General features: G+C 46.9%; 1 protein-coding gene across 1 annotated transcript; it reads right to left on the bottom strand.

Annotated features, from left to right (window-relative positions):
• Positions 1-37,716: 37,716 nt before the first annotated feature.
• On the bottom strand, positions 37,717-135,071 carry RUNX3 (RUNX family transcription factor 3). Its single transcript, XM_060258428.1, is given in 6 exon segments — positions 37,717-38,567; positions 53,647-53,811; positions 108,038-108,142; positions 123,355-123,511; positions 134,786-134,974; positions 134,976-135,071. Coding segments are annotated over 6 exon segments (1,242 nt in total). The 3' UTR covers positions 37,717-38,037.
• Between the last annotated feature and the right edge of the window lie 9,108 nt (positions 135,072-144,179).

Here is a 144,179-nt window from a genome sequence, read left to right as displayed (position 1 = left end):
TTTTAATCGTGAGCCACCACGAGCAGAACTCTGAAGAAGCGGCATAGAAATGGTCTAAATAAATAAACATAAGAAGAGCCTTGCTAGATCAACCCAGTGGTTCATCTAGTCTAACATCCTGTCTCACATCGTGGCCAATCAGGTACTGGCGGGGGGTGGGGGGGGAGGGCCAACAGGGCATAGGCAGTGAATTTTCTTCCATATAATTATCAATTGAATTTCTTTGCACCCTAAAATAAATAATGCCTCCTTGTTTATTTATGTTTGGTTATATTCTACTGCTGATAGAGATCTGGAGGAAATGCTATTAAGTCCTCTTTTTATAGGAATCAGATGTGATATTGATGGAAAGTGCCACCAAATTGCAGCCAACTTATGGAGGCCCCACAGGGTTTTCAATGTATGAGATGTTCAAAGGTGGTTTGCCAATGCCTGCCTGTGTGTTAACAACCGTGGACTTCCTTGGTGGTCTCCCACCCAAGTAGTTACCAGGGCTGAGCTTACTTATCTTCCCAGTGAGAACTGATAACGTCCAGCTAGCCTGGGCCATCCAGATGCAATATTGCTCCCTCCATTCCAAATGGTGAAATATCACATGTGAAATATCGCATGTGAATAGGGGAGGGACGGTGGCTCAGTGGTAGAACATCTGCTTGGGAAGCAGAAGGTCCCAGGTTCAAACCCTGGCATCTCCAAAAAAAGGGTCCAGGCAAATAGGTGCGAAAAACCTTGGCTTGAGACCCTGGAGAGCCGCTGCCAGTCAGGGGAGGGACTGTGGCTCAGTGTCAGAACTTAAGAACTTCAAACGGATCCCATACTTGGTTACAAAGTTAGGATTTTATTGAAGAGAACTAAGCACTGGAAAAGGCAAGATAACAGTGATGGCGAGAGCCAGCACCAGCACAATTTTATACACGTAAAGCAAACATCTCACAAAGCCACAATTCACACCGTTACAGGCACATCTGTCTTCTCACCATCACTATCAGTAGAGAGGATGCCTCCCTACTCCGAAGGCCATGCTGCTCGGCTTCAAAGGGTCCCAGTGTGAGAATGTGCAGAGACATAACATAACTCATTCTACAGCCCCAAATATTTTGGATACCAGTGGGGCAAGGTTAATTACTATTCAAGCACTTTGGGTCAAGCAAGGGTTACAACATGGAGTCAGTTTGGTTCAGTAACAAAGCAGCTCTAAGCCACAGTAAAAGTACAATACAGCATTGGTCACATTATAGGGAACCAGCAGTAAAGATACAAGTTCTGACATACTGCCCCCCCTAAGCGCCCCCTCCCGCGGGGCCAGCCTTGGGCTTGTGCGGGTACAATAGGTGAAACTTTTTCAGCAGTTGCGGAGCGGCTACGTTCTGAGATTCGACCCACTCGTCACAGCTCGGGGGGAAGTGTTTCCACCTGATCAAATAATACAGTTTCCCCCTTTTGACTTTGGAGTCCAGGATCTCCTGGACCTCATGGTGACTCTGACCCCTCACTGTCGTCGGAGGGGGCGGTGGGGCCCTGGGATGGAAGGACGTAGCACCAGGGTCTTTCCGAAGCAAGCTGCAATGAAAAACAGGATGGATCTTACTTAGAGATTTGGGTAGTTCGAGTTCCACCGTTACTTTGTTTATTACCCTTTTTATTTTGAAAGGCCCAAGAAACTTCAGTGCGAGTTTGCGACAGGACTGGGGAAGGGGAAGGTTTTTTGTGGACAGGAAAACTGTATCCCCCACCTTTAGGTCCCACTCTGGGGAGTATTTTTTGTCAAACTGCTTTTTGTAGGCTTTTTTCGCTTCCTCCAGGTTTTCCTGAATACCCTTCCAGCCTTCACGGAGGCCCTCCCACCATTGTTGACAGGATGTGGGTTCGGACGGGCTGGCGGGGAGGGCGAGAGTGGGAAACGGCTTGCCCTCGTAACCATTGATAATTTGAAAAGGGGAGGTTTTGGTCGAGCTATGGAGGCTATTGTTGTAGCCATATTCTGCAAAAGGGAGGAGATCCACCCAGTTGGACTGTTGGAAATTAATGAAGCAGCGGAGGTACTGTTCCAGAAGACCATTAACCCTCTCCATCTGTCCGTCCGACTGGGGGTGGTAGGCAGAGCTTAGTCCTTGCTCGATGCCAGCGAGTTTGCAGAACTCCCGCCAGAAGTTGGCAACGAACTGCGTCCCGCGGTCGCTAATGACCTTGTCTGGGAACGAGTGTAGGCGTACAATGTGGGTGAAAAAGAGCTGGGCGAGTTTTTTGGCCGTGGGTAGCTTTTTGCACGGGACGAAGTGGGCTTGTTTTGAAAATGTGTCGACTACGACCAGGATGACTGTTTTGCCCTGTGAAGGTGGGAGTTCGACAATGAAATCCATGGAGACTACCGACCACGGTCGGGTGGCTGTAGGGAGGGGAATCTCGCCATCACTGTTATAATGTCAGAACTTAAGAACTTCAAACGGATCCCATACTTGGTTACAAAGTTAGGATTTTATTGAAGAGAACTAAGCACTGGAAAAAGCAAGATAACAGTGATGGCGAGAGCCAGCACCAGCACAATTTTATACACGTAAAGCAAACATCTCACAAAGCCACAATTCACACCGTTACAGGCACATCTGTCTTCTCACCATCACTATCAGTAGAGAGGATGCCTCCCTACTCCGAAGGCCATGCTGCTCGGCTTCAAAGGGTCCCAGTGTGAGAATGTGCAGAGACATAACATAACTCATTCTACAGCCCCAAATATTTTGGATACCAGTGGGGCAAGGTTAATTACTATTCAAGCACTTTGGGTCAAGCAAGGGTTACAACATGGAGTCAGTTTGGTTCAGTAACAAAGCAGCTCTAAGCCACAGTAAAAGTACAATACAGCATTGGTCACATTATAGGGAACCAGCAGTAAAGATACAAGTTCTGACACTCAGTGATAGAGCATCTGCTTGGGAAGCAGAAGGTCCCGGGTTCAATCCCTGGCATCTCCAAAAAAGGGTCCAGGCAAATAGGTGTGAAAAACCTCAGCTTGAGACCTTGGAGAGCAGCTACCAGTCTGAGTAGACAATGCTGACTTTGATGGACCAAGTGTCTGATTCAGTAGAAGGCAGCTTCATATGTAAGAGGGATGGTGGCTCAGTGGTAGAGCATCTGCTTGGGAAGCAGAAGGTCCCAGGTTCAATCCCTGGCATCTCCAAAAAAAGGGTCCAGGCAAATAGGTGTGAAGAACCTCAGCTTGAGACCCTGGAGAGCCGCTGCCAGTCTGAGTAGACAATACTGACTTTGATGGACCAAGGGTCTGATTCAGTATAAGGCAGCTTCATATGTTCATATGTTCAATCTAGTGGGCCAGGATGGATCAAAGTATGTGAACATACTATCTAATGTGTCCAGGCTCCCCGACTTTGTCACAGGCATGTGTCCACACTTTTCCCCCTTCTGCAACAAATGATTCAGTGGATGCAGTGTGTTTACCAACTTTGGCACGAGCCGACTGTGGTAAACATCCCTAGAAATGGTTTGAGTTGGGACATATTTTTCGACTATGGGCCTTCCAAGACTTTCCTGATTTTCTTTGGACACTTATGTAGCCTTGTGCGTTATAATATGTCTGCAGTATGCTATCATTGCCTTAGAAAGATGGTATTTGCACAGTTGGCTCTTAACCCATATGTTTCAAAGCCTTTCGGTACCATTTGCAATGTTTTCAGATTTTTTTTAATCGCTTCCAGCCAGCGGTCATTTTGTAGAAAAATAGGTGGTGGAGCTCATCCAGGGATTGTTATGCAGCTGCACCTAGTATTCAATGGACAAGGAGGTGGAACTCTCAGAAAGGTGCAGGAGCTGTGCTCCTGTGAGCTCCCACTGAATCTGAGGCCTGCTTCCAGCTATCACATTAATATCCAAACAGCACTGCATCCATTGTCCTTTGCTAGATAGCTGGAGCTGATGCAGTACGAAATGCTACTCTGTTACACTGGTACAGGCCCGTGAGTTGAGGCGTTCCTCAGAATTTTCATCTGCTGGTCGAATTGTGGCAAATAGAACTTGTTGAATTGTTTTCATCTGGACAGGATTGCCAAATATGTCATCAGTTCATTGCAAAGGTTGCTTTTCAATCTTCAAAACAGCGTTCGTTAACCTTGAAGTCTCCACAGAGTCACCCCCTCAGCTTTTAAAAGAATTGGAACAATAAGGGTGATTACAGACTGGCACTTTGGGCTGATTCGGAGACGCCTTAGAAATTGACCAGAAAAATGGTTCCACACACAAATATCTGCCACCTGTCTTCGTCCTATATTCACCCCGTCCTCTGACCTCTGCAGAGCGGCTCAAAAAGCTACCACTTCCGAAGAGGCAGCAAATTTTTGAGCTGACTGCCAGTTGCCTCCTTGCCATCTGGAAGCTGAAGGGCGCAAGCAAGGTGCCCTGGCTTGTGAAACCGGCAAGCCGTCGCACGCCGCTTCTGTGTGCATGCATGAGCATTAGTGCATGTGCATGCACATGACAACTAAAATGTATGGAGGGGGGGGAACCCCAAACTGAGCAATGGGGATGGTCCATGACAGCTGTCTTATTGAGTCTGTGTTGCCCTATGGACGGGATGGGGATGGCTTGCGGGGGAGCGTATGGAGGCTTCTGGATGGCCAAATTTGGGACGCCTCCAATCCGCCCCAGAATGCCCATCTGTTATCAGTGTAAGGTTGCCATTCAACCAGGTCAAACTATAAGGAACAGGTGCAGGGGCAAGGGCTGCCAAACCCCTGGTCTGGGAGGGGAATCTCCCGCCCGGGAGGGTCTCAACCCACCGGCCCACATTGGGCTGGTGGGGGGAACCTCCCCCTGCATCGCTGGCATGATGATGTCACCTGGAAGTGACGTCATCAAAATGGCGGCGCCCACATGGGGCCGCACTAGGCATTTCCAGGAAAACCACAGAGTTTTCCCAGAAACACCTAGAGCGACCCCGCATGGGCGCCGCCATTTTGATGACGTCACTTCTGGGTGATATCATTTCGTCGTGCGTGTGTGCATCGCACACGCGAATATCCCCTGCTGGGGGATGAAGAGGACTTGGCAACCCCAGCAGGGGGATAGGCAGGATTTTTGAGGTCAGGGCATTTTTAAAAGTCAGGGGGCACTCCTACCATGGCTTCCTCCCACCTTCCCTTCCTTTTGGCTTAGCAGGAGGAGAATGAGAGGCGGGGCTGGCAGGCTGGGTGTTCCTGCTTTTACAGCAGCTTCAAAGCTGGCTGCGAGAGCACAAAGACCTGCTGCCTCTCGCCTGCCCACCCTGCTCGGCTGGCCAAGCAGGAGGAGAATACATGAGGTGGCCTCCTTGGGCTGGGTCTTCTGGCTTTCTCAGCCAGCTTTGAAGTCGGCTGCAAGAGCTTGAAGACCTGCTGCAGCCACCTCTCACCCTTCTTTCCTGCTCTGCAGGGTCAGGGGCCCTGAGTCAGGGGGCTCTTCCTCAGGAAGACAGGGGCAGGGCCCCCAGAGGGTCTCCCATAGCTATGGGCCTGAACAGGCGTGACTTTGTGAAACATGTACTGTGCATACTGAAGTGCTAATTTTGCTTTTATACTTTTTAGAGCTTCTATACCTTTTCCAAATACTTCTGATTTCTGGTTTAGGATATTTTCCAGTTTCTCCTTGATTTGTGTAACAGGTTTTTGTAGGATAGTCCCATAAAATTGGGGTGTTTGCAAAGATGAAATATTTGAAATAAGCTACAGCTTATTATCTACTGGGAGTGTCCTCATGAGTTTGCATCTGTTTGAATGATGATGTCAGAATTCCAAGGACCCACAGAGTTTTTGGTGACTGCTTGGCCATTTTGGAATTCTCTTCCTCTAGAAGTACAGACCACTCTCCAGGAAGCAATACATTGCCTTTTCTATTTGGACAAACATCTAACTTGGATATCTAACTTGGATAACTAAGAATTTATTTTAATTGGGTTTTTTTTAATTTAGACATACGTGTAATCTTTCAAATCTTGTTTTAGAGCTTCTGTGTTATAAAGCTTGTTATCTGCCCTGAGTCCTTTGGGCAGGGCAGATTATTCATCTAAATAAAAAAAAAAATACACAAATTAAATGCCTTCTTCTCTCTCTTTGTAGTCCTGTTAGGGACTACAGGGCTTTGCAAGTTGAATGAAACAGTTCCTTGAGCCTTTTGGCCACAGTCCGTTTTCTCAGAGTTACAAGTCTTTTAGCAGGCTTCGTTCAGACCGAGAACTCCTCAGAAGATCAAGGGGCTATCCCAAGGCAGAAGCAGACTGAAGGAGCCTCATATAAAAAATAATAGGTAATTGGACAATGCCATACTTCTGCTGGCACCTCAACATAGCTAACTAAAATCTTGCCTTTTAATGCAATGCCAGTGAAGAAGAGAGGTTTCCTATGCAACTTCGTATATACTTGGGATCTCGTTTAAACTGTGCTGCAACCTGTACAAAGCGGCTACATCTGCTTAGTGTGCATGGTCTCCAGAAGGACTTGGGTTGCCAACTTGGGTTTAGGGGATTCCTGGAGATTTGAAAGGGTGCCTAGGGGAGATGAAGTTTACAGAATCCACCCTTTGAAAGCTCCATTTCTTCCAGAGTAACTTATCTACAAAGATCAATTGTAATTGGCAGGCATCCAATAAAAACTCGACCTCCCCTGCTGAAGGAAGTTTACCACCTCTACGCAGCCCAGATTAAGAAGATTTCAGGGACCCAATGACGCCAGCTAAAAACTATGTATATAGACAAATAGTATGACCAGTTTTAATTTCTGCTGTTTTAAGTTGTTTAAATTATTATGTAGTGTTATATTTAATATGTTTTAGAATCTGATGTCCTGTCTAGAGCAAACACTTTGGAGAAAATAGGTGCTTTGGAAAGTGGACTGTGTGGCATCAAATCCCTCTTGAATCCCCTCCCTTTCCCAAACTCTGCCCTCCCTAGGCTCCACCCCCAGATCTCCAGGGATTTCCCAGTTTGGAGATGGCAATCCTAGACTATTATTGCAAGGCATGAGATGGGGTTGTCTGGCTAAAGCTAAAACTGCTACAGGTCAGAGGACCTGGATTATGGGCAGCCTAGGTAAATTGTGCATATTGCCTTGAATTACATGGTACAAGGAAAACACAAGAAGGCAGGCAAAGAGGGGGGCAAATCTCTTGAAACTGACATGACTAGTTTGAAACTGGCCAAAGTGTTTCTAAGGCTGGAGAATTCTGCCCCCCCCCCCCCATTGCTTTGAAGTTTGGTAAACATTTGATTGAGCAGAGAGAGTCTGTCTGGAAATTTATCCATTCATGAACTGCCACAAACCTCCATGAACAACTTGGAAGTTCATGGAAAATTCATGCTGGTTGACTACCACAAACTTCATGAACTGCCCAAAGTTCATCACAAACTTTAGTTTGTAAGCCAGTTCATGTCCATTCCTACCTGTGATTCAAGGAGTGTGTGTGTCTCTATATGTGAACATATGCATATGTTCTGCTGGGTATCCTTTAGATCCAACAGTCCTACATTGGGATGAAATTAGATGAGTACCTATGGAAGGACAATTGCTCAGAGGGAAGCCACAGAAATTCCATGCCAGAATTTCCAGTTTCTACCCTGGCATCTCCAGTTAAAAGATCTCTGATTCCAGAATTAGAGAGAAGGAGGAGGGATCAGCCTGAAGAACCTTGGCCAATCAGAAGACATAGCATTAAGTTGAAGAGATCAATGGTCTGATTCCGTATACATCAGCATCATGTGATACAGCTGAACCACCCAAAGAGGTAGAATTTGCTAGTGTGTTCGTGGATATTTACTTGTTCTGTTACAATCATCTCTCATCCTTCCTCCTAGGAATGAGCCAGCCCAATGAAATAGATAGGCTTGCCATATACCTATGTGCAGTGTATAGACTCCTGCCCTGAGCCCCAGTACCATGTCTTTGAGCAACTGAACAGTGAGAGAAAAAGGGCCAGAAAATGACCTCCATAGTGACACAGTATGAAAGTCCCCATGTCTTGACAGTCTTTACCATAGAGATTAGGGAAAATTTGTAAAGCATCACCTAAAAGTGACATCACATCCTCCCTAAACTCAGCCCTTCCCAGGCACCACCCTCAAAAACTTCTGGCATTTGCCAAGCCAGTGGTGGCAACCCTATTGAAGTTGGTTAGATAGAGTCTCTTCTTAAAATTCTTCTGTGGTGAGCTTGTGTCTAATCACCTCCCTTGCACTAGTCTTAGAGCATCTGAATGCAGAAACCACTTGGGTTGTTTGATGTTGATGCTTCCTGTGCTGGAACACTTGGCTCTAAGGGAGGGGCTGAAGTTAGCCTGGGAAGTAACCACGATGTTCCAGATATAGCCACTGTGACCTGGCCTTCAAACCTGGGTTGTGTAAGAAGTGATCTGGAAGGACGGTGGCTTTCCAAAGCCACCAAGTTGTGAAGAGATATGCAAGACCAGGCCTTGAGCCACTGGTTTAGGTATCTGTGGCTGTTTTCCTATTACTGGGGATTGTTGACAGAACCATTTCTCTCTTTCTTCCACACTTGTGCTAAGAGTCATTTCACTCATTCCATGGGTTGCTCAGCAAGGTATGCTTGGCCTTGTCACTTGGCCTGGTCATGGCTAGTCACATTTTTGGGTGTGCATCTCTGATGACACAGAGAAATCAAGGGCATATGAAGACAAGAACTTGCAGGCCAACATGAAGCTGCCCAAAGAGAGCAGCTGGAAATAGAGTGCCTGGGAGCTTCCCGAAGGCACTTGGAAGGAGGGCTGCCAAGCTCCCCGTCCGGGTGGGGTTTCTTCCACTTGGGAGGTTTTCAGCCCGCTGGCCTGCAATAGGCCGGTAGGGGGATCCTCTCCCGACATCGCCTGCATGACAATGTCACTCGCAAGTGATATCATTGCACCAGACACTCTAGGAGCTTCTGGAAAAACTCTATGGTTATTCCCGGACGCTCTACCATTTTGGGAGAGAAACTCTATGGTCTGTCTGATATCACCCGCAGTGTCCTTTTCTGGCTGAAGGTTTTTACAAAAGGTTGGGTGGGTTGGGTTCTGATAGCTAGTTGGCTCGTGGAGTTTTCTGAACACCGAGTCCTTTTGTTGTATCATGGGATTGATATGAACATTTTTTTACAGCTCTGGGTAGACAGTCATTTAGTTCAGCAGAGAGTAGGGATTCAGGTCGGCTGCATTTACCCACAGCCTCTATGCATCCAAGGGACTTGAGCAACTTAGGGTGTATGGGGTATGGATTGCCCAAATCAGAGTGTGCATAGATCTCTGCAGGGAGGACCTTGAATGCATGGAGTTAGGGTTGCCAAGTCCAATTCAAGAAATATCTGGGGACTTTGGGGGTGGAGCCAGGAGACTTTGGGGGTGGAGCCAGGAGACATTGGGGGCGGAGCCAGGAGCAAGGGTGTGACAAGCATAATTGAACTCCAAGGGAGTTCTGGCCATCACATTTAAAGGGACGGCACACCTTTTAGAATGCCTTCCTTCCATAGAAAATAATGAAGGATAGGGGCACCTTCTTTTGGGGCTCATAGAATTGGACCCCCTGGTCCAATCTTTTTGAAACTTGGGGGGTATTTTGGGGAGAGGCACTAGATGCTATACTGAAAATTTGGCACCTCTACCTCAAAAAACAGCGCCCCCAGAGCCCCTGACACCCGCGGATCAATTCCCCATCATTCCCTATGGGAATCGTTCCTGGAGGTGCATAATGGCTATGGGGGTGGAGCTTCCCCCGCCGGCCAGCTGGCTGGGGGAGGGGGGAAGCCTGTAAAACCAGGGGATCCCCCGCTGGGACCTGGGGATTGGGAAGCCTACATGGAGTCCAAGAGGAAAGCCAGCAATCATGGCTCCAATCCCCAATATGTTCAGTTGCATGCCTAATGAACACCTGTACAGGATTTTGTTTATCTTTTTATAGTTGATCTCCCCTGTCCATGAATTCAGCAGGAGCTCTCAGGAGCACAGCTCCGGAACCTCCAGCCGGGGTCTGCATGCAGTGGGGACTTCTCTCCCGGCTGCACACAGATCCCGGGGCATATGCAAATGAGGTATGCTACTGAGCTCCTGCACCTTTTTTTTCTACAAAATGACCCCTGTTGATGAAGTCTTGCTGTTCCAATAGGACTGCTATTTTTGCTGTTAGTTAGTTTGTTTATTTTTGTAGCTTGATTGCCCCAACCCCTCTGTCAACCAAATTGAGCCTGTGCTGGGAGTTCTTTGTTTGGAGCTCCTAGCGATGTTAACAAAAACTTCAGACATGTGGCCTCTTCACACCAGGTCTATAGAAGAGGAGTTTAAATCTATATCCTAAGCTTAAACCCCCATATGAACACATGAAGCAGTCTTATACTAAATAAGAACTCTGGTCTGCCAAGGTCTGTATTGTGGCAGTTGGAGTGGTGTAGTGATTAGACCGTAAGGTTAGGGTCTAGGAGATCCACGTTCAAATCTCCACTTTGTCATGGAAACTTGCTGGGTAACCTTGGGCCAGTCACATTCTCTCTGTCTAGTCTACCCTCCCAGAGCTATTGTGAGGCTAAAATGGAGGAAAGGACAATGGTGTACACTGTTTTGTGTCTCCGGTGTAGAGAAGTAGTTTAAATGTGGGTAGGTGCTTCTCCTAATTTATTACTGATACTTTTAACTGGTGAGGCTGAGGATCAAACCTGGCAACCTCTGCCTGCAAAGCAGATGCTTTGCCAGTGAACCATGGTCCCTCCCCTGTAGCTCTGATCTGAATTGGGGCCCCTGCATATCTGAATTTTTAAAAATAAACATGATGGGAGTTCTAGACATGGAATTCCAAATATGTATCTGGATTGGAGTCAAGAGAGCTCCTTGAGGGTACCTTTTCTGGGGGCTGCCAAGTCCTGGAACAGGCATTGTTAAAAATGGAAGGCATGAAAGCATTTCTATAAGGATGTTTCCTGCTTTCAGTTGTTGACATGGTTGGGCTTGACATGGTTGAGCTACTTTTTAATACAGCAACAATCAACTTTGTTTGCATGACAGGTAAGAGAAGCCGCAAGGGTTGTAATTAAAATGCATTTAATTGCTTGCATGGTTAGTGAGGTGAAGTCCCTCTGGATTTTTACACTGTTGAGATCAGAATCTGCCTCTTTGTTTTCTCACCACTTTTTTTTTTTTTCTTGAGGATAAAGGATAATGAGTAGCTTGCATCGTTTAGGTGGAGATTTCAAAGTAACTTGCAAACCAGTCTTAAGGCAGACTTTTTCTGTGGGAATATTGTTAGTTCCATTTTACAGATGGCAGAATATCACTGAAGTTCTAGTCACGGTTCCTGTAAACGTGTGCAGTGACTTGGAGAATTTCCCTTAATTTTATTAAAAACAATTCTGGCTTCTCTTGAAATTTATCATATGTTTCTTCATAGCATGGCAGCAGAGATACTTGGATACCTGTTATTCAGCTCACATCTTATTCCTTAGTTCTGAACAGATACCTGTTTTTTTTAATGAACTGTTCATTGACCCATTTGTGATTGTTCATCAGCATTAGGTAGCTTCACTGTACCTTCCTAACTGTCCAGCATAGAACCACCGGCTTTTGGTGCATGCATCTTCGTACAAAGCTGTTGCAGATTCTCTCTCCTTCCAGCCGCTGTGTTGCTGATTTGCTTAGGATAATAGAATCATAGAGTTGGAACAGACCTCCAGGATCATCTAGTCCAATCCCTTGCACAATGCAGGGAATTCACAAATACCTCTGCCCCACACACTCCCAGTGACACCTGGCTTGTCTGGCAATTGCTTAAATGAACCATTAAACCAGTTTGAAATCATATATAAATGCTGTGTTTTAAGAAATTCAGGGTCCATCTAGGTAGTCTTTGGTGAATTTAATGGCTGTTGATCTTTTTGAATCATCAGCATTTTGATAGGTGCTCCGGTGCTGAAGTGATTCAGTGTCCATCTAGGTAGTCTTTTGGTGAATTTAATGGCTGTTGATCTTTTTGAATCATCAGCATTTTGATAGGCGCTCCGGTGCTGAAGTGATCCGACTGTCAAACTTAGGTCATTCCATTTGTGATCATCGGATGTGAGCCAAACCTGTTTGCTATGAAATGTGCCTTAAAATTTCACTTTGGGTCAAATGTGGTGGCAATTTGGGTAGGTTACTCTCTCCCTCCCCAAGAAATGTCACTCGTGTTACTAGAATTATTTCTGTCTCCCTCGAAATTCTTTAGATGTTCTGCCTGAGCAGGAACCTTCAAATACACCTCAACATTTTTGAAGAGGTGAACTGTGGTGGCAACTCAGACTATCTATTGTAACTCCTGTGCTAAGACATCGGCTTTGGTTTTCTCAAGGCTGGAAAGGTCTAGTTTTAAAGCAAGAGACATTTGACTTCAGAGTTGCTGTTCTGAGCATGATTCTAGATCAGGAGAAGGCAGAGCCAAGAGTGTTAACACATGTAGAAATGCAGCAGGCATTCCCCTCAGTGGATACAGGGTTTAATGATGCAAATAACTGATTCCGTGGATGTTTTAAAGCAACTGTTTAACTTGTTCTAACATAATAGAGAAAGTACTGGGGAGCTCCACTGCAGCACTTCTAAACACAACTGCCGTAGTTGTGTTGGCAGTTGCGCTGGGGTCAGCTTGCTGAGCTGTTCCAGGGGTGTGGCAAAGCATTCAGATAAATAGATGCCGGGCATAATAGGATGCTCGTCTTGCCTGTACTTCCTGTCATCATTACAATCATGAAAATTAATGTGGCAAAAGCTCTGCTGGTGGTGTTGGTTTTTGGAAGGTTTCTGACCTGACCCTACCCTAACCTTACCCTGACCTTAACCCCTCATAGCAATCCCTTTGACACAATACAGTTGTGGTAAGACATCTACAAGGGTTGCTTATTTGTTTACTAGCCCACATTGATGGCTTTGAAAAACAATGAACTACTGTAAAACTTCCCTTCCTGATCGCCCAGAGTGACTCAAACTCACCAAAGGCAAACAGGAGGGTTGCAGATTGCGAGCCTAAATTAATATCCCTATCGCTAATAGCATATATCTGATTGGACAGCCTTCACTGTGACCTTTTAATTATCCTCGTTCCCTACAACCCTTCCCCAGCATAACAAGTTGTGGATGTTCTTTGTGGTCAGATATCATGCTAGGGAGGAGAGAGGTTACTAAAAGGAACAATGCAAAACTGGTTTCACAATGAGAACAGGCAAAATTAGAATGATGGAGTGTAATTTCTAGGTTTTGATAGGCAATTATTCTGTAGGAGAGCGAGAGTGTATGGGTAACAGGAGAGATTGTGCTTTGCCCATTGAAAGGAGGATCAATTCAGATATATTTATATAAGTGAAATAACAAAACATACCCCGACTGATATGCTACTATTCTGGTCCTAAAAAGGCATCTAAGTGGCTTGTAATACAGTACCTGATGGGAAGGCATTAGCAATGGGAAGGCACGGGATACCCACTCTGGAAAATGGAATTCCATTGAAATTGGTAACATCAGAAGGAAGGCATCACATGAACACATGAAGCTGCCTTATGTTGAGTCAGACTTTTGGTCTTTCAAGGTCAGTATTTACACGCTGGCAGCATCTTTCCAGGGTTTCCGGCAGAGGTCTTTCATATCACCTATGACCTATTCTCTTTAGCTGGAGATGCTGCGGATTGAGCCTGGGACCTTCAGTATGCTAAGCAGATGCTCTGTCACTGAACCACAGCCTCTCCTATGGGAGAGGAGGGTGCAATTCCTCTTTCTCACATTTCAGATCACATGTGATTATTCTACAATAGCACACAAAACATTGGGTATCATGCTATACAAAAGCCAGCTTGCAGTATTTAACAAGATTTAATTAGATCACACTGAGTATGACCAAGAAACACAATGTTAGGAATTTGCTTGGGATAGTGGGGTGGGGGACTCTTCCTGTGCGATCTAATCCAGGAGCTGCAGAGCACCATGCCAACGTGATCAAGAAACACAACATGTCCATCTTGGTTTCCATGGACTCCCCCTGGTTTCTGTGGAATTTTGCTCCACTCAAGACACTGCTCTCAATGATGGATTTCTGAATGGGGAGCAGGGAAGGAAAAAAAGAGAACAGGAATTCTCCTGCATCTCCTCATTTAGTTAGAAAATAACCCCTCACAAATGCTTTTAAAACATTGCATTTTTTTTCCCAGTTTAATCATGGATATATTTTGAATCTTGTTCCCCAAATTTGAAATGATACTCCAGAAAGGGATTTTAGGAAACCTGGATTCAGTGTGAAAATCTTGTGTTTCCTATTCCAGCAAAATATTTCAGAAGCTTTTGAGGTATATAAAGGAAATTCTGTACATCTCTTCCATCCCCTGCTCCATACAGTTTGAGTGTGAGTTTGTATGACTACTGTTAAAAATGTATAGGGGGGGAATCAGATTTTGTAACCACAACTAAATTATACAGATGGATCCTGCAAATGTTTTCTACTGTTTCCAGTATTCTGTCCCTGAATTCCTTAGCTCAGAGTTTTTTGTCAAAATAAGAAATTCTCAAGCAAGAAATATCTATAAACAGCAGACAATCCTCAGAAATAGATGAGTGTCCTCTGCCACTCAGGCATCCGGGGACCAACTCTTCCATGGTGGCCCAGAATCCCACTGGCTTAAACATTTTCCTCTTTTCTGTTTATGCCAACATATTGATGTACACACATGTTGACTCAGAAGTAATGCAAATGTTTTTTCCTTGTGGCTTTCCTTTAGCTTTCCTAATTAAAACCATCTATCTTTCCCATGATCTTGCCTGATTCAAAAGTCAAGTTAATGAGAATAATTATTCTTCGTCTTCTCCTATCATTCCACTTTGAAGTTTTAAACTTACTTTCATTCTCCCTCTGTCTATGAAAATGAATATTTACTGAGCAGGCCTGGCAGAGGATGCCAGAGATATGCCTATTTCCCTCAGTTTTTTTGTCCTGCCTGTACACTGCCAAGAACGAAAGATTTGCAGATTAGCAATATAGGTTTAATTTTGACACCTCTTTTCTTTCCTGCCTTGCAGTCTGAGAACCCAGCCAAAAGGATTCTCAGGCTTGTGGCAACCTGGCTTGGATTACAGTAGACTAGACTACTGTAATGCCCTCTACATGGGGCTGCCCCTGTACCGAACCCGGAAGTTGCAGCTGGTGCAGAATGCGGCGGCCAGGCTGTTAGTGGGACTACCTCGGTGGGAACACGTACAGCCTCGGCTGCGGGAACTGCACTGGCTGCCAATTGTATTCCGAGTTTGCTACAAGGTGCTGGTTATTACCTTTAAAGCCCTATATGGCCGAGGACCTGCCTGCCCTAGGGACCGCCTCTCTCCATATGTTCCTCAGAGAGCACTGAGATCTAGTTCTCAAAACCTTTTAAAAATCCCTGGACCAAGGGAGGCTAGATTGAAATCAACGAGGGAGCAAGCCTTCTCAACAATAGCTCCCCAATGGTGGAATCAACTACCAGAGGAGGTGCGAGCCCTGCGAAACCTAAATCAGTTTCTCAGGGCTTGCAAAACCGCCCTCTTTCAGCTCGCTTTCAGGATGAAACCCGGGATATGACAGTTATACATACTCTGAATTGTAGCACCTTAATTGATAGATCATAATGGTTTACTCTTGTATCTAATTTTTAGTTTAACTTATGAATGTAACTTAATCTATTTTAACTGTTTATAGTAATGATTGTATTTTATTGTACTTTATTGTAACCATGGTACTTACCACGCCTTGTTAGCCACCCTGAGCCTGCCTTTGGCGGGGGAGGGCGGGATACAAAAATAAATTTATTATTATTATTATTATATCTTTACAAGTTTTCATTACTGAAAGTAATGGAAGTATTTGAGCTGCTGGTGATAGTTTTTGGCCAGTACTAGAATGGAGCAGGCCACTCACTGAATGCAAGGGATGCAATCTACTGGAAAAGTAGATTGGAGGTGTGGAGGTGTGGTCTGGAGGTGTGGTCTGCAGGTGTGGGCATCAGAGTGCTTAGTGATGGGATGATGTGGCTGAAGGCTCAGGGTTGATGTCACTTATTTATTTATTTATTTTATTTTATTTTATTTTATTTTATTTTATTTTATTTTATTTTATTTTATTTTATTCCATTTGTATCCTGCCCTCCTCGCCAAGGCAAAGAGCTTGGGAACCTTGAGCCAGGAAGTCCCTGATTTGATTCTAAATTAATATATAAACATACTAAGAGGTATTGACAATATGTAATGACATCACTGACACCTGATCCAACAGCATTTGAGTGTGCCTGTCCACCTGTAGCCCAAACCTGAGTGTTAACTATGGTAAAGATAAAGATAGTCCCCTGTGCAAGCACCAGTCGTTTCCGATTCTGGGGTGACGTCGCATCATGACATTTTCATGGCAGACTTTTTAGGGGGTGGTTTGCCATTGCCTTCCCCCGTCATCTACACTTTCCCCCCCAGCGAGCTGGGTACTCATTTTACTGACCTCGGAAGGATGAAAGGCTGAGCCAACCTTCAGCCAACTACCTGAACCCAACTTCTGCCGGGATCAAACTCAGGTTGTGAGCAGAGAGCTTGGACTGCAGTACTGCAGCTTACCACTCTGTGCCATAGGGCCTCGCTGTTAACTATGGTACCATTTGGCTATTTAGGAGGGTGCTGCTTTAGGGGCGCCATTTTCTTGCTTTCAGCGGACAAATCCCCACCAAAGCACCCCTGTTTCCCACTAGGGCTGGGCATGAACAAGGAAAATGTAGTTTGATTTGTGGTTCATGGTGTGCCCAGTTCATGAACCACGAACCATCACAAACTTTTATGAGCCAACTGAACCGGTTCAGTTTGTGAGGTTCGGGAGCTGGTAGAACACCCCTCTGGCAAACTGGATACATCAAAGTTGCAGGGAATCTCTGGCTGACTTTGTTTTCCCTGCCGTCCAAGTTTGGTGAGAATTACAGGGTCTGAGCTACAGCCCTCTCCCCCAAGAAACAGTGAAGGAAACAAAATAACAGCAACAACAACAACAACAACAACAAAAGCAAGGGCAATAGAAGCCCAGCAGAACAGAATCAAAGTCTTGGTGAGTCTCTGCAGTAGAAACTGAAAGCATTTTTGTAAGTGATCATCTGTCATTTCCTCAGAAAGCAATTTCCTGGAGACATCTTCTTTGGGAGGGCGTAACTTGAACCCTATAAATCACCAAATACGAAGGGAAGGTCGAAGAGAATCAGCCCGAGATCTCCTGAGAGTTTGGTATCTCTAGTTTGCGCAGGATCTGTACTATACACTTCTGAATCTCCTGCTGTCAAAATGACCATCTGACAGTCATTTTGATAGGTGGTTCAAAATTGTATAGAGTGGATCTGTCAAGTCCCTTATTTATTGCCTGTGCCTGGTATATGTATCTGAAGGCATGTGTGTCTTCTGGGAGTGGGAAGTGCAGCCCCAAGGTCATGTTCTTATCTATTGCTTGGCCTTTGTAGTAATGGTGAGTGTGAGACATGATGTGTAACCCCTGAAGTTTGAATTGCTTGTGCGCCCAAAATGAAGTTCACTTTTAACTGCTTGTAGTGAACTATATTTATTTATTTATTTATTTTTATTTATTCCGTAACTTATATCCCGCCCTTCCCACAAGTGGCTCAGGGCGGCTTACAACAAACAATAAAACAATAAAATCGGAACAAATTAATACATTTAAATTCAAACATTTAAAACCTAAAAAACCTTAAAATTTTACATTTTACATTAAAACTGTACAGTATAATCACTAAAATCTAAGATCTAGAAAGCTACATTTGTCTAGTCAGGAGTAGGCTAACCGGAAGAGGGTCGTCTTACAGGCCCTGCGGAACTGAGTAAGATCCCGCAGGGCCCTCACCTCTTCCGGTAGCTGGTTCCACCACATAGGGGCCGTTGTGGAAAAGGCCCTGTCTCTAGCTGTTTTGAGACGCACTTCCTTGGGCCCGGGGATGGTGAGAAGATTTTGAGTCCTAGACCTCAGTACTCTCTGGGGAACGTGTGGGGAGAGATGGTCCCTCAGGTAGGCAGGTCCCAGGCCATATAGGGCTTTAAAGGTAATGACCAGCACCTTGTACCGGACTCGGTATATTATTGGAAGCCAGTGCAGAGCCCGAAGACCCGGCCGAATGTGCCCCCATCTTGGGAGGCCCAATAACAGCCGGGCCGTGGCATTCTGCACCAGCTGCAATTTCCGGGTCCGGCACAGGGGCAGCCCCATGTAGAGGGCATTGCAGTAATCCAACCTCGAGGTGACCGTAGCATGGATCACTGTTGCTAGGTCGTCGGGGTCCAGGAAGGGGGCCAACTGCCTTTGCCATTTTGGACCAAGTCAGTTTCAACACTGACCCAACGTTGTGAGCACCTAGTATAACCTTCTATTAAAAGCTTCTCTGAAAACATGGAGAGCCTCTTTATTTGAAGGAACCTAGGGACTTGACAGGATCTTGTACAAGCTAGAGATATCAAAATCGCACAGGACCTTCCCCAGATGCTCCTCTCCCCGGTTGCTTTGACGTTTGGTAAACATTTTGATTGAGTGGAGACAGTCTGTCTAGAAATGTATCTATTTATTAACCAGCATGAACCTCCATGAACAGTCTGAAAGTTTGTGGAAAGTTTGTGCTGGTTGACCAGGCACGAACTTCACTTCATGAACTATGAACTGCACAACATTTGTCATGAACTATAGTTTATGAGCTGGTTCATACCCATCCCTATTCCTCACTGGTGCTCAAAGGAGGGGCAGGAAGAAATGGTGGGGAGGTAACATCATCCATGTTTGGGTGTCATTCCTGGCAAAACATGGAAGTGACGGCACTGATATGGTAGCACTGTCACTCTGAGTATCTGTGGTATCATTTCTGGGTGTTATCTGGAAGTGATGTCAACACACTGTCAAAATTCTTTCTTCCCATGCTCCACTGTGCAAAGTCACCTGCGGCTTCCAGGCACGCATCAGCTAACCTTATTCTGATTACTGGTTTTACTGGTCAGATCAAGCCAGTGCTTTAAGTGCTCTGGAACTAAGCCTGCTTCTAATACTGTACATGTTTCCCAAGTCATGTGTAGCCCATCAGTATATTCAAAGCTCCCACAGCAAACAGGACAAATAGCAACCCCCTCCAGACATTTGGGGTTGGGAAGGCTGAAGCCCCTTCTCCCCCTCTGCAGCTGTGGCCCTGATCTGAAACAGGGCTCCACACAACTTCAGAACTGAGATTTTGTGGGGAACTCTCAGCTGCTATTTGATGGCAGGTCCCACCATGACATAATGTCTCATTGAGCCTTTACTAAGGGGCCCCTAGGTCATATCAGGCCAGTTAGTCTGCTGTCCTGCCCTCTCTTGCCATCACCAGAACCTCCACAGACAGTGCACGTATTCTATCAGTTTGAAATAGCAAGTTATTGTCGTTTGCCACCCACAGTTCAGAAGCATGTTATCTGTATTCTTAAAATCGTATTTCTGACTACAAGCCTGTGATGATTGGATTGAAATTTAGAGTCCTATACATCTAGAAGAAGAGTTGATTTTTATACCCCACTTTTCTTTACCCTAAGGAGTCTCAAAGTGACTTATAATGGCCTTTTCCTCCTCCCCCTTCGACAGACGTCCTCTGAGGTAGGTGGAGCTGAGAGAGTTCTGAGAGAACTGTGACTGGCCCATCCAGCAGGCCATGTGGAGGAGTAGGGAATCAGGCTCTGAGCATGCTGCACTGCCCCCCGCGACTGGAAGTTGAGGTTGGGGGTTGGGCCTTGCCTGGGGTGGCAAAAGCCCCAGCGCCAGCCCAGATCACCAGAGTTCGCCATGACTTCCAGGTGTATGTGTGTTCCCTAGCATGCATGTGGGTCTGGCCTAGTGTCTGGCACCACACAACTGGGCCATGGTTTTCCTAGATAGAGGATGCTGGGGGTGGGTGGCAGGAACAGCTTAAGACAGAGGGGCATTTAAAGGTAGATTGCCTATTGAGTAGGAAGGAGATAGGGTTGCCAGCTCCAGGTTAGGAAATTCCTAGAGATTTGGGGAGTGGAGCCTGGGGATTGTGGGATTTGGAGAGGGGAGGGAGAGACCATAGACTCCACCATCCAAAGCAGCCATCTTCCCCAGTGTAACTCGGATTGCCAGTCTCCTGCTGAAGGCTGAGGATCACCCAGAATTACAGCTGCTCTCCAGATGACAGAGATGTGTTCCCCTGGAGAAAATGGCTGTTTTGCAAGGTGGACTCTGTGGCATTACATCCTGTTCGATTTGGACCTGCAGCTGCTCTGTATCTGTGCAGTTTTGCAAAAAACAAAACCCAGTGCAAACCTTTTTGGCAGGCATTCATGGTTATCTGGAGGGAACGATACAAAGTGTGTGATCAGCTCCTGTCTGATTGAGATTGTTGAACATAGCAAGTTCAAATGCTGAATACGTTTGTGGCAAAATTTCCAGCATCCCAGTTTAATTGAGGAGCATGAGCTACAGGTATTCAGTGGCTACTGTAATGCTGCACAATTACACTTCTTTCTCCAAGGTGCCCTTCTCTGTCCATAAAAACAATCTTCAAAATTGCTGGGCCCTGGAACTCAGGTTCTGATGCAGAGCACAGCCCCTGTCTTTTGCTTCAGAAGAAATTGTCTCGCTTTTCACTGTAGAACCAAAGCAGAAAACAAAAAAGGCATGGTGCAGTAAATGTGTTATGTATTTGCTGTGTTATCGGTATTTGCTGTGTTCACGGTTAGTAGTCCTGAGCTCGAAGCATGCTTCCATTACTTTCCAAGATCCTGATGCCTGCATTCCGATTGGCCAGTCTCTTAGAACTGGCTAACTGGGATATGAGGCATTTCTCCAGTAAATGCAAATAGATCCTGGAGAGACCAATAGGAGGGATTGCTGCCAACTAAAGGGGGCGTAACTTAGCCAAGTGGCCTGTGCTGTTTGTAACTGTTTCTTCTTGAATAAACTGTTGCTGCTTACTTAAGAGCTGACTGAACTCACTTTACAATAAAATGTTTCTTTCAAAGATCACTATGCTATTAGCAGAGGTCATTTAGTAGAAAAAGAGGTGCTGGAGTTCATTAGCAGAACTTATTTGCATAACTCATTTGCATATGCCACACACCTCTGACATCACCAGAAGGTATACTGAATTATATCAGCTCAGCATCAACCTTAAAATGCTTCTTGAATTATAATTGTCATAATAAAAACTTAGTTCCATCATACTTTTAAAACGACTTTCTCCTATATGGCCTCAGTGGCATAAGGAAGATTTCCATCTGTCTGCTTTATGTATTTTGGTTATTTTCGGATTTTTTTGTGGGGGAAAATATTAAAAAGTTTGTCAAATTTTAGAGTTTGAGCAAAAAACAGAACAAACTGTGTAGCACTATCCAAAATTTCTATTAGCAGTTTGTGATAATGCATAAATGTACAAATCCATACACGATCAAGCACAAATCATTCAAATTAATATAAATATAAGAAAGTCTATATATCCAATGGAGGTTCTATCCAAGGCATTGTCTTCAGTTAGTATCTTCAATTATCAAGAAGCCAAAGGCGCCGAGCCAAAAGTCCAATTGGCTGGTGACGACACCAGCCAGAGAACTAAATGAACACTTTTCTTGTTAAGTAGCTTGTATTGTAATAGGAGAAGCCGCGATGCATTGAATTGCAGAAAAAAGATTTCGGCTGAGGAAGGTACGACACCGAAACCGGTTCCTGTTGGTCCTTCCAATTGGACTTTTCCTCAGCACCTTTGGCTTCTTCATAATTGAAGATACTAACTGAAGACTACACCTTGGATTTAAGTCTACAAGAACCTCCATTTGATATATAGACTTTCTTATATCTATATTGATTTGAGTGATTTGTGCTTGATCACTGTAAGGATTTGTACATTATGCCTTATCACAAATTGCTAATAGAAATTCTGTACAGTGCTATACGGTTTGCTCTGTTTTTTACTATATCGCTGTGTTTTTTCTTTGTTTGCTGAATTTTAGAGTTCAGCATAATTCTCACAGGGGGTTTTAATAATGGAGCCCAGAAGCAAGGGTTTTTTTTGGCAGGGGGGTAGGGGAAGCAAGCAAGAAAGAGCACAATAAAATGTAGAGATTCCAGAGCTCTGCTCCTGTGAGCTCCTGCTCAAATGAGGCCTGGCTATTAGCACCCTTCTTCACCAGGCAATCAATGATTCTATCTATCTATCTATCTATCTATCTATCTATCTATCTATCTATCTATCTATCTATCTATCTATCTATCTATCTATCTATCTATCTATCTATCTATCTGTCTGTCTGTCTGTCTGTCTGTCTGTCTGTCTGTCTGTCTGTCTGTCTGTCTGTCTGTCTGTCTGTCTGTCTGTCTGTCTGTCTGTCTGACTGTCTGTCTGTCTGTCTGTCTGTCTGTCTGTCTGTCTGTCTGTCTGTCTGGTATTTTACAGAGACCATACATCACTCTGACCCATCCGGTTGATGGAATAGTTGAGGCTCTTCCATAAAATTGGCCAACATATAAACTATTGACTCATACTTACAAAGCCATGGCCTTACAAAGTCATCATAATTCCTTGATTAAAATAAAGTTCCCTAAATTAAAAAAGATTAAGAATATGAACAACAAGAAGATGTAACTATTTTTCAGAATGTAATAAACTGTAAAACAGATGACTAATGTGCAGTGAGGTTTAAAGGCTGCAACGCCCCTCCCCCCGGACACTTCTTTAGCTCCTGCAGAGCTATGGTTTGAAGTCTGAGGATCCATTCTGCTTCCTTTCTCTGCAGCACCTTTCATGATGACTCAGCATTTTTGAATGACACAAAAGTTTGTATCAGTGGGTCCAAGACTGTATTCAAGAAAGTGTTGAACCGAAGGCCAATATTCCATTATTTAGATATGCTCTTACTGAGTCCATCTATTATATGTTTAAAAGAAAAGCTACAGACTAGCTCTCTCAAGATCATCTTTTTTTCTTACTTTGGAACAGTTCCCCCCTCTCCCCGTTCTGAGGGAAAGCTTAGAATACACTGGCTGCAGTATACATCTACGGTATCCTTTAGTGGTCAAATTACATTCCAAAACTAGGGCCTCTTTTGGAAAGTCTTATATTTTCGTACAATTCCTCCTTATTCTAAGAAGCTGGCTGTATTGGGTAGTAATTGTGATCTCTTTAAAAAAGATTTCTGTGTGTAGAAGAGTTATTTTTGGTGTGTTCTAATTAAAATGTTATCATAGTGCACCTTGCCCCATAACGTTTTTTTTGTTTCTTATGATGAACTACAATTGTTGTAGTTCATCATCCAACTTCTGCAATTTCTGTTCAAAGATGTTCCCTCTCTGTGTTTCCCTTAATATGGATGTTTAGTTTTCTATTGGAGCGGGTAGCTGAGTGAAAAAAGACTGGTGAGAAGTCTCTATAATAGGGACCATAAGGTCCAAGAGCATTTATTAAGGATGGAGCACCATTTTTAAAAGTAATTCTTCATCATTCTGCAATAGCACAGATTCCTTTTTTACCCTTAGTCCTCTAGGACTACATTTAGTTTAGCAATATTCTAACAGTGGAAGCATATACATCAGTTTTAATACCATTTTTGTACAGAAACACCTGCTCATCCCAAATCACAGAATTTTGTGGTGGATGGAATCCAAAAATGGATGATTTGTTCAGGTGTGTCCTTGAGAAACACTCAAAATGTTGTCCCAGTCTATGAAGAGAAGGCCCAGTTGGACAAACCAATACCAAAGTGCAAAAAAGCAGACTACATCATGGGCACTTTCAAAGCAGTGAAAATATCATGTTTCAGTCAAGGATCCCTGCACAGTCCTCATGCTGCTTTGTCAACAGATCTAATACACACAAAGACACACAACTTCATCATTTGTCTGGAAATTATGACAATCGTATGTAGCATGGGACTTGGTAAGTACCGGTATATGTAAATAGTTCAGTATGTATGTATGTCAGTCTGTTATGTGGAAGTACCTCAACCATTCCATCTCTGGATGGCTCAAAGCATTGTATGACTCCTGCTGAGGAGTTGAATAAAAAATATGATTGGTTTCAAATGCAACAAATAAAAAGCCTGGTGGAGAATGATATCAAAACTGAAGGAATAAGACGTGAGCAAACAGAAATGGAAAAAGTTCTGCTTGGAGATAATGAAAAATTAATTTCAAAAATATATGTTACTGTTAAAATGGTCTACGGAAGATGAGATAGTAAAATCTCAAATGATTAAGTGGGCAATCAATGTAAATAAAGAAATACAGATGGATACATGGGAGTATCTTTGGAAGAACTCTATAAAATTATCAACATGTCAGAGTATAAAAGAAAATTGTTTTAAGATGATGTTTAGGTGGTATATGACTCCTAAAAAATTGGCAAAGATGAATAAAAAGATGCCAGACAGATGCTGGAAATGTAGGAGACATGAAGGTTCTTTTTACCATATGTGGTGGACTTGTGAAAGAGCGAAAAAGTATTGGCAGATGATTCAACAAGAAATTTCAAGGGTTTTGGAATATGAATTCAAGAAAGTAGCAGAGACTTTTTTATTGGGATTACAAATGGAAAAATTTCCAAAAGAAGATAGAACTTTGATCTGGTACTTGCTTTCAGCGGCTAGGATGTTGTATTCACAGTTATGGAAGCAAGAAAAAATACCAGAAAAATGGGATTGGATTGTAAAAGTTATAACATGGAGTGAGATGGACAAACTAACAAGAATCTTAAGAAACTATGATTTGGAAGTGTCTGAAAAGGAGTGGAAAAAGTTTAGATGTTATGTAGAAGAAGAAGGGAATATAAAAGGATATTGGACAATTTTTTAATAATGATCAAGGACTAGAAAAAAGTAGAATATGAATATAGGTTCTTATGGTTTAAGGGTACCTTTAAATGTTAGTATTTTAAGTATATAACTTCGGTGGGAGTCAAGTAACAGGGGAGGGGGGGTTAGAAAATAGCATATGGGATAGTTAAAAAGAAGGTATAAAAGGATATGGTTACCATATGTTATCAATAAAATTGTGTTTAACGGAAAAATTTTCCTTGCAGTTCTTCAGCCGATTTCATTTCAACTTTACCTCCCTGAAATTTTAGCAGTTGTTCGTATGATACCTATTTCTCTTCTCATGGACTTTGAGACAATTTAATAACTCTAGTCGGCACTATCCAAAGTGGTTTTCTCTCATCACCATATTTATTATATTTTTTCCATGTATTCAACAAGTTCCTCCTTATATAATGGTGTAAGAAAAAACCATCCATCTTCTCTTTCCCATAGTACATATATGCATGCCAACCAAAAATATTTCCTTTCCCTTCTAAAGCCAATAATTTTTTATTGATCAAAGTCACCAGTCCTTAATCCATACCAAACATACTGCATCATGATATAACATTAAATAATTGGAAGCCACCTCTTTTCTTTGCATCTGTCAAGATTTTCATCTTAATTCTTGGTTTCTTGCCTGCCCAAATAAATTCTGAGATCTTTCTTTGCCAACAATTAAATTGTTTCTTATCTCTCACAATTGGAATGGTTTGAAAAAGAAACATAATTCTTGGAAAAACATTCATTTTAATAGCAGATATCCTCCCCAACGTAGATAAATTCAATTTGTTCCATTTTAGCATGTCCTCTTCAATCTTATGCCAAAGTTTTTCATAATTATTCTTATATAAATCAATGTTTCTCTTCGTAATTTCTACACCAAAGTACTTTACTTTTGAAACAACTTCACAACCTGTAACATTTTGTAGCTCTTTCTGTCTGCCTGATGACAAGTTCTTAGCAAGGATTTTCGATTTTTCTTTGTTAATATAAAAGCCTGCTAGCTCACCATACTCATTTATTTTCTTTAACAACAAGGGTATCAATTGCAATGGATTTTCGTTAATAAACATCACATCATCCGCAAAGGCCCTGTATTTATATGAAAAACCTTTCAACTTCAAACCCTCAATCTCACAATTGAGGATTTTAAGCTCCATTTGAACACAGTGCTGATGAGGGAAATGGTTTCCCTGCTTCACTGAGCATAGGGACTTGCTCAAAAATGCTGTGAACCTAGGCCAGGGGTGGCCAAACTGTGGCTCGGGAGCCACATGTGGCTCTTTCACACATGGTGTGTGGCTCTTGAAGCCCACTGGCCCATCAGAAGACATTTCTCTCTTTAAATCACTACTCCAAGCCAAGCCAGCCTGTGACTTGGAGAATGTATTTAAAGTTAAAGTTGCTTTCTTTCCACCTCTCTCTCCCATCTATTTTCCTTCCTCCCTCTCTCCCTATTTTGTAGCTTTCAAACATCTGACGTTCATGTCTTGCGGCTCTCAAACATTTGACATTTATTCTATGTGGCTCTTAGGTTAAGCAAGTTTGGCCAGCCCTGACCAGGCAAAGAAGCTGCAAGTGCTGAAACTGCACACCAGCACAATAACTGCAAGGGCGTTGGATCTCTGGTATGTAGACTGGCCAGACATCCCTCTTTTCAGAAGACGTCCTCTATTTTCCAGGCCTGGCCTCTGCAAATGTCCAGTTTTTGTTTCTGTTTAAAAAATCAGCTAAATTTGTTTTTTTAATTTTTAATTTTTTGTCGAAGGGACATTTTGTGAACATGTGAATGTCTACTGCCTCAGACAGAGCTGCCACTAGGGTGAGTTGGGTTTCTATTTCAATTAAATTGATTGTGCACAAATCAGCATATATGAATGCCAGATTGGCACACGCAAATTCTGACTTCTTTCCTGATGTTTTAAGGGTCTGTGAGAGATGATTCTCATGCTGAATAGCCCAAGTATTGTATTGAAAATCTGGGGGGAACTTCCCTTTAAGAGGCAGGGAGAGCAAAGAAAAATGTGTGTGTGTGTGTTTGTGTGTGTGTGGAGAACACAGTCCTCTCTGCCAGTCAAGCTGAAAAAATGCTTCTCCCTCAAGGCATACAGTCTGCCCTAGTAAGAGGATGTGAATGACGTATCATGCAACTACTTTCCCAGGCAGCTAATGAATCTCCCATGTTTCTTTCCTCCAAAATACATTTTGCTTCTAAATAGGCAGTATTCATAGAATAGTTTTTTTATGACCGGACATGCTGGGGGGCAGAATAATATGAAGCCAAGTGCATGTAAAAAAACAACTTGAGTGGCAACACAGGGTGATACGGTCTCTTGTTGATCCCTGGGCTTGAATGGTGAGGCATTTTATGACTGTCTGGGAACTGGGACACTTCTGATTGATTTCTGGTTTTAGATGTTCCTGCTATTCACCTAGGGTTGCCAAGTCTAGCTCAGAAAAGACCTAGGGACTTTGGGGGTGGGGCCAGGAGACATTGGGGGTGGAGCCAGGAGACTTTCTTAGTCACTAAAATAAATAAATAAAAATACAGCAGTGCAGTTCCCCTGAATATAGTCATTTCCTCATCTTGCTGGCTGCACTTCCATTTCTACTCTCTCTCTCTCACACACACACACACACACACACACACAAAGTAGCCAAAATAAATACAGTTTGGAAGCACACACTGTGTGATCTCACTGAGGCAATTTACTCACCATGGGAGTTGTTGAATGCTGTATACTCAACCAAGTTCTTCACACTAACACAGGGAATTTAGAAGTTCTCTCTATTTTACTGTGCAAATGACTTCTGAAGAGACTGTAAAACAAAGGGAGGAACTGGGCTGCTTCCATTCGCTTTCTCACAACAGCCATGTTGTTCTGCAGGCTTGCCCCACCCCCATTCAGCCTGGCTCCAGAGATATAAAGGCACACACAACTTTCAAAAGGCAAGCCTTTTCCAAGTGTCTTCTAGATTTTCCAGTGTGAATAAGACCATCCAGTTGTGAATGATTGTGCAACCTCCAATGATGTGTAAATTCAATAAAAGATATGTACTCTCTGTATTTTCCACAGGGACAGTTCCTGTTTTCTGGTGCTCATCCCTGATAAACCCTTTTCTTCTCTTTCAGATATTTATGTCACACCTTTCACTTCTGAGGACTTTCAAGGTGGTTATCAAATAAATGCAAATACTAGCAATCAGGACTTCTTTTGTAGCAGGAACTCCTTTGCATATTAGGCCACACACCCCTGGTGTCGCCAATCCTCCAAGAGCTTATAGGGCTTTTAGTACAGGGCCTACTGTAAGCTCCAGGAGGATTGGATTCAGTAGGTATCAATAAAATAGCAACCTGTACAATTTTTTTTTTAAAAAAAGAATCAACAAATAGAAATATTTAAATGCCGGCTGATTCGGTTCATATCCTGTTCACTGGCTGTAACTAGAGACTTGATTTTTCAGCAGTCGATTTGACAGTTTAGCAATCTGTTTGAGTTTGGCAGGTTGTTTTACTGCGCTTCTTACTAACCATGCAGTACAGGGTAACTGGGTTTTCATGCATCTTCTCACATAGCCTCATTGAGTTCTTCTAAACCCCTGTCCGTGTTGTGCAATGGTTCCGCTTGTAGGCAATTGTTTAAATAGACAATAAGAGCACTCACAAATCATATAAATAATCCATCAATAAATGTCATGTTTGAACAAAATGTGCACTTTGGTGTTTCTGAGCCTGTCCAGTTTAGTTGTTAGAGCATTAGACTAGGACCTGGGTGACCCCAAATTTTGTCCCTGGCATTTCTAACAAAATGATCCCAGGTGGCAAGTTTACGCTTAATCAACCAAGAGAGTACAGAATTAGATAGACAAGTGGTCCAGCTTGGTATAAGGCAGCTTCAGATGTTTGTAAAGCTGTAGTTAAGGATATTTTGCTTAAACACATGGTACTTCTAGGAGCAGGCCCTACTGGGCTTCACCAAGAGTGGGTAAACAAAGCCTTTCAAAATCCTTCCCTCTGCCATAAATATCTCTGGGAGGTTTCTTTTTAACCTAGCTGGTTCCTTTAAATCTTAACCCCCCTCTGCTGGTCCTTTCCAATCTTAGCTTGAACTTCAAGGTGCTCTGATTAATTCGGAACGGAAAGTTCCTTCAAATGAGGGTCACACCCTGGGGGGGTTTCCTTTCCCAGTTGCTGTGACAGAGAGGTGGCTGTGTGTTGTGTGGCTGGGCTGCAAATATATTTCCGTTCGTCAAGACTGTGAAGCAAAATTCTCACCTGCCTGAATGTTTCTTGTGGTTTCTTCTAAATGCAGCTACGGGACAGGCAACTGTGCAGAAGGAGGGTCGAAATAATTGCTTAGGCGTCATAAAGAACTCTGTTTCATGTGCAACTAGATTTTGAAGCTCTTCAGGGCATGAACTGTGATTAAAGGGGGAATGGGTAAACTTTATTCAGACTCAGAAGCCAGGGTGGGGGAACCCAGACTGTGAGCCCATTACCATAATATGATCTGTTATGTCATTTCAAAAATAAAAATTGACAAAATGATTTCATGTCTCATGAGGGTATAAGATAGGATTGGGCAGGGTGGTGAAGGAAACAGGGCTGTAGCAAGTTTGTATGGGGCCTAGCAGAACAATTCTTAGGATCTGCATGCTTGACTACACAAAAACTCATGAATATATCAAGAGCTTCAGATGAAATTCCTAAACTCAAAGATGATAGGTGCGTGTACCAGACCTGGATTCTGTTGATCGCCTGCAGGATGCAAACCTCTCCTGGGGCCGTTTCACTTCAGACTGCAAATGTGGGCTCATGTGTTAGAATGTTCCTACATATGAGGTGATTGCATCCTTGCACATGCAGAATGCATGAGGCTGGGCAAAAGTCCCTGTATGTTAATTTTCTGAGTTCAGGGAGTTACTCTGTATGGAAGAGTATTTAAATACACCCCCTGCTCCGCACACACCCGTTATAGAGGGAAGTGGTACAGCCTTAGAACCATTTTGCTGCCTCTGCAAAGCTCAAGGGTCATGTTAGGAATAGGGTTGCCAAGTCCTTCAAGAAATATCTGGGGACTTCGGGGGTGGAGCCAGGAGACATTGGGGGAGGAGCCAGGAGCAAGGGTGTGACAAACATAATTGAACTCCAAGGGAGTTCTGGCCATCACATTTAAAGGGACAGCACACCTTTTAAAATTCCTTCCTTCCATAGGAAATAATGAAGGATAGGGGCACCTTCTATTGGGGCTCATAAAATTGGACCCCCTGGGCCAATCATTTTGAAACTTGGGGGGTATTTTGGGGAGAGGCACTAGATGCTATACTGAAAATTTTGTGCCTCTACTTCAAAAAACAGCCCCCCCCAGAGCCCCCGATACCTCCAGATCAATTCCCCATTATACCCTATGAGAACCGATCTCCACATAGGGAATAATGAAGTGCGCAGCAGACATTTCCCCCCCCCCCCCAGTTTCTGGCAACTCTGAAGCAAGGGGTTGGCATCTCTACTCATGAGTTGCTGCCAACGTCTTCAAAGTAACACAAACACACCATTCCAAGAGGAAGCCTTTCCAATCGGAGACTGAAGCCTCCGGAGGTGGAAAGTCACATGGTGGCTGTGGGGGCAGGGCTTCCCCCCGCCGGCCAGCTGACTGGGGGCAGGAAGGAGCCTGGGAAAGCGGAAGAACCCCCGCTGGGACCTAGGGATTGGCAAGTCTAGTTAGGAACCCCTTGGCTCTTTCTACTTCTGGGTGAAAAAGCGGCTTGTGTGGGCCCCTGTTGACTTGAAAGGGACTGTAGAAGAGTTAAGTAGCTTCCTTTATGTGTTTCTTGGCCTTCAGGCTGTTGTATGCTGCTTTGGATTTTCAAATTTAGGAATCATAGAACTGTTCAATGTGTCACTTGCTCTTGTATTGTAGGCCCCCTTTTAGTATGGCTGAGAAACAGAAGCTACAGTGAATCTTCTCTGCAGAGCAACCATGGAATTCCTTTGTGGTCTGTAATCCAAGTACCAACCAGGGATGACCTTGCTTAGTGTCTGAGATCGAACAAGATCAGGCTAGCCACCTAGGTCAGGAGTGATGGTGCATATGAGCTGCATAAATACATAGGGGCTGTGGTCAGACAGTGGACTTAGTGTGATCTGGCCCCACCTCTAATTCAGGGTTTTTTGTAATGGAAAGTTTTAATCAGACATCCCACTCTAACCTACTTCAGCACGTGCTCACTTCATGGCTGGTCGACCAGATTACTGCTGTGTGGCAACCATGGAGTGGGTAGTCAGGCAGCTTTCCTCCCATCATTTGTCTTCTGAGCATGCATGTAAGTGCTTATGGGAAGCAGTGCTTCAAGCTCCTGGCTAGTGGCCAATGGAATCACTGGAGGAGGCTGCTGGGATATGTAGTTCAGCATGGGGAAGTGTTTTAGAAACTGCCTTGGAGGTTGTCTTAAGATAAACAGTCTTGAGAAGCTCCCATGAGAGACAGAGAGAGAGATGTCAATAAACAGTAAATAATAAACACACAAGCAGTGATTGATGGCCCAGGGTTTTTTATGCTCTTATGCGCAAATCCCTACCTCATTAAAAGGGGGGCGGGGGTGGACAGGAAGGTTCACACTTCCCAACTGGCTTCAGTTTGCAACATGGGAGTTCAGACATCCAGAAATGCAGGATGAAAGTGCTGACATCGGTAAGGACCAGACTTTCCCTGGTGCCAAAGAACTCCACTTCAAAGGTGAGTCAGAATGGAGTGCCATCAACTGGGGAATGGGAGGCAGATGTCACTGTCTGATCATGCACTTTAAGTCCGAAAAGGAACGGCAACAACTTTGGGTCAAAGTGCTCATCTGATTCTTTCCCTTTGCATTCTGGGATGCTGTTTGACCACTAAGACTGGACTGCAAGTCAGTACAGTAGTAGTAACGTCATGATCTGTAGGAATCTTCCACCGTTTAACTATTTTCAGATTGGGTCCACCACTTCTTACATACCACTGTACACTGAGTATCAATGATTGTTTCATAGAAACATAGGGATGGAAGATACCTCAAGGGCAATCTAGTCCAACCCCCTGCACAACACAGGAAATTCACAGCTACCTCCCCTCTCCATCCTCCAGTGACCCCTGCTGTTCCTCAAATGAAACAGGATAATTTTGACAATGAATGAACCCCTCCCCCCCGGATCCCTGGGCAATCTGGCTTGGAGGAAAATTCCTTCCTGACGCCAAATTGGCGATTGGCATTATCCTGGGTATGTAAGGAGGAGCCATGAGACTCAAGCACTGACTCATCCCTTCCTGCCTCCCTCTTTTAGGCTGGGTACAGATGGCTGGCTTAGGGTGGCAGCCTCCCGTCCCGGAAGTAAGTCAGTAGAATGAGAAGTGCCCTGTGGCAGTCAGATGGCACACGGCCTGCCACTGGAACGAGGATGGGCTGCGTGTGGCCCAGAAGCACCTTGCCGATTTGCTGCCGATTTGCTACCACTTCATATGTGGTAGCTTTTCGAGGTGGCAGGATGACGGGTAAGGACAGGGTGAGGGTGGGAGCAGGGCAGGATCCAGATGCATGCGTTTGAACATGATTTTTTTGGTCTGGTCATATGGCATCCTTTATACTGGCTGTCTGGATCCAGCCATAATCTGCTAAATCAACAGAATTTCCATTGCTATCAGATGGCCATCTAAGCCTCTGCTTAAAAACCTCCGTAGGAGAGCGCACTATCTCCCGAGGAAGCCTGTTCCACTGAGGATCCATTGTCAGGAAGTTCTTACTAATGTTTAGCTGAAAACTCTTTTGATGTAATTTCAATCCGTTGGTTCTGGAGCAACAGAAAACAACTCTACTCCATCCTCTATATGACGGCCCTTGGTATGCTTGAAGATGGCTATCATATCACCTCTCAGTTGTTTCCTCTCCAAGCTAAACATGCCCAGCACCTTCAACCTTTCCGCATAGAACTTGGTCTCCAGATCCCTCTTAATTGCCTTCTGCTGGACACATTCTAGCTTGCCGAAATCCTATGTAAACTGTGGCGGCCCAAACTGAGCACAATATTCCAAGTGAGATCTACCCAGAGCAGAGTAAAGTGATACTATCACTTTGCATGATCTGGACACTAGACTTCTGTTGATGAAGCCCAAAACTGCATTTGCCTTTTTAGCTAATGCATCACACGGCTGACATGTTCAGTGTATGGTCTACTAAGACCCCTAAATCCTTTTTGCAAGCACTACTGCCAAAACAAGTCTTCCCCATCCTATAATTATGAATTTGATTTTTCCTACCTAAATGCAGAACTTTACATTTTCCATTTTTGAAATTTAATTTGTTTTAAAGCCCAGTTGTCCAGTTCGTCAAGATTATCCTGTTTCCTTCAAGGGAGATCTCTGCCAAAATAGTTTTTTTTGCCTGTTTGGGCTTGGGAGATGAACTACACACGCTACAGGATCTGGGATACAATATGTAATCCCCATTAGTATGGCATCTGTGTCCAATTCAGAATGGGATGGATGAGGTAGATTTTAATGCTCAGCGATGCAAGGGTTCAAGTACCTGGCAGTGACTGGCACAAAAAACCCCAATCAGACTTACTGACCTGGAAAAGGGGGGAAAGGACACAACCACAAAAGGATCCTTCATCTCATCAGACCACTCAAATCTTCCTCTCTCACTGAGATAGTCAGAGGTCGGGTTTCATAAGATGGAGCTCACAGGGGACGAGAAGGTGGGGACCCAGAACCCAACCTGTGAACTCTGTCACAGTTGCATTAATTCTCTCTCCCTGTGTGCACTGCTCCCTTTCCAGATCAGGCCCACACACTCTTACCTTGAATAGAAAAGGTCTTGGAAAAGAGTTATTTGGTCCACGGTGGAAGGACCAAATACCTCTTCCCCTGACAGTTTGTGTTTGGGGAAACAATGTGGAGGGAAAGTTGCAGCTTCTTCTGCACATGTGACATGCTTGGGAAGACAGGAAAATACACAAATCAAGTGTGCTGTGATGCAGTTTACAGGTTGTGTATGGGGTTCCCACCAACTTAAATCCTGTCTTGTGGAAACTTACCCTCAGGCCTCCATCTTCCCCTCCTCACAGTCTAGCTCCTAGAAAACCTTGCTAGCTCCTAAATTTTGAAAAGTGTTTATACCTCTGGTAATACGCCATTTCATCAGCCTTACAATATTCTGAGCAACATGTTGTGCTGTTGGTTGTCCCATCATGCACAAAAGTGCATTGAGCATATTCACCTCTGACTTCCTTTAATTCGAAGCAAGATTTCAAGTCTGGAAAAATGCTTCTTCAGCTGCAACCAACATGCTGCAATGCCTCTTGGCATTCTTCAGCTGCAATGCCTCTTAGCATTCTTCAGCTGCAATGCCTCTTAGCATTCTTCAGCTGCAGTGCCTCTTAGCATTCAGGTCAAAATAGTAGGAACTTGCAGGAGCTACCCAAAGTCCAGGGGGTGCTGCATTATGCACATGGTGCTCTTGTAGGGTTGCCAATCCCCAGATGGGGGCAGGGTATCCCCCAGTTTGGAGACCCTCCCCCTGCTTCAGGGTTAACAGAAAGCGGGGGGGGGGGAGGGGAAGGGAGATGTCTGCTGGGAAATCCATTATTCCCAATGGAGACTGGTTCCCAGAATTGATCTGTAGATATCTGGGGCTCTGGGGGGCTGTTTATTTAGGTAGCAGCACCAAGTTTTCTGCATAGCATCCAGTGCATCTCCTCAAAACACCCTCCAAGATTGGACTAGGGGGTCCAATTCTATGAGCCCCAGAAGAAGATGCCCCTATCCTTCATTATTTCCAAAAGGAGGGAAGGCTTTGGAAAGGAAGGTGATCCCTTTAAATGTGATGGCCAGTTAATTGTGCTTGCCACACCCTTGCTCCTGGATCCACCCCTAAAGTCTCCTGACTCCACCCCCAAAGTCCCCAGAGATTTCCTGAGTTGGACTTGGCAACCCTATGCTCCTGTGTAAACAGACATCCTTATTTATTTCAGGAGCACCAGAAGAGGAGACTGAACAGGCAAGAGACTGCTTATCCGTCGGTAACCGTATATTTATTTATTCCACATGGTAAGGCATTAAAATGATTACACATAACACCTAGCAATATAATCATGTATATTTCATAATGAATATGGAACTTGGTTGGCATTTTTTTTTTCCAGTAAAGAGAAACGCAGGGTTGACTGCTCTGCTAGGATTTCTTTTCTCAACTGTACTCCTAACAGTCCAGGAGACAAAATCTGCAGAAAAAGACTCCGCCAGTGAATGCATGAAGCTTCAGGGAGTGGCCGAGGCAAGCGGATGCAAAATAAATCTGTTCTAAACATTTATTAAAAAACAAAAACCCCTTTCCATATTTTCTTCTCCAGATTTTGGGACGAGTTACAGCAGAACTGGTGTCCCAGATGGATACAAATGCTGCAGGTAAAGAGGTGAAGGCTGCAATCTTAACTATACTTTCCTGGAGTAAGCACTACTGTCTAAAATGGGGCTTACTTCTGAGTAGAGCTGGCTAGGATTGCTTCCAAAATATTGGCTTGAGGGAAGGAGGGGGGCTACATGTCAAAACAGAAATACCACCAAAGAGGGCTGGAATACTGTGCAAAACCCCACCTTTAAAAATTATTAACATATTTAAAAATATTAAGCATCAAAACCAGCTCCATTTCCTTTTTTTTTTTTTTTTTAAATTGCCAGACACAAACAAAGCATGTCTACAGAATGTTGGATCTTTGTTCTAACCTCATCATTCCCCATTTAAAAAAAAAAATCCACACACAAATTCGAAGAAGAATTATTTAAAGCACTGGAATCCTTCGCTGAGATATCTTTCAGAAAGAATTATATTATTATAACAAATAAAGACCGAGTAAAAATTTTTTACTCTTAAATATTCCATGAGCCAAACGGAAAATTTTCCTGTACAAGCAATTGTGCATTTTAATTTTTTTTTTTAAAAAAAGAAGCATATTATAGTGCAAAAACAAACGAAAAAACCCCTTTTCAACTTGATCACTTGCACAGAAGAGATGTGTGTCTTTTTTCACACCTCCATATGACAATCTGTCAATAAACTTGAAAGGGATGGGCTGTCAGAGATGGCATTTTCTATTGTGGTTTACAAGTGCAGATCTAAAACTTTAGAGTGCCCTGAAGATCTGAAGTCACCCCCACACACAATTTGGTCTCAAAAACAGCCGTCAAGATTTCACTAGAGGCAGAAAGGAAGGTACTACAACAACAGCAAAACTCTTGTATGGAGAATTTTCTTTTTACACCAGATGTAAACATACAAACAGTGGGTAGGCCCTATGCGATCAGCCTTAAGCGTGAATGATGAATTTTTTTTAAATGCAGGACACACTGAGATGGGGCCTCACATAATGGAACTCTCCATTATACAAAGATAATTCCCTTTATGTAGAAAATGAGCAATAATGTTGATCACCTCAGTGAGAACTGTGACAGTGAGTATGTGCAGCAGCTTAGGTCAGATGCTGATGACCCTGTATAAACAGATGGAAGCATGCCAAGCAGCTGTTTGGTTGGGTGGCAAAACAGAAAGATGAGGTGCCCGTCATAGATGGGATCCCCCAGAAGACACCTGGTCCCACCTGTACCATTACTCAGACACCAGATAAAAGTACAATCCTAAAAACATTTTCTGGGGAGCAAGCTCTGCTGAAGAAAACGGGACATTTCTGAGTAGTTCTGCTTATAACTGCTCCCAATGATGCTGTTGTTTTCCTGCGTAAGAGGGGGGTTTTTTTGTTTAGTTTTGTTAGCTTTGCTACTGTTCTGCTATGGTTGAGACTTTTTAACAACTTAATTCGCCACCTCAGTGGCCATGGTTTTTGATTTATGGTCTGTAGGCTGCCTTGCGATAAATCTTGGGAAAGTGAACTATAAATATCTTAAATAAAATCAAATAAGGAAGACAAAGCCCCTGTTGAGCAGCTAATCCATACGTCTCCAACTTCATTGTTACTTTGGAATGATGCTCAAGAATCATGCATACTATTTTGAATCCAGTTGGCTGGCTCTAGTGTATCATGTGAGATAGGGGGTGTTGTTTGTGGTTAAAGGACTGCAGAGCCCCACCACCAGAGCTAATTAACAGGAGATGCAACTTCATTTGGGAAGTTCTTTGGCACGGCCCACTGGAATGGAGAACAGCAGCGGCATTCCTTTCAGTGGAAGAACTTCCCAGTGTCTTGAGCCCAGTGGTTGGGTCTGCCTGCTCCTGTTGCCTCAAAGTCACCAAGTGAGGCAACCAGCTAGCCTACATCCTGGTGCAGGTGGGGCTGCAGCTGCTATCTAGTAGAGTGGGGCAGGACATGACAGCACAAAGACTTTTGAGCTGTTTTTATACAACTCACTTGTTGTCTTCAGTTAGCAGGAGGTCCCAATGCCAGTTCATTGATTTAACGTATGTATTTTGTCCAGTGATGATAAATATTGCAAGTGAGAAAAAACAGGACTACCATATTTGGGGCCAGATCCTGTAACTTCCTTCCACTATGACTCTCCTCTGTTAAGTCTTCCTCCGACAAAGGTAGAAAGCCAAAGTGAGGCTTCGTGTGATGGAGAAAAGTGTTTCTTGATCAGAAAAAGGTCATTATCCATTGGAGGGCATCTTTCTCTGTTGAAGGAAGATTTAGCAGAAGGAAGTCAAAGGATCCTGCTTCGTGGGAGGGTGACAGGATCCCACCCTTGCAGCTTGAGAAACTTACAATACTCTTAAACTTTACTCTTGGACTTTTTTTTAAAAAAAACCACAAATTTATTTTAAAAATCCTTTGACCTTTGAGATGATTGATAACGGCTTTTTTTCTCTCTCAGACGTCTCTCTGCAAAAGGAGTAAAGCAATCCATTCTATGTATTCCTATGTACATTCAGAACATGATGAATGCCGGTAAAGGGGGAACCTGAAGGAGCAACGGTAAAGAATTTTTTGTTGTTTCTGAAATGCATACAAATTCCAACCTATCTCCAGTCTGTCTTTGCTTAATCAACTGCCTATATTTTGCACAAGAACAATGTTATCTTTGGGATGAGTATTGCTAAGGCCACTGCAGCGGCTCCCCTTTCAATTACCCACTTGTTTTAATTCTTAACATAGCACACTGTTGAGCGTTTCAATTCAGGGAAAGTGAAAGGCGGCTGGTTTACTGGTCCTTTTCAGTACGGCCTCCAGACAGCTTCATCCATCCTCCCAGTAGTTGTCATAGCTGTTGGTGAGTTACTGTGACTCCCATCTGCCTCGACACCATCATTTTGGTTGGTGAGGCTGGGATTAATCAAATTGTTGCCAGCTGATGCACTCGGGCAAGAAGGAAGCATCCGTGTGGGCGAGCGCTCTCCCCCTGCCACCATGGAAAACTGGTATGACCCAGAGGATGTACCATAGTACAGATGGTAAGGGGATGGGTTGGTCTGGAAATGTCCACTCTGGTTTTGGGTGGAGCTTGGATAAGGTGGGGGAAGGTACGTATGGTGGAAGCGAGAGGCGGCAGGCATGCTGGTCATACTGATGCCTCCAATTCCAGTGGCGGAAGGTGTGGCTGCATAAGGGAAGGCTGCAGACATTGCACCCGAAGGTCCAAAATGCATCCGAGGGTCTGAAAACCTGCTCTCAGTAAGGCCCGGCAATGCAGAAAAGGACCGGTCAAACTGACGTGGATCAGGGAAAGGGCTCAGGTCAGATGTACCTGTTTTGAGGAACAAAGAGAGAGAGAGAGAAAATAATGCTGTTATACGATGGGATTTTTAGCTGTCTCCTCTTGCCTAGGGTCTGACATGCGTTGTAGTAGACAGGAAGGAAGATGGCTTATTAGAATGCCCCCTTTTTTTGTTGTTGTTAAAAACATATCCCAAGCAGCTTAACTGAAATGTGTCCATGCTCATCACAGAAAAGTACATAAGGAGAGTCCAAAGGTCCACTTCGTCTAGCATTTTCGTCCATTCTTTAGAGCAGCACACCACAAGGCTCCCAGCAAGCTTCCAAGAAAGGCATAAAGGGGGTTGCCTCCCCTGCTGTTTATTCCTGATGGTCGTTTTCGCACTCACCTCCAGCCGGCGCGACCCCCCTCTTCACCGCACAGGATCTGCGCGGATTTCGCACTAAATGCCGCGGAGCAGCCTTTTGCGCCGGAAACTCCCGTCGCAAAAGCCGCGCAAACGCCAAACTGCTTTTTGGCGATTTACGTTTGAGCGGCTTTTGCGACGGTAGTTTCCAGCGCAAAAGGCTGCTCCGCGGCATTTAGTGCGAAATCCGCGCAGATCCTGCGCGGTGAAGAGGGGGGTCGCGCCGGCTGGAGGTGAGTGCGAAAACGACCGATATCTGATACTCAGCTTTATGCTGTGTGTAATCCACCTTGAGTCCCTGCGAGAAAGGCAGACTATACATAACTTAAATTTTAAAATACTGCTTCTTGAACATGGAGGTTTCATTACACTCTCCATGGAATGGGTGGCATCCTCTTGAGACTAGAGGTGGTTCTTCCAGTCTGTGGAGCCTCCAACTAAAGTGGCTCTTCGTTGGAGTGGCTTTTTCATTGGAGGAAGAGCCATCCGAGTGGGAGGAAAGCTACAAACTTTGCTTAGTGGAGGGCTTGGGTTGCAGGCCAACACACTTTTCGGCAGACCTCTCCCCTGTGAATTTGTCGTCCAAAAAGGGAAGCCCACTTTTCCTAGCAGAAGGCAAATGTTGCTGAGTGTCACCGCCATGATTTTGCAGCCATCCGTCACTAGGAATTTGTCCTGCGCAAGCCACTTCATCTCCAGGTAGCTTGTGGCTGAAATTTCCCACTCCCACACCAAGCGAAGCAAAACCAACGCCTGTCCACAGATGTCTTGTTTTATTTGAGCTTAGCCAAACACTTGTATCTATAAAGTTCCATTTTTAATTGAACCACCCACAAGCTGGGATGGTCAGAGAAGTGGGTTATTTTTTTTCGGTGGGGGGGCCCCCCCTCTAAAACAGAATTTTTACCCCCCCCCCCTTGTGAATGTCCAAGTACTTTGAGAATGAGTAGGATTGCTTAACAGGTATAAATCTCATGCTAGCCTGTAATATAGATTTGCCACTGGCACGCATTAGCTGCTGATATACTCTGGTTGCAAACCCCGTCATCTCTATACCTTCCCATCCCTGCCTTCCCTCTTGTTGGAACCAGGAAGTCTTCAATCTTCACATGAGCGCATGTATGTGTGTGCATGCTCATACATGAATCCTAGGACTTTTGACTGATTTTTTTCATGATGTCTGCATGTAGTGCCCAAAAGCTTTGCTACCTCTGGGACCAACAGCAGCACGAAATCCAGTAAATTTCAAGATTCGTGTAAGCTCTTTGCAGTCATTACAGTTTTGGCACTCACACTGTGAGTAAGGGTATATTATGCTACCCACAATCCTCCCATATGTGCAGTTACCATTTTGTGTGAATAGTGTGGTACATGTATTTTCCAACTTTAAGATACGCAGATGTATGAGGAGTACATACTCCTGAATAATGAAGCTGGAAGATATGCGTGTTGCTATATTCACACAAAATGACTGTCAAGCATATTGAGAGAATTATGGGGTAGCATGACCTCCCTCAGGTGAAGTCTGAACCTCAAAACTGTAATGACTAGACAATTTTGGATTTTTAGTTTCTCACTCCTGATCAGATCTTCATATCAGTAAGTATTAAAAACAAATACCACTAATCTAAAAAAAACCTCAACCCTCTGAATTTCACGTGACTATCATAGACCATTCCAATCTGTCACCATAATTCTGTGGTGTATGGGTATATGTACAGCAATACACATGCTTCTATTCTTGATTTCCACCCACGCAGTTATAAACACAGATATAAAATTGTTTAGCTGTTCTCTTGGGCTTTGTAGCAGAGAGACAGCACTGCCTTCGTACAACGAGTCCCCAAGCTAGTTGGTCCATCCGCTTTGGCACACACACGCTCACACAAACACAGAAATATGGAGGAAAATCTGGAGTCTTTGCCAGGCCTTGAAGCCTGCATGTGGGTGGTCTGTTTGCACCGATAGGCTCGAAAGACTGGAGCTGATAAACATGCCGTTAAAAGCTCCCTTACTGTGTAAGTCATGCTATTTCTGTGGGGAGGGGAGTTGCTCCCAAGAGCCTTAAAAAAGAGTACAAAATGCCCCCAAGCAGCAATATTTCATTGAGGAAAGAAAAGAGAAGCTGGCCCAGTGTGGGGAGGGGAGTGACTGTGGTGGAGGAGGAGCACCGCCGAGCAAAGAGGAGAGAGGAGAAGGGGCTCACCTTGGGTGAGACAGAGCACATGGAGCAGAGGGATGAGAATGGAGACTGGAGGCTAGAGAAGGGAGCCGTTTTCCAGGCAGCAGGCAGACAAAGGTCCCAGGGCTGGGATAGCCCTTTGTAGCTGTGCCTCCAGTTCTTCTGCATGGGTTCTTGGGTGAGGGCTGCCAGCTCAGAGTGGGCTCACCCGGGGCGACAGGAGTTGTCACTGGAGGTCAGGCAGTGCCGGAGGGGAGGGGCTACTCCACCTGAACACTGACCCAAGGGCCAGCCCATCGAGGGTCCTCCCTAAATAGTCCAGTGTGCCACATCAGTTGCAAAATGTGGACTGGCAATGGGAAGGAGGAAGGCACAGTGTGCACGTAACAGCATACCACAAACCACCATCTTTGCGGTGTGTGTGTGTGTGTGTGGGGGGGAGAATGAAAAGGGAGAGAAACAGGGTCAGGAACTAGGTAGCGATGCAGGGGTGGAAAGAGGAGCAGGAACGGGATGGTGATGCAGAATCCGCAGGGAAAAAAAAACTAGAAAGTGGAGCAAGAGAAAAGTCCATGGCAAAAATGGATCTTGAAAAGCCAGGGACATAGCAAACTGAAAACTGAATGGGCAAAAATGAATGCTGAAGCAACAACAAAAGCCAACGAACATGTGAAGTGAAAGCGGGAGGAAACGATGGGTGCAAAAACAGCCATCCTCTCTGGATTGTTCCTGTGCCTTTTCTCTGTCTTCCTCCACTTCCTCCGAGGCAATGCTGTTTGTGAGAACACCAGTAGATGGCTATCTGGAAATAAACAGCAGCCCGGCGCCATTTACCTCTTCACCAGTTGAGCAGAGAGAGGGCTTAGCGTTCCTTCGTTCTGTTTCATGCGGCCATAAATAATTTTCCATAAAGAACAAACTGAATTTTTTTAAAAAAAAAAAAAAACCCCTAAATGCTCAGGGCACATTTCCCCTTTCTTTTTTCCTCTCTTAACACACTCCCAACGATTTTCAAGAGGCCAAATTTTATGAGTCTGTGCTTGCAATACTTGGCAATTGACATTGCTGCTAATATAAAAGCAACAGTGTAAACGTGCTAATTACTGACGGCTTGCAAAACAAAAACAAAAAAAGGGAAAAAATTAAGTGTGTGAGTGAGAGGGAGTGCTAGACAAAAAAGTTCAGATCCCTGGCCTAGAGAATTATTTTCCTGCAACCAAATGGTGTGTGCCTGCTGGTATGGGTAAAGGTAAGGAGGGCATAACACCCACCAACTTCCTTGTACTGATGAAGACAAAGGAATAGAACTGGTGGTGGGCTCAGATCCTCAGCTGGGTTGCTATTAAGGTTGCAAATTGCTGGCCTGGGAATGTGAATTTTTGCTCTCATTCTCGGGGTGATAGACTGAAAACGTCTGACCAACAGCTTGCCCGCACACTTGGTGGCTTCTTCTAAGATTCTGGAACACAACTGTTTGGGGAACAACATAAGGACTTTGTATCACATCATTGCATCATCCCAATGCAGAGACATCACATCTGTTCTGCACCAAAAAATGACATCATCTTTTGGTGTGACACTGGCAAGCTTGACCCCACCCCCAAAGTTCTCTTGATGTCTAATTTCACAGACAACATGGAACTTTTGTGCCTCTCAGATGCAAGTCAGCTGTATGGTGTTGGTGACCGCAGTGTTCCCTCTAAGCTGAGTTAAGTGTGAGCTAACCTCTGGCTCACACATTTTTGTCTTAGCCCGGGGAAAATGGCCCCAGAGCAAACTAATTTATGTAGTAGCTCACAACTTTAATGCCAGCAGCTCACGAAGTAGAATTTTTGCTCACAAGACTCTACAGTTTAGAGGGAATAGCCTCCCTCCTTAGCTTTGTCAACCTCCAGGTGGCACCTGGAGATCTCCCACTACTACAATTGATCTCCAGGCAACAGATAACATTTCTCCTGAAGAAAATGGCTGCTTTGGAGAATGGAGTCTATGCCATTATATCTTGCTGAGGTTCCTCTTCTCCCCAAACCCTGCCCTCCCCAGGCCCCAACCCAAAATCTCTACGTATTTCCCAACCCAGTTGTCAATCCTATCCCCCATACATTGCTTTTGTTTCTGTAAACTGCTTAGGGTTGCCAAGTCCAATTCAAGAAATATCTGGGGACTTTGGGGGTGGAGCCAGGAGATATTGGGGCAGAGCCAGGAGCAAGGGTGTGACAAGCAGAATTGAACTCCAAGGGAGTTCTGGCCATCACATTTAAAGGGACAGCACACCTTTTAAAATGCCTTCCTTCCATAGAAAATAATGAAGGATAGGGTCACCTCCTTTTGGGGCTCGTAGAATTGGACCCCCTGGTCCAATACTTTTGAAACTTGGGGAGTATTTTGGGGAGAGGCACTAGATGCTATACTGATAATTTGGCACCTCTACCTCAAAAAACAGCCCCCCCAGAGCCCCCGATACCCGCAGATCAATTCCCCATCATTCCCTATGGGAATCGTTCATGGAGGTGCATAATGGCTGTGGGGGTGGGGCTTCCCCCGCCGGCCAGCTGGCTGGGGGAGGGGGGAAGCCTGTAAAACCGGGGGATCCCCCGCTGGGACCTGGGGATTGGGAAGCCTAAAACTGCTCCATGTGGTCATTATTGGCTGTGTTGTAAGAACTGATGTGTGTCTGGGAGGCACAAAACTCCTATTGCATGCGTAATACGAAGTCCTTGTGCTGTTCTCCAACAAACAGGTGGACTTTGCAATAGACAGAGCCCGAAGACGTAATCTGGCACTAACAGCTTGGCCACATTTTCAGCATAGTGATTTTTTTAAAAAAGAATTGTGTGTGTGTGTGTGGTGAAGAGTCCATCTCTTGAAAGCCACTTGATTGTGATGATTCAGAGAGCATATTTTATGTGAAAAATGTCCTAAATTCAGCCCCCTGCATCTTCAGTTGAAGCATCTCAGCAGAGCCGGATTAAAAATTAGGCCAACTAGGCACTGGCTTCTGGGCCCCCACACCTTTAGAGCCCCAGGCTGGCATTCTCCCCCCGTTTTCTCCCTGTTTGCAGCCCTCCCAGCCTGCGCAGCCAGCAACGGAGCCACTCTTTGCCCAAATTGCCTGGTGAGGCTGCTGCTGGCGTCGTTGCCAAGTTTGCCTCTCTTTGCCTCTCCCCTGCAGCTTTGTCAAAGGGGCTTTGGAGAAGGGGCCTGCAGGCTGCAGTGGGGGCCGTGGGCAGCAGGGCAGGCACTCCAAGGGCCCCTCTGAGATTTTGACTGCCTAGGGGCCTCTACAGGGTTTAACCCGGCACTGAATCTCAGGCAGCAGGTACTGCAAACACCTTTCTTTGCCTGATACTCCAGAAAGCTCCAGCCAACCAAAGTCAACGACAGTGAGGCAGGTGGACCAGTGGTCTGGCTCAGTAGAAGAGTAGCATGGGACGATGGGGCCTGAGAGGCTCAGGTTCAAATCCCTATTCTGCTATGGAAGCTCATTGGCTGGCTTTGGACTAGTCATACACTCCAGCCTAACCTACCTCACAGGCTTGTTTTGAAGGTAAAATCTGGCAGGAGAGAGAATTAATATGATGCACTTTAATAAGACATCATTGGGGTTTGCAATCTGTTTTTGAATTTAATTGGTTTTATTGATTGATGTATGTTTACCCATTGTTGTAAATCACCTAATAATAATAATAATAATAATAATAATAATAATAATAATAATAATAATAATAATAATAATAATAATAATAATAGCCATCCTGGGCTGCTTGGAGGAAAGGTGGAATAGAAACATATTCAATAAACAAAGAATGGGATGTCCAAGCATGCGCTTCCAGCAAAAAGACAAACAAACAAGAGCCAGTGTGGTGTTGTGGTTAACACTGGCAGACTAGTATCCGAGAGACCCAAGAATCTCAACTTGTGCCATGGAAGCTCACTAGGTGACCCTGGGCCAACCACACTCTTTCAAGCCTAAGCTATCTCACGGGATTGTTGTGAGGATAGAATGGAGAAGAGGAGAACCACGTAAGCTGCTTTGAGTCCCCACTGGGGATGAAGGCAAGGTCCAAATGAATTAAAAATGAAATCCGTTGCAGAGCCCCAAATCCTTCTGGTCTGCAGATGAAAGGCCTCATGTACAAGTAAATTTTTAGAACATACGTCAAGGCCATAAATGTTGAAAACCCATTATCAGAAGCTGCCACCCCTTCTCCTTTGTGAGTTGGAGCTAGCCCTGAGGATAACAAGAGTTCAAACTTTTAATGCCTTTACTGTCTCTTCTTTGCTCTGTCTGTGGCCGGAAGAGCTGGCAAGGGTAGTTTTCTCCTCTTGCAATGCAGCATAATTGTGCACAGAATTCACTGGTTAAAGTAAAAGCTGTTGCAGAGTTTTATGGCTCTGAATTTTATTTTTATTTTTCTAACTACTGCCCGACTTGTATTTCGAGATCTCCTCCCCTCCCGCCTTACTTCTTTCCTCAGGCCCTGGCAATTCTGAGGGCGAGTATTTTGCTTGTCGCACTGCCAATCAAAATATTTGAAAGAAATGTTTATTTTCTTCTCGAAATCGTACCAGCTGCTGCCTTAACTGAATAAGCCCATTTAGAGGTAAGAATTTCACCATTGTGAGTGCTGAGCTGTGGGCCCACACACTCCAAATATCTGACCCGATCTATCAACGGAAATGGCAGCACTTTGGATCAGGGAACTGGGAAATGAAGAATGCATGTTGAACCAGAAATCAGAGTCCCAATGGGTATAATTTTGCAGTCTCCTGGGGCTGACCACTCTCTCTGCATTGTGAGAGGGGGGCGGGATAGAGGTCAGTGGCAAAAAAAGGAAGTCATGTTTGCTTCCCATTGTCTGGTGTGTGTTTTTTAAGATGGCTGCCAGGGCCTTCTTGCTTTGCCAGGCAGTGCACAATTTGGGTTTCAAGCTTTGCAAACCCTTTCCAGATCAAACAAACCCCAATGCAACGAAAAAGTGTCTCTGTTTTTGTAACAGCCTTGGAGAAAATCAAGGTCTTTAGTTGACTTAATGAAGTCCAAGAAGCAAAAGGAGGAAACTAAAGAGAAGGGGGGCTTTATTTTTCTCATCTGGAAGTAAAATGAGTGGAGGTCATAGTTCAGTGACGGAGCATATGCTTTGCGGGTAGGGATACATTGTGATGTAGAGGTTACCGCATTGGATTAGGCTTCCCAACCCTCCCGCCCTGGCGGGGGACCCCAGGATTTCCACCCTCTTCCCCCGCTCCCCAGAAAAACAGAAGCGGGGGGAGGGGGTGGAAACGGCGCCAGGGAGCATGGCGAGCCGCCGCATCCCGGAGCTGGCGAGGCCGCCGCACCACGCCACCCCCTCCTCGCCCACCGCAGCTGCTCCTCCAAGATGAGCCCAGGCTGAGCCCATCTCAGAGGAGCAGCCAAGAGGCGGCAGCAGCGCAGGGGAGGGCGAGGCAGGCCAGGAGCATGGTGAGCCACGAATCCGGGCTTTTCTAGGACCCGGACTCGCGGCTCGCCACGCCCCCCGCCCGCCTCCACCCCCTCCTCCGCTTCCACCCCAGAGGCGGAGCGGGCGAGGCCGCAGCGCCGCTGCCGCCTCTTCTCTGCTCGCCATGGCTGCTCCTCCGAGATGGGCTCAGCCTGAGCCCATCTCGGAGGAGCAGCCACGGCGAGTGGAGAAGAGGCGGCAGCTGCGGGGCGGCTCGCCACGCTCCCCGGCGCCGTTTCCCCCTCCCCCTAGCTCCACCCCAGTGTCTCCTGGCTCCACCCCCAAAGTCTCCTGGCTCCACCCCCAAAGTCCCCAGATACTTCTGGGGTTGGACTTGGGAACCCTACATTGGATGCAGGTCTGGAAGAACCAGGTTCAAAGCCCTACTCAACTACAAAGCTGGCTGGGTGAGCTTGGAGGAAATGGTCACACTCTTTTCAGACCAGGCCCCAAGTCAACCGCACAGGATTGCTGAGAAGGATGAAGCCAAGGGTGGAGAAATCATGTATTCCAGCTTGAGTTGCTTAAATAAGCACAGGAAAGAGTGTACCAAATTGAGAGGCTTGATCCTTGGCATTTCCAGTTAACAAGGAGACCTCAAGGAATAGGGATATGAAAGCCCTATGAGATTAGCTGCCACCTAGACAGACCAATCATGATCTTGTTCAATTTAAACTAGCTTTTTAATTCAAGGAAATGGCAGAGTCTCCCTGAACAAACAGGTTCCCACCTCCAAAACCAGCATGGTGTCGCTCATTGAGCGGCTGGGCTTGCATTACCGAACCCGGAAACTGCAGCTGGTGCAGAACGCGGTGGCTAGATTGCTGCTGGGGCTCCCAAAGTGGGAGCACATACAGCTGGGGCTGCGTGAACTGCACTGGCTGCCAGTTGTATACCGGATTCGTTACAAAGTGCTGGTTATTACCTTTAAAGCCCTATAAGGCCGAGGACCTGCCTACCTTAGGGGCCGTCTCTCCCCATATGAACCCCAGAGAGCACTGAGGTCAGCTGGGAAAAACCTGCTGACTATTCCTGGGCCGAAAGAGGTGAAGCTACAAAGCACCCGTGACCGGGCTTTCTCTACTATGGCTCCACGCCTATGGAACCAACTTCCAGAAGAAATGCGGGCCCTGCGGGATCTTGAACAGTTCCGCAGGGCCTGCAAGACTATCCTCTTTCGATTGGCCTTCACCGACCAAGAGGGAAACTGCTAAGGAATTCGCCTTTGTAAATAGCACCAGCATATTTTTATCAATAATAAATTGATAAAACCGGAGAGCCGGTTTGGTGTAGTGGTTAAGTGTGCGGACTCTTATCTGGGAGAACCGGGTTTGATTCCCCACTCCTCCACTTGCACCTGCTAGCATGGCCTTGGGTCAGCCATAGCTCTGGCAGAGGTTGTCCTTGAAAGGGCAGCTGCTGTGAGAGCCCTCTCCAGCCCCACCCACCTCACAGGGTGTCTGTTGTGGGGGAGGAAGGGAAAGGAGATTGTGAGCCGCTCTGAGACTCTTCGGAGTGGAGGGCGGGATATAAATCCAATATCTTCTTCTTCTTCTTCTTCTTCAATTTTAGAATTTTAATAGATTTTAATTAAATTGTTAATGTAGTCTTTGTTTAAACATTTTGTATAACTAATGTATGGAACTGTGTTGTTAGCCGCCCTGAGCCTGCTTCGGCGGGGAGGGCGGGATATGGATAAAAATTGTTGTTGTTGTTGTTGCATTAGGGAGACTCTTCCTGCTTTAGCTAGGATACTTGCCAGATGGCCTTTGTTGAGTCCTTATCGATGCGTTCATAAACTCTGCTGCCGGACAGGTTCAGATATTAAGCTGTAGTAGGTCAACTCACTACTAACTCAAAGCTCAGGTGGCATAGCTGGAGGCAGAAGGCCAGGGTGCGTTGGCACTGTATCAGGGTGATGCCAACACCAGCACAGAAGTGGGCAGCCTGCCAATCAGAGGGGAGTGTCCATTAAGAGTTCTGTGAGGTCTGAATGCACAAAGGTTCCGGATTCAACCCCAGGGAAATCAGAGTAAGATCAGGGAGGACCAAATTCAAATTCTCTCACTTAGCCATGAAGCTCATTGCATGGCCGTGAGCCAATTCCCCTCTCTGTCTCTCAGCCTAACCTGCCCAGGGATGGCCCTTATCCATCAATTCGCCCTGATCTGCACTGTTGAGCCAAAAGTTGGCTCATGTTCTTAGTGTGTATATACAAAACGATATCTACTTCCAGGCCAAAGCGTAAGTAAATAAACTATCTGCTTTATTTTCAAATGGTGTATGTACAACTTCCATTTTGTTTTTTACATGGGTTGGTGTAGCCAAGATCAACACTAACATACAGGCAAGTGAATAATTTTTAGTATAGGTGAATGTCTGGCATGGTTACTGGGACTAAAGAGGTAAGGTTGCCAATCCCCAGGTGGGGGCAGGGGATCCCTCGGTTTGGAGGCCCTCCCCCCGCTTCAGGGTCGTCAGAAAGCGGGGGGAGGGGAGGGAAATGTCTGCTGGAAACTCTGTTATTCCCTATGGAGATTTATTCCCATAGAAAATAATGGAGAATTGATCCGCAGGTATCTGGGGCTCTGGGGGGGGGCTGTTTTTTGAGGTAGAGGCACCAAATTTTCAGTACAGCATCTAGTGCCTCTCCCCAAAATATCCCCCAGGTCTCAAAATGATTGAACCAGGAGGTCCAATTCTATGAGCCCCTAAAGAAGGTGCCCCTATCCGTCATTATTTCCTATGGAAGGAAGGCATTGAAAAGGTGTGCCGTCCCTTTAAATCTGATGGCCAGAACTCCCTTTGGAGTTCAATTATGCTTGTCACAGCCTTGATCTTGGCTCCACCCCTAATGTCTTCTGGCTCCACCCCCAAAGTCTCCTGGCTCCACCCCCAAAGTCCCCAGATATTTCTTAAATTGGACTTGGCAATCCTATGAAGAGGGCCGGGGCCAAAGGGCCAAGCGCCCTCCCCGCCCCCGCCTCCCACCATGATATGTAACTTATACCCAGAATTAAACTTTGTTGGTCTTCAAAGAGCTAGTGGACTCAAACTGTGTTCTCTGTTTACTTCTGGTTTATCTAATGGTTTGAATGTCACAAAAGGTTGTCACGTTATAACTTACAGTAAGGGAGAGTGTGGTGCAGTGGTTAGGGTGCTGGGCTGGGAAGGTGGATGTTCAAATCCCCACTCCGTCATGGAAGCTGGCTGGGTGATCTTGGGCCAGCCGCTCTCTCAGCCTAACCTATCTCACAGGGGACAAAATAGAGGTGGGGCAGAACTTTGTCGGTGGCCTGGAGTTCCTTTGAGAAAGGGCAGAATGAACATTAGATAGATAAATAGATATGATAGATAGACAATGGATAGACAGATGGATGGACAAAAGATAACTGAATGCCTAAAAGACCTCCGAAAAGAAGTAAGCCTGGCCATATCAGTTCCTTCTTTCCTTTGAAAGAGAAAGTACAAGACACAACATATTCGCTTTCCCTAAATCCTTGCTTTAATTTCCTTTGGAAAACCATCTCACTGCTGCCCAGCCTGCAGATGTTTTCAGTCATTAAGAAATATGGTTACTTAAGTGTGCGGCAGTCCTTTTGGAGGCTTACGAAGCAGCTTTTCAAAGTGCTTTGCTGGATGTATCTAATCAGGGATTTACTTCTTAAAAGGAAGAAGCCAGGCTTCTGTGGGCTTGTCCGGAAGCCCATACACTCAGAACCCTCACACAATTGTGAGGGGAATTCACTGTGTGCGTGCCCAGGGGAACTCTATGGGTGTTTTCGCACTCACCTTCAGCCGGCGCCGCGACCCTCTTGACGACGGAGGATCTGTGCTGATTTCCCACACGAAGCGCTGGAGCAACCAGAAGAGCCGCCAATTTCCGGCGCGAAGCCCGCTCAAGCGTTTTCCTGCTTCTTGGCGATTTACGTTTGAGCGGGCTTCGCGCCGGAAATTGGCGGCTCTTCTGGTTGCTCCAGCGCTTCGTGTGGGAAATCAGCACAGATCCTCCGTCGTCAAGAGGGTCGCGGCGCCGGCTGAAGGTGAGTGCGAAAACACCCTATGATTATTTGACCCTGCACCAGGACTTTTCCTTAGTACCGAGGACAGCTTCCCAGGGTCGCCTTTCCGCCACACTATAAGGCAGGTATGTTAGTGTTGCAGTCAAAGTCATGGGGCTTATGAGATGGCCTTCAGAGCTGTCTGACAGGTAATATAAATGCTTGGCCTCAGGAACAGATCTGAGAGAGAGTGGAACGGATTTTGAGTCCAGTGGTGCCTTTAAGACCGATAAAAGTTGATTCAAAGTATGAACTTTTGTGTGCGTGCACACTTCTTCAGATACATAGAAATGGAAGCCAACATATCTGAAGAACTGCATGTACATGAAAACTCATACGCTGCATGGCTGCCTACCTGAATCTATCTTCATGGGAGAGAGTGCGGCAGTTGTCCAGTGGCCCTTTTGGCCAATGACCTTTCCCCTGCCTCCTGCATGAATGTCATACAAAGTTGCCGTGTTATAACTTACAGCGGGGAGAGTGTGGCGCAGTGGTTAGGGTGCTGTGGTCCACAGCAGGCCGTGGAAATGGGCAGGCATTAAATAGCAAACAGGTGGTATTCAGTCTTCATAACCAAGCTCTGGTCTGTTTGTGGCAAGCACAGACTTGGTTAATTGGCCAGTTTGTGCATTCCCAGGGGTGATCTTAGTCAATGGGTAACAGGGACAGCTGCCCTGGGCTGGAGGGGCCCCTGACCACCCCAGGCCATGCCCCCCATGGTGGGGGAGGGAGAGAAAGAGCCTGCCATCACCACTTACACCCAGCCTGTCTGGGGCTTGGGGCACCCACAGGGAGCTACAGCCACTTATGCCCATTCCATCTGGGACTTGGGCATCCAGCTCAGTGCTGACTGCTTGTGTCTGCTCCATCTAGGGCTCAGACAGCTGGCTTCCAGTCATGGCTCCTGCCTTGCTCACACAAGGCAAGGACTGGCCCTTGCTTGAGGGGCAGCAATTCTGGGGCCCCATACTGCCCAGAACCCCAGAATCATTTAGATCACCCTGTGGATTCCCTCTCTCCTCCTCCATTCCCTTTCCCCCTCCTAAATGGAGTGCAGTCAAACACTTTCTGTTTGCAGAAGTCTTTGGTCTAATTTCTTACAATCCCTGGATGCAGGCACCTCAATGAACTGGCGTTTGCTTCTCTTTCAGTTAACTGGCATTTCCAGTAGCTGGGAAGAAAACAAGTTCAGAGTCATGCAGAGATACAATGGGAAGTATCCTTGGGACATTCTGATATGAGTCATTGGTCTGAACATATCTCTTGATTGAAATAAGAGAAGACAATTTGGTGATTAATATAGAGATGCAGCAGTCAGCCTCTTCTGAGGATAAGAGATTCTGCAGCATCTCCTCATCAAAGACCAACTGATCCACTTGCACTCAACACAGAGAAGTGAGTGAATCAATTATGCGAGATCAGAGCAGTGACTCACACAGAGTTGTAGCAGGGAGCCTCCTGTGTTTTTGTGGCTACTTTGGAATCACAGCAAGTTTTAAATTACTTAATTTATGTATATCTCCCAACAGACTGGCAGTCCTCACAGCTTTCAGTTATCTAAGGCCCAAACTGATTATTCCTAGAATAAGGATTCGCAGAAAGTTAGTGTCTTGTGAAGGTAATTATAGTTAATTTCCCTGCAGTGAAATGTCATCTCTGCCATTCAAAGGAGCATCCAAAAACAATATAAGAGCTTGAAGAGCCCAGAGGAGGCAGAAATGAGCGCCTCGGCGTGGTTTGTGTGAAGTCTGGCCTCAGTTCAATTATTCTAGCTCAGAGACTAAACCCTGAGGGCATAAGAGAGAAGAGAGAGAGAGAGAGAGAGAGAGAGAGGAACAACAACAAAAAAGACAAAGATTTGGCAGCCCTGGCAGAACACCACACCTCACTATACAGAAAAATTCAAAACATGAGGTTGGCTTTGAAAGCAAGTGTCAAGCTGGCACTTTAACTTATGCTCACCTGCCAAATCTGTACCTATGAGAGCTTAGTGAGTTGCATGTTATTAAGAAAGAAGACCCAGGCTGCCCTCCTTGGCAGGGCCCCCTCACGTGTAAAGCAGAGCACATGAAATGTCCTGCAAAAAAGCAGGTATGATCTGCCTTCTCTGACAGCCCAGTAATGAGTGCATGAGGCCAGGCTACCAGGACATCATCAAATGGACAGACAGATGAAATTATGGTTTGAAAGGGACAATGCTGGTTCTGTGTGGAATGTGAGCCCTACAGGACAAGTATCAGCCCCGGACAAACTGGACTGATGGATCTTAACTAGCTTTCTCTGTTACATATGGGTCTAAACTTTCTCTGAAGAGCTAACTTTCTGTTGTTATTTTCGCAACAACCCTGTGAGGGAAGTTAGACTTGAAGTTTCTGACTTCCCCAGTGAGTTTATGGTCTTCCTAGGGTTACCAGCTCTGGGTTTGGGAAGAACCTCACTGTAGTACAACACCATAAAGTTCACCCTCCAAGGCCGCCATTTTCTCCAAGGGAATTGTTCTTTGTAGCCTGGAGATCAGTCGTAATTCTGGGAGATCTCCAGGCCTCATCTTGACGTTGGCAGCCCTATCCTGGGCCCAAATCGATACTGGCAGTTCTGTTGTTGCAAAGCTTTTGCGGTTTAGAAGAGATTGCTTGAGTATGACTTCAGAAAGGCTGAAATTTAGCAGTGCCCAGTGCAATAATATGAGTAAACAGGGACTGTTGAAGGCTATCACATGCTCATGAACAACGATCGAGCCATGCAGTGTGGTCCTCAGAGTCCCACAGTGAAGACAGCAGGCCTCTGCAGGACTGTGTGGGTTGACCAAAGAGCTCCAGAGGACTCAAGCCAGCCAGCTGGTCAGCTGAGGTGCAGGCGGCATATTCAAACTCTGCAGATTATCCAAATTATAACCAAGACCTCGGCCAGCTCCGGGTCTGGCAACGGGATGACCTGCTGAGAGATTCGCTGCTGCTCAGGAACTCAGCCCTCTTACCTTGTATCTGGCTCTGTGCTTGTGTTCCAAAGTGACCAGGTGCGCCCAAGGATCCTCGTGGGTTGGGGGTGGTGGGGGTGACTCTCATGGAATGTCGCAACCTTTCCAAATCTCCAAAGCGGTCAGGAAAGGATTTGGTTTGCTCTTCAAGCTTCTGCCTGTGCCCTGCAATGGTAAGTAGGGTAAAAAAAAAAGTGGGGAGTTATAAAATTGGGGTTATAAAAATTATATATAATTGGGGTTATAAAAATAAATTTAAAATGATGCTGAGTGCAATGCCACAACCATTAGTCCTGACAATTCCATTGGGGGTAGGGCTGAAGGTAATCCTGACTAAATGTGTCTGTGAATGTGATTTACTCTCATCAACTTCTGCCTACTAGGATGAACTATCCTGGATCTCTGGCTAAGAAACGGCCTCTCTCAAAACTCCACTACCCGAGACCCTGTTTTTAAAACAACCCACGTCTCCAGAGATAGAACCTGGTTCTTTTAGCATGTAATCCACATTCTGTTCACCTGAACCACAGATTCTCAGCTGCCTCACTAAGTCATATGAGGAGCTCGGGTGGCCAGCCAATCCCCTTCTCGTGAACAACATCCCACTGGAACAGTTGCCAATTTTTCTGGATGCAATTCTGTTTAGATACCTGTTTCCAGATTTATTTTTTTAAATGAAAATGAGCGTCGCAATGGGCATGTTTGAGACTGTGTCATCGCACTGCTACAGCACCAACCCTAAATCAGACTTTTCCCTGCAGCCACTGTGGCCGGACCTGCCTGTCCCGCATTGGTCTTGTCAGCCACCAGCGAGCCTGCAGCAGACGTGGACTACTGCACCCTTCTTAAATCTTCGTTCGCGAAGCCAAGCCGAGAGAGAGAGTGACTTCAGGAATCTGCATTCTGCCTTGCTGCTTAATTCAAGCCTTTATGCTGATTCACAGCGATTAAAAACAATTCTCAGCAATTAAAAACAACAAGTGGAATAAAAATAACTACCCACATGTATAAACTCAGCAAAATCCATACAGAAATGGGAGAGGCGATGAATCAAGCAAATATTGCCAAAGGCTTTGGTAATTAAAACAAAAAGGGTTTCAACTGGCGCCTCATTGTTAATGATGTAGAGCTCGGTGCATATATTAAAAAGCAACTAACAGTGTATATATGGCTAGATGGGAGCAGGGTCGTGCTCGCTGGCCTTGTCGCCTGCAGTGAGCTCTAGAGACCTACAAATGCAGGCACTTGGGCATTTCCACACAACCGAGCCCTGGCTTTTTTGCAAGGCTCCTGAGCCGGTGTGTGCTTTGTGGATGTGTGATTGTTGAAAATGATCGTGTGGACGATGCCTCTTTGTGCTTGCAATGGTGCAGAAAGGCTTAGTCCATTGCGGTTGCATGCCTTTGAAAAATGAATACAACGCAGTAGTGCAGGATGTAGGGTTGCCGAGTCCAATTCAAGAAATATCTGGGGACTTTGGGGGTGGAGCCAGGAGACTTTGGGGGTGGAGCCAGGAGACATTAGGGGTGGAGCCAAGATCAAGGCTGTGACAAGCATCATTGAACTCCAAAGGGAGTTCTGGCCATCACATTTAAAGGGACGGCACACCTTTTCAATGCCTTCCTTCCATAGGAAATAATGATGGATAGGGGCACCTTCTTTTGGGGCTCATAGAATTGGATCCCCTTGTCCAATCATTTTGAAACTTGGGGGATATTTTGGGGAGAGGCACTAGATGCTGTACTGAAAATTTGGTGCCTCTACCTCAAAAAACAACCCCCCAGAGCCCCAGATACCCACGGATCAATTCTCCATTATTTTCTATGGGAATAAATCTCCCTAGGGAATAACAGATTTCCCAGCAGACATTTCCCTCCCCTCTCCCCGCTTTCTGACGACCCTGAAGCAGGGGGAGGGCCTCCAAACCGGGGGATCCCCTGCCCCCACCTGGGGATTGGCAACCCTAGTAGGGTGGGCTATTCGCTATTGCAGCTAAGTGAAGCCTCCATGTTTGCAGGATAAAAAAGTTTACCTTCTAGTCGGCTTCAGAATGTCCTTTTATGTTTTTAATTCCACATAATCAGATTTCCTTACAATGAAATTATTTTTAACTTAATTGCTGTGCATATACAGTGAAACCATGCCCCCCCCCTCTCTCTTTTGGTCTCTGCATGTTGAATTTTACATTATTAATGTAAAAGCTGGTTTGGTGTAGTGGTTAAGTGTGCGGACTCTTATCTGGGAGAACCGGGTTTGATTCCCCACTCCTCCACTTGCATCTACTAGCATGGCCTTGGGTCAGCCATAGCTCTGGCAGAGGTTGTCCTTGAAAGGGCAGCTGCTGTGAGAGCCCTCTCCAGCCCCACCCACCTCACAGGGTGACTGTTGTGGGGGAGGAAGGTAAAGGAGATTGTGAGCCGCTCTGAGACTCTTCGGAGTGGAGGGCGGGATATAAATCCAATATCTTCTTCTTCTTCTTCTAAACCTGGCAGAGAGGCATTTGTGTGGGTGAATCAGTGGATCGGAAAGGCTGACCCACAATGTCTCCTAGTCCTTCCCCGCCCCCTCCCTTTAGCTTGGTCTTCTCCTTGCCTGCGATCTCAGTGGTGGTGGAATAAAGCAGTAAAAATAAAACTAGGGGACAGAGAAGTAATCAAAGGTTCAGCATACACCCCCACCCACCTGTTCTCCATTGCAAACACCCCAACTCTGCCCCACCCTCTGCACCAGAACTATGAGGAAAACATTGGACGTGTAACACATTGTTCCTCTCTCAGTCAAGGCAAAGAAAAAAGTTTTCAAGTCATAAGGAAGGCAGTATACACTTGATATACATCTCCCAGTAGAAGAAAAAGAGACTGGATTTATACCCCGCTCTTCACTTGGAGTCTCAGAGCGACTTACAATCTCCTTTTCCTTCCCTTCCCCAAAACAGACACCCTGCGATGTAGGTGGGGCTGAGAGAGCTCTCTGAGAACTGCTCTTGAGAGGAACAGCTCTGAGAGAGTTATGACTGGCCCAAGGTCGTACCAGCAGGTGAAGGAGTGGGGAATCAAATCGGATTCTCCTAGATTAGCAGTTCTCCCAGTAGTGAGGCTTGTACATAAAGCACTAGTTATACCTCACTGCATGGGCTCCATAGTCTGAGAAGACTTGACTCCTAGGTGCTACAGACTTTATGACGAATCCTGAGCACCAAATTGCTGTGTGGAGAACGGAGACCCTGAGCGTTTTTCCACATAGCTTACCTCAGAGCGACGTCCCTCTTCACCGCGCAGCGTCTGCGCGGATTTCGCACCAATTGCTCCGCAGAACCAGGAAGAGCCGTGGCTTTTGCGTCGCAGATGTAAACTGGGTTTTAGCGGTTTACATCTGCGACGCAAAAGCCGCGGCCCTTCCTGGTTCTGCGGAGCAGTTGGTGCTAAATCCGCGCAGACACTGCGCGGTAAAGAGGGACATCGCTCCGAGGTAAGCTATGTGGGAAAACGCCCCCTGTGAATGCCCTTGCCTCTTAGCTCAGCATGAGCCATGTGGAAACCTGGTGGTCAGGTACGTGGCCTTCAATGAAGAGATGAGTGGCAAGCTCAAAATCACTTTTTTTTTTTTGCACAACCATTTAAGCTATGGAAGGCCTGCTCTCCTCTGTCTCCAGCCCAATTCATGTGCAACCATGGCTGTACAAACGTGTAGCCACAAGTACATCATAGGTATGAAGCATGCCTAGGGCCAGTGTTTTGTCTAAGCTGAGAATTTTTGCTCACAAGACTCCACAGCTTAAAGGGAGCATTGCCTGGGATACCACCAAGAAAGCCCCCACAACAGAAAGAACACTGAAGCATGATATTCTCTCTCTCCCTAGCTCCAGAACTTATGAAAACACAGTTCTTTTCCAAAGCAAACTTTTTGTAACATTTTGATTAGAATTTGATATAGAAAGTAAGGCCATCCCGGCTGAATATGACCAATAGTTTATTAATTTTGTTCGACATCCTGTTTCACACAGTGGCTGAAAGCCCACAAATAGAGGGTTTAAGTCTCCCCCCCCTACAGCTGCCCCCAGTAACTGGCATTCAGAGATATAATACTTCTGAATATGGAGGTTCCTTTCAGTCATAATAGCAAATGGCCTTTGTCGGACCTGTTTCACACCGTTGGACCTCTTTTAAAATCATTGAAACTAATGGCCACCACCACATCCTGGGGCGGCAAGACCCACAAGTTAACAAGGCATTGTGTGAAGAAACACTTTCTTTTGTTGCCAAAGCTGAGGTGTTTCCCAGCCAGAGGGAAGGGAAGGGGTTCCAGTCTGTAGACAGCCAGTTGAACCAGCTCTCCGTCCTTCAACACCCAGAGCCAAGAGTTTGGTATTGGAAACGGGGAGCTGGTGGCTCAATGAGAGGAAATTGCTTTGGTTAGTTATTTGAATGCAGATGTACATGCAGCGAGGCTGCTGAGAGATAAAGGTTTACAGGATAATGTTAACATAATTCCTTGATTATGCATGTATCAACAACAACCCCACACCGCCTCTGCACAAATAGGAACATGCATTATAACTGGGATAATTGTATCATGTAACACTCATTCTCACCCACAAGAATAACAAATAAATTAGCGTTGGGAAGGGCCAATATCGAAATGAAGCTACTCCATGGCATGTGCTGAACTGCAGGGATATCAGATGGAGAGAAAAATATGGGGAAACCCTGCGGTCGATAGACAACATAAACAGAGAAACTACTGTTAATATATTCCAACATCTTACGTTGATTCTTTTAATAAAATTTAATAATAATCTTTATTAGGAGAACCAACATAAAAGATTGGAATATATATTATAGCTCGGTGCTTTCTCTGGAGATATCCGACGGAGTCTTGGCTGGGCCTTCCTCGTCTTTGACTGTTTTGAGCAGATTGCTCTGGATTTTATACAGAGACAGACAGGCCTAGATTGGCTGTCAAATCCACTGGAGAAAGTCTTGGTGGGCTTGAGGGGCTGCCCTGGCCGTAGGCAACTCTCATTTCATACAAGGCAGCCCCGCACAAGAGATTCATCTTGAGCCTGGCAATCCTCAGCAGCTACCTGCAGCCAATACTCCCTCTAAGCTGCGGAGTCTTGTGAGCGAAAATTCCACTTTGCGAGCTGCTGGCATGAAAGTTGCGAGCTACTGCATCAATTAGTTTGCTCCGGGGCTGTTTTTCCTGAGCGAAGACAAAAAAGCTGAAGGCTAAAAAACTGTGAGCTAGCTCACACTAACTCAGCTTAGAGGGAACACTGCTTGCACCCACCATCACCAACCAATCCTTACTGCATGGGGGAGCATGGGGAGAGGTATGGTCTTCCCTGTCTGCTCCTGGTGGCAGTACAAACCAGAATGGGGAGTTGGCGGTGTCATAGGTCCCTGGTGTTTTTTTGTTTTTTTTAAATGTTCTGCTGTTGTTCAGAAATTTTTATCCCGCCACCCCAGAGTCCTGCACAAGGCGGCTTACAAGTAAAAACAGTACCCCAAAATAATATATTTTTTAAAAAGTCATAAATTATCAGTACAAAAACAAAACGGACCATTAAAACCAAACCAGGGTAATAAAAAATAGCTTAAAGTGAGCGCCCTAAACGAAACCCATAAACCAGACCTCAGACCAGAAGCTGATCATATAACAGCTAAAAAGATAACCCCGTGGTTAAAGCCTGGTTTTTCAGAAGCCCCAGCAAACAGAAGCAGGAAGCAGCGGCTGGGCCAGAGGTGACCAGCTTTTCAGTTGGCCCCACAGTTATGCCTAGGATTGCCAGCTCTGGCTTGATTTGGCAGGGAGGGTGGAGCCTGAGGAGGGCGGGGCTGGGGTGGAGCCTGAGGAGGGCGGGGTTGGGGTGGGGGGAGGGTACAACGCCATAGAGTCCACCCTCCAAAGCAGCCATTTTCTCCATAGGAATCAACCTCTGTCATCTGACCAGCTGTAATTCTAGGCGATCTCCAGCCACCACCTAGAGGTTAGCAACTCTAGTTATGCCCTTGATAGCAACTCGATGTGATGAGATGGCCAATCTTTCTCGAAAACAGTTTGCCGTAGAGCTGTAGTAGTAGTAGTACTTTTATTCACGGTCATCCGACCAGCTTAATACAAACAGAAACAAAATCATAAAAACAAACCCATCACCTCTTACACAAAGTTCCTCACGCCAACTATTTCACATATTGTTAAAACTCATAGCCAAGATTTACGTTTTCAATTTCCCTCCTTTCCAACTGAGCAACATAACAGAAACGGGCAATCTTAGTTGAAACATCAGAGTGAGTGTCAGACAGGAGGAAGGCAATCTGCTCCTTGTAAGAGGAAAGGTGCTACAACCCCTTCCCCGGTCATTTTAGGTGCTTTTTCCAGCCATAGAGCTGGAAAGAGCACCTAAAATGACCGGGGAAGGGGTTGTAGCACCTTTCCTCTTACAAGGATCTGCAAAAACATCCAAAGGCTTTTCACGGCAGAAAAAAAGGAATCTGTGCATTTTCTTCTGAGAAAATGTCTGAGTGAGCACTCCCAAGGGCCACTTGATTAGTGAAGGCTGCTTCGAACAGTTTGATCCACTCAAGAAGTGAATCACCAAAAATTAGTTACAAAAAGTATCTGGAACGAAGATTGCCTAGTTCAGGTTGGGACATCCTGGGAGATTTGGGGGGTGCAGGTCAGGGTTGCCAAGTCGAATTCAAGAAATATCTGGGGACTTTGGGGGTGGAGCCAGGATACATTAGGGGTGGAGCCAAGAGCAAGGCTGTGACAAGCATAATTGAACTCCAAAGGGAGTTCTGGCCATCACATTTAAAGGGACAGCACACCTTTTCAATTCCTTCCTTCCATAGGAAATAATGAAGGATAGGGGCACCTTCTTTTGGGGCTCATAGAATTGGACCCCCTGGTCCAATATTTTTGAAACTTGGTGGGTATTTTGGGGAGAGGCACTAGATGCTATACTGAAAAGTTGGTACCTCTACCCCAAAAAACAGCCCCCCCCCAGAGCCCCAGATACCCGCGGATCAATTCTCCATGATTTTCTATGGGAATAAATCTCCATAGGGAACAATAGAGTTCCCAGCAGACATTTCCCTCCCCTCCCCCCGCTTTCTGATGACCCTGAAAGGGTTTGCAGAGGGGATGGAGGTCAGCAGGGACATGACACCATGGAGTCCATTCTCCAAAGCAGCCATTTTCTCCAGGGCAGCTGATCTCTGTAGTCTACAGATCAGTTGTAATTCCAGATCTCCAGGCCACACCTGAAGGCTGGTAGCCCTACCTAGAAAATCTAGAGCAATTAATGCAAACAACAAAATTCATTCTGGGCCTAACGAAACAAGATGCAGGGAGATCCAGCAAGAAATATTATTAGCATTTTAAAAATAGCAACAGCCGCCACACAAAGCCCCAGTTTGGATTGGGGTTGGATTTATGGCGGTTGTACATCTTCCGCCTCTTGCACTCTTTGGGAAATGAAAACGGACGCTTCTAGTCTGTTAGTAGTTTTGGAAGGCAGAAAGAAGATGGACGCTCAGATGTTTCCCTTTTCAAGTAGCAGGTGCTATTTTTCTCCATAAGGTTTGCTCAGGAACCTTTCACTGCCTTGGCTAGCTAGTCCTTGCCTGGCCCTGCTCCTCCTTGCTTTTTCGAGCTGACCAAGCCCTGCCTCCTGTAGACGAAAGCAGCTTCTAACTGCTTCCTGAGAGCAGTGCGAGTCTTGCCGCAAATCACAGGGCTGCAGAACCACAGAAAAGCTGCTGTAAAGCATACTGCTGAAAAATGGAGGCAAGTACAGCAAAGGAACAGGGGTCTTCCGTTTGGGATACTTCAAATTTGCATCTCTTTCAAGTCAACGGTAAAATTCCTGTCCCTGTTCTGTTCTATTTGGGGGGGGGGCGGAAAGAGGCCACAATTTCTGAAGGCCTTCTTTAACAGAAGCCTGACATTGAAACGGAGCAGATGAAACCTTTCCCGGAATGAAGATTATGCAGCAGTGGAGGCGCCAGCCAGTTTCTATGTGCCAAGCTGCTAGAAAACTGACAAGCCTGTCACCACCTGCGAGGCAGGCCAGTAGGTGGTACCGTAAGTGCAAAGCGATAACGCCTGCTCGGAAATAAGAACCTTAATCCATGGCATTATCTGTTTTCGACTGCTTGCCATTGTGGGAGGTGATGACGAAGGACTCGGAGCAGCCCACGGTTTGAATGATAGAAAAGCAGCCTGTGATTCATGCCAGCCCTGAAGGATGATAGGCTGAGCCCTGTGGCTAACCGTTGCCAACCTAGGACTAGGGCCTGGAGATCTTCCACAATTCCAGCTGATCTCCGGATGATGGAGATCAGTTCTCTTGGAGATATGGCTGCTTTGGAAGGTGGACTCTATGGTATTACACCTGGCTGGGGTCCCTTCCTTCCTCAAACCCTTTCCTCTTCAAATTTCACCCTCCCAAAATTTTCCAAATCAGAGTTGACAGCCCTAGCTGCAGTGCAGGGAAACGCCCCATCCCAAGTACTTGCATGTCTATATGTGGCACTAGAAGACAAAATGAAATCCTACACAATCCATTTCATGCAAATATATCAGTAAAAAAGATAAGTTCAAACATGTTCGGCTCAGTCCTAAAATAACCTTCGTGAAGACGGGGCATTGTATGCGGTGATCTGATGCGGTTGCAAATTTGCATTTGGATCCAGCAACGGATAGAAGTTATTGTGGGTGAAGAACATTGGTCTGCCGTTAGGGTTACCAGCCTCTCTGGGTTTTTCTTTTTATCATAGAGATTGGGAGGATTCCTAGAATATGGCATGATGTGCTGACATCACTGCCAGTTTTTCCATCCAGCGGTGACGCTATGGCTGTTTCCCCTCATATCCTCCCCACTACCCTATTGAGCACCAAGGGGGAAATGGGGAGTGCTGGTTGGGGTTCCCCTTCTGGAACTGGGCAACCAGCAACCTGGTCTCCCATTGACCTGTGCACAGGGAACATTTTATCTAGGCTGCCCTATACTAGGGATGCTAATGAGAGGCCTCCCACTATGTGACTTCATTGCCTGCCAGCCCCTCAGGTGCCAGTGGGAAGAAAATAAGCGGGGGAGCATGCACTGGGGTCATGCAGGCAAAACTGAAAGTGACATGGGGACACTCTAGCCTTTTCCCCCAAAAAAGGTAGGGTAAAGCCATAGAGCTTTTGTAAATCCTGGAGTGTCTAAATCAGGGGTAGCCAAACTTTCTTAACGTAAGAGCCACATAGAATAAACATCAGGTATTTGAGAACTGCAAGATGTGAACATCAGATGTTTGAGACCCGGAAGGAAGGAAGGAAATAGACGGGAGAAGGGAGAGGTGGAAGTAAAACAACTTTAACTTTAAATGCATTCTCCAAGTCACCGGCTGGCTTGGCTCGGAGAAGTGATTTAAAGAGACAAATGCCTTCTTCAAGCAGGCCAATGGGGTGGTGGGCCTTCAGGAGCCACACAATATGTGTGACTGAGCCACATGTGGCTCCCATGCTGCAGTTTGGCCACCCCTGGTCTAAATACATCACTTCCAGTTTTTACCAGAAGCCACATAAGGACACTGTTGAAAAGTTGCTACAACAGCCTCCTCCTCAATCCTCCTGGGGGTACTGTACGTTCTTAAAAGTGAATAAAAAACCAAGGGAGGATATGGGGAGTGGTAATGAACATATAACTGTCATTACGCATGCACAAAGCCTGACCTAGATGCTGGTTCAGGGAGACTGAACAGAAATCACAGAATCACAGCACTGGAAGGAGTCTCACAGGCCAGTGGTTCCCAACCTTTTTGGTATGGTTACCCACAAGTCCAAATTTATTTTGTATGGTGACCAATGCTCCCTCTAAGCTGTGCAGTCTTAACTATAAGTTGTGAGCTACGGCATAAATTAGTTTTTTCTGGGGCCATTTTTCCTGAGCTAAGACAAAAATGTGTGAGCTGGAAGCTAAAAAACTGTGAGCTAGTTCACACTAACTCACCTTAGAGGGAACACTAGGTAAACTATGACCTTGGCACCCATCTGTTCCAACATTCCATTTTCTATCGTGCCCAATCAGGTGCTTTTGAGAAACCCACAAATATCACTGCCCCCCAATATGAACCCCAGGAAAGTGGAAGTTCATCTTTTCCTCCTCTGCCAGGTGGGCCACAGGTAGAGCTTAGCAGGTGCTGGGTTGAGGGAATGCATAAAGATGGCGGTGAAGAGGCTGCCCACAATGGGCTTGGTGCAGAATCTGTTTCACAGTAGGTAAAGGGCAGTGAAGCAATTGGGGGGGGGGGCTGGACAAGAGGTTGGGCTGTTAAAGAAGCAGTACCAAGACAGAGCACGCACCTCTTTCTATCCCCCTCTAGTTTTATCATGGCATGCGGAACAGTTCCCACCTATCCTCCAACCATTCCCCTCCCCCCTTTCAGCTGCTACCTTGAAGTTACTAGTTGCCAGTTCTCCCACCCCTCCCCTCGATTATTGTCACAAAGGAGGAGATGAGAATGTGAGAAGCTGACAAGAAGGAAAGAAAGAGAAGAATGCAAAGGACTGCCATTGGGGATTGTAGCCTAGGACCCAATTTTGGAGGCTTTGTGACCCACGGTTGGGTTCTGACAAACAGGTTGGAAAACACTGTTATAGGCCTTCTAGTCTAACCCCATCTGGATCCAAATTGTTCTGTTATGAAACAGAAATATATCTGGGCAAGATCGAGTGGAAAAGTTGATCCATCCAACCCAGTAACATGTTCAGGGCCTTTTTCATAGCAGGAACTCCTTTGCATATTAGGCCACACACCCCTATGTAGCCAGTCCTCCAAGAGCTTGCAGGGTTCTTCTTATAGGGCCTACTATAAAGCTCCAGGCGGATTGGCTACATCAGGAGCGTGTGGCCTAACATGCAAAGGAATTCCTGTTACAAAAAAAAGCCCTGAACATGCTTATTAATGTGTAACCTGTCTTCTTACACTGTCTTCAGTATCTTTTTAAAAAAAAAACATCTGGACTGAGGTTTTAGTAAAGTACAAATTTATTTAAATGCAACCAACCGATGACTAATCAACTAAAAATCTTTACTTGGGTGACACACAATGGGGATCAAAAGCCAACTTTATTTTTTTTTTAAATTGCTGCCAATCACTCATCAGCACTTGAAGCATCCTAAGTTTCCTGGCAGTCAATTCCACTGCTAAACGAGTCTTATCATCCCACTGCAATTGTGTTGCTCCCTTACTTAGGAGTAAGCCCCATTGAGCGTATAAAGATACATTGGTATATGATTGCACTGCACAGTGTGCTTCCCCCTAGCTTAGTTTTCTGCACATTAAGTTCTGGCCCTATCACTAGTGAATAATCGTGAAGACTTCTACCCCTCTTCCCCTTTGTCTCTAGCAGAATCATTACTTGGAACCTCAGCAGAGAGAAGGAAAGGCATTCCCAAGGTATATATTGATGGAGCACACCACTGTGCTGTGAGAAAGGAATCAGAAACCTTTATTAGGCAGTTATTAGAAATTACATAACTGGATCAGACAATATCAAGAAATAGCACCAATGAACAAGCATAAACTTTAAAGAAGGGGGGGGGATTGTCCAGAGTTATTGACATGCACTTCCCAGAGCCTCACAGGACAGAAATGAATCAATAACAGCTCCTGCAAGAATCCACCCACAGAAGATGCCGTCTGCCACATCTCAGCCTGATTCGCAGCCCCTCCTGGGATAAGTGACTCTGCCCTGTCACAGCAGTGTGCTTCATTGGACCATTCGGCAACACCCAATGGAACATCGGAACAGGGTGACCTGTCAACAGAAGAGGCTGATGGCTGTGTCTCTGCATGAGTTGCTATTGTGGGTTTGCTTCCTCTGATGCACCCTGAACAATGAGTCGCATGGCAAAGCAAAGGGAGGGTGGCCTCACTGAAGGACACGTCCATCTTAAGCTACATTTTCAGGTGCAAGACTGAAGCATGTGTATGATTTTAATTCAGGGGGGAAAAAGGGGTGCTTCAGGTCCTAATAGTCTGTGGAACACACCCACCTTAATCTATTTTGCTCCAGGCACTGAGCCTCATGAGCATTCTCCCTTATATTATTACCCTGCTGTGCTTTGATTGCAATGCGCTAGTAACTGGGGGCAGAAAACCTCAGCAGTGCTCCTGGGTAGCTTTGCAAGAGCACATTTGATCTGACTTGGCTCCTCCAAGTTGCTGTTGGGGCTACTGAGCTCTCGGCTGCATCATTTCCCCAGCAGGCTGGAAAACCAAGACACTTACCCCATGCAGCCATGAAAGATAAGCCGGCACATGAGGGTGTTTGCCTTGATTCTCCCCTGCCTCCGACCCAATTGCTTTGCTTCTGCTTCTCAGTTCCCGCAGCCCTCAACATCCTGATTTGTACATTGTCATTATTTCTGCTGCTCCGTGTTGCTGTCCAAGGTCTGCAGGAAGTGTCCATCCCACCACTGTTTGGGATCATCCACCCGCCATTGATTTCTGATTTGGCAACACAGCGCACAATCCAGACTGCAGGAAGGACGGCACATCGAACTGGTGATTTTTCCTACTGGCCCCTGATCCCGTGTCTTCATTGCCGTTTGATTGGCAGAGAATAAGGAGCAAAAAGCTTCCCCTTTCTGCAGATTGAATGTCCTGCCGAAAGCATCAGAGCAAAGGTGCTTTCACACATACTAAATAATGCCGTTTCAGTTCACTTCAGTGACTTCATTAGGGTTTGTAGAATCTTTCGGGCTCAAGTGCCATGTTCTACTGGAGCAAGTTTTTCTTCCAGACGGATGGTGGCTCAGTGGTAGAGCACCTGCTTGGTTAAACAAAAGGTCCCAGGTTCAATCCCTGGCATCTCCAACTAAAAGGGGTCCAGGCAAATAGGTGTGCCAAAACCTCAGCTTGAGACCTTGGAGAGCCGTTGCCAGTCTGAGTAGGCAATACTGACTTTGATAGACCAAGGGTCTGATTCAGCATAAGGCAGCTTCATAGGTTCATATGTTTCGTTCTCGGCTGTGGAGAACATCCTTATCCACCGAGAACGAAACGTCCGCAGCCGAGAACGAAACGTCTGGAAGAAAAACTTTCTCCAGTAGAACACGGCGCTTGAGCCCGAAAGATTCTACAAACCCTAATGATGTTACCAGCCGTGAAAACCTGAAATCTTTGATAACTTCAGTGACTGTAAGTGGATTTTGCCATTTCATACAGTAATATACAGTTGCAAAGTGCATTCAAGGTGGATTGAACGTGCATTATTGGATGTGTGTGAAAGCATCTTAAATCAGGCCATTTTACCTCATGTCAGCCAGCAACCGTAACTTCATAGGAAAAGTTGAAACATTCCTGCACTAACTGAGGGTTGCTGTGTGCTTTCCTGGTCCTGTTGGCATGTTGTTTACAGCGACCTGAAAAGGTGGAGGTGGTGGAGAATTCTGGGCATCCAGCTACTCTTAAAGGCACAGGAGCATCGCCTGAATAAAAGGTGGCAGTCTTTAAGCAGCCACATAGGCAGCAGTCACTGATCTTCTTCCTAAGACTACAGATAGTTGCTGCTAATCAGACTAGAGACATGACTGGGCAAGACAAACTAATGGTTAGGGAAATGCACACTGTCCCTTCCGGTCTGACCTATCAGACCCGGACTGCATTCTTTGCAAAAGGGGGGGGAGGCGCTAGGAAAGGGCTAACTGAGGAGGGGGAAGAGCTGGAAACAGGAAGATTACAGCACAGTGTGGTATGGAAACCTCTTGTAAACAAGCAATGCAGTTTGGAAGCCAAGGCAGAGAAAAGCCTCCATGTGCAAGCAGAGTAAAGCTGCCGTGCACACAGGGCTCAGTTCTCTCTCCCAGAGCTCATCTGAGGGCCGTATCTGTGGCTGCTGCTCACAGATTTCCCTGTGAATCATCCCATGAGTAGATCAAATACAAATGCTGGGTTCCATCCACAGAATTGCTCCCCAACAAAAGCTATTTGGATTATCCACTACACAGCAGTTTTTTCTGGGTCCAGCCTTGCAGGTTTGCTTCCATAGGCATTCCTAGTCACTCAGCATTGACGCACCCAAGGCTGCCACTCCAAATGGCATCCCTGTGTCTAATTCTCCCTGACAAACCCTACTGATCATCCTTGAATGAGATGCTGTCGTTGCACAAAGAGTTCCACTGCCCTCAGCAGCAGACAGAAAAACTGTGGCCCATCAGATGACACAGTGATTTTCACTAGATCACAAAGGGCTGGAGAACAGGACACAGAGATGTCGTTTTGGAGGGCAGTCCTGAGACTTCCATACGGCTTGCTTTCACCAAGTATTCACCTTTCTGTTGCCAAGCACTGGAGACACAACATGAGGTCAAGATCAGTTCAATACAATTGCAATGCAAATATCACTTTCCCCCCTCCCCTGCTAGGGATTTATGTAAAAGTTCCTTCGACAGTGCATGACAACCAAACAAAAATAACCTTCCACACACTCACTCAGCTGTGACTTGAGGGAGCCTCTTGAGAGGAAGTTGAGCAATCATGACAGAGAACTCCACTGTCTCAACCATAGAGGCAGCTGCCATTTTATAAACTGATGGGGTGGCCACACGTTTATAAGGTGCTACAACTTTGGCTGGCCCGTCTCAGAAAAGATATTATATTCAGGGCTTTTTCTGAGCAGGAACACAGCTCCAGTTGGCTTGAGGGTGTGGCCTAATATGCAAATGAGTTCCTGCTGGGCCTTTTCTACAAAAAAAGTCCTGACTATATACATAGATAAGATAGAAGCATCTAAAAATGGGAGTGCTGTAAAGAGGACAGGCAGGGACGTTTGTTGTCCTGTCTCCTAATACTAGAGTTTGGTGGGATTGAGAAGTAGTAGATTCAGAACACACAAAAAGGAGTTACTTCTTTGCCCAATGTAAGGGTGGACAAAAGGGCCATTGGGCCTGTGTTTCCAAGAGCCTGGAAGCTGTCACATCCCCACCTGAGCACACGGCACCTCTTGCAAATTTTAGATGCTGCCGTGGGTTTGGTTTGGAAAGGGAGGGGGGCTCTTGGACACAACATGCTAAGAGATGCAGAAGATGCCAGAGAATATTTGGGGCTAACGCAGAATTCTTCATCATGACTAAGTATCAAGTACACTGCAAATACATGCATAGAGAAAAGGTATAGTAAGCCCAAGCCCTTCAATAATCTGGATTTACTACACAGTGTTCAGACTTCGGCCCTTGTTAGAGTTTGATCAGAGCTAATTGCCTTAGTCTAGGTAAGACATAATCGAATGCAGGCACTATGGGCCATGAATGTCCCTGCTTGCAGCAAAGTCCTCTGTCTTCTACTCTGGAGTTCCCAGAGCTGGCTGGCAGTTTGCCCTTGATCAGCAGAGTTTATGGATGGGGAGAATAATGAATGAATCCATGCACCATTTAACTTAATTGTTTGACCCTCATGTAATCAGATTTCTTCGAGGTAATTGAAACATGTTTCTCCTCTTTTTTTTTTTTTAACGGGGAAAAAAAACCCTACTGCAATATTAAGAAAGCCCTAAAGAGCTGCTCTTTGTTACTAGTAATTACTGAGGAGTCAGAAATTTGGCCAGACTTGATAATTGTTGTTTCTGGAGGGATGGAAAAAATTCCCAAGCTAGCAAGGAAGCAGCAGCCAGACTTTGCATTTTATTAAAACTGCAGATTTTGTGAAATGTTCCAGGAGCTGGAACTGTTAAGGCTTGAAAATCATAATATTAAACTGGTCAACAAACTGATTTGGTAAAGCCTGCTACTGGGAACAATATTGGAAGCGTCTTCACACATTATATTTTCAAGGCTGTGGATGTGTCACAATTTCCCTCGAGCACATAAAAAGAAAATTACCCAACTTTCTGAGAATCCCAGCTCTCCCACTTCCTTTAAAAACACACACACACACAAAAAACACTTCTACTGTTTATCAACATGTGCTTGAAAATATGTGTTATGCTAAAAAATGAGGAACATTTCAGAATTTTTTTAAAAAAAAAAACTTCAAAAGCATACAACCTACCGTTTATCATGATTGAAAATGTGTGGGTTATGCTAAAAAAAATGAGGGGCATTTCTGAATTAACTTCCCATGATAAGCAAGAGAGGTTTTATTCAACCTTTCATGTCTCTAATACTTGAATCCCCAATCTGTCATATTAAAATTTTGTGCGTACACACACAGCTTCCAATATAGGGTGCACTTCTCACCTCTAATAAGTGATCTGTAGTTCACAAAGGGATTACCAATACAGTAATAAAAACAAGCAAATGCCTCAACAGTTTTTAATAAGCAATTAAACCTAATTGTGTGTGTTTGTGGGTGGGGTGTTCTAACTTCTATTCCACATGAATAATTACTAAAATTCCATTAATACACATATAAAGGGTGTGGGGAGGAGCATCATTTTACATCATTGGGAAATACTAGCTCTCTCAATTTCTGTTTATAATATTAACAAAGGTTTTCTGCTGGTAGGCTTGCCAGCCCCCAGGCCCTGGTGGGGGATCCCCGAGTTTTGCAGACTCCTCCCTGCCACCAGCAAGCTGGTGCGGGGAAGTCCCGTCCTAGCAGCCACCATGTGCCTTTAAATCTTAGCAGGCTTAGAAGAAGCTTGGAAACAACTTGTGTTTTGGAAGGTGTGTGTGCCTTTAAATCTCAGTAGGCAGAGCCACATTGCTCTTCCTGGTGAGTGTGTGAAACTATGAGGAAGTACTATTTATTTTTTATTTTATTTATTACTTTAAAGTATGAGAGTACAGTCCTGCTGTTCATTTTGCTTTCATTTCAGAAATTATTTGCATTGTAAAAATATATAGTAAAAAGTAAACTAGAACCTGATTATGGGATGTAGAAAAACTCCACTCCCAGATTGCTTTGTTCCTTACTTTCATTTTCCTGTGGTGATCTGAAGAAGTTGGTTGAAATACAACAGACTGTTACATTCAACAACTCCTGTGAGTAAATTGCCCCAGTGAGATCACAAAATATGGGCTTGCAAACTGTGTTTCTTTTGGCTGCTTTGTGTGTGTGTCCCTTAATAAAGCCATGGCAAGGGGCTTGTGGGAGTATGACAAATTGTACTTTCATTTAGTGGAAGTGCAGCTGTTGGGGAAGTCTTTGAAGGTAAAAAAGAGGATAAGGAAATGAAGACTGTATTCAGGAGAACTGCACTGCTGTATTTTTATTTATTTATGTAGGAAATGGAAAAGTCTTCTGGCTCCACCCCCAAAATCCCCATGTATTTCCTAAGTTGGACCTGGCAACCCTGCAACTACAATAGGAATTGTAAGATGTTGACACCAAGAATAGCTATTAGAAGGGGAGGGGGGATGAAGTCATTTCTGAAAGAAAGAGAACAAAATGAAGGAGGAGAAAACTCTCAGGTCGTTTTCGCACTCACCTCCAGCCGGCGCGACCCCCCTCTTCACCGCACAGGATCTGCGCGGATTTCGCACTAAATGCCGCAGAGCAGCCTTTTGCGCCGGAAACTCCCATCGCAAAAGCCGCTCAAATGTAAATCACCAAAAAGCAGTTTGGCGTTTGCGCGGCGTTTGCGACGGGAGTTTCCGGCGCAAAAGGCTGCTCCGCGGCATTTAGTGCGAAATCCGCGCAGATCCTGCGTGGTGAAGAGGGGGGTTGCGCCGGCTGGAGGTGAGTGCGAAAACGACCTCAGAAAAGATGAAGAGAATTAAGGAAAAGAAAAGGGAAAGTTGTTCTGTTTTGCTACAGCACACTAACAAGCCTAGTGCCATTTGCAAGTTTTTGTTTGGCAGACTGAACTATGCAGCTGGGTGGAAGGAATGAGAGAGGGAAATGACAGACTGCTAGAAACAACAACCACATTAGCAGGCTGCAGCCTGGCAACTATAGTAGCAGCCATCAGCTCTAACATTGATGGGGTTAGCAGCATCTCATGACAGGCAAGTGTTTGCCTCAGCCTCCTTGTAGCAAAGTTTGCAAAAGAAGGCCAGCAGGTAGTTAGAGTTACTGCTATTTGTTCCGTCTTGTCTGTGACATTATTGGCTGCAGTGCAGAACTGCATTTAAAAGTAAAATAAATTGAAATCCATAATCTGAATGCAACATGACTTGGCTTCACAGGCCCTCGTCTTGGAGCCCCTGAATTTTGTCTCCTCCCTCCTCTGTCTCCATACTCTTTCCCAGGACCAACAGAAGCAAAATAGGATAAATCCTGGGAATGTGCATGATTTGAAATGGATGGCAGAATACAGTTTTTTGGGACCCAGAATGTGTATTACTTCAGTACAGAATTTTTCTGGGTAGAGCTCTATGTAGTCACAGTTCTGGATATTTTTCCTACAGGAGACAGGTCTTTTATGGGACAGGGGGAAGACATCCTTTGATTACATCATGAGTAGAAATTATATGCCAACTTTTGCATAAATTATGGCTTCTGGAAAACAAAAATAGGGCACACACTTCACAAAAGAGCAATGGGTGTGTCTGTTACAAGGATCTGATTTTTTAGTAGGAAAAATGCAGTATCTGAGGCACCCCTCAGAGCTTAATGCTTTCCTTGAGCTGATACACTGAGCTTGAATGCCAAACTTCCAAAAATATAAGGCTGGTTTATCCCGCTCTGGGGATGGAGATATCCTAAGTTGTTAATGACTCTGAGGTATGATATAACAGAGTAGGCATTCTCTTAGCAGAATGCTGAGAGAAGAGGAACCAGGATGATAAATGCTCCAGATTCACCATTAACAGGCCCTGCTTTCTGGTCCACATCCCATAATAATTACTCTTCCTATTCTGGCCTATTTTGAGAGGTGCCTAATTAAACACCATGTGGCTGCAAGTTCCCTGCATTCTCCCTCATCAGAAGTCAGTTCCCTTCCCAGGTTCTCTAGAAATTAAATATCAGAATGGGGATTAGATGCCAGATGTGTCTCTAGCACCCAGGCATGGAAATTGCAAATGCATGAACCCCAAGGCACCACACTGGTGATCATTTCACCATCCTGCTGAGTTGCCTGAGGTGCATTTTAAAAGATTACCAGTCAGTGGTTGTAGGACAGTTCTGTTTCATCATCCTCTTGGTTTTTAAGTTGAGGATGGAGCGCTTGCTGAGGAAATCATCACTGCATGTGACAGTGGCCTTCCACAATGTCTAATTGTGGAGAGGGTGCGGCTCACGACATGGTTCCTGAGTGTGAGGAGCAGGTCCCAATTCGCCTCTGCCAGATGCCTGAGGGCATGAGTTGGCCCACAAGGCCATTACAGATGTTTTCATAGTATTTCACATTCTTCTGTGGCTCCAGAACTCTCTAGAGGTACAAATGGGGGAACTACAGCCGGGAAGAGGAGCAAGGAAAAAGAAGCCATGAGAAGGCACCATCCAGAGCTGCCTTCCTTGGACTCTGGAATGTGTTCTCACTTATGCGTGTCGCAACACAACTGAGTTAACAGATCATATGCCAAGTGAGGACTGAGGTAGTGGTTCTCACTAATGGCGAGTGTGTTGTGGTTAGTGGTTTTGATTGGGAGTGGGGAGGACCAGATTGAAATCTCTCCTCAACCATGAAACTCAGTGGGTGACCTCAGGTCAGTTACTTTTTTCCTTGAGCCAGGCTCCCTCAGAAGGCTATGGGGAAGGTGAAGAAGTGAGAGCCATAGAAGTCACCCCTGTGTTTCTTGATGGAAAGGTGGGATTAAAAAGTGACAGAAGCTGCAATGATTTCCTGTGCTTCTGATGGTGCCACTCGGAAGGCAGAGTCAATCCAGAGACATTGGAACACATCCCCACCCCACCTCCACAGTTTCCCCTGCATTTTAATTGCCACAGCATCCCACAACTGCCATTTCTCTTCCCCCATGCCGCTAGAGGGCTTTTCAAAAGATTCCGTTTTTACCTCACTGCTATAGCTTAATGCTATTGCTGATGCTAAGTGTACAGCTATCATTTAAAACTGGCAACTTACCGCTGGTGACATAACTTAAAATCAGTTACAGACATATTGTTACAGCCTAACACTATTTTTGTTTTAAAATCTGTCCCCTCTCCCCAACTTCCAGTGATGCAGACGTGGGAGATTGGTAGCTGGGTAGGGGTAGTTGGGGCAAGGAAAATGGTGGGTACTGCCATTAAATAAATGCTCACGTTCCCAACCATACAGAGTACACAGGCACTTTGGCTGTGATCTTCCCCAAAAGATTGTAACAAATGAGGCTTGAGAAAGATCTGAGCAAATCAGGGGGAAACCTCAATAGTAGACAACTACGGGATGTCATATAGATGATTTTACAAACCTACTCTGGTTTGAATGCTAAAATCTCCAAGTAGGAACAAACAGAAAGAGAAGGGCAGGCCCCCGACAACTGCCCAATTGTGCTAACCTCTAGCGCCAGTCCCAACTTACATAACATTAGACTCAAAGCAAGAAAAGTCAAAAGGAAACCCATTCCAAGCTCATTTTTTATAATGAAACAAGGAAATGGTGGGGCTCCCCTCTGCAATCCGCTGCCTGAAGCAACGGCTTCCTCTCTCTTCATGGTATGACCAGCTCTGCCTAGGAGGTGTTCTTGTCCTGGGATCTCTGCTACCTGAGCCTTGAAAGAGCCTCCCTTCTTCCTGCCTCCACAACCTCTTCCCAAAGCCAGTTGGTGAGGCTTGCAGAGGACCTGATGTGCTGCCCGGGCTGCCCAATGGGAAACAAGAACCATACTGGGATCCACTTAAGCATGGAGCTTTTATTTATTGCTTCGATTTATAAACCGCCCTCCGCTGCAAGCAAATAACGTTTCCATATAGACAAATCCGCATTCAAGTTAAAACAGTTAAAACACCTTAAGGATGCAATGAATATTTACAGTTTACAAATGATGCAACGCAGGTATACCAAATTGTGCCCTTCCCCCACAGGGGGAGAAAGAAGGGAGGGGCCATGCTAGATGGAAACCATTGCTGCCCTCAACCATAGGCCTGGCGGAACATCGCTGTCTTACAGGCTCTGTGCAACCACATTAGGCTCCACAGAGCATGGAGGTCGTTTGACAGAGTTCCACTCGGTCGGTGCCAGGGTCAAAAATGCCCTGGCTCTGATTGAGGACAGCTGGATATTTTGGGGGCCAGGGATCATCAGTAAGTTCTTCTCAGCTAAGCATAATGCTTTTTGGGGGGGGAGGTATTATCAGGAGAGGTGGTCCTGCAGATATCCTAGTTCCTGACCTTAACACCAAACCTTTGAATCTGATCCAGTATTCAACCTGAAGCCAGTGCAGCTGTTGAAGCACCAGTTGGATCTGGGCCGTTGAAGGGGTTCCTGTAAGGACCTGTGCTGCTGCATTCTGGACCAGTTATATCTTCTGAATCAGCCTCAAAGATTGTCCTGCATAGAGTGAGTTACAGTAGCCTAGCCTGTGGCTAGGTCAGGGCAAGACAGGAAGGGGACCAATTGCTTAATCTGGCACAGTTGGAGAAATGCCAGTCTGGCAACATTTGTGACCTGGGCCTCCATAGATAAGGAGGCACTTAGAAACACACCCAAGCTCTTGACAATCAGCACCATCAAGAGCACCAGGAGTTGGCATCCTAACCCTGAGTCTTCCCTGCCCAGTGACAGAACTTCAGTCTTAAATGGATTCAGCCTCAGCCAGCTCTGTTTCAACCACCCAACCCAGCCACAGCCTCCAACCCCTTGGCCAGAATAGCTGGGGTGGCGTCTGTCTGGCCATCCATCAACAGATATAGCCTGGTATCATCAGCATACTGATGGCATCCCAGCCTGAAACTCCATGCCAGCTGGGCATGGGGGGGTGCATATAGATGCTAAATAATATTGGAGAGAGGATTGCCCCCTGAGGGACTCCATATACCAAAGGATATTGTGGTGAAACCCTGTCTCCTAGTGCCACCCTCTGTCCCTTGCCTTGGAGGAATGATACCAGCCACTTCAAGGCTGTCCTACGAATTCCTACATCAGTGGTGGATCAACAGATCATGGTCAACTGTGTTGAACGCTGTTGTCAGATCGAGCAGTAACAGGAACACTGACTTGCCTTGATCTAGCTGCCTATGAAGATCATCTGTAAAGGTGACTAGTGCTGTCTCCACCCCGTGGCCAGGGCAGAAACTGGACTGGAATGGATCTAGAGTCAATGTGCCCTCCAGGAAACTCTGGAGCTGTTCCACCACTGCTCTCTCAATTACCTTTCCCAGAAAGAAAATATCTGGTACTCAATGGTAATTAGATGGGTCAATAGGATCCAGAGATTGTTTATTTAAGAGCAGTATTACCACAGCCTCCTTTAGTCCTCCTGGATAGACCCCCAAACTCAGGGACAGGTTTATAATGTCCACCAGGGGGCTCCATATTCTCTCACTGCTGGCTTTCACCAACCATGATGGACACGGGTCTAGGAGGCATGTGGTCGGCCCAACTACACCCTGAATCCTGTCAACACTGGACCAGAAGAGTCGGCTGAAGTTGTCCAATACTGAATCCAAAGATGGCCAAGGGGCCTTCAGTTCACATACTGTATCAACATTGATAGGCAGGTCATGGCAGAGTAGCAAGATTTTATTCATGAAAAAGCTTGCACCAGCCTCCTAGCTAAATGGCCAAAGTACTAACATTTAAGAACATAAGAGAAGCCATGTTGGATCAGGCCAATGGCCCATCCAGTCCAACACTCTGTATCACACAGTGGCCAAAAAAATTATATTTTGGCCACTGTGTGACACAGAGTGTTGGACTGGATGGGCCATTGGCCTGATCCAACACGGCTTCTCTTATGTTCTTAAATGTTAGTACTTTGGCCATTTAGCTGGGAGGCTGGTGCAAGCTTTTTCATTAATAAAATCTTGCTACTCTGCAATGACCTGCCTATGTTCTTATGGGTCAATTAGTCTCTGGGTGCAGTCAGACGTACCATTAGTGGTGACACAGCTCCGTCTCGCTGACGGATTAAATATGTTCGTCCAGACATCCACATCTGGCAATCGAACGTCATCCAGGGTCATCCCGGCTCAATGCCGCATTAATTTGATAGCGCAGGAAGTCCGGCCCTTTTTCAAAAAAGCGGCACAAGATTGGTTTTTTCCTGTTTGGACAGCTCACGCACGATACTGCCCCTTGAAATGTTTACCGCCCCTCCCATCTTTTTTTTTAAAAGCCCCAGCAGACATGCGCATTGCCAGATCATCCGGGAATCTGAGGTGACACTTCTGCTTCTCCAATCAACACAGGATTGGAGGGGGGGGAGAGAAACATTATCCCACTATTCAGAACACGAAAAAAAATCTTTTTTTTCAATGTGGAGGATTTCTAGATATCATTGTCACTGCCAATTTCTAGGAAAGTAATTCCTGGCAGTTCCCTGGTTTGAATCAGCAACGTTAATTCCGGAATCTTTCCCCCCTTCCCCCACCGCCTCTGAAGCAACGTTTGATTTCCCACCTCCAAACAGTTGGGCGCATGTTCAATGGACTCCCCCTCCTCCCAGAAATCACCATCTGATCACGCATGTGCCAAGAAAAGAGCGTGATAGTATTGGATGTCTGATCGCTCAACAACAGAATGAGTCGCATTCTTGGATGTTTGTCTGATTGGCCCTGCATCGAATCAATAGTCAGCGGTTCAAATTTGAGCGCTACACACCCACTTTTAATGTGACATGTGACCGCACCCTCTGTGGGTTAATAGAATCGAAAGTGTCCTGGGCTGAAGAGGAGGCAGCCTTTTGGATCCACACAGTGCCAAGTCTCATACAAGTGGGAAACTCAAAGAAGCCAACGTCAGGGTATTTCTCCTCATTCCCCCCCCCCCCATTGCTTAGAAACATGAGGTATGTTGGTTCTCTTTCCTTCTACATGTATATTCAGCATATTACCTTTTGCATATTAGGCCACACACTCCTGATGTAGCCAATTCTCCAAGAGTTTACAGTAGGCCCTGTAATAAGAGCCCTGTAAGCTGTTGGAGGATTGGCTACGTAAGAGGGATGTGGCCTAATATGCAAATGAGTTCCTGCTACAAAAAAACCCTGGCCTACACCAATGCTGGCTAAGTCCAAGTCAACTCTGCTTGGGTTTGGACCCGGACAGCAACAACACAAACCGAGGTCGCTTGTGAAGAGCTTAAAGTAATTCTGGATGCCTCCTTCTCAATGGAAGCCCAGATCACAAATGTTGCCAGACTGGCATTCTTCCATCTACGTCAAATCAGCAGCTGGTTCCCTTCCTGTCTCATCCTGACTTAGCTACAGTGATCCATGCAAATTGTCACCTCCAGGTTAGACTGCTGTAACTTGCTCTATGCAGGGCTACCCTTGAGACTGACCCAAAAACTCCAACTGGTCCAGAGTGTGGCTGCGAATGTGTTTACAAGCACTCTGTCTAGACCTCGTATACAACTGGTGCTCCGCCAGATGCGCTGACCCCAAGTGGAATACTGGATCAGATTCAAGGTTTGACTTTAACCTTCAAAGTTCTACAGGGGACCATCCCTCCTGGTGGTATACTCCCCAGAGAACATTGCGCTTTGTGTGCAACAACTTCCTGGTGATCCGTGGCCCCAAAAGTCTTTGCCTCGCCTCATCCCCGGCCAGAGCCTTTTCAGCTCTGGCCCCAGCCTGGTGGAATGCTCTTCCAGATGAGATCCAGGCCCTGTGGAGTCTGATCCAGTTCTACAGGGCCAGTAAAATGGAACTGTTCTGCCAGGCATGCAGACGAGGCAGCAAAGTTTCCATCCTACTTGGCCTCCCCCGCCTCCCCCTCCCCCTGTTCATTGCATTGTAGACCAGCTCTACAAACCGCACAGCCCGCACAATCCTCACCAGGCTAGAGTATGTATTTGGTGCCTAAGGCACCACCTGATTTCTAGTTTTAACTGTTATTATGTTGCAATTGTGTTATATGGTTTAACTAGTTGTACCCCGCCCTGAGCCTGCAGTGCAGGGAAGGGTAAGTTAGAAGTCCAATCAATCAAGCAGTCAATCACTCAGTTAATCTGCTGCAAATCACATACGTCAGTAATTAACAAATACTGTGTTTTTAAATAATCCACTCAGGGCTTTGTCTAAACTGTCCTTAGCGATGCTAATGGCTACCGATCAGTTTGGCTTGGCGATATTATTGCACGTGCACAGTTTTGAAGGAGGAAAAAAATGCAAACCCATTTGGCAGATGTTTTGAGTCATTGGTTCCACACCAAACAGACGCAGCAATCAGTTCGTGTCTGGATCATCACAATCAAACAAGGTATGCGTGAGGTCACGGACTGATCTCGTCTCCATGAATCTGTCTAACCCCCTTTTAAAGCCATCTGTGCTCACGGCCATCGCTATATCCACCGGCAGTGGATTCCACCATTTAATTACTTGCTGAGTAGAGCAGTATTTCCTTTTGTCTGTCCTCAGGGGTTTTTTTTGTAGAAAAAGCCCAGCAGGAACTCATTTGCATATTAGGCCACACCCCTTAACACCGAGCCAGACGGAACTGTGTTCCTGTGCATTCCTGCTCAAAAAAAGGCCCTGTCTGTCCTGAATCTCTTGTCCGTCAGCTTTACTGACTACCAGCATTACGGGAGACTAGTGTGGAGTCACTGCGAATGTGTTATGCTAAGACATGATGACATCTCCCCTCCCCCTTCCAGGTTCCTGACTGAGACTCTGGAGCAGCCTTCTGGGTGGCCTCCTGATACACTTCCAGTTTGAGCTGCCAGGAATCCCAGGTTGATATCCTGCACAAATGAGCTACTGATAAGCGAAATGATTATCTTGTTATGGCAATGATCTTCCGATCAGAACCTGAACAGAATGGGGGGGGGGGGGGGGGGAGGGGAGAGGCTGCCATTTAAATTGAGGTTTCTGTGGGCGTCTGACACTGCTGCTGTATCAAAGCCTTTACTCCCAGTACGGAGCAGTCAGAAAATCCCTCAAATAGGATCACAGAACCATAGAGTTGGACGGGACCTCTAGGGTCATCTAGTCCAACCCCCTGCACAATGGAGGAAACTCACAAACACCTCCCCCTAAATTCACAGGATCTTCATTGCTGTCAGATGGCCATCTAGCCTCTGTTTAAAAACCTCCAAGGAAGGAGAGCCCACCACCTCCTGAGGAAGCCTGTTCCACTGAGGAATCGCTCTAATGGTCAGGAAGTTCTTCCTAATGTTGAGCCGGAAACTCTTTTGATTTAATTTCAACCCATTGGTTCTGGTCCTACCTTCCAGGGCCACAGAAAACAATTCCACACCATCCTCTATATGACAGCCCTTCAAGTACTTGAAGATGGTGATCCTATCACCTCTCAGCCGCCTCCTCTCCAGGTTAACATCCCCAGCTCCTTCAACCTTTCCTCATAGGACTTGGTCTCCAGACCCCTCACCATCTTTGTCGCCCTCCTCTGGACACGTTCCAGCTTGTCTATATCCTTTTTAAAATGTGGTGCCCAAAACTCAACACAATACTCTAGGTGAGGTCTTACCAGAGCAGAGTAAAGCAATACCATCACATCATGTGATCTGGACACTATACTTCTGTTGATACAGCCCAAAATTGCATTTGCCTTTTTAGCCACCTCATCACACTGTTGACTCATGTTCAGCGTATGATCCACTAAGATCCCTAGATCCTTTTCGCACATATTACTGCTAAGACAAGTCTCCCCCATCCTATAACCATGCATTGGATTTTTCCTACCTAAATGCAGAACTTTACATTTAAAGTTCTGTTAAAATTCATTTTATTGATATTAGCCCAGTTTTCAAGGTCATCCTGTATCCTGTTTCTGTCTTCTTCTGCATTTGCAACCCCTCCCAATTTAGTATCATCTGCAAATTTAGTAAGCATTCCCTCTATTCCTTCATCCAAATCATTGATAAAGATGTTGAACAAAACAGGTCCCAGGACAGATCCTTGAGGCACTCCACTTGTCACTCCTCTCCAAGAGGATGAGGAACCATTCACAAGCACTCTTTGGGTGCGATTTGTCAACCAGTTACAGATCCACCTAACGGTAACAGGATCCAAACCACATTTTACCAACTTGTCAACAAGGATAGTATGTGGAACCTTTTCAAAAGCCTTACTGAAATCAAGATAAACGATGTCTACAGCATTCCCCTGATTCAGCAAGGTAGTCACTTTCTCAAAAAAAGAGATCAGGTTAGTCTGACATAACTTGTTCTTGAGAAAATCATGCTGGCTCTTAGTAATCACATCCATTCTTTCTAAATGTTCCAGAACCGACTGTTTGATGATTTGTTCTAAAACTTTTTCAAGTATAGACGTCAAGCTGACGGGTCAGTAGTTACTCGGATCGTCTTTTTTCCCCTTCTTGAAGATGGAGACAACATTCGCCCACCTCTAATCTTCTGGCACCTCTCCTGTTCTCCAAGAATTCTCAAAAATAATAGCCAGAGGCTCAGAAATTACATCCGCAAGCTCTTTTAGAACTCTTGGATGCAATTCATCTGACCCTGAGGACTTTGTTTCATTAAAAAAAACTAGGTGTTTATGTACTACCCCTATGCTGATCCTTCCTCCGAGGGATACCTCCTCTCCTGGGTGTGGGTTTAAAGTGAAGACGGAGATTGCAGCGTACAAGACGATGATCCGTATGACATTCTGCACTGGGCATTACTCGGGTGTGTAAGACATCTCGAAGGTCTCTCTGGCGCACCAGAATGTAGTCGATAAGGTGCCAATGCTTGGACCGTGGGTGCATCCAGGTTGTCTTCAGACTGTTCTTCTGCTGGAAGATAGTGTTGGTGATGGTGAGCTGGTGCTCCATGCAGAATTCTAGCAGGAGGCGCCCGTTGTCATTGCAGTTGCCAATGCCGTGTTTGCCAAGTACTCCTTTCCAGGCTTCTGAGTCTTTACCTACTCTGGCATTGAAGTCGCCAAGGATGATCACCTTGTCCTCTGTAGGGGTCTTCCGTACGAGGTTGCGTAGATCAGCATAGAACTTGTTCTTTTCTGCAGGATCTGCTTGAAGGGTTGGGGCATACACACTGAAGAATGTTGCATGCTGCTTGTTTTGAAGTGGGAGGCGCACTCGGAGGAAGTTTCAGGTTGGCAGCCTCCAGTCAGCCGAAGTTAAAGCTGCCTTCCAGGCAAAACTCCAGTCAAGAATTGAGGACCTCAGTTGCCCCACAGACCCTTCTCCAGAAGCACTCTGGGAACACCTAAAAACTACCGTCCTGCAGATCTCTGAAGAAGTCCTCGGGTTCTCCACAAGGAAGAACAAGGACTGGTTTGATGAGAACAATCAAGAGATCCAAGAATTACTGGCAAAAAAGAGATCTGCCTACCAAGCACATCTTGCTCAGCCCTCCTGTCCTGGGAAAAAAGCAACCTTTCGCGCTGCATGTAGCAACCTCCAGCGCAAGCTTCGAGACATTCAGAATGAGTGGTGGACCAAGCTTGCAGAGAGAACCCAACTGTGTGCAGACACTGGTGATTTAAGAGGGTTCTACGAAGCCCTGAAGGCAGTATATGGTCCATCATATCAGGCTCAGAGTCCCTTGCATAGTGCAGACGGCCAAGTGCTCCTCACCGACAAGGCATCCATACTGAACCGGTGGTCGGAGTATTTTCAGGTTCTCTTCAGTGCCAACCGCGTAGTTCAAGATTCAGCAATCCACCTCACCCCACTTCAACCGGTGAAAACAGAGTTGGATGAGATCCCCACCCTAGAAGAGACTGTTAAAGCCATCAAGCAACTGAAAAGTGGCAAGGCAGCAGGAGTTGATGGAATTCCACCAGAGATCTGGAAGCATGGGGGCACAGTACTACATAGCTCACTTCACAAAGTACTTGTCACCTGCTGGGAACAAGGCAAACTACCACAGGACTTTCGCGATGCAATCATCATCACCCTATACAAGAACAAAGGGGAAAAGTCAGACTGCTCCAACTACCGGGGGATAACCCTGCTCTCCATCGCAGGCAAAATCCTTGCCAGAATACTCCTGAACAGACTGGTGCCCACCATTGCAGAAGAACTCCTCCCAGAGAGCCAGTGCGGCTTCAGAGCTAACAGGAGCACCACCGACATGGTATTTGTTCTCAGGCAGCTCCAAGAGAAATGCAGGGAACAGAACAAGGGTCTGTATGTGACTTTTGTCGACCTTACCAAAGCTTTCGATACCGTTAGCAGGAAAGGCCTGTGGCAAATCTTGGAACGTTTAGGATGTCCCCCAAGGTTCCTCAGCATGATCATCCAGCTACACGAAGACCAGCGAGGCCAAGTCAGACACTGCAACGACCTCTCGGAGCCCTTCCCAATAGGCACAGGTGTAAAGCAAGGCTGCGTTCTCGCGCCAACTCTCTTTACGATCTTCTTTAGCATGATGCTTCAAAGAGCCGCAGTAGATCTAGATGAGGACGATGGTGTCTACATCCGCTATCGCACCGATGGCAGCCTGTTCAACCTGAGGCGACTAAAGGCACACTCCAAGACAATGGAAAAACTCAACCGAGAGCTACTGTTTGCTGATGATGCTGCACTCGTCTCCCACTCGGTATCAGCTCTGCAGCATATGACATCCTGCTTTGCAGAGGCTGCCAAGCTATTCGGCCTAGAAGTTAGTCTGAAGAAGACAGAAGTTCTCCACCAGCCTGCACCCCAGGAAGATTATCACCCTCCCTGCATCACTGTGGGTGAATCAGTTCTGAAGACAGTCCAGCAGTTCAGCTACCTGGGGTGCATCATCTCCTCAGATGCCAAGATCGACAAGGAGGTTGACAACAGGCTGGCAAAGGCAAACCGTGCATTTGGCCGACTGCACAAAAGAGTGTGGAGCAACAAGCATCTGAAAAAAGGCACAAAGATCAATGTTTACAAAGCAGTTGTGATGACAACCCTCATCTATGGCTCCGAATCGTGGGTTTTATACCGTCATCACCTGCGACTCCTTGAGCGCTTTCATCAGCGCTGCCTTCGCACCATCCTCAACATCCACTGGAGTGACTTTGTGACCAACACTGAAGTCCTCAAGCGGGCAGAGGTTACCAGCATCGAGGCACTGCTTTTGAAGACGCAGCTGCGCTGGGCAGGGCATATTTCTAGGATGGAAAACCACCGCCTTCCCAAGATTGCCCTGTATGGCGAACTCTCCACCGGCCATCGAAATAGAGGGGCACCAAAGAAGAGGTACAAGGACTCCTTGAAGAAATCCCTTAGCACCTGTCACATCAACCATCACCAGTGGTCTGACCTAGCCTCAGATCGCAAAGCATGGAGGCACACCATCCACCAGGCTGTCTCTTCCTTTGAGAACACACGCATAGCTGGTCTTGAGGACAAAAGGAGATTGAGGAAGAATCGCACTGCTACAGGACCAACCCTAAATCAGACTTTTCCCTGCAGCCGCTGTGGCCGGACCTGCCTGTCCCACATTGGTCTTGTCAGTCACCAGCGAGCCTGCAGCAAACGTGGACTATTGCACCCTTCTTAAATCTTCGTTCGCGAAGCCAAGCCGAGAGAGAGAGAGAGATGCTGATCCTATGTTGGAACTTCATAGCCTCCTTATATGTTCTGTTTTTGCCATGTTGAGCGCTGTTTTCCTCAGAAGAGAAGACTGAGGAAAAGTAGGAATTGAGCAGTTTTGCCTCTCTTCATTACCTGTTACAATTTCACTTTCTTGCCCTCACAATGGGCCTACCGTGTCCTTGCTCTTTTTCTTACTCTAAACATAAGAAAAGAACCCTTTTTTTTGTTTTTAGCATCTTTGGCCAGCCTAAGCTCATACTGAGCTTCAGCTTTCCTAACTTTTTCTCTACAAGCACTTGTGATTTGTTTATATTCATCCTTGGTTATAAGGCCCTCCTTCCAATTCCTAAAGGAGTCTTTTTTATTTCTCAAATCTTTAGAGAGCTGTTTATGGAGCCACTTTGGCTTCTTTAGGCTTTTTCCATTTTTTCTTCTCATAGGAATCGTCTGTGATTGCACTTTCAGTATTTCGCTTTTAAGAAACTCCCACCCCTCCTGAACCCCCTTCCTCCGGAGTATTTCCGACCATGGGGTTTTACCCAGCATAGTTCTAAGTTTACCAAAGTTTGCCTTTCTGAAGTCCAACCTATAAGTCTGACTACATATAGCTCTTCCCTTCCCTAAGACTGTAAATTCCAAAATCACATGGTCGCTACTGCCCAAGGTGCCCACTATTTCTACTTCTTCAATCAATTCTTCCTTGTTGGTGAGAATCAAATCCAAGATAACAGATCCCCTTGTTTCCATCTTCACTTTCTGGAAAAGGAAGTTGTCAGCAAGACAAGTCAGGAATCTATTTGACTTTTCATTTTTAGCAGAGTTGGACTTCCAACCGATGTCTGGGTAATTGAAATCTCCCATGATCACTGTATCCCTTCTCTTGGAGAACTTTGCGATCTGCTGTAGAAGTATCTCATCCAAGTCCTCTGACTGACTTGGTGGTCTATAGCAGACCCCCACAGTAATATCAGTGTTCTTTCTTACTCCATTTATTTTTACACAAAGACTCTCAACTGAGCTGCGATGCTCAGATTCACATATTTCCTCACAATTATATACCTCCTTCACATATACTGCTACACCTCCGCCCTTTCTCATTTGCCTGTCCCTTTTAAATAAGATGTACCCCTGAATCCTAATATTCCAGTTGTGAGTGCCATCCCACCAAGTTTCAGTAAGGCCTATTATGTCATAGTCTCCTTCCTTTGTTAGGACTTCCAGTTCCTCCTGTGTGTTTCCCACAGTCTGTGCATTAGTGTAGAGACATCGGAATCCACGTTTTATGCATCCCGAGGGTTTGGTTTCTGTACAAGCCTGCAAGTTAACATTACCTAGCGTATGCACCACTCTTTGCAAATCTTTAATATTCTTATCTGGCATCATATGAGGTTTGAATTATTGCCTTGCTCCCCCATACAATTTAGTTTAAAGCCCTCCTTATTAGGTTAGCAAGGCTGTTACCAAACACCCTTTTCCCTACTGCCGTAAGGTGCAAACCATCTCCCGATAGAAGACCACCATCTCAAAAGCGTAAGCCATGGTCCAGAAATCCGAAACTTTCCTGACGACACCATCAACGTAGCCAGTCGTTTATTTGAAGTATTCTTCATTTTCGTCCTAAGCCACGGCCTTCAACAGGAAGCACTGATGAGAACACAACCTGTGCGCCCAGCTCCTTCACCTTCTGACCAAGAGCCACATAGTCCTTTCTAATACGTTCAGGGCTATAACAGGCAGTTCCCACGTGGATCAGCATGAAAGGATAGTAATCCGTGGGCTTGATAAGTCTTCCAATCCTTTCTGTCACGTGCGGGATGCGTGCACCTGGCAGACAGCAGACCTCTTGGGATGACTAGTCCGGTCGGGACACTTTGGGCTCCACCCCTCTGAGCAAGGAGTCTCCAATCACCACCACTTCCTATATTGGGGAGCAGAAGCTCCAGGATTCTTATCCACAGGATCCTGAGAAACTTTCTTCAAGCTTCGTGGAGGCTGGGGAAGTAGCCCTTGTTCCAGTGGCTCAGAATCAGTTACTGTGGGGAGCTCCTGGAACCTATTGCTGAGCAGCAGGGGCTCAGAATATCTCCTGATTTTCTTTCTCCTTCAGGTTACATTTTTCCAGGAACCCTCCTCCTGTGTTGGGTCCTCTTCTAATTGCTGAGATACTGTTTCCTCTCCCTCCTCTTGCCCTTTCAAGAGTGCCTCATACGTTTTGTCAAGAAAATCCTCATCTTCTTTTATACACTGCAGTGTGGACAATCGTGCCTCCAGTCCCTGTATCTTTTCCTCCAGCAGGGCCACTAACTTACACTTGCTGTAAGTGTAATTCGTGCTACTCTCAGGTAGAAATACAAACATTCCACAGTCTTTACATGTCACTGCCTCTGCTTCCTCACCAGCCATACTGCTGCAATCCATTTCAAAAATTTCTTTATCTTCACTTCTCTTTAAATCTCACTACCAACTGCCACTTTAAACTACTTTTGAGTAACTACCCACCTTTTTATAGAACCCCTAGGCTAGACCCCCAGGCTAAGAGCCTCCGGCCAAGAGCCCTTTAGCTCTTGCCCTTCGGCTCGTGCCAAGGGCTCTCCTTGACCTGCTTGATTGGTTCTACTTCTTGGGCCTGGATTCCCGTGCCTCTGTAGGGACCCTGCATTTTGTAATATCCTTAGACTTTAACACAGCAGAGGCTGCTTGTTTCCTCAGGGGGATTTCCCTCACATGGAGAGCAGGAAGCCCCCTCCCCATATTTAAAACGGAATGTCGACATGACTTCATGTTCATCCTGAGTAGGCTCACCAGCCCCCAGGGCCAGGCAGGGGATATCCCAGTTTCAGGGGCTTTTCTCTGCTGTGGACCAGCTGGCAGGTGGGGGAAGCCCCTCCCCTAACCAGGGACATCTCCACATGACGTCCATGATGTGATGATGTCGCCCAGAAGCGACATCATCACATCGGGGGTGTTGTGTGAGGACGTTCTGGTATTTGGGCAAACTCTATGGTTTTGAGGGTGAAAAACTATAGCATTGTACCCAATTAGCAGAGTGTCCCCCATGTGACATCTCTGCCCACCCCGAAACACCCCCTCAAAGTCCCCCACTGGAACTGAGGTAAGACCTGAGCGTGACTCATAGGCTTCCCAGGGCTTTTCTCTTTAAACTGGATCAAAGAAACCCTCCTTTGATCTGGTCCAAAGAGGGAAGTGCAGCGTTGCTGTGGGTGGAGCATCCAGTCACCAAAACCACTCTCTCAAACAGGGCATCAAATAACTGGCTCGTGGGTCACATCCTGGCTACTGAGTGGCCTCAACTGGCTTGCATGGTTCTCCACACCAGGATCCCTAAAATAAAATACTAAATTATTAGCTAACTCATATCAATACTACAGATCAGGCTCTCATCATGAATGAGACCGACATCCTTGCTCTGGACTTTTCAACTACTAGAGGACAGGGCCAATTTCAAACCAAAAGAAGCGGGAACTTGGAAGGCAGAACAGAGCCCCCAGCAACGCTTAGTGGGCTGGGAACTGAGCACTGGGATGCAAAGCGGCTGTTAAAAGCTTGTCCTGGTTTTCATCTGTGAAATGTTGGAAGGTACGAAGGTGCAGGAAGATGCTTTGGGGCGGAAGCTTGCCAACTTTTCACTTTGGCAAACGCTGAGCCCTGCAGCCAAATGCACCAGCCACGTATATTTTGACATTTTTATCCCACCCTTCCCCCAAGGAAGGCAGCATGCAGGGCTCTCTGCTCCATTTTATGCTCATAGCAGCCCTGGCTTAGGCTGAGAAGAAAACGATGTCGTAAGCTGACTTGTGTCCCCACTGGGGAGAAAAGCAGGGTACATATGTATGTGCCATCAAGTCTCAAGTGCCTTTTGGTGACCCCAGCAATGGGTTTTCAAGTCAAATGAAAAGCAGAGGCAGTTTCCCATTGCCTTTTTCTGCAGAGCCACCTTTAGTGGTCTCCCATTGACTAAACCTGCTTAGCTTCTGAGATCTGATAAGTTAGTTATGCTTGTTCAGTGATGCCAAGGAAGTGGGGCCAACTGTTTTGGGGGAAAGCTGCACAGGCTGGCAAGCTTCTAGCAGCGATGTGTGTGTGTGAGAGAGCTTACACATTGCAAGAATGGCTGGAGATGGTTTTCCCCTCTGTTCTGGGGCAGCCATTCTCCCCCAAAGCAGGGGATTACTGCACAGACAACAGCTCTGTCTACTCTGAGGAGCAAGGCTGCAGGCAGAGCATCAGGGCATGGGACTGGCTTCCTTCCCTCTTTGGTGGTGATGGTGTGTGGTGGGCTGGCAGAACTGCAAGGGAAGTAGAGGAGGAAACATAAGAACATAAGAGAAGCCATGTTGGATCAGGCCAACGGCCCATCCAATCCAACACTCTGTGTCACACAGTGGCAAAATTTTTTTTATATATACACACACACTGTGGCTAATAGCCACTGATGGACCTGTGCTCCATATTTTTATCTAAACTCCTCTTGAAGGTGGCCATGCCCGTGGCCGCCACCACCTCCTGTGGCAGTGAATTCCACATGTTAATCACCCTTTGGGTGAAGAAGTACTTCCTTTTATCCGTTTTAATCTGTCTGCTCAGCAATTTCATCAAATGCCCACGAGTTCTTGTATTGTGAGAAAGGGAGAAAAGGACTTCTTTCTCTACTTTCTCCATCCCAAGCATTATCTTGCAAACCTCTATCATGTCACCCCGCAGTCGATGTTTCTCCAAGCTAAAGAGTCCCAAGCGTTTCAACCTTTCTTCTGAGGCTGAGGGTTTCCAGGGCTGGCAACAGGGAAGCTTTTAAAGTAGCTTAGCCTTATCAGAGAGTGGATATGCCCTGGTTCGCTATTGACTTGGCAATCCCTGAGGAATGTTGGCTACTGGGCTCCTCTGAGCCACTTCTCTGGTGCAGAAGTACTTCAATTACACTGCCATGTGGAAAGCAGGAAAGATGCAAGGAGAGGCTTCCCTCCCTCCCAATGTAAGCAGAGCTCAACAACTAGTAAGGCTTAGGCACAGAGAAAGATCCCCCAAAGTTAGCTTCAGAGGGTAGTCATATTGGTCTACAGCAGAAGATTCTTGAAAGCTCATCCCCTGAAAATCTTGTCAGTCTCTAAGGTCCTACTGGACTCAAATCTATCTACCGCGAAAGTTAGGTGCATAAGTAAAAATGTATTGCATAAGGCCAAAGATCATCGCAATACAACAGAAACAACTGCCCATGCAGTGATAAACAAAACCACAATACAAGTACAATGACTGACGAGATGTTAAAATTCCCAGGGCCAAAACAAAATAAATTGCAGCACATTAAATGTCAAGAAAAGATTTTCTGCGAATGTTCTTGGCGGCCAGAGTATACGAAGACATCGTGTACGCAAGTGCTGGTTGCCGTCAGAAAGATTTTTTTTGTCTACCGCTGAGCACAAAGCTCGACTGGCTAAAATGGTCACAAGAAACTTGGTCCCGGGGAACTGAGTAAAGATGGGAAAGCAGGATGTAGCTGGTGAGCTCCACAAATATGCATTCGGCAGGAGAGGCTGATGTTTTGTTTTGTTTCTTTGCAAATAGAAGCCGGCTAATGTTGCAGCGGGCATTACTTGTACTCAGACAGCCGTGCAGACTTTTCTAAGCTCATTCCAAATAGCTCTTCCACCATCGGTAGTCGGAATTGATCTGGTCCAATCCCTCCCTCCCCCGAGCTCTACCACCACATTTCCATCTAAGTCTGCCAGGCCTTAGAATCCTCACAAACACCTTGCAATTTTTGGTGCACAAGAACGGGCAAAGCAGCAGAAGCTTCAAACCACAAGGCAATGCTCTGATCCCTTGGCAAAAGGGCGTGGTATGAGAACTGAGATAGACAGGATAAGATATGGAGGGTGTGGGCAGCTGGAATTGAGGTGTGGCAAGCCTGGTCTTTATGTTCCTGCAGCAGAAGCTGGTACAGTAAGAAGTTTTTTTTTTTATTTCCTTTTCTTAACGCGTGGGTTTGGGATGGCTGCTTTATCTCTTGGAGCTCAGCCCTGTCTTCTTAGCGAGTTAGGTAGGTCATTCCGAACCAATGCCTGCCAACCCTCAACCTTTATCCCACCCTGGTGTACATCTTGTAAAACACTGCAGCAAATTAACCTCAAGAACGCTTCTGAGCACAATTGGAGATCTCATGTGGTGATACCAACAAATCACGTACCTCCATCATCAAGGCTAGGCTACCTGCAACTTTTTAAAAAAAAAAAAACTATGGTTCCCAAGGACTTTGTCTCCTCTGCACTCCAAAACTCAGGACTCAGCAGCTGGGGTGGTGGTGGGGACACAGGGACTCACATGGAAGGGGAAATTGCATTCCCCCCCCTGCTGACCTCCGCATCCCCCCCCCCTCCAACATACAGCACTTCAGCTTCTGCTTTTATTTCCTTCACTTTTTGATTTTTTAAAACTTTTTTTTTAATTTTACTGCAAACCAAGGAGTTTGCAGAAACTATACTTAGGGTCCACAGCTCAGGGTTGGAAAGTTCCTGAAGATTTGGGAGTGGAGCCTAGGAAAGGCAGTATTTGGGAAGGGGAGGAGAGCCAGTTTGGTGTAGTGGTTAAGTGTGCGGACTCTTATCTGGGAGAACCAGGTTTGATCCCCCACTCCTCCACTTGCACCTGCTGGCATGGCCTTGGGTCAGCCATAGCTCTGGCAGAGGTTGTCTTTGAAAGGGCAGCTGCTGTGAGAGCCCTCTCCAGCCCCACCCACCTCACAGGGTGTCTGTTGTGGGGGAGGAAGGGAAAGGAGATTGTGAGCCGCTCTGAGACTCTTCGGAGTGGAGGGCGGGATAGAAATCCAATATCTTCATCTACCTCACAGGGTGTCTGTTGTGGGGGAGGAAGGTAAAGGAGATTGTGAGCCGCTCTGAGACTCTTCGGAGTGGAGGGCGGGATATAAATCCAATATCTTCTTCTTCTTCAGCAGGGTATAATGACATAAAAGCCACCCTCCAAATCAGCCATTTTTCTCCAGCATGACTGATATCTGTTGCCTGAACATCAGCTGTAATATTAGATGGCCTCCAGGGTCCAACCTGGTGGTTGACAACTCTGCTGGCTTTAAATCAATTTCTATTCTAAGATAGCTTTGTTGGACTGATTCTTTGATTCACATGGGGGGAAGAGGAGATTAAGGTTCCCAACTGCCCAGGTCTGGCAGGGAATTCTCAGTCCCCAGCCCTAATCTCCCACCCTTAAGAAATTGAGGAGCAGGAAAAGACAATGGTTTCCATAGGAATGCTCTAGGAATTTCCTGTGATGTTAGGGGAAATTCCTAGAGCGTCACCTGGAAGTGATATCATATCCTTCCCAAACTCCATCCCCAAATCTTCCAGCATTTGCCTAGGCAATGTTGGGAATTCTTCAGGGCATACACAGCTATTAGATATAAGGATCATCACCAGCAGCAAATTGGCAAAGTCAGTCCAAGTGAATTAATCTCAAGAACTTTTTCCTTACTTGACAGGTCCAGCTGATAACATTGCAAGCGCTCCACCAAAAATATACACTATGCTACAGTAGATCAGCTCAACCTTTGATGGACCAAACAGCACACAGCTTACCTGGCGCACATCAGTTTGCCGGGTGGTCAAAAATGGCCTACTTTTGCAGTGCTAGTAAAAACAGGAAGGTATCAAGTGCCTTGTTATCTACTGTGTGTGGCTAGAGGGCTCTTGACCAGTATTTGAACGGTACCAGCTCAAATGTTGCCACAACAATCTGTGCCTCAAAACTCTCTATAGCCAGTGTAGTAAAATGGTTAGCATTGTACTAGGAATGGGGTAAAGCAAATTCAAATTTGCACTCTGCCACAAATCTGCACTCAGTCGCTCCCTCTCAGTCTCACCCACCTCACCAGGCTGTTGTTGTGAGAATAAAATGGAAGAGAGGGGAATGATGCTATGCATAGCTTTGGGTCCTCTTTGGGGAGAAAACGGAGGTATAAATTTCTAAATAGACTGCACACTGGATAGTATAAAGAAGATTTCTTTCAGCTTCTGAATATTCCCTGTCCTGAGCTGAAAGAAAAGGAGGGGTTTTTTTTTTTGGGGGGGGTGTCAAGTGGAACAGGTATTCCACATGCAGACGGGGTGCAGGGGGAATCTCCCTCTGCTTCTTTGGGGATGGGGAGTGAAAATAACTGGACAGGTGAACAGCTGTATTTCTTGCACCCACAATGACAGCTGCAATCATGCATGGAAGTTGTTAGGCCAAGACAGGTGAATGGAAGGAGATCAAACCACACAACCAACCTACACATTATGTCAATATGATATCGCCTGTAACATCTGGCCTTGCATTAATCAATCAGGCTAGTCATAGCACCTAGCCAAAGCATCTGTGCAGTGAACTGGTGAAACAATCTTGTTTAGAATGTGGCTGTCTTGATCACAAGTCAATAGCTGAACAAAACCACATTCCTTGATAGCCAGAAATCTCCTTCCAGTTCTTGGAATGCAATACACTGAGAAGTTTGAGAAGCAGCTAGTGGGAGGGAAAGGATGTTGATGAGGAGGAGTTAGATTAATACCCCCCCCCCTTCACTCAGAGTGGCTTACAATCTCCTTCCCTCTCCCCACCACAGACACCCTGTGAGGTAGGTGGGGCTGAAAGAGCTCTTGAACATATGAACATATGAAGCTGCCTTCTACTGAATCAGACCCTTGGTCCATCAAAGTCAGTATTGTCTTCTCAGACTGGCAGCGGCTCTCCAGGGTCTCAAGCTGAGGTTTTTCACACCTATTTGCCTGGACCCTTTTTTGGAGATGCCAGGGATTGAACCTGGGACCTTCTGCTTACCAAGCAGATGCTCTACCACTGAGCCACCGTCCCTCCCTCTTCAAGAATTGCTCTTGAGAGAACAGCTCTGAGAGAACTGTGGCTTGTCCAAGGTCACCCAGCAGCTGCTGGTGGAGGAGTGGGGAATCAAACCCAAATCTCCCAGATTAGTGCTCCAAACTGCCCTTCATATGTCATGCACAATGTATGCCTTCAAATGCCATGCAAAACCATAGTCAAGACTACCAGCGGTTAGGACAATTAGCGTGGGCTACCAGTTATCATGTCAGACTGGGATCTGGGAGACCCAAAGCAGTTGTTGTGTATGCTGTTTTTCGGGTTTTCATTCTCAGTATTGTGATTATTTATTCCGCTTTTAAACTTTTAGTGCTATTTCAGTAGAAAAGGAGGGGGTGGGGATAACTTCTCTAAATAAATAAAACTAAAGAATCTCAGCCTCCTTGCCAAACAACAATTTCCTCCATATTTTACTAGTATTTAGGCTGAAATCTGACCTGCCTCCAAACGTCACCCGATATGAAATTCCACAAACAAAAACAATTGCTAGGAAATCGGGAACATTTTGCAGTGTTCTGTGCACCCCAACCTAGAACAAATATTAATGCAAGATTGTAAGCCAAGCAGTGCTGGGAGGGCAATTAGAACAGCAATGCTCTTTTGGATGTAATAGAGCACTTCAGAGCATTCAAAGCACCCCATGTGAGTTTTCTGGGAACATCCTTTAAATAATCCCACAATGTAGATGAGTACTTTGACCCCATTTGTTAACTCTTCTGTCTACTCTCATGAGTCAGACCACTGGTTCCTCAATGTTCAGAGTATGTTTACTCTGGCTCGCGGTGAGCGCTCCCTTGGATCTCAGACAGAGAGAAATCATTCTTACCACCTGCTACCTGAGGTCCTTTCATTGTAGATGCTGGAGACTGAACCAGAGACCATCTTCTACATGCAAAGCACAAGCTCAATGGCTGAGCTGCGGCTCTCCCCCTCTCCCCCTCCTCCCAAAAAGTTACCATTCACTGTCAGACCATTGGCTCATTTACCTCAGTTCTCTCTACTCCAGTGTTCTTCAACTGACAGGCTGGGACCATCCTGTTGTTTCCCTTGGAAGGACCTCCTGCACAGAGAGCAAGGGTGTGAGGCCTCCTCTCTCACTTTGCATGCATGCTGAGAAGTGAAGCAGAGCAGCAAGGTGACGTCATCCAGTGGCTGGAGAGGACTCCTCCAAGGCTCTGACCTTGGTTGGCCCTCACCCTGGTTAACATCTCCTGGTGCCTGGCTTGCATTTCCTGTCCTTGGCTCTTTTGCCCATGGTCCTCGTCTTGACCTTGGTGAGGCCATCATTCTGGATTTCCCTTTTTGTATCACATGATTCTAAAGTCACATGCCCTCCTATCATATAGCTCATTGGGTTTTAAATCTGAAATGGTCAAAGACCACTTGTCTTCTCTTACTACCAGCAGCTCTCTGATAGGATCACCAACTTCTAAGTGGACCCAGACATCTCCTAGAACTGCAACAGAATACAGAAGTAGTTCCTTTAGAGAAAATGGCTGCTTTAGAGGTTGGACAGTATGGCTTAATACCCCACTGAGGTCCCCCTCCAGCCCAAAGTCTGCCTTCCCTAGGCTCCACACCCAAATTTCCAGCAATTTTGCAACCTGAAGTTGGCCACCCTACTCTCTGAGGTAATTTTTCATGTTTTCCCTCAAATTCTTTATTTGCTGACTCCCACTAGCTGAGATCTTTTTTTTTAGACTAGAGACACCAGGGATTCAACCCAAGACTTTCTGCTGGGCATGCAAGGTATAGCTCTTCTGCTAAGTTATGGTCTGTCCCTGCAGGTGGGAGATGAAGGCTGCCCTCCTAAGAACGCTTTCCTGAGAGTAAACCCAACTGAACAAAACAAGATGCAATTCTGAGTAAATCTGCTAAGGACTATGTGGACCAAGGCCATCTAGTGAGCTCACAACAGAAGCAGAGTCCAAGCCAAAGAAGTTCATATAGTTGAGTCTTTTGGCCATCATGTGGAACCAGTTCTTCAGGGTGTTCCACTGTGAGTACGGAAATAGTGATGAACCTCTCTGTACTTTAGACAAAACTGATGACACCCAATTGGGCTGGAGAGATCACACAATTTTGCCTAAAGCCAATGTGGAGCCTCCTTCTTGGGTGAAAGAGGAAAGGCATTTTGCAGGAAGCCAAAAGATTTGGGATCCGCCCCCACCCCCCATCCCTGGTAAGCAGAAAGAGGGGGGAAAGTAAACGGCCAGCTCAGGAGAAGAGGAGGAGTCTGCCACACTGAACCAATATCACAATCGCCTCATCTAAATGAGCATAGGGTGAGTGATATACATCCAAAGGGGCCTTCCCCAGAAGGGAAAATCAAAGCCAAGTAGAATCATTTTGTTCATTTCTGCAGAACAGAAGCCTGCCTGTTTGGCTCCTCATTTATTTTTTTTTTTAAATCTTGCTAGAGGGAAAACATCCACATTAATCATGTTTTCCAAGTGTAACAGTAAACATTAAAAACAGACTTTACTCCTAGGGTTGCTTGAGCTGCAAACAGGAGACATTTCAGAGCTGTTTCTCCCTGCTTCTTGGCATTCACACGCATAAGCAGCACCTTTTTGTTTCCACGCCTCTCTTGGGGCTGATTCTAACTTAATGCAGGCTGAACGCCTAACCATAGTTAGGAAACTCAGGGTGCCCCCTACTCCTCCCCTGTTGCTCACAAATACACCTCTTAAAACATTAACCCAAGTTAGCACTATGATTTTACTCACTTCAGTTAGTTGAAGCCATAGGCTCAGTTGAACATGCTGCAAAGCCTCCCAAGCCACAGTTTGGCCACCCCTGATTTAAACAAATAAGCCTATTCTTCCTATCCTCCCCCCCTCCCCGACATCATCAGACGGCACAGTCTGCAATGTCTTTGATGGAAAAATTGTACATCCATGCACCATAATTCTGGGGTTACTGATGGGTCTCTTCGAATAAGGGCCACTCTGCACATTAGGATTGCAAAGTCCAATTCAAGAAATATCTGGGGACTTTGGGGGTGGAGCCAGGAGACTTTGGGGGTGGAGCCAAGATCAAGGCTGTGTCAAGCATAACTGAACTCCAAAGGGAGTTCTGGCCTTCACATTTAAAGGGACGGCACACCTTTTCAATTCCTTCCTTCCATAGGAAATAATGAAGGATAGGGGCACCTTCTTTTGGGGCTCATAGAATTGGACCCCCTGGTCCAATCTTTTTGAAACTTGGGGGGGTATTTTGGGGAGAGGCACTAGATGCTATACTGAAAATCTGGTGCATCTACCCCCCAAAACATCCCCCCCCACAGAGCCCCAGATACCCACAGATCAATTCTCCATGATTTTCTATGGGAATAAATCTCTATAGGGAATAATAGAGTTCCCAGCAGACATTTCCCTCCCCTCCCCTGCTTTCTGATGACCCTGAAGCAGGGGGAGGATCTCCAAACCAGGGGATCCCCTGCCTTCACCTGGGGATTGGCAACCCTACTGCACATAGGTGTTTGGTTACAGTGGCAACGAGGAGGCAGACGTCATGATGCTTTAGCTACTAAATTTCTGCCTCTTATGAAGCTGGCAGAGGTCTGCCAGAAAGGGGCAGGGGGAGAAATACCCCCTTGGCAACCCAACACGCTTGCACAAAGCTCTGCAACTTTATCTCGAATGGGAGTGAGATCGGCCTGCTTTTGAGGCAAGGTGGAAGAGCTGAGGCTGATCTACAAGCCACTGGTGAAGCACGCTCTTCCTGCTTAGGGCACCTGTCTTTTTGTCTGGCCCTGCTCTTCTGCCCGTAACAACCAAACTGACCTATGGGATTTTTTAAAAGTGATGTCTCTATGCCAGGAATTGCTTCATCTTTTTTAAAAGTGATGTCTCTATGCCAGGAATTATATATATATATAATGTAATGTAAAATTAAGTATTTTAACTGAATTAACGGGTTTTTATATGTGTAATTTTAATTGCTAATCTAATGTTTTACTATTTATGTTAATATATTACTTACTGTTAGCCGCCCTGAGCCGCTTTGCGGGGAGGGCGGGGTAGAAATAAAATTTATTATTATTATTATTATCTGCTAAATTTCTACAGACTGAGTTGTTGTTAAAGGCACCGGAGTTAAAGTGGGCACCCTGTTGCCCCACACCTCACCTTGACTCAGTTTTGCTCATACATGCAGATGCCAACAGGCCTTGCTTTCTCCCCAGAAGAGGGCAGCATCACACCTGACCTCTGAGCCTGGAAAGCACAGGTGTGCAGGGCCATCACTTCTAAGACATGGTCCCAAGAGATATCTCTAGGGTTGCAGAAATACATGCAGCTGCCTTCTACTGAGTCAGTCCCTTGATCAGTCAAAGTCAGTGTGGTCTAATCGGGATGGCAGCAGCTCTCCAGGGTCTCAGGAAGGGGCTCTCACATTACCTACCCCCTGATCCTTTTAACTGGAGGTGGTGGGGACTGAACCTGGGACTTTCTGCATGCAAAACAGACGCTCTACCAGTAAGCCACAGCCCCTTTCAAATAAGCCGTTGTTGCTGTCACATGAACTGTAGCTGGATCATCCAGGCTCTCCCCCCCCCCCCCGCAGCAGATGATTCTATCTATCTATCTATCTATCTATCTATCTATCTATCTATCTATCTATCTATCTATCTATCTATCTATCATCTATCTATCTATCTATCTATCATCTATCTATCTATCTATCTATCTATCTATCTATCTATCTATCTATCTATCTATCTATCTATCATCATCATCATCTGTCTATCTATCTATATCCCGCTAACAAACCAAAGATGGCATCATAAAAATGTAACAATCTAACATAAAACAATATCAATATAAAACTTATTAGACAATATTAAAACCATATTACATAAAATTCACAACTTTTTTTGCTATATCCACTGATACATAATGCAAGAGGTAGACTTTCAAAATCTGGTTTTCACCATGTTGATTAAAAAGTGTTTTTTAAAGAGCCCAGCCAGCATTCTGCTTCCAAGAACAGAGCCTCTGCTTTGCATGCAGAAGGTCCCAAATTTAGTCCCCAACATCTCTAGTTAAAAGGATCAGATCACAGGTAATGTGAGAGACCTCTACTCCCAAGACCCTGGACAGCTGAAGCCAGTTTCAACAGACAGTTACAGGTCTTGATGGATTCATGGTCTGATTCAATATATGGCAGCTTCCAATTTTCATGTGTGCACCAGGCCATACCAAGGATGTACATATTTACAATCTTCCCTAGTAACACACAATAATTCTCTTAAGAAAAGAACACAGAATTTGGGATGGGTGGGTGGGTTGTATTTTACACTTGGGTTGGATTAGGATCCTCCCAGATCCGCCAAAATCCATTATTTTGTTTCCAAGCTTCATCAGCCGCACCTCAGAGTTCTGGGCAACTTTATGTGCAACAACAGGGCACCCATACATTCTTGGTGGATGATGGGTCCCATAAATCCAACCTTCCCATTCTGCCACCTGTAGTAGCACCCAAAATCTGCCGCCTGTGGCAGCTGTCTCACTAAACTCAACATCTGCCTCTCTGTAGCTCTAATCTCTCATTGTTGGGAAATGGAGGAGAAAAAATGTCTGGAAAATGGACTCCATAGTGATGCTCTAAGAATTTTTTCCATGTCTCTATGGTCTTTACCACAGAGATTATGGGAAATTCCTAGAGTGTCACTCAGAAGTGACAGTGCATCCTCCCCAAACTCAGTCCTCAAAATCTACTGGCATATACCTCAATTTGCGTCCTGGCAATTAAAATTAATAATTAAAAGCTGTTATTTGCAAAAGATCTTTGTAAGTTTTTTAAAAGATAGAAACAAACAAAACACAACTTCTAAAGGAAATACCTCAGGAAGTTTAGCTATTTTATTACTTCCTGTTTGCTGGGTTATGTCAACATCAGACTGCAAACACATAAAGTCGATGCAAATGATAATGTGGCATGTTTTGCAAACAGTGTTCATTTGGAAAAATTTTGGGATATACTAATTTTGAGGAGAGGTTTAAAAAAAGAGAAAGCCACCTATGCATTTCACAGGGACGTTTTCTAAGTGCTCTAAGTGGCCAGAATAATCACCATCGGCTACCGAGTAGACTGCCAAGTCCTTCACAGAACAGAGGAAAGCCAAATGGCTTTCACTATCTCTAATTTTTCAAAAATGTGCAAACCAAGCCTGAGAAACGAAGCCCCAAATTCTCCCCATTCTTATACACACCTTTGCTAAGGCCTTCACTTAAAAAAGAAAGTATTGATTTGATTGACTTCTATTCTATTCTATCAATATGCAAAATACATTAGCAGTGCTATGCAATGCTAAGCAGAGATACATCCTTCTAAGTCTTTTGAAGTCAATGCAATTAAAAGGATGTAATTCTTCTTATGATTATAACCAGGGCTTTTTTTGTAGAAAAAGCCCAGCAGGAACTCATTTGCATATTACACAACAGCCCTTGATGTCACCATTGATTCACACAGGACTTTTTTGTAGAAAAAGTCCAAAATGAACTCATTTGCATGTAAGGCCACACACCCCTGATGCCAAGCCAGCTGGAACTGCATTCCTGTGCATTCTTGCTAAAAAAAAAGCCATGATTATAGCTATAAATGGCATCAATCCTAAGAACAGTGACTGAAATGTCCAGTGGTAATGAACTGTATTTATTTGGGGGTCGGCATATGAGATTATACAGATATAATTTGAGATTATGAGTTATAATTTGAAATTAAGCAGAAATACTGCTTTTATTTTATATACATTGCACTTTGTTCCTGAAAGGAATAAGGATGATAATCTTAATATAAAAACCAAAAAAAAGGTATTATAGCTCCCCCCCCTCCATTTTAAGAGCAAGAAATGGAGGCAGAGAGGTTTGATGCATGCCTCTCTGAACATGTTGTTGTCTCCTTCACACATTTAGTTGTTTGTCTTTCTTTTAAAAGTGATGAGCATCTTTTTCATAAAATGATTAGGAGTGGCCAGCTCCACACATAAAAAAGTAATTGTCTCTCTTTAGCTGTTTATGTACACTGCCTTTGCCAGTTCATCGCTGGTTGGGAGCGAGTCACACCCTCTTTGATTGGACTCTTTTGGCTGCATCTCCTTTTCATTTCGACTGCATTTAGTAATGGGGACACACCTCTTTCTTGCAGAGCTGGACCTTCTTTGTAATAACATCTCCCCCCCCCCCTCCGCCCAAGCCCCACACGCTTCCTTCTGTTCACAAGCAACAGTCTCTCTTTGCTGGTAGTCGTGGTTCCTAGTAAATTACTGTCCAGATTCTGCCTCTGTCTTTCTGTTGGCAAGGAGGAGCCTTGGTGAATTTTTGTTAGTGGGAATTTCCAGTATAGTGTTGACATTCTTCTACAGAAGGTTTTTAAGTGGGAGCCAGATGCATCTGGTTTCTTGTGCTCATGGGCCTGGATGGATGTGCATGGAGGCACATGAAAGCTGTCTTCTACTGAGGCAGACCATTGGCCAGTCCTGTCTGTTATGACTGGCAGGGGTGCTCTGGAGTCTCAGGTGGAGAATTAAACAAGAGACTTTCTGCCTGCAGAGCAGATGAACATATATATATATATATATGAACATATGAAGCTGCCTTATACTGAATCAGACCCTCAGCCCATCAAAGTCAGTATTGTCTACTCAGATTGGCAGCGGCTCTCCAGGGTCTCAAGCTGAGGTTTTTCATGCCTGGACCCTTTTTCAGTTGGAGATGCCGGGGATTGAACCTGGGACCGTCTGCTTACCAAGCAGATGCTCTATCACTGAGCCACCATCCCTCCCAATGCTGTGCCACTAAGCCATCTCCCCTCTTTGGAACTGCCTTATACCAACTTAGAACTTTGGTGTATCCGTACCAGTATTCTCCGCTCGGACTGACAACAGCTCTCCAGGTTCTTTCCACATGACCTACTACGCAGTGCTTTTTTAAACTGAAGATGCCAGGGATTGAACCTGGGGCCTCCTGCATGCAAAGCTGATGTTCTACCAGGGAGCTATGGCCCCACTCCACCTGCCATTTCACACATAGCAGCAGCATGTTTTGAACTGTCGCTAATATGCTACAGGGCCATTGTAGGGTTTTTGCTAGTATATTTCTTACCCAAACATCAACAGCTTCGATAAACACAGCTTTTAAGTCCATTGAGGCCGAAGATTAGAGCATAATAAATTCATACCATGGATGGTAGCAGTGTGCAATGGTGCACATATCCACATAGGCACAAGAGAGAAGATACATCCAGTTCCTGCTTGAGGATTTCACTGGCAAAGGGAGCTGAACCCAGAAGAGTCACAACACTAAACTGGGAATTCACACTATCAAATATTTAACAGGATATCCCCCACAAACAGAGAGTGCTAGAAGCACACCTATATTCATCTGCACAGTGCTGAAGGGGATAGTAGCTGCCAAGAAATGACCACTTCACACTGCTAGCAAACTGGGCTAGGCAATGGATGCCATAGACAGTTCTTTGCCTACACTGACCTGTTTTGTTGCCTAAGTTTTCTTCTATTCTATCCCCACTGCATTGTTAGTTCATCTTTGCTGGCCGACTGAATTTGCAATCTGCCTTGAGTTGTAGTGAGAAAGGAGGGCTATAGACCAATAGTAATAGCAGCAGCAGCAGTAGTAATAATAGTATTAATAATGATAATAATAATGTCTTAGTTTTTACAGTGCCATCAAACTTCTAATTATTTTAATTGCATAGTTCATTACTATAAGCTTTCCTCTGATGAATCAGGCTCTTCCCCCATGAAAACCCGATGCCACAATAATTAGTCTTTAATGTACCACAGGACTTTTTGTTCATTGCAGTGAATCAACAGGCCCTGAGATCCAATCTTGCACGTTGCATAAATAGCTGAATGCAGCCATGCCATCTAGCTCAGTATGGTTTACTCTGATCGGCAGCAGCTCTCCATGGTTTCGGAGAAGGGTCTCCTCGAGCACTTGCGACCCCTTAATCAGCAGGGTCAGAGACTGAAGCAGAAACCTTTGTGTATGCAAAGAAGGGACAGCCAATGTGGTTTAGTGGTTAGAGTATCAGACTAGGATCTGGGAGTGCCAGGTTTGAATGCCCACTCTGCCATGGGAGTTCACTGTAGGGTTGCCAAACCCAGGTTGGAAAACTCGTGGAGATTTGGAGAAGAAGCCTGGGGAGAACAGGGTCCTCAATGGGATACAATGCCATACAGTCCACCCTTTACAGCAGGGGTATCAAACATGTGGCCTGAGGGCCAAATCAAACCCCCAGAGGGCTCCTGTCAGGCCCCCAAGCAACTGGCTGTCACCTGCTTCCTTCTCCCTCTCTTTTGCTTCCTTCTGCATCACAGCTTGCTTTGCCAGGCTCTCTCAATCGCACAGGAGCTACAGAGCCAACCCTCTCTTCCTCCTATTGGCTGAGGCTCCTCCCCCTCCTGGTCCCCTGGAGAAGGAAGGAAAGAGCCAGAGCTTCCTTTGCCCACTTCCCTGGATCCCATGGGAGAAATGGGGGAGGGACGGTGGCTCAGTGATAGAGCATCTGCTTGGGAAGCAGAAGGTCCCAGTTTCAATCCCCGGCATCTCCAAAAAAGGGTCCAGGCAAATAGGTGTGAAAAACCTCAGCTTGAGACCCTGGAGAGCCGCTGCCAGTCTGAGAAGACAATACTGACCTTGATGGACCAAGGGGGGGTCTGATTCAGTATAAGGCAGCTTCATATGTTCATAAGTTCAAATACAAAGAAAGCACCTTTAAGACCAACAAGTGCTAATGTTTTAAGCATGTTTTATTTTTTTAAAAAAAATATATATGTGTGTTTGTCTGCATCCTTTATAAAGTTTATATCTCTGCTACCTAATCTTAAATAGGTACACACACATGGCCCAACTCAACAAGATCTCATTTATGTCAGATGCATCCCTCATAACAAATTAGTTTGACACCCCTGCTCTAGAGTATCCATATTTTCCAGGGGGACTGATCTCTAGTCTGGAGATGAGCTGTAATTCCAGGGGATCCCCAGCTCACTGGGGTGTCCCGGGGCCAGTCACTCTCTCTTGGGCTAGCCTACCTCACAGAGTTGTTGTGAGGATGAAGTGGAGGAGGGGAGAACGATGTTGGTAAGCTGCTTTGGCTCGCCATTGGGAAGCAAAGCAGGGTATAAATAAAAATGAAATAGGCGCTCTGCCCCTGAGCCATGGCCCCTCTCCAAATGCATGAAACAGCCATGCCCCAGGATTTGAACCCAGGCCCAAACCAAGCAAAATAAATATTCTATCCATTGGGATACATTAGTGTATAATCATTTTTTTTAATGTTCTAACATCCACTACTCAGCACCCTAAATCCATGTTTTCCTTTGAAGACCACAAGAAGGATGAAACTGAAACATGCCTCAATTAATCATCGCAATAAACCAATTAACAGACTGATTGTAGATAAAGGGGGAAAGACACGCACACAGTTTTTCATCAAATGTGGCCACCTGTATCTTTCCACTTTCATCTCTGGGGCAGAAGGAGTTTCTTGGCTACACCTCCTTCCTGGTGCAACCACCCCACCTCTGTTTCCTCTCTATTATTTAAACAAAAAAGTTCTCAGTAGGAGGGTTTGAAAACTTTAGCTGGTTCCGCAAGCCGGGTACACTGGCCAATGAGTAGGAAGGACCAGAGAGGAAATGCAAGGACTAGGGATGCCTGAACACCCACTGGTTTGGCTCATGTCCTGTTTGACAACTGTGAACAAAGACCGGATTTTTGGTGATCAGTTCAACAGTTTGGTGACCTGTTCAAGGGTGTTCTGCAGGCTGTTTCATTGCATTCCTTGCCAACCGTGCAGTGCAGCGCAGTTGTCTTTTTGTTCATGCACATTCTCACGCAACCTGATGGAGTGCCATTACCCCTCGTCCTTGCTGCATAAGGCAATTGCTTAGACGGACAATTAGATCGCTCACAAATCATATAAAACCAGTCATCAAATAACGGCTGTTTTTTTCAATAAAATCCTACCCTTCAGTGTTCATTCAAATGATGCCAGTGGCTGCCGGTCAGTTGGAATTAGCAGTATTTTTGCACTTGCTCAGGTTTTTTTTTGGGGGGGGGGAACCCTGATGCAAACTGGTTTGGCAGAGATTTGCGGAATCAGAGCTGCTCAGAATGAACTGAACAGGCTGAGTGATCTATTCACATCTGATCACCACCTTTGAACGTGATAAGTTTGACATTCAAACACATTCATGCACAAACCCACAGGATCCCTAGCGAGGAGGTTTTCCTTGTAGGGCTGGATCAAGGAATTTCAGCACTTCAACTTAGCAAGGCAGCCATATCCCCTTGTGAGATGAATCTGCAGTGGTGTGAGGGAAGGAGAAGATGTCAGCCCCCTCCTCTATTGCTGGTGAGTGGCAGTCACCTGATACCCTGCCAGGTACCTTATTGTACCTCCCCAAGAGGACAGTTTGGTGGCTTGGGAGGAGAACTGTTCTTCCTTTTGGGATACAGAGACTGACCTGTTGTCTTTTGCTGTCCTGCAGAAATGAGAACTCCACCTGCCCATACATTCACACACAGGTTAGTGTGCACAGTTGCGTATAAACACAGCAGAACAAATGAGCAAGAGTTTGGCGGGATGTGGCTTCCTTGTTTTCCTTTTAAGCTTCAAGGACATAACTATGTTGTACTCTGGATAAATTAATCTTGCCTAAATACAGACTAGAAGAGGTCACCTGCAAGTTAAAGAGATGCTGGGAGGTGGGGATAAGCAGTTCCCAAATGTCTTTTTCCAAGACATGGCAGAGGACTCTAGCACTCCAGAGCTGGTTCCCCTGCCAAGCCACCCAATGGGAGGCACAAGAAGGGTGCTTCCCAGCCAGCTGCAGCTGGGGAGGCGACTGGTCTCCCATCCAGAGCAACACTGCAGCGATTTGGCTTGGACCCCTGGGGCAGCAGTGCCTCAGGCCCAGGAAGAGATGAATGTACTTTACTTGGGGCAACAGAATAACCCTTAACTGGCTCTCCGTTGAGGATGGGTATGAACCGAAAAACTGTGATTCATTTCATTTGGTGGTTCATTCCATCCCCGATTCGGTGGTTCAGTTCATTTCTTTTTTAAAATTTTCTGAGCAAATTGCGGTTCATTGGTTCGTTTGGTTCGGGAAGGCGTGGAATGGCCCCTGAGAGGGTAAGAAAGTGCAGATGCGCCGTGACATGCCTGGTGTGTTGACATCGCCCGGAAGTGATGTTATTGCACCAGGCACGTCGCAGGTGGGACACTCCATCACTTTAGGGAAAACTCTATGATAACCATAGAGACCCCCCCCCCCCACAAATGATAGAGCATCCCTCCCCCAGCGATGTGCCTGGTGTGATAATGTCACTTCTGGATGACATCATTGCACTGGGAATATAACAGCATAGAGACCTGCCAATCAAGCGTTGCTTGGAGATGAATTGCCTGGGCACCAGCCTGTCTGCTAACAATGAACTGATAATGACACCCCCAAAACAAGCTGTTTAATTGTTATCAGTTTGCCAAATGGTGCTGTGCGCAAAATCAAAATGAAACAGCTTGTTTTTGGGGGGTGATTTGTCTGTGTCATTATCGGTTCATTCGTGCTTCTATTTGCGCCCATCCCTCCTCTAGATGTGAACCCACTTCACATCCCAAGGGCCAGGCTAGCCGTAGAGGTAAGCTTCTCTCTAGCTAGTGCCGTCGACAGTTTTAGAACAAGCAGCTATTATAGTTTCCAACTGACCAGGAAAAAGACCCCTGTCCTTTTAGCCAAAGGCTGTCATACAGAAGTCAGCGGGTGAAGCTTTTCGCAGCATGGACATTTCAAGAGTTGCAAGAAGGATGAGTCCCAAAGTTGGTAGCCACAGCAGGGGGAAGGTTGCCTTAAAGCAGGCCACTGCTTGCATTCCCTAATTGGCAGTATGAGGATAATACGGCTGGTCTACCTTTCAAGATTGTAGTTAGCAGTACTGAGAAAATACATACAAAGTGAGGATAAAATGAAGGAAAGGAAACATGCAGTGTTTTCCCAGGGCAGTTGTGTTCGCACTCACACCTGCCAGGTACTGAGGGGAAAGAAACAGCAATGCATAGAACATGTGTGAACCACCAACTGCGACCATGCAGGGTTGCCAAATCCCTTGTCGACAGGATGCAGCTGTTGTAGTCACTCGCTGCTGCCTTCAAATGTCTGTTGCAAAATGTCAGACCATAAGAGAAGCTGGAGGTGGGGGTGGTGACCCTGTTCTCCTTTTAGCATACGAAGAACCAGCGCTAAGCTGGACTGGCCACAATTGCAAACCGACAGAAACTCGTCCAATTAGAAAAACTAATCCCACACACAGCGAGTCATCAGCCTATCGCTGCAGATCTTTAATTTCCGTCCTGTGTCGAAACACACAAGAGGAGTGGAGATGACTCACTGCTTGAATTTGGGCTACATTAACAATTATGCTAAGGAAGCGAGTGTGGTGTATGGCGGAGAGGCAGAGAACTACACAAAAGATGGCTGGTTTCCAGGGGGATCTCTGATGGGATTGCACTCTGCTGGGATGCCGGCAAAGGAGGCTGGACGAGGAAGACATCACTGTGCACCGACAACATGCCCTTTGAGCAAGAGCACAGCACAGAAGCACTAGAGGCAAGCTGGAAGGCCTGGGAGAAGGCCTGGAGTCAGAGGGCCTGGGAGGAGGAAGAAACAATTTGCAAATCCCCTCCCTCCAAATCCCGCCCCCTTCTTCCCAGGATTCTCCAAGTTTTCATGGGCTTGATCAGGATACATTTCCCTCCCTCCCTGTCCCTTAACTGACTGTGGACACTCCATGGATCCTGGAGCATTATCAAGGTCATGCTTCCACTTTCTTCCTTTCCATTTGCAAAATCAATGTTTTCCTGCGCACCTGGAGATGCCCCTGCCGTGTGGGTTTTAGCAGTCAGCACGAGCCACTTCTCTCCCTCCCCCCCCATTTATTTTAATTATATTAAAAACATTCTAGGCAGCCTTTTCACACAAATAGGGCTGCTAATTTACTACTAGAGATGGTGGTAAATTAGTTATGGCATAGCTTCTGAGGGATCTTGACGGTGTGCACGCTTCCTTTGTAAATTTACAGTGGATCACATGGGGGGGGGCTGGATTCCATGGAGTATTTCAGCAAGTAGAGGGGGGGCATTTTTGCCAAATTTCCTCCCCCCGCAGTGGCAAACCTTCAATACCTCCCTCTTGCCATTCCTAGGGGGAACCTAAGGTGTCCCTCATCCCTTAGAAGCAGCCTTTTGGGCTGCAGTGGGAACAGGAGATATAGGGAAATGCAACTCTGCTGACAGAAATTCTTCCATCAGCATAAATCTTTGGTGGGATCCAAGTCTTAGATTCCAGTAAAAAGAAAAGTAGACCATGTAAAGACACAGCAGTTCCGGAATCCTTTGTAGTTCCGGAATCCTTCTATGACTTCATCCTCTTCTGGTTCGCAGTGGGGACTCTCAGTCGCTAAGGTGATCTTTGAAGATGCTCGGTAACTTCAGAGGGTTCAACATCCAGCAGCAAGATTGCTGGCTGGTGTGGATTACAGCTGATGCATCCTACTAGTCTTACAACACTAGACTCTGATTAGTTTCCAGGAATGCTTCCAAGTCCTGGGTCTGGCCTTTAAAGTCCTAATCAGTCTGGGGCTGGAGGAAAACCACCTGCTCCTGTATGAACCTGCCCGTCAGCTCAGATCTCCTACAGAGGGCCTGTTCCCAGACCCAACTTGCACGCCACCTTAGAGGAGCAGAAAGGGTCTGCAAAATAGCTTCTTCGGCCATTGGCTTATACAGCACATCTGTAAAGTGTGATGATGACAGTCACGTGGGCAGTGTCCACAGTGCTGCCCAGGGTAGCTGTAGATCCAGGCACTGCCAAACCTGGCCATGCCTTAATGCTAAAAGGACATCCGCAATGCTCGTGAATTAACCCTAGGACACATACACCAGCTGCACACATTTCCCAGAAAAGATGCCACTTACTTCTTGGCTCCCGGGGTCCGTCAACAGTCACTTTAATGGCTCGATGATAGGTTGCAACTTGGGTGGGGTTCGTGAAGACTGTGATAGTCAACGTGAAGCTTTTTCCTGGACAGGGAGAAAGAGGGTGAGAGAAAAGCATCCATGAGCCAAAGACATGAGCAAACAGACACGGGTTGCAATGCTTCATTTAAGCAGTGGCTTCTCAAAGTTGGTCTCCCATCACTACCCTGTTCGAACAGATGCCCTACCAGCACCTGAGATCACAGGAGTGAAATAGTCAGAGGGAGTAAAATGAACAGTCCGAAACTAAAAGTTCTTGGACAAACCGGCTTATGATGAGGAGACAAGCAGAACTTAGGTTTTGTCCCTCCCATCACCAGTATAAAGGAGAAGAAGAAGAAGAAGAAGATATTGGATTTATATCCCACCCTCCACTCCGAAGAGTCTCAGAGCGGCTCACAATCTCCTTTCCCTTCCTCCCCCACAACAGACACCCTGTGAGGTAGATGAAGATATTGGATTTATATCTCGCCCTCCACTCTGAAGAGTCTCAGAGCAGCTCACAATCTCCTTTACCTTCCTCCCCCACAACAGACATCCTGTGAGGTAGATGAAGATATTGGATTTATATCCCGCCCTCCACTCCAAAGAGTCTCAGAGCAGCTCACAATCTCCTTTACCTTCCTCCCCCACAACAGACATCCTGTGAGGTAGATGGAGATATTGGATTTATATCCCGCTCTCACAATCTCCTTTACCTCCCTCCCCCACAACAGACACCCTGTGAGGTGGGTAGGGCTGAGAGGACTCTCACAGCAGCTGCCCTTTCAAGGACAACCTCTGCCAGAGCTAAGGCTGACCCAAGGCCATGCTAGCAGGTGCAAGTGGGGGAGTGGGGAATCAAACCCGGTTCTCCCAGATAAGAGTCCGCACACTTAACCACTACACCAAACTGGCTCTCCATGATAAAGGATTGTGTAAGGTGTGATGTGAAAGGGCTCCATCTGAGATCCTGGAGAGACTCTGCCAGTCAGAGGAGACCAAACTGACTTTGATAGACCAATAGCCTGATTCATGATAGGACAGCTTCATGCTTTCATATTCTTGGGGAGGAACTGTGGCTCAGCAGCAGAGCATCTGCTTTCTATGGAGGCCCAAGCTTCAGTTCCCAGAATCTCCAGTTAAAAGGATGAAGAAGCAGATGATGGAAGAAGACCTATTCCTGAGACCTATTCCTGGAGAGCCACTGCCTATCAGAATAGACACTGTGACGGACTAATGGTGATAGAGTATTGGTCTATCGTAGTGTCTATCACAATGTCTAATTCAACCTTGGCTGAGTCGTAAAAATATCAGCCTTGCACTCAGAAAGTCCCATGTTCAGTTCCTGGTACCCACCATTAGGTAACTGGGAGTAGGCACTGGGCAAGATCCCAAAGCACCTCTGCCCCCCATTTTGGTAAGTTGTAAGACCTGGTAAAAAATAAAGGCAAAAGATCTGAAGAAAAAAACAGAGTATAAAGCTTCATATGCTCAAGCTGGAAACCTAACATATCACTACGTTTTGATGGCATGCGGTCGACGTGTGTCATCTGGTTTATGCATCAAAATGGTTGACCCTGATCCAAAATTTTTTTTACATGCATAGGAATTTCCTTGGATGCATTCTATCTATCCTCTGCTTCTGCGGTATTTCAATCCATCAAACGTAGACTACTAGATATCCAGCTGCAACGTCTGACTGAGGCAGCTCGGAAATCTTGCTCCCCAAATCACCTGGGTTTATCTCAGACTCCTGGGCTTCTACCTCCCTATTTCCACTTTTTAACTGATCCTCACCAAAGAAGAGCACTCATGCTGGCTAGATTCAATGCATTACCATCAGCCATCCTTTTCGGAAGATATCACAGAATCCCCTACAATCTTAGACGATGCCCTTGTAGCCAAGGAGTCATCGAAACCGTCCCTCATGTTCTTCTGGACTGCTCTTTCTATAGCAGTCCTCGAGCAAGATACCTAGATGCTCTGCTCTCCGACCATCAAGGCCTTTCTGACAGTGCCAAGGTCCGCTTTTTACTCCACGGGAAACACAACTTTGTCACTACTCACGTTGCTTGCTTTTTACAGGTTGCGATTCAAATCAGAGAGGCTTTTATTCATGCATAGCCCACAGCTAGTTTATGTCATTTAACTTTTGCTGGTTTTTAAGATTTTATTATATTCTATAGTGTTACTGTTGGTTTTAAAGTATACTGTATTCTTACATTAATGCCAATAAAGGTCTAATGAATGAATGAGTGTCATCTGGTTTATACTCCAGGTTCACACATACACCTGATCACTGTTCCTCGAAAGGAGCATGATGAACAAATCCTGGTTAGAAATTAACTCCAGCGATCAGTGACGAAGCCATGTGGGCTACTCAGGGTTATCTTTCCATTCACTAGCTGGCTCTTTTGTGTAAAGTGAAGTAAAGTTGCAGCCCACTTATGGAAACCCCATAGGGTTTCCAAGGCAAGTGATTAAGCACAGGTGGCTTGCCATTGCTTTCTTCTGCAAAGTCCCCCATCCAAGCACCAGCCCAGATGAGCTTCAGAGATCTGATGAGATGATGCTAGAACACACCATTCTAGCTTCCCAGCTGGGTCTCTTAAACTAGATTCACTTTCATTGCACACTCCATTGTGAAGGGGGAAATGGGGGGGGGGGGGAGGAGGGAGGTGTGAACTAAAACTCATTAACATAACTGGTTATGCTTACTGTCTGAATGTGGCCACTTGGTCCAAATAATAAATAAATACATAAGATGAATTCCATCACTACTAGGACTGATCCGTAAATTCAGAAAAGCCGCACTCCTGCAACCATGACAAATACAGATGAGGGAATCTACTGCATCTAATCCCCCCCCCCCCCGTTAAAAACTCTTTGCAGGGGAAAGCCAGGGAGCAGGATTCATGCCCTGCCTTTTCTCAGATACCCTATCTTTCCAAGTGCTGGGATTTTTAACGACATAAGGAAATGTTTGCATTCAAAAGTGGGGTAGCCCAAAGTCAGCTGATGCATATGATTGAGGTGGGCTTCATATAGTTGCCCGTGGTCCCTCCACTCTGCTCAGTAAAGTTTGGAGGCTTCCTCAAATGTAAGTGGCTCTTGCACCAGAATAGGGTGTCCCTCCTTACATTCATCCCTAAAATGCCACAATAAAGTACTCCTCAGAGTTCTTGACACTACTGTGGAAACTTCCATTACATCTGCGCTGCCAAAAATTCAAAAACGCTGAGAAAATTGCAGCAATGGAAAAGCTATTGTTTTGCTTCAGCAGAAAGGATGAGGACCATCTCTGAGCTTTTGTTTAGAGTAACAGCTCAAAAGGTTACAAGAACTCAGCCTTTTATTAGAACCAACCCAAATGACAGACAACCGTGTGTAAGCTTTCCAGTTCCCCAGAACTCATCAGCAGGCTGTTGTCCCTCAAGACGTTCAATAAATTCTACTGGCTGGATAGCGTCGCCAGCTGCCCTGCAGGCAATCCTCAGAAGCAAAATGGGGGCACAAACTTCAAAATCGGCATGGGAATGCGGTGACATCATTTCCCATTTCAGAACTGGAAATGATGTCATGGCATTGCAGAATGCTGTAAGAATTTCCCAAATGCCCTGGAAATGTGAAGAGTACTGGTCAACAACATGGCATCACTTCCACTTCTGAAACTACAAGTGACATCACAAGATCACTGTTGAGAGCCAAGGGCTCTGTGACTACTTTGTCCATCTTTGTGGTTCCAGCTAAGCCCCAAGGCCAGCAAAAGAGGAGAGGTGGTTAACAGCACCTTGTTCCTTCTTCTCCCTTTCCAAGTCCCTTCACAGCCTGGAGCTTCTTTCCTGGCCTGCTGTTTGGCCCCCCCATATGGGCCAAGCTATAGGGTTGCTATAAGGGGAGGGACGGTGGCTCAGTGGTAGAGCATCTGCTTGGGAAGCAGAAGGTCCCAGGTTCAATCCCCGGCATCTCCAAAAAAAGGGTCCAGGCAAATAGGTGTGAAAAACCTCAGCTTGAGACCCTGGAGAGCCGCTGCCAGTCTGAGTAGACAATACTGACTTTGATGGACCAAGTGTCTGATTCAGTATAAGGCAGCTTCATATGTTCAAGGTTGCCAGGTCAGTGTTGGAAAATACCTGGAGATTTTGGGGGTGGATCTGGGAAAGGGTAAGGGTCTTCTGTGAACTCTACCTCTTCAGGCATGGTCCTCAAAAACTCCTGGCACTTGCGGAGGCTGTGCTGGCAACTCGGCCTTCTCTGTTTTGGTGTTGGTTGACAGATAGAATGTTCTAAAACAAGCCAGCTCTGGAGTTCCAAGGCCATATAGTTGGGTTGTGGGGTGGGCTGATGATATCTGTAAAGGCCAAACTACACAATACAGTTTTTAACTGTACATGGCAGCTGTGAGGAACTTCTGGGCCCTGCGGCACTTGGAGAATACCTTCCCCACAGCTGCTGTGCGACTGAGTGGAGGAAATATATCATTAAAATACATACATCGTGTAGTTTTGCCCTAAGACTAATACTGAATGTCTGGATACCTGCCTGCTTTCCCCATGTTCCACTCAGTCATCTGTAAACAGACCAACATGACAAAAATATCTTAAGACCCCACAACAGTCATTAAAAAGTAGTATCAGTTCCCCCAAAAGCAAACTGTAGGTCTTTGGAATCCCCACCCCCCAGCTTCAAGTCTTGGATTTTCGGTTCCTTCAATGGCTACATTCTCCTTTGCCAAATTGTTCTCTCTCTACATCTGGAATTTCCTGTCCCTCAAGAAAGAGAGAGAACCAAGAGACAATATTTATGTGCTTGATTTAGTACTCTTTTTAAAAAAACCCTGCCTTTCTTCCAAAGGGTTCATGGTTCTCCTTATCTTCATGCTATGGTCATAATAACCCTATGAGGCAGTAGGGTTACCAATCCTCAGGTGGGGGCAGGGGATCCACTGGTTTGGAGGCCCTCCCCCCACTTCAGGGTCATCAGAAAGCAAGGGGGAGAATGTCTGCTGAGCACTCCATTATTCCCTATGGAGACCGAGAATTGATCTATGGGTATCTGGGGCTCTGGGGGGGGTACCTGTTTTTTGAAGTAGAGACACCAAATATGTAACATAGCATGCAATGGTCACATTCAACAGCCAGTTTCCTTATCACTACCCTTCCAGGAAGCCCCACCAAACAATGGGCACATCCACAAACCAATTGCCCTTTCATCACACCCCCTCCAGCCTAGAAATAGCAGCTCTCCAGCAGCCCTGGCCCCACTCAATGCACAGCAGCCAAGAAGGTCAGAGCGCCTGCTCCGGCTGCAACGCCACTGAGGATGTTCTCCGCAGCTGAGAACGAAACGTCTGGAAGAAAAAACTTTCTCCAGTAGAACACGGCACTTGAGCCCGAAAGATTCTACAAACCCTAATGATGTTACCAGCCGTGAAAACCTGAAATCTTTGATAACATGCAATGACTCTTCTCAAAACACCTGCCAACTTTCAAAAAGATTGGATCAGGGGGTCCAATTCTATGAGCCCCCAAAGAAGGTACCCCTATCCATCATTATTTCCAATGGACAGAAGGCATTTAAAAGGTCCCTTTAAATGCGATGGCCAGAACTCCCTTTGGAGTTCAATTGTGTTTGTCACAACCCTGCTCCTGGCTCCACCCCAATGTCTTATAGCTCCACCCTCAAAGTCTCCTGGCTCCACCCCCAAAGTCCCCAGATATTTCTTGAATTGGACCTGGCAACCCTTTGAGCAAGTTAGGCAAAGAGAGAATGGCAAGCAGAAGGTCCCTCAGTGAACAGGAAATCTGAGCCTCCCCAGGCCTCAGCCAGCGTCCTAATCGCTACACCACACTGGCTGTTAGCGCTTCTAGGAGCCATTTTATGTACTCCCAGGGTAGTGTAACAATGCTGCAAGAGCATCAATTTGAGAAAAGGGGACAGGCTGCCTTGGAGCTCCCTTTAGCCAAAATTAAACTCCAGCAAACTAGTCATGCTTCATTCCCTGAAAATAGTATGTGACCAAAAGCTTTTGCGAATTGCCAGAGGCACTTTTTTTTTCTGGCTTTGGGTTTAGAATAGTTCCCCAATGGTGGATTCAGATGCCAGATGACGTGCGAGCCCTGCGGGACTTCAACCAGTTCCGTAGGGCTTGTAAAACCACCCTCTTCCAACTTGCCTTCTAAGGTGGAATCTTGGCAATGACACCCAGCCATCTTTATATATGTATTGAACTGTAGCACCATTAATTTATATTGGTTTTAATTTATTTACCTAACTTAAACTTATGAATTTGTAATTTAACTGTATTTTAACTGTATTTTATTGTATTCACTGTATTTTATAGTAATATCATGGTATATACCATGTCTTGTAAGCCGCCCTGAGCCTGCCTTGGCGGGGAGGGTGGGATATAAATAAAAAATTATTATTATTATTATTATTATTAGAAACTGGGGTCTAGGGGCTACCATTGGTTGCCAGTACGGATGAGGATTCCCCTAATTTCTGGGGCTCCAGTCCACTGCTGGCCAACTGGCTGGTGGGGGAAACCCCTCCTACAACATCGACCACCAGTGGCCACCCCTCTCCCTTCGCTCCTGTGAGATTGAAAGAGCCCTCCAGCTGACTGGCAAGAGCACATGGCCTACTGATCAGTTGGAGGGCCCTTTAAATCTTGCAGGAGGAGAGGGGAGAGAGAGGGGCAGCTGCTGCTTGCACATCAGAACTCCAAGTGGCATGCAGATCACCCGGCCCTGCTCCCAATAATAATAATAATAGTAGGATGATAAAGGTAAGGTTCCCTTTAAATGGTTTTTGCAAGTGAGCCTTCCAAGGGGCTGCATCCCCAATGTGATGGCATCACTTATGTATTATGTCATCATGTCGGGGACATCCCCCTCCCCCTCCTGGAATGCCCCCCAAAGCCCCCCTCTGCAATAGGTAAGGACCTGGCAACCCTACATTGGCCAGGCATTGACATGCATTAATTTACCTCACGCATTGCTGCAACAGTCCTGCAGAAGAGCAGCTAGCATTAAGAACATAAGAGAAGCCATGTTGGATCAGGCCAATGGCCCATCCAGTCCAGCACTCTGTGTCACATAAGAACATAAGAGAAGCCATGTTGGATCAGGCCAGTGGCCCCTCCAGTCCAACACTCTGTGTCACATAAGAACATAAGAGGAGCCCTGTTAGATCAGGCCGATGGCCCATCCAGTCCAACACTCTGTGTCACATAAGAACATAAGAGGAGCCATGTTGGATCAGGCAATGGCCCCACTAGTCCAACACTCTTTTTCACATAAGAACATAAGAGAAGCCCTGTTGGATCAGGCCAATGGCCCATCCAGTCCAACACTCTGTTTCACACATAAGAACATAAGAGAAGCCCTGTTGAATCAGGCCGATGGCCCATCCAGTCCAACACTCTGTGTCACATAAGAACATAAGAGGAGCCATGTTGGATCAGGCAATGGCCCCACTAGTCCAACACTCTTTTTCACATAAGAACATAAGAGAAGCCCTGTTGGATCAGGCCAATGGCCCATCCAGTCCAACACTCTGTTTCACACATAAGAACATAAGAGAAGCCATGTTGGATAGCTGGCTATGCTTGTGGCTGCCACCAGCTCCTGTGGCAGTGAATTCCACATGTTACTCACCCTTTGGGTGAAGAAGGACTTCCTTTGATCCGTTCTAACCCGACTGCTCAGCAATTTCATCGAATGCCCACGAGTTCTTGTATTGTGAGAAAGGGAGAAAAGTACCTCTTTCTCTACTTTCTCCATCCCATGCATTATCTTGTAAACCTCTCTCATGTCACCCCGCAGTCGACGTTTCTCCAAGCTAAAGAGCCCGGAGCGTTTCAACCTTTCTCCGTTGTCATTCCCATGAGGGCCAAGACCGTGGCCAGCCGCAGTCCACCTGGGTGAGTTGGTGGCTGTTGCCAGTCTGCTGGGTAGGGATGTTCTCTCAGCCACGAGGCCACCACAGTTCTATAATTGCAACCTCTCCAGGATAGGGCCTGGTGATCTCCCCAGAATGACAACGGATCTCCGGACTACAATGGACACTTCCCTTGGAGGAAATGGCTGCTTTGGAGAGTTGACTTAATGGCATTATACCCTAGGGAGGTCCCTCCCTCCCATCCTCCACAGGCTCTACCTCCCAAATCTCCAGGGATTTCCCAACCCAGAGTCAGCAAACCCACCCACTTCTCCTATCAACATCACAAATATATACACACAATTGCTCTAAAATATTTTACTCATCCAGCGGCACTGGCAGAGCTGAACTTTGGAGTGAAAGTCCAACAAAGCCACAGGGAAGAGCCCCATGCAGGCTGCAGCGAGAACACCCAAGGTCTGCCTAGCTCATATCCACCTTTATCCCTCCACCTCCTTCCCTCTCTGGTGCATTCTGGGAATTGTTGTTCTCAAAATTTCTGACGTATAGAAGGAACCCTAAATCCACTAAATCTAGTTTCTGAAATTACCTAACTGCACTCATTGCCCTCACACTTCAGTCTCTGGCTGGACACAGAGCTTACATGTGACCTTACCCATGGCCAGTCCTAGCTCTGATTTACAGTGCTGACTCCAGTTAGTAGTGTTGCCAATCCCCAGGTGGTGCCTGGAGATTTCTTGGGATTACAGCTGATTTCCAGGTGACAGAGATGAGTTCCACTGGAGCAAATGGCCGTTTTTGGAAGGCAGACTGTATGGCGTTATACCCCACTGAAGTCCCGCCCCAAACCCTGACCTCCCTGGGCTCCACCCCCAACATCTCCAGGAATTTCCCATCCCACAGCTGGCAACTCTAGTTTTCAGGAAGCACCAGGGCAGAACATCCTTGATGGGAGCTCCTTTCTAAGAAGACTCCCCTCCTTGCCACTGCCCAGTCTTTGGTCCACTTCTTCTGAACCACAAGCATGCTTCCATCATCAGGTTGCCAACCTTCAGGTGGTGCCTGGGGTACTCTAGGAATTCCAACTGATCTCCAGACTATAAAGATCATTCCCCTTGGAGAAGGTGGCAACATCAAAAGGTGGCTTCTATGGCATTATACCACACAGAGGTCTCTCGTCCCTGAACTCTGCCCTGTCCAGATCTGCCCCCAAATCCCCAGGAATTTCCCAACATGGAGTTGACCACCTTATGCCCTAAGCTTTTGCTTTCAGAGTTGCGTCAGACATGAAGGACTTTCTTGTTCTCCCAAAAGAGAGAACAACTTTCTTGTTCTCTCAAAAGAGGTCGGTAACATGAGCTGCTAAGACCATGGTCACTGCCTTCCAGAAAAGGCAGTGAAATGTGGAAACTAGGAACTTGGAAGGGAATGGAAGAGCCCTGAAGTCTGAAATTTTCTAGCCACAAACCCCCAAGATTCGATATGGGCTTGAGACCAGCACAGATGTTACCACTAGACTGGCTGGCTACAGATCATGACAGCATCTGTGATGGTTGGCTTGTACACCCAGTTTTGTCTTGGCTGACATCTTCAGAGTAAAACAGCATCCTCCACCATGTTTCATCACCAGGTCATAATATAATCTTCGTTAGGGCTTGCCTTGACCACGCTTTAAGCAGTCACGGCTCAACAATAGACCATGTACGGAGCATCGCTCCTCACACATGCCTCATTTTGAGCAGGAGCTCACAAGAGTGGAGCTCCAGAACCTTTATAGTGTTCTTTCTATCTTACCCCCCCCCCAATACTTGCTTCTGGGCTCCATTGTTCAACCCCCCCCCCCGTGAGAATTTTGCTGAACTCTAAGATTTGACAAACTTTCTAATATTTTCCCCACAGAAAATGGGAAAAGGTAGATGCTGAGTTGATATCATTTAGTCCACCTTCTGGTGATGTCAGGGTGTGTGTGGCATATGCAAATGAGTTGTGCTTATGAGCTCCGGCACCTCTTTTTCTACAAAATGACACCTGCCCATATATTTATTAAAACGTTTACTAACCTGAGTTGCCTATCCCAAGAAGGCTTTCCAAAACCTACCCAAAGTCAGTTAACTTAAAATGCAATGCTACATAAAACAACTAACATTAAAATCCTAATCAAATATCAAATCCATGGAAAGGCCTCCAACACAACTGTGCTTCCACTAAATAAAAAGAGGCAGCCAGATACTAAGAAGCCAAGATGCATCCAGAAGAAAGAAGAAAAGCTTCAGGGGGGTTGAGGCCCTGCAGTACTCTAGAAACCTACCACGGCATTTGAATTATCTGAAAAACACAGATCTCCCTGCTCTGTTCCCTCTTGCCAAGGGCTGTTGCAAGCTTTGTACTTGGCCCTGCTCTCTTCTGCGCCTTTCCTTTCTGCAGGTGAACCTTCCGCTAGCATTCCCACAACAGAAACAATGTTGTATTTTCTGCTGACCTGGTGGGGGGGTGAGAACTAAGGACTTGGGGCATGGGGGGGGGGGGAGAACATGCTAGAGAAAAAGAAGGAAATCTCCTAGTTGACACCTCAGGCTCCCACATGCTGGCAAATTTTTCAGATGAGCAAATCTCCCTTCCCACTGCTCATAAGAACATAAGAGAAGCCATGTTAGATCAGGCCAATGGCCCATCCAGTCCAACACTCTGGTCGTTTTCGCACTCACCTTAATCAGCAGCGACGACCCTCTTCACCGCGCAGGATCTGCACAGATTTCGCACTAATTGCCGCGGAGCACCCAGAAGAGCCGGAAAGTCCCGGCGCTTTTGCGGCGCAAACGGAAACCGCCAAAAACCAGTTCCCGTTTGCGCCGCAAAAGCGCCAGGACTTTCCGGCTCTTCTGGGTGCTCCGCGGCAATTAGTGCGAAATCCGCGCAGATCCTGCGGGTGAAGAAGGTCGTCGCTGCTGATTAAGGTGAGTGCGAAAACGACCTCTGTGTCACACAGTGGCAAAAATTTTTTTATATATACACACACATTGTGGCTAATACCCACTGATGGACCTCTGCTCCATATTTTTATCTAAACCCCTCTTGAAGGTGGCTATGCTTGGGGCCGCCACCCCCTCCTGTGGCAGTGAATTCCACATGTTAATCACCCTTTGGGTGAAGAAGTACTTCCTTTTATCCGTTTTAACTTGTCTGCTCAGCAATTTCATCGAATGCCCACGAGTTCTTGTATTGTGAGAAAGGGAGAAAAGGACTTCTTTCTCTACTTTCTCCATCCCATGCATTATCTTGTAAACCTCTATCATGTCACCCCTCAAAGTCAAGAAAACATACCATTTTTAAAATCTTGTTTTTATCCAGACATATACCCCACGGCTTTCACCATCATTCTCCCCTCCTCCACTTTATTATCAGAACAACAACACTGTGAGCCTAGGTCACCTGATAATCTGATACATGGCAACCCTCTTTGATTTGCCATCTGTAAGTAGAGGCACAGTTCCCCTTACCACCTCATTATGCTGATCTGATCTGGAGGTGAGAGTGTGAGGTTAGTTCCGAGGAGGCCTGGTTTCAAATCCCCACTCAGTCACTGAGTTGTCAACAGATAGAGATAAATGGCCTGGAGATAAATGGCCTCTCCCTTTTATAAGGGCTTTGCATATGGACATGGGCAGTTGAAGCTCATGGCGTTTTCATTGCACGGAGTTAAAACAACACAACTTGGCGAAAATCAGCCCTTAAAGCCTGATGGCAGCTTTTCAGAGGTCAGTAGTTAATTAAGTCTTTGACACGCTCGTTCTCACCCACCTAGCAAAATTGTTGTGCGGAAAATATTTAGGCGGTAAGAACCATGTATGCTACGATGACCTTCTTGGAAGAAAGGGAGGGGGGCGGAAATGTGACAGATTGGCAAGGGTCCTAGGATATCTATTTACAGAAATCTATCTTCTGCAAGCAATCATTTTTACTGCTACAAAATGAGAGATTTTTAGCACAGAGTTCAGACCATTCTGCATGAGATTTTACACCTAAAGACAAAGGCCTTTCTGCTGACTTCCATGGGCTTTGTTTGAAGTGGAAACCCAATCCCTGACATTTCCCAAGGACTCCAGACTACCGTAATTTCTTAGGCCAGACATGGAGACCGGAGCGTGTATGTTTGGGGGGGGGGGGGGTCGTAATGAATTCAAGAGTCAAGTTCTGATCGAGCTGCATTCAGTTTGGAAATTTGTGGATGGAGGATGGAAAAAGAGGAGGGGGAAGGGAGGAGACTTCAACGAATAATTGAGTACAGAAATGAAAGCTTTAATTCATAAAAGCAAAACATTTTCCATTCATCAACCTGCAAGCAGTTAAGGGGGGGTGGAGAGAGAGAGACTGAAAGAAAAGCCTGCAACTTGGGTCAGGAGCCAACAGGAAAAGCGGAAATGTCTGAAAGAATGTAAACTATTTAGGTTTCATCCAGAGCAACAAGTAAACAGTTATTACACGCAAATCGTTCTTAAGATCACTAGGCCTTAATGCTGAGGAGTAAAAAAAAAAAAGATACTTTGTAGGGTTTGCTATGTCCACATTCAGAGCGCTGAGGAGCGTGACTACAGCATATCCCTTGAGAAGGAGCCTGTGCAAACCCCACGCAGATGTTGTGGAGACAGTGTGTACAAAAAAAAAACCCGCCCTAAAAAACAGCAGCAGCCACTGCTGATGAACCGTTAGAAAAAATATAAAACTTGCTTGAACTCTTCTCTAAGAGCATATAATGTGTCCTGCTGGATCAGACCAGTGGTCCGTCTCATCTAGCATCCTGTTTCACACAGTGGCCAACCAGTTGCCCTGGAAGGTCTACAAAGGGGCCTTAGAAGCCAGGACCTTCCCTTGATGTTGCCTTCTTAATAGAGATGCCAGCCTCTAAGTGGGACCGGGGGATTCCAAGGAATTGCAGGTCATCTTCAGACTACGGAGAGCAGTTCACCTGGATAAATCAGTTCACCAACGCTGACCTAAACAACAACAACAGGACAGCCTGTGCTGCAGACCAGATTGACCTGGATTCTAATCTCTCAACTAAAAGGGCCCTTTGGCAGATAGTCAGCTTCAGGCAAGCTTCAACCATCTCACTGCCTAACCTACCTTATAGGGTCTGTTTGGAAAATGATGTCACCAGGGGTCATTTTGTAGAAAAACAAGTGGTGGAGCTCATCCAGGGATTGTTATGCAGCTGCACATACTATTCAATGGACAAGAAGGTGGAACTCTCAGAAGGAGGAGGTGGAACTCTCAGAAAGGTTCAGGAGCTGCGCTCCTGTGAGCTCCCATTGAATCTGAGGCCTGGATGTCACTGATTTCATTAGACCAAAGCAGAATCAGCTTCTTCACTCAGGACAGGACACCAGGACTTCTGCTGCCTCTCAAACAAACAAACCCCCTTAACAATGCCGTACTAAAATCTTCCCGCTTCATTTACTTAATCCATTTTTTTTATCCCACTCTTTCCTCCAAGGAATTCAGAGCAGTGTTCTAGGTTTTTTTTTTTTTTTTTAAAAATGATTTACTTTATTAATTTGAAAGGGAGGGTGGAAGGGAGAAGCCGTTCCCTGCCCACAAGGAGCCTGCAAATCCTTAACAAACAACCACAGCTGAATTGTTTGAGCTGCATCTGTAAATGTATCTTCAAATACAGCTTGAGCAGCAACAGGTAAAAATATTCAGTTTTGTATCTTGAAAGGCTTTACCTGCCAGTTGTTGCATATGAAAGGCATGGGGCAGAGGTGCATAACCTGTGGCTCTAGTGCCAGATTTGGCTCTTTAAAAAAAAAAATATATATATATATATATATATAGGATTTTTAAGTTGAGGTCTATTAGTGGGGTAGGTGGGCTGCTGAGCAACCAGTATGTGAAGGGAATGGCAGGCAAATATTTTTATGGGACTGACGGGCTTCTTGGAGAGGCTTTACAGGAAAGGAGCTGAGAGAGGTGAACACTTTTCAGTAATGCAGGTGGGAACCATGCACAGATTTATGTTGTAAGCCGCCCTGAGCCACCTAGTGGGAAGGGCGGGATATAAATCTTAGATAAATAAATAAAATAAATAAATAAATTTATGTCAGTGCACTGAAACAGTTGGATGAACATATGAAGCTGCCTTCTACTGAATCAGACCCTCGGTCCATCAAAGTCAGTATTGTCTACTTAGACTGGCAGCAGCTCTCCAGGGTCTCAAGCTGAGGTTTTTCACACCTATTTGCCTGGACCCTTTTTTGGAGATGCCAGGGATTGAACCTGGGACCTTCTGCTTCCCAAGCAGATGCTCTACCACTGAGCCACCATCCCTCCTACATATGAAGCTGCCTTCTACTGAATCAGACCCCTGGTCCATCAAAGTCAGTATTGTCTACTTAGACTGGCAGCAGCTCTCCAGGGTCTCAAGCTGAGGTTTTTCACACCTATTTGCCTGGACCCTTTTTTGGAGATGCCAGGGATTGAACCTGGGACCTTCTGCTTCCCAAGCAGATGCTCTACCACTGAGCCACTATCCCTCCTACATATGAAGCTGCCTTCTACTGAATCAGACCCTCAGTCCATCAAAGTCAGTATGGTCTCCTCAGACTGGCAGTGGCTCTCCAGGGTCTCAAGCTGAGATTTTTTCACACCAATTTGCCTGGACTCTTTTTTGGAGATGCCGGGGATTGAACCTGGGACCTTCTGCTTACCAAGCAGATGCTCTACCACTGAGCTACCGTCCCTCCCCATTGTGCAGGGTGCTCCTGTACATGTATAATACTTATTGTGAGACCCCAGGTTTCCTCCTGTCAACAACAACAACTCTAAATAGAAGACGAAAGAGATGGCAGTAACAAGTGATAAATGGGTTCAACAGTCTTGTGAGGTAGGCTATGTTGAGAGACAACAACTTGCCCAAGACCACTTAGTTAGCCCAACCAGATAGGACTCCAGATTTCCCTCCCCCAAAATCCTAAAAGTTCATCTACCACACCTCAAGGAGTCTCCTTTCCATGTAAACGGCTGGATCCCATGGATCCATTTTGCTGTCACAGGTACTTTCTTCCAGCAGGAACGAACCGCACCCTCAGTCTCTGCAATGGAAGCTCCTTCAGCTGAAGAAAAACACCTCCACTTGCAGAATCCCCCACTTTGCCATGGAAGCTTGCTGGATGACACTGGGCCAATCGCTGTCTCTCATCCTAACCTACCTCACAGGAAAGGAGAACATGGAGGACATTGTTGTACGTAACTCTGGGTCCCCATCAGGGAGAAAAGTGTATAAATAATAAATTTTTAAATAGTATATTTAGAAATGGATCATTGATCCTGCCCAGCCCTGCTCGAGAATCTTTATTCAGCTCCAGTTGCCTTACCTCGGCCGCTCCGTCCTACAAAGCGAAGGTCGTTGAACCGGGCCACTTGGTTTTTCATAACGGCAGAGGCATTCCGGAGTTCGGCCGAATAGTTCTCATCGTTGCCAGCCATGACTGTTACCACAGTCCCGTCTGGCACATCTCCAAGGGCTACTACCTAGAAATCGGCAGCAAGAACAACCAGGGGGAGAAAAAAAAAAACAGGGGTTTATTATAAACTTTTTGTTATACCTGCTCAAGGATATTCTGTGACTTTGGTGTGGAGAAGTCAGCAAGGGCACTATTCAGTGAGGGACACGACCTTGTGGGGGGGCCAAGATTCAAGCTCCGGTTCTGTGGCTTTCTTGCCTCAGAGTCATCCCTGCTGATCTTAGCAGATGTACCACTGAGAAATCATGAAGAGGATCAAGTTTGTTTGGGAAGAGGTCATTAGAAACGGGACACATGCATAAATCTTACAGCAATACATCTACGTTTTGAAATATATTCTATATATTCGGGGTCTGGTCTGTGAAATCACTGGTGGTTGTGGAAGGTGGGGGGCGAGATGATTGAGAAATCTGTCCCCAAAACCATGTGAATTATTTTAGAATTCAGTAAGCTCAGAAGAGCTTCAGCAGGCAAACCGTTCCATCTTCATATAGGTCTTTTAAAAAACTGATTCAACTCCCCACATCTGAGAGCCAGTTTGGTGTAGTGGTTAAGTGTGTGGACTCTTATCTGGGAGAACCAGGTTTGATTCCCCACTCCTCCACTTGCACCTGCTGGAATGGCCTTGGGTCAGCCATAGCTCTGGCAGAGGTTGTCCTTGAAAGGGCAGCTGCTGGGAGAGCCCTCTCCAGCCCCACCCACCTCACAGGGTGTCTGTTGTGAGGGGAGAAGACATAGGAGATTGTAAGCCGCTCTGAGTCTCTGATTCAGAGAGAAGGGCGGGATATAAATCCTCTTCTTCTTTTTCTTCATATTTTGCTTTTCCCCCTTGTTTCCATTTTAGTACTTTTAAAAAGAATTTTTTTCCTACGTACCCAGGGATTCCCTGGAGTATGCAAAGACCTTTGCCTTGCAGGTGGGTGGCATGGTGTGGATGCTTATGTGATTGATACAGGGGCCAACCACATTTTTATTAGATATTAGTATTAGGGCTGTCAACCCACTCAAGAGTTTTTGGTTGAAATAAATCTGTGTTTCACTAAGATCACAAGGTTCATTTTCTAAATGCTGGAGGAAGTGTGGGATTCTTTGGGTTACAGTCTAACCCAAGTTAAGCTTTTTTTAAAAAATCCCCAAACCCACAATGTAATCCTAAACAGAGTTATACCCTTCTAAATCCTTTGGCGTTCATGGGCTTAGAAATCTGCTTAGGATTCGACTGTTAACCCTCTTGGTTTCAACCAGTGAGTGAAACAGACTTTAAAATGTTTTCTTTTATTGGGCAATAGGGTGTTAGAAACAGGAATATTTATACCCTGTTCTTTTCTATATATTTTTTTTAAAAAAAAAACGTTTTCCTGATGAAATTAGCAGGATTTTAATAGACTAAAGTAGCCACTTGCTATTTTAAACAATGATGTCATTGTGCAGTTTCTTTTTTCAGATTCCCCATTAGAATCACGCACTTTTCAGGTGGGACCCTCAAGTCCCAGTGATTAAAACTGGCTCCTACAGATTAATGAATTTATGAGAACTAGACAAAATACAACAATTTCACTTCCCATCAGTTCCCACATTTCACACCTGCATAAGGCTTTGATTCCATAACGCTCACTCACATGGAAGTCAGTTCGATTAAATTCAGTGGAATCTATTTCTGAGTACGCAACTTTCAGCCCTCCTTTGCCCCTGGGATAGACATGTGAACCGACAGTTTGGGGCCTAAATTGAACATTATGTTGGCAGGGGAGAAGAATTTATCCGTACACGCTTAGTGGCTACATATGACACTGGAAGTCTGCAACCTGAAGCACGCGCACCATACTGGGGTCCTAAAGTGTAGATACTCTGCATACCCGATTTATTATTATTTATTTAGCCCTATATAGCCGAGGACCTGCCTACCTGAGGGACCGTCTCTCCCCATATGAACCCCAGAGAGCACTGAGGTCAGCAGGGAAGAATCTGCTGACTATCCCCGGGCCGAAAGAGGTAAAACTACAGAGTACCCACACTCGGGCTTTCTCTGTAGTGGCTCCACACCTATGGAACCAGCTCCCGGAAGAAACACGGGCCCTGCGGGACTTTGAACAGTTCCGCAAAGCCTGCAAGACCATTCTTTTTAGGATGGCCTACATCGATTAAGAGAGAGACTGCTAAGGAAAAAGGGGAAATTTACCACCTGTTTTAATAGCACCAGGATGTTAATTTTATTAATTTTAACATTTCAGTAATTTTAGAATTTTAATCAAACTGTTAAATCCGTTATTGTTCCGAATATTATTGTACTTAATGTATTGTTTAATGTTGTCAGCTGCCCTGAGCCTGCTTCGGTGGGGAGGGCGGGATACAAATAAAATGATGTATGTATGTATGTATTATGATGCTGGTAGACAGAAAGCAGTGAGCTGCACGAGCTTGCATGCACCCAGCATCAATTTGACTCTGCAGTGCTATGCATGCCACATCAACACACCAGTGCAACACTTGCCTGGGCTACGGATCTCTGATGCACTTCAAGGAGCACATGGTGGCTGATGAGATCCCAGTTTAAACAACTGAGCACAGAAAAGGTTGCAAGATAGGACTTTTTTTTTTTTTAACCTGCCAACATCAGGTTTAATTGCAAAAATATACAGGACTTTGGTGTCAAGATAACCAACGTAGCAGCAATACATCGATTAAGACCATCAACATCAAATAACTCTGCTCTCCCAACCCTTATATATACGTGCAAATTCTTTATGTCCTAATATAAGTACAGATATATGTCTATAGTCAAAGACGATCATATAGAAATTCTTTCTGAGAGAAGGACTTGAGAATTTTTGTGTAGGCGGGCTCTGCATTTCAGTGTAGAAATTTATTCTCGTTGAGTTCTACTTAAGAGAACTAAGGAATGTTTTAGGAAACAACAAGAGTGAGTTGAGAAAGTGTTCAATGAAACCACCTCTACTCTGGGAGCCTGTGTCCTGGAGTCGCTCATCTGAAATTGCAGTTGTCTGTCTGAATGACACTACTTTGGTGCCCTGCAGTGCTTGTCTGAATTTGCAGTTGTTTGTCTGAATTGCACTGCTTCACTTTCATAGCACCCACACGTGGATTGCGGAATTGTCTAGTTTGACAGTGGTTATACCTTCTGTGAATAAATGCCTCTGTAACGGATGTGAAGTGCATGGTGTTGCTTTGCCTTTCTACACATGAGATATCCTCTTTAAGCTGTGCAACTGAAGTAGGTTAGGATTTCCACGGAATCGTCTTTGACCACAGGCATCTGTACTTACACTAGCACATAAAGAATTTGCACATTTTGTGCAAGTATAATTTGAAGCCGATGGTCTTATTCGGAGTATTGCTGCTACATTAGCATCCGCTTTAAATCAGGCCTTAAATGTGTGCATGCAATCGTGATAACACAGAAAGACAGTTTTAAGTGAGCCTGAACTGAGTCTCCAAATCTACTGAAAATCATAGTTGCTGTCTCATTCCACTCTCCCTGTGCTTTGAAATGTAGGTGTTATTTCAGTTTTATTCTCTGAACAGGGTTGTGGGGGGGGGGGGGAGATTTATATAGGTAAGGAAAAAGTTCCTTTACGCCTCTTCCGTGGTAGAAGGCCCAGCCAAACGTCTGCTTTGGGGTTTTGATACATTCGTAATTGGACAGAGGCTATTTTGAATAAACACCTGTTCGGCAAAGCGAGCGGCTTAGTTGTAGGGAAGGAATGTCTCAGCTGCCATGTAGAAGAGTGAGTCAAGCAAGATCCTTATTAAAAAAAAGCACTACCATCCCAGCTCCCACTTCTAACCAGAGGAAGATCTCTGTGTAACTTGGGAAACTTGCAATACCACATTTCAAACATTGGTTGGTCTCAATCCAGCCTAAAGTGAAGCAACTGGAGATTACACAGAAATCAACAAGGCCCCAAAGGGATCGACTTTGGCTGGATTGTGTCCATAAAGGTATTACTAAACATTATTTTTTTGTGCTGCTTCTGTGAATTTGGTTAAAATTGATGCAGTACATTTCCAAGCACTGTGGTGGGCTTGAAGCCAGAGTGTTAGATCTGGGTTCATTGAGTAGCCATGGGTCAGTTGCTGTCTCTCAGCCCAGCCCACATCATCTTACAGAGTCTGGGTAAAACAAAATCCTTCAACAAAGGGCAGAATAAAAGCCGTTTAAAGAAAATAAGCACATCATTTCACCTTCCCTAAATAAATAATTTGCTAACGCACTTGAGCTTTTCAGCACTTACAGTTGCAGAATTCGAAAACATTTTTATTATCTACATTTTTTTTTTAATTTATGACATTCTTTCTCCTTCCCTTCCTTCAAGAAGCTCGGGGGAGTACAACAGTCCCTTCCTCTGTTTAGCCTCACAACACCCCTGCAAAGTAGGTTCAACGGAGAGAGTGCAACTGCTCCCAGCTCACCTCCAGCTTCTGTAGCAGGGGGGAATGGGGCGCTGCATCTGCAGGGGTGGGGGAACCAAAGAAGATCTGATTGTCTTAACAGTGCCGGAACTTTTATTGCTGCTGTTTATGGCTTTCGTTCATTAGGGATTTAAGAAGACATTATTGTTTCGTGTGTGAATAATTGTCGCTGCATTCATAGCAGCGGCAGTGCAGCAGACCAGAGGGAGCTCTGACTCACCACAGCTTCTGCTGGCAGAGAGTTTGTTTGTCTTAAAGGTTCCACTGGATTGTCTTATTGTGTAGGAGCAGAATCAGATCAAAAATAATCACTATAATTGTTTTAATTAAATGATGCTGCAATAAGAGTTTTCCCCAGCGTTTTAAAACAAAAAAAAAAAAATCACAGCAAGTATTTAACAATCAATGCCATTAAACAACAACAAAAAAAAATCCGCTTCTGCTTCCAAGGTAGAACCAAAGTCCCTTTCATTTTAAGACACAAACAGGAACAAATCCGTTCGCAACTACATTCCCTTCTAACTAGCGTTTGGCTGAAATCTCTGCACAGTTACTCAGAAGTACCGCTGAGTTCAGTAGGGTTTACTTCCAGGTAAGCACGTACGTGGAACTCGGTCCTCTTTCTATCAAAATAATATATATTTTTTAAAGCTTAAAAAAGTGAAAATACCTTTTTTCCCCCTGAAAAACCCTGATGGTATAGCTAGGTTACCCCCCCCCCCAAAAAATGCATTTCTCCTACACCTGGAATTTGTTTCTCTGAAGGAGTGGGGGAGGGGATTGCTGCCATAAACCTGGTAATGATTGATGGGACTGTGATTTTTTTTTTTTTTTAAAAAAACATACTACCTAGAATAGTGTGCTTAACTTCACAGTCTTAAATGGTATTCTGTAATAAGAAGAAATGGCACGTTATTGCAATGTCTTCCACCTACAAATAATGCCTCTTTCTTTCCATGGCAAATCCACAATCACATCATCCCCTCCCAAAAATGCGAAACAAAATTATCTCTACCGTTTTTTCCTTTGTAGATTTCCCCCCCCCCCCACTGAAATGAATAGGATTCTCCAGGCAGTTATGGGTAGGATTCGTGGAGAAAACCCTTTCTGTCTTTTATATGGAGGCTAACATGTGCAAGGGGGGCAGCCGAAGCCCAGCGACAACATCCCCTGATAAGCCTCTTACAGGAACGGGGCAGGAAGGCTTTCTCCGGGCCTGCTGGCTGCGTGGGTGGGGTCCCGTAGAGAACCGCTTGAAAGCCACAAGAGACAGGGCCTTCTCTGTTATGGCCCCTACATGGTGGAATCAGCTACCGGAAAAGGTGAGGGCCCTGCGGGACCTTGTTCAGTTCCGCAGGGCCTGTAAAACAACCCTCTTCCGGTTAGCTTACACCTAGCTTGAGAATTTTAATGCCACCTGCCAGATCTCTGTATATATTGGAATATTTATTAATGTTTATGGTTTTATCTGTTTTATCTGTTTTAAAGTTATTTCTTTACATGTTTAAATAATGTTTAATTTATGTTGGATCTAATGCTGGAAGCCGCCCTGAGCCACTTGTGGGAAGGGCGGGATATAAATTCTAAATAAATAAATAAGAAGGGAGGGAGGGGGCGATGCCACCTTCGGAGGGTCGCTCTAATTCCTCCCCGCTTCTTCATTCCCCTGCCCACATAGACAGCAGCGGCCAGCCGATTCCTGCGATCTGCCCAGGGATCTACCTGCGTGGGGTTCGTGTCAAAGTCTGATCCCAGATCCCCAAGCAGGGGAGACCAAACGGCTGTGGTTTGATTCATCTCCCGAAAGGATGGCAGATCCACTTGCTAATCTCAAGCGCGTGTGTAGGGAAGGGCGCGCTCCCTCTCAACGGCCACTTCTCGCAGCCTGTTCGGCGTCCCTAAACCGTTCAGCTCCCCATCCTTTCGTCGTCCCCCCGCCCGCCCCGTCGAAAACTGCACCGGTGTTTTGCCTGCTTTCAGCAGCCGCCCCAGGCCGAGCAGCGCTTTGCATTCATTCGGGATGCCTCTCGCCTGGGCCGTTTTCGACTTCCCGGTTCGGTGGGGCAATTTCGGGGGACAGGTGGAGGGCAATCCTACGGGGAGGTCCTGCCGCCTAGATCCACCGAAACGCGCGGGGTTAGGACTCTCGCAGCGGATTGGGAAGGCTTTCGGTTTTGATGCGCCTGCCTTGCCCGCCTCCGACGGCCTTGAACGATTCCAGAAGGCCCCCCGGGGTATGGCCAAGGAGAGAAGGCGAAGAAGTGCCGTCGGATCCCCACCTAAGCGCTACTGGAGGCGGGGGAACCACAGCCCGACCTGCTGCCTGAATCAGGCCCCTCTTGTCCAGTGGGACTGGGGGGTGGGAAGCGCCCTCAGGGCACAGCTGATCCATGGCGACCCCCCCCCGTCCAGAGGGGCTTCGACCCTGCCCCGCCTCACGACCCTGGTGGTGTTCCTTGGAGGTCTCCTGTCCCTATGCTATGCTATGCTATGCGCTTAGCTTTGCAGTGGGATTTGGAAAAGGAAAGGAAAAGTCCCCCCTGCAAGCAGCAGTCGTTTCCGACTGGGGTGACGTTGCTTTCACAACGTTTTCACGGCAGGCTTTTGACGGGGTGGTTTGCCATTGCCTTCCCCAGTCCTCTGCACTTTCCCCCCCAGCAAGCTGGGGACTCCTTTGACCCACCTCGGAAGGACGGAAGGCTGAGTCAACCTGGAGCCGGCGACCTGAAAACCAGCCGCCGCTGGGGATCGAACTCAGGTCGTGGGGCAGAGCTTAGGGCTGCAGTACTGCAGCTCTAACACTCTGCGCCGCGGGGCTCTTACCGAGTGGGATTTACTCGCGGGTAAAATTTACACAAGACTGCCACGTTAGTTCCCCAGGAAGGGGGTTTTAAGGGCCTCTTGACAGGGCTTCGATTTATTAACGGGCCTGGGGGCATCTAGCAGCTGAGGATTTTGCAAAACATTTTTTTTTATCATCGTCATCGTGCTAATTATCATCATTATTCCCATTCTCGTCGTTGCAGAAACCCTATCCACAACCGCATTTACCTGGAAGTACGGGATACCCTGCGGGTTTCAACTGCTTTGCATTCTCAGTTTAAGACCGAGATTTTTGCTAGCGAGCAGCTTGAAAACAGATTTACTCGGAAGTTTGTTTGTTTGTTTTAAAAAATAGGATGCAAGATCAAAACAGAGAGATCTAGTTAAACTCAGAGAAGCCAGAGATTAAATGAAATGAACATTTCATTCGGCCTGACTGTGTCCCAGGAAATCTGGAGCTGGCGCTGCAAGACGTGGCTGGATGGCTCAGGCTGAGGTTGAAGCGAAATCCATGCTTGGGTCCGCATGGCCGGGGAAGGGAAATTCCCCTACTGGCCTTTGACGGTGGGCCACTGACAATGGCGCACAAGGTCAGGAGCTTGGGGGTACTAGTGGAGCCTGCCCTTACAATGGAGGCCCAGATAGCAGCCACTGCTAAGTCCTCATTTTGTCATTTTAGGCGGGCGAGGCAGTTGGCCCCTTTCCTGGAGCACAGCGACCTGGCAACAGTGATCCATGCAACCATCACCTCGAGGTTGGACTACTGTAATGCCCTCTGCATGGGGCTGCCCCTGTGCCCAACCCAGAAGTTGCAGCTAGTGCAGAATGCCTCCGCCCGGCTGTTATTAGGGCTTCCTAGGTGGGAGCACATTCAGCTGGGACTCTGGGGACTGCACCCGCTGCCAATAATATATCGGTTCGTTACAAGGTGCTGGTTATTACCTTTAAAGCCCTATGTGGTCTAGGACCTACCTACCTTCTCTCCCCACATGTTCCCCAGAGAGAACTCAGATCTGGTTCCCAAAATCTACTAGTAATCCCAGGGCCAAAGGAGGCCGGTTTGAAGTCAACCAGGGATAGGGCCTTTTCAATCACAGCCCCCTGCTGGTGGAACCAGCTACCGGAGGAGGTGAGGGCCTCGCGGAACCTCGGGCAGTTCCGCAAGGCCTGTAAGACGGTCCTCTTCGGGTTGGCATATAACTGACTGGTATTTAAAAACTGAGGCGGAAGGCTGTGAGAACAGCAGCGAACTGTCAGGCTGTGTCTTCTTGTTTGACTGTTTTAACTATTGCACATTATTGAATATGTATTTTAATATTTATTAATCTTAATTGCTCTGGATTTTATGTTGTGAGCCGCCCTGAGCCCGCCTCGGTGGGGAGGGCGGGATATAAATCGAATAAATAAATAAATAAAAGGATCTATAACTGGGGGGGGGGGCGAGATTCATGGCAGTTTATTAAAAAATAAGAAATAAAAGAGAATCGGGTTGATCAGCTACAGCTCAGTCGCTGGGCTTCCTCGCTGGAGATTGCATCTGATTTAAAAGGGGGGGGGGGAGAGAAGAATCTCAGCTAGTTAATTAGCCTCGACTCCCTTTAAACTTCAAACGCGGCTCCTAACTGAATGAAATAATCAAGAGAAGAAGCTCGAACTCCCCCCGGGGCGAAAAACAACGCGGCGGAAGCCTGGCTTCTGAAAAAGCGCCGCCGCCGCCGCCCAAATCCCCGAGGGGAGGAACAGCAGGCAAGCCGCCTTCTTGGGTGGAAAGGCAGGTCGAGCCACCGGAGGAGGGTCCAGCCCCAAAGGCCGGCGAGTGGGGCCTCCAGCTCCGTTGCCCACAAACTAACCGCTTCCCCCGCAAAAAAAAAAAAAACCCAAGAGAAAAAAGGCCAAGAGAGCCCTGGCGGTTCCCACCAGACGGATAAATCCAACCCTAAACAGCGCGGTGACGCTTTGCATAAACCCCGCGGAGGGGCTGCGGTCCTGCGCGGGGTTACGCCAGTCTAGAACCAGTTTCGCACTAGAGCTTTAATCCTGGTGTAACTCTATCCCCAAACTGACTCTCTACACTAAAACCATCGAATCATCGAGTCGTCAAGTTGGTTTCTGTGATTATAGTGTAGAAAGTCAGTTTGGGGACAGAGTTTAAACCAGGTTTAAAGCTCTAGTGTAAAATTGGTCTATCTGTTGTTTCAGTGTGCCCAGGCTAGACTGCAGCCCCTCGGCGCCCGAGGATATTCTGGTGCCCCCTGAGCGAGGAGGAAGGAAGCATGGGTCCACACAGACACACTGGCCGACTTCGCCTGAGCCGGTGCAGGTCGGGGCCTTCGCGGTCCTTCTGGACTGGCACCCAGAGACAGACAGACAGACGGACAGAGGCAGGGAGACGGACGTGCCTTTCAAGCACTCTGCAAAGGGGTCGCCGAAGCTCCCGCCTGCGCTGTCTCAAACCCGCGGGCTTCCAGGGGCCTAGAAGGGTCTAACCCTGCAGAGGAGGAGGAGGGCCCTTTCTTTTTGCATCTGCCTGATGAGTCGAATGCCTTTCTTTCCCCTGCGGGTGTAAACCCGTTTAGGATATGAAAAGTTGAAATCTGAAAGGCGGGCCCCACCGCCCGCGACCATGAGGACTAGAAGCTCCGAGCAAAGGAGCCCCAAACAGCAGAAGGAGGGCTTCAGATGCAGGCGCCGAACAGGACCGGCCGAGAGCAGGTTCCCGAGACAGGTTGGGAGGGAGGTGGGAGGGTCGCCTCTGGAGAGCGCCAAAGCTTGGGGGGGTTCTGGCCCAGAGGGGACTTCAGGCTTGACTCCAAACCCTCCATTCAGCTGGGCAGGGGGGGGGGGGATGATTCTGGAGGCCAGGGAATGGGGATCAGGGCCCTCTACTCCATGGCCGGGGCTCTCTCTCTCTCTCTCTCTCTCCCTCTCCAGTTCTTGAGGGGCCCAGACTCTCCTCTCGGCCCCTCCGGGGCTGCCCCGGGCGATCCGGAGCTCCTCCGCTTTGGGGAATGCGAGCTCCGGTTTCCTCTCACGGAAAAGGCTGCGGCTGCCGGAGTGGGGTGGCGGGATTAACAGAAACCTCAGGCGGTTCGAAGGCTATCCGGGCGGCGGCGGCAGCATCTTCAGCGCCTGGAAGGAATTTTCAGCAGGGACCTGATTGAGGCGTGACTCCGGTTTGTAGAAGGGGCTTCGCTAGGGAGGCTTGAATCAGCCCCTTGCTCTTGCCGGCCGCCCCCCCCCCCCCGCGACCAACCTGAACGCTCCCTTCACACCCCGCAGCCTCCGAATCCTTCCGACCTCCTCTCTTGTTCAATCCGAATTGGAAGCAGCGGGGAAGAGGCAGGCGGGCGTGTTGCAGAGTTGGCCTGCCGCACATCTCCGGGCTGACAGTTTACCGAACTCAGACTCCCAGAGAAGGTGACCCCAAAGGCAGGCCGCCCCTGTGAAAGGGCACCGCTTCTCTTTGGGACGGGGGGGGGGGCGCTGAGTCGACTTCCCCCTCCCCTCCCTTTTCTTTTCTAAACGGAATTCCCCCCCCCCCCTTTCCATTTCTTCTGCCGTCTCGCTGTTTTAACGGCAGCGCTGCGCGGCAGGCTCAACGGGCTCCCCCGCGCCGCCGTCTCAAAGCCGCTTTCCGGAGCGCAGCGACGGGGTGGAAACAAAGCCCTCCGGGCGCTCGGGAGCTACTCCGGGGCGCACATCTGGACCCCCGAGGCGCGCATCCTTGCCCTGGCCAAAAACCTCTCCAGTCCCAGTCCCCACCGGCCTCGCGGGCCCGTCTCACCGCCTAGGAGCTGCCTGCTGGGCCCGGAGTTCAGACGGCACGGCTTCCCGGGGCGGGGGGCTCCCTCTCCCTGGCTGTCCAGGTGGAGGCTGCAGGCAGGCGGAGAGCCGGCGGGGCCTTTCCTTCCGCCTCTCTCCCGCAGTGCCGGTTCCGTTAAACCGCGGGCCGCAGCTGGGGCCGGAAGCATCTGGCGCCCGGGGGGGGGGGCGAGGGGGGCGGGGGGGGTCTCGGTCTCTCTCTTACCTTGAAGGCGACGGGCAGCGTCTTGTTGCAGCGCCAGTGCGAGGGCAGCACGGAGCAGAGGAAGTTGGGGCTGTCGGTCCTCACCAGCTCGCCGGGGTGGTCGGCCAGGACGTCGACGACGGAGCGGGCCTCGGCGGGGCGGGCGCGGCCGGCGGCGGGCGGCGGGGCCGGGGCGCCGAGGGGGGGCGCCGCCGCCGCTGCTCTCCCCCATCTTGGTGCCGCAGGCGAAGGCGGTGGAGGGCGGGGTGAAGCGCCGGCTGGTGCTGGGGTCTACGGGGATACGCATCACAACAGCGGGCGTTAGCGGGCCGCGAGGCGGCGGCGAGCCCAGGCCGAGGAGGGGGCCGCGGGAGGCGGCGGCGGCAGCAGCGGGGCAGCCCGGACGGCCACCTCCCGCCGTCGAGGGGCGCCGCGCCGCCGGGGACAGCCAGGCGCAGCTCGCCAGCGGGCCGGTCCGGGAGCTCCTCGGAAGTCAGCGCCGCTCCTCCGACGGCTCCTCCGCGGCGGGGAAGCTTCGGCTGGGCGGGCGGGCGGCCCTCCACCGGCTCTGCCCACCGCCGGGGCCTCCCTCCTCCTCCTCTTCCTCCTCCTCCTCCGTCGGTTGCTGCCGCCGCGGCGCCCCCCGCTGCCTGGCCCGAGCCCGCCCCGAAGTGTCGGCGGCTGCATGGCGCTGCGGGAGTTTATTTACACGCAGGCAGAGCCGGCACCGGGCGGGGCTCCTCGGGCCCAACGGCAGCCGCCGAAGCCAATCAGAGGACTCCGCCGGAGACAGCAGCCCAGGGCGGGGAGGGAGGGAGGAGGGGAGGGAGGGACACGTCTGCTCCCCCCCCGCCCCGTCACCTGAAGGCTTAGAAGGGGCGCACCTCGTGGGGGGCGGGCGGGGGGGTTCTTCGCCTGAAAAGGGGGAAGGCGGAGAAGGGAGCGCCCCGGAGGGGAAGGAGGGGCCGCGAGGGCACGGAAGGCAAGGCTAGTGGGGGGGGGGGGGTTGACTCCACGCCGTGCTAGCGCGCCCCGCCCCGCCCCGCCCCACCCGCAGACCTCTGGCTGCGATCCCAGGCCCGGACTTCTGCGGGGAGCCCAGCCAGCCATGCAAGGGAGCCTTCGCACGGCAGCCTTCCTCGATGGATCCGAAGCGCCCTCCCGAAATCCCCGGAGCTGGTGCCCAGCGGGGAGGGAGGGGAGGCCAGAGGCGCCCTTGGCCCGGGCATCCGTTGGCAATCGGCCCCCTGCTCGCTTCTCCCCCGGAGCACCGCCAGCCTTCGCTCCCCAGGCGACAAGGACAGTCCGAAGCCGAGCTGCCCCGGCCTTGGCGAGGGGTTCCACCCGCTTAGGGATCAGGAGCCCGGGCGACGGTTGCCAACAGGCGGGAGGGGGGGCGGAGGGGATGCCCCGGCTCTTTCTTAGAAGTTTAACGTGTGGCAATTGGCGCGTGACGCTTTTCATGCTCTGGAGCTCAATAACATCCCGCAAAGGACCGAAAGTTTTTTTCCTCCAGGCCTGTTGGCAACTCTACCCCCCCCCCCCCCCCAGTTTTAAAAATCTCCAATGGACCAGCCGACCGGATCCTCCCAAAGGGAGCCTTTTGCAGCTGCGGCGGCCGCCGGGAGCTTTGGTGCGATCTCGGGCAGCGGTTGAGGACGGGAAACGTTGACCTCGGAAGTTAAGAAATGCGGAGAGCAAAAGCCGCCCCCCCCCACCCCGCACAGTTGCAGAAGGCTGTGGGCGAAGGAGGGGAGAGGAAGCAGCCGCCAGCCCTTTCGAGGCACGCGGAAACCGCAGTAGAAAGGAAGAGGAAGAAGAAGGAGGAGGAGGAGGAGGAGAAGGAGAAGAAGAAGAAGAAGAAGGAGAAGAAGGAGAAGAAGAAGAAGAAGAAGAAGGAGAAGGAGAAGAAGGAGAAGAAGAAGGAGAAGAAGGAGAAGAAGAAGGAGAAGAAGAAGGAGAAGAAGAAGGAGAAGGAGAAGAAGAAGAAGAAGAAGAAGAAGAAGAAGAAGAAGAAGAAGAAGAAGAAGAAGAAGAAGAAGAAGAAGAAGAAGAAGAAGAAGAAGAAGAAGAAGAAGAAGAAGAAGAGCTCATTCACAAGTCAAACTGGGACCCACAAAACAATCACGCTTCAAACTGACTCTTGACTTAAGGGAAACGAAGGTGGGGTCACTGGGGGAGACTGGGATGCGGCCAGCACCCGCCCCCCCCCCTCAGTCTGCCCCACCTCAGAAGGGTTAGGGCCAGGTGGGAACAACCAGGCGCGCTCACGGGAGTGTTTGGATCCTTGCGATTTCCCGGGATTACATGAGCATTTTGCAGAACTGCATTTGTTTGCTAATTTCAGACTCTGCTCAAGAACCTTTTTTTCCTCGAAGGCTAGCCGACAGTCCTCCTCACCGCGCTTTTCAGTAGCCGGCGGTCTCCGCCTTTCTTCTCGATTCGAAGTGAATCTGTCACCGCTTGTCTTTCAGCCCCGCCTCCCCGCACCCCAAGAGCCCTCTGGACCCGGCTCTCCCTTTCGGCACAGAACCTCCGCAGGGCGAGAATCCACGAACTGCATGAGCAGCGATGGATCTGGAGCCCCGGAGCGCCTTAAGGCTGACATCACAAACGCGCACAACGATCCACTTTCAATCCACTTCGAAAGCACTTTCCAACTTGATGTTGCCGGTTCACACAGTAAAATCCAGTTGGGAAATGTGGCTTGGAAGGGCAGGGGGTGTGATCGCAGCCGGAGTGCAAAGACCGATTTCACACTAGACCTTTAATCCTGGTTTAGCCCGGGCCCCAAAATGACATCCTACACTAAGATCAGAGTCATCTGATTCTCGTGTAGAATGTCAGTTCGGGGACAAGGGCTAACCCAGGAGTTCAGATCTAGTGTGAAGCTGGCCTTTCCCAGAGGCAAAATCCCCTTCTTCGGGTACCCTGGAAAGATCGAGGGTCTCTAACTGGGGGCCCTGCAAGACTCCAGCCCAGCGCTTCTCTCTGGGTCGCCTGGACCGAATCTGATGCAGTTTAAAGGCTTCTCGCCGTGACGAAAGAGCGCGTGCCGGCCGGGTCAAGCCCCCCCCCCTTAAAAACACTAAATAACCAAAGCTTTATAAGCGCAGGGAGGCTGGTGCTCTTGCCTCACCCCCCTCCCAGAGGCAGGGCTGCCCTCTGAAAGCCGCCCGGGGAGCTGCTGGAAGGAAAGGCGGTGCGTTCTTCAGATGCGCCCAGGCTCCTGGCGATTCCGCCTCCTTAGAAGCACCGACGGGAGACCCGCCACCTGCCCGCCTTGCGGAGAAGGCAATCGCGGTTCCGGAACGTCCCGAGAGGGCTGGAAGGTCCAGCCGCCGGTCGGTCTACGGGGGGCTACAGAAGGAGGCTATTTCCCCCGCCCGCCCTGGTGCTTCCTCCCTTCTGTGCGAGATGGGGTGGAAAAGGTGAAGGCGCAGGCTTCCAGGAAAAGGGGGCAGGCAAGAGAGCCCCCCCCCCCGTCCCCTGGGGTGATCCGCCTGAGGTTGCCTGGCCGGTGAATTTTGAAGCGCCGCTGGCTCAACCCTGCCCCAGTCTCCTGCGGCACAATCGCCGCTTGCTTTGCCCGAAGCGCTTGGCTGAAATAGCCGCGGGTTGGCATTCCCGCGTTTTAAGCACATTGTAGGGACAGAGACAAGACCGCACCCTATTTGCTCGCCGCCTGACTCTTTCCATAGCCCGCCTTTCCCTCTGAGATGAAAGACGGCTGATGAGAGAATACAAACGGTTTCCTGGGTCCAGCATAAAACGCCCCGTGGAAGTCCAGCAGCCCAAGGCCAGGCATCCGAAAAACAAGATAGTCAAGGGAGTTACAAAGGTAGGGCACAATGCAGGAAATGTGGGATGATATCTCGAAGAAGCACTGCAAGGAACTACAGTCTATTAGAAAGGTGTCCTTCTGGACCATCGATCTATTTGGGGGCTTCGTAGGCAAAAAAAAAAAAAAAAAATCCCAAAAAATCCTAGGTAAAAAAACAACGACCCAACCTTCCGTCGAGGTCGGACCAGACTCTTGAACGAAAAGGTTTGCAGCTCAGGGGGAGCTGAATTCAACCACTTAAAGAGAAATTGTGGCGGAAGCGCCGCCTCGACGTCCAGCCACCCTCCCGATCCAGAAAATCCCCAAAGATTTATCCCTAGCAACATTGCGCGAGGAGGCAATACAAAGGGAAATCCCCAAAAGATTTATCCCTAGCAAAATTGCGCATTGGAGGCAATACAAAGGGAAAGGGATACGTTGCGGGCGTCGACGGGGGGGAGAGAGAAATCGGGGCCGTTCGAGAGTGGGGAATCGAAATGCTCTTTGGGGTCGAGCCCAGTTTCTTGAAGAGGATCGGAAGTCAACAAAAGCACGGCCGAAGCGGCTGGAAGAGAGGGCTTGGCGTGGCCGAATTAAGACCTCCCTGTTTCCCACTGGCTAAGGAAGGGGCGAAAAAGAAATAAATGCGCCCCGACAGGCAGGATCCGGCCGAGGAGACGCGCCTAGCAAGATTTTTGAAATGTAAAAGGCTGTAAACCAAATCCCAGATTAGGAAATCTCATTGAAATCAGCTCCAGCCGAGCGAACCAGGGAAGTCGCCGGGTCGCCTGACTTCGAGGGGGTCTCCTGCGCCTCTTTAAGGGCACAAAGGCTACGATCCTGAAACGCTTTCCTGGGAGTCAGGGCCACTGGATACATGGGGACTTTCTTCAGAGTGGACCTCGTTGAGTTTTGCCTATTTATTCCCGAGTAACTGCAGTGGCGCAGCCGGGCTGGCCAGGAAGCGAATCGCCCGCTATCCGGTGGGGCTTAAACCCAGGGAGCTGCGCGTCCGATGGCGCTTCCTTACGCGTCTCCTGTCTTCCGAGCAAAGCGACTGGCCACTACCAGAGATTATTCCCCACCGTTCCCGACCTTCTCCACTTTGAAAAATAGCTTCGGCTCCCTGGGCTCCTGTCCCAGACACCGAGACTTAGGAGAAGCGCTTTCACGGAGCTCCTCTCGGGCGGGATCTTGGCCACTTTGGCCCAGGCATTCCCCTCCCCCCCCCTTTAGTTGGCTTTGATTTCCCAAAGCCGCCCTCTGCCCTGGCCCCTTACTCGGAATCCCGTTTCAGCCGACTGTTACTCACGGGGAGACCGGCCTAGGGGCGCCTGCGCATCAGCGCCACCCCCCCCCCCTTTTGGACCCCAATCCAAGCAACTGCAACTCCACTCCCGTTAGGGTGGCGCCCACACCCCCCCAGGCTGCCTTCTTCTTCCGTTAGAACTTGCCCCCTCCTCGCACTTCGGGTTCCCCGTTCGTTTACTCGGAAGTAATCCCTAGCCAATGTGCCCTCTAAGCTGCAGAGTCTTGGGAGCAAACATTCCACTTTGCGAGCCGCTGGCATCAGTGAGTTTGCTGCGCGGCCATCCTTCCTGAGCGAAGCCAAAACTGTGTGCGCTGGAGGCTCAGCATCTGTGAGCTAGCTCACCCTCGCTCAGCTGAGAGGGAACACCGGTCCCTGCGTCTTTCCGTGGGGCGTCATTCCTAAATGCCCCCGGGTCGGACTCTTCGACTGAATCAACCCGAGCAAACTTTTTATTTTTTGCGGGCGGGGGGGGGGGAATGCTGAACTTTAGGATGGATCGTGGCCCCAAGCCCCACCACCCACCACGCGCAAAGAAGTCACTTCTCTTGGAAGCGCCTGTGGATTCTTACGCCGCTTGGAAGGCTGGGGTGGGGGGGGGGGGGTAGGAAGGAAGCTGCCCGCGGACCGAATGAGGGCTGCAGCCGTCGAGCCCACAGAAGGACACGGGCATGACGAGGACTCCTCCCAAGCCGCCTCTCCCTAGTGCTCATTCTCCCCCCACCCCGCCGGCCCGTTGGTGCCTTTCTTTCTGCGCACAACCAGCTGGGCAGGAGAGCTCAAGGGCGAGCCCTGCCCGCTGCACTGGCGCTTTTCTTCGCTTCCCTGGCACCGGCAGGCCTGCCCAGCCCAGCCCTCCAGGACCCTCCTTTTTGCTCGGCTCGCTCGGAGCCCCAGAGCTCCCGGTGCGTTTTTGCTCGCAAGCGAGCCCCCCTGACTTCTCGCGGACGAATAGATTTCCACCTGGGAACTGCGAGGCGCGCCCCGTCGAGCGGGATCTACGCCCAAGTAAGCGGTGGAGTCCTGCAAGCAGGGGGGCTTCCTTTCGAGGAAACACCTCGGGGATCCCCTCAGGCTGCACCGCGCGGGAAACTGTTGCGCGACCCACAAGGGTCCGGCTCCAGCTGAAGGAGGCGACACAAAGGTCCAGCAAAAAGGGGAAAGAGAGAGGCTGGCCCCGGAGGGGAAAGAGGCGCGGAGCTCTCAGAGGCGGGGCCCGCTTCACAAACCAGCCTGACCCCCTGGAAAAGGGAGGGAGGAGCGGCGAATTCTCTGTTGCTATTCCTGCAGAGGTGGCTATGCCAATTTCCACGCCACTCGTTTCCACCCCAAACTAGCTGTGAAGGGAGCGCATTTCCCCGGGAAAACCTTGGACCGCCCCTTCCCTTTCCTTCGGGGGAAATATGAATATATGAAGCTGCCTTCTACTGAATCAGGCTCTCGGTCCGTCAAAGTCAGTCTTGTCTACTCAGACTGGCAGCGGCTCTCCGGGGTCTCCAGCTGAGGTTTTTCACTCCTATTTGCCTGGACCCTTTTTAGTTGGAGATGCCAGGGATTGAACCTGGGACCTTCTGCTTCCCAAGCAGATGCTCTACCACTGAGCCACCGTCCCTCCTACATATGAAGCTGCCTTCTACTGAATCAGACCCTCATCAGACCATCAAAGTCAGTCTTGTCTTCTCAGACTGGCAGCGGCTCTCCAGGGTCTCAAGCTGAGGTTTTCCACGTCTCCTTGCCTGGACACTTTTTAGTTGGAGATGCCGGGGATTGAACCTGGGACCTTCTGCTTCCCAAGCAGATACTCTACCACTGAGCCACCATCCCTCCTACATATGAAGCTGCCTTCTACTGAATCAGACCCTGGGTCCATCAAAGTCAGTCTTGTCTACTCAGACTGGCAGTGGCTCTCCAGGGTCTCCAGCTGAGGTTTTTCACGCCTCTTTGCTTGGACCCTTTTTTGGAGATGCCAGGGATTGAACCTGGGACCTTCTGCTTCCCAAGCAGATGTTGTACCACTGAGCCACCGTCCCTCCCTCGAAATAGACATCGGCTTCTCCAGTTTTCTGAGAGGGGAGCGCCGCCCCTTTCTTTAAAAATATGCTCGGTTTAGTTGCGGTATTTTTGAAAAGCTGCTTCTGTGCCTGAAGTTGAAGCCGCTCCTGTGTGGGAAGGGGGGGGGGGGGAGAAAGAGAGCTCTCCCCCACACCTCCCCCAACCATTGTTTCAATCCGGTTCAGAAATGTTATGAAGGGGCTAGCCTCCCACAGAAATGTTAATTTAAAAAACCAAAACCTTAAAATAGCCACCCCCTCAAGGAGGCTGTCTGCTGTATCTCTGTCTGCTGCAGCTTAGCCTCTTCGCCTAGGGAAGCAGGGGCTGCCATGCAAATTCTTCATAGCTCTGGAAAGTTAGGTAGGATCGGCAGGCTTACTTCCTCTCCAGACAAGCAACGTAATTACCTGCCTGCCAGGAGGTTTCCCGTTGTGTGGCTGCATGAGTCACTGCTTTGGTCTTGCCTCTTTCCAATTAGGTCAGGATTTTTCCAACAAAATGTTCACACACACACCCCTTTTAGAAAGCCTTTTTTTAAAAAACTGCCAAGCTGCTTCTGTGAATGGGTAAATGAGATTTTAAAACTGCAAATCTTATCCGTGTTCTCCAGGCTTGTATATTTCTGAATCTCCATACCGAGACCCCACAGAATTACTCTGCCTCAGGTGTGGTTGTTGGCTGAAACTCACTGGGCTTGCCGCACAGGAAGCCTGCACAGACTCATGCAGAAACAACAGGACATCTTAGAGAACAATTGTTCAGCGTAGCAAATAATAGGCTGTCCAGTCGGAGATGTTATTTTGTTTCTCGGCCACTAGTTGGCGCTTTAACCACATCCTTCAACACTGCAGCTTCATAAAATCGTTTCGTATAACAACCCTGTGGGTATTAAAATCAAAACCTCACTGCCAACGGAGGGTTTTCAGAACCCACAGCCAGTTTACCTCCCACCAAGTCTGCTGGGGGAAAAACAGCATTAAGCTGACACACGCACAGCCCTTCTTCTCCCTCTAATGCTTTTCTACTGGAATTTCCCAAGCTACCACTAACAACAACAAAAAAATCTTGCCTAGCGTTTTCAAATCGCTGTTAGCATAGACCATCAGCTAACAGACTAAGGTAGACACTGAGAACATGCCATGAACATGCGCAGTGGCTTAAGCCTCACAGCCAGAGCTGATCCAGGTGGGCAGCCGTGTGTCCAGTAGCACCTTTAAGACCAACCAAGTTTTTATTGAGAACGTCAGCTTTCGTATGCTAAAAGCACATTTCATCAGACAATAGCATGGGATGGAATTAGCAGTCCTACATATACAGGGAGTGGGCAGTGAATTAGCACGCAGAATAGTGAAAATGTTCTTAGCAGATTAAAAGAATGTCTAGTTGGGGGTCTGATTTTTCCACCTAGTCAACCCAAATGGACAATTACCAGATCTCAACTTTGGTGGTCTTAAAAGTGCTACTAGACCCCAACTTTTTTTCCAGAATTCCCTCCCTCCCTCCCTCCCTCAAGTTTGCCCTGCTCTACTGAGGGAGGGACGGTGGCTCAGCGGTAGAGCATCTGCTTGGGAAGCAGAAGGTCTCAGGTTCAATCCCCGGCATCTCATACTAAAAGGGTCGCTGCAAATGGGTGTGAAAAACCTCAGCTGGAGACCCTGTTTGCTGTGTGAAAACGCCGATCCTTTCTGCAGCCCCCGGGGCAGATAGTGTGAAATTGGAAGGAAGCCCCGCTGAGAAGACGAACGTGAGACCTGCGTAAGGTGAGTGCGAAATCAGTCCTAGATTTTCAGATTTATTACTGATTTAATACTGACTTTGATGGACCGAGGGGGGTCTGATTCAGTAGAAGGAGGGGAGGGCGGTCCAAGGTTTTCCCGGTGAAATGCGCTTGGGGAGGGATGGTGGCTCAGTGGTAGAGCATCTGCTTGGTAAGCAGAAGGTCCCTGGTTCAATCCCTGGCATCTCCAAAAAAGGGTCCAGGCAAATAGGTGTGAAAAACCTCAGCTTGAGACCCTGGAGAGCTGCTGCCAGTCGGGGAGGGACGGTGGCTCAGTGGTAGAGCATCTGCTTGGGAAGCAGAAGGTCCCTGGTTCAATCCCTGGCATCTCCAACTGAAAAGGGTCCAGGCAAATAGGTGTGAAAAACCTCAGCTTGAGACCCTGGAGAGCCACTGCCAGTCTGGGTAGACAATACTGACTTTGATGGACCCAGAGTCTGATTCAGCATAAGGC

The sequence above is a fragment of the Heteronotia binoei genome, chromosome 17 (assembly GCF_032191835.1).
Source record: "Heteronotia binoei isolate CCM8104 ecotype False Entrance Well chromosome 17, APGP_CSIRO_Hbin_v1, whole genome shotgun sequence".
In the NCBI taxonomy this organism is placed as follows: domain Eukaryota; kingdom Metazoa; phylum Chordata; class Lepidosauria; order Squamata; family Gekkonidae; genus Heteronotia; species Heteronotia binoei.
Note: the sequence above shows the minus strand (reverse complement) of the source record. Positions and strands in the feature narration are given on the sequence as shown.